Below are 144,179 nucleotides of genomic sequence, written 5' to 3' on the forward strand. Positions count from 1 at the left end.
ATGGAATAGGGAATAGGACTGAAGAGCAATGTGGTGGTAGTGGTCTGCTTGCAACTGCAGAAATATACACAATGCTGTGCGTAAAAGAAAAGTATGTGCCACTACTCCAAATATGGGGAAAAGAAGATTTGTTAGCAAAAACTAATGAAAATGGATATATAAAATATCACAAAAATGGCATGAAATTAATTACTCACTCCACCATAGCAGTAGATATGTTATCTACGTTCTCTGTGCTGGAATGTAATATGAATTAGCAGCACAAAATAGCAGTACTGCACTCAAAAGAACTTAATGGGAAAAAAAAGATATCTGGAAACTACATGGTTGATGTTCCAGGAGAGATAATCCAAATGGCAAATGATTTAGGTAAACTAGAAAAATGGTCAGAGTTGTGGCAGCTGACATTTAATGTGGATAAGTCCAAGATAATGCATCTTGGACGTAAATACCCAAGGGCAGAGTATAGAATATTTGATAGAGTCCTTACCTCAACATCTGAGGAAAGGGATTTAGGGGTAATTATTTTAGATGACTTAAAGGTAAGCAGACAATGTAATAGAGAAGCAGGGGCAAATGCTGAATACACACACAGACAGACTGCTGAAAACGTGCACACAGTCTGCTAAATACACACACACAAACATATACACACTCAGACTGCTGAATACATACACACAGTCCACTGAATACACACATACTGCTGGGGGGTGGAGCTCAACTGCCGAGCAGAGCAGACGTGCCTGGCTAGAGCTCCCACGACTAGCAGCATATTTGGGGCACAAACCCCTATCACTTGCAACATCCAGGCAGCTGACAGCAAAATCTGAAATCGGGGGACACTCCACTCCACGTGGATACCCCACATAAGCTCCCTGGACCCTGAACAACGCAGTCCGAGGCTTGCGGCCTATGCTGGAACGAACCGAAGTGAGACGGCCGCTCACCCGGTTCTCTCCCTGCAGCAGCAACACGCAACCCGAGCCTCCCCCCCCCCTCTGGACCGGGGGGGGTTATCCCGGTCCCTGCTGAACGGCTCCGCGCAACCCACGTACCTACAGCGACGACCTCCACTGGGTCGCAACCACGAGGTCCCTCTCAAGATGGCGGACGAGTCTTCCAACTTTGAGCACCGGAGGCAACGTGAAGCGCAAGCTGGAAACACAGCACTCGAACACACGAGGCTACGACTAGACGCAATCTTCGCCCGTTTCTGGGCACAACTGGAGGCTCGAAACAAAGCAGCAACCCAAAGCAGAGTGAAGGGAAGGAGGAAGAGCGGAGAGGAGGTCTGTGCGCCACCCTCGGGCACCCAACAAGTGGCAACACACCCAGTTTTGAGCCCACCTGGGCCGAGAGCCGCCGGGGTTATTCCCCCCATGCATCACCCACGGAGGCGGAAGACCCGCCGCAAGCAGCGACCCACCAAACGCCACTGCCGTATCCCGCCAGAGACGGACCTGGCCTCAACTGTGAGTACCCAGGCCCGTGGGACACTGATGCAGGCCCTCCCCACAGCCCAGGGCTGGAGGGTTGTCACATATAACCCCCTCCAGGAATTGTCCTCCAGAAATGCCAGCGAGCCTCACTTTTACCCTACACCTGCCTCCAGCTACTCACCGGCTAGTCCCAGCAGCCTCCCTTTGCGGGGCATCGGATGAGGATGACTATTGTGGACTCATGCCAGCCACCCAGAGGGACATATCCTTAGTGCACAATGCCAGATACTCCACCTAAATTATTTTTACATGTGCTAGGCTGTCTTGCACCCCTTTTTGCTATACTACTAAAAGCATGTTTTGCTCCCTTGATCACACTCAGTACTGGGGGTTGCACTATATTTGTCCTATCTGATGCGGTTAGCTAGCCTAACAAGGCTATTTCAAGTTGTATATCTTGTATTCTATGACACACTTGTTTAATTTTCACCTGTCAAAGCTACATAGTCAGATACTCTAGCCTGTATCTTAAGTTTTCCTCTATGTCCCTCTTCTGATTATGTATCCTACTCAAGCATAGAAAAGCATTAGACATACCTTAACAACTATGCATATTGTGTTGTTCCTTGCATGCACTCAGAATAGTTGACCAAGCCTGTTATAATCCCTAAAACTCATCTCAGGCTGTTATTTAGACAACAATACTGTTTAATGAGACCGTACAGCATGTTTTCACTACCATTTAGGCTCAGGCTTTAATTACTTTCATAGTTTCAACAACATGTCTACGACCATGCGAAGCTTAGCCACTAATGTTTCCAGACATATGCTGTTTAATCTATACCCTAAGCGTGCTATAAAACCTTTAAAAAATTGTGCCACGTATGCGCATGCCACAAAACTGTTTTGAATGTCTTGTTCGCTTTCTGTTTGCGGAAGCTGTTGTGGCTTACCAAACACTGTGTTATCTCTTTGCACTCTATAAATAAAGAATTAAAAAAAAAAAAATACACACATACTGCTTAACAACACACACACACACTGCTAAATACACACACACACAGACAGAATGCTCCTCTATAATCGACTCCAGATTTTCTTGAGGGTCTCTGCAGTATTTGGTTGATTGGCAGGTTTATGGACCTGCTAATTGTTCTTGGGTTTCTGCTTCGGACATAAACGTGGGCCTCAAAATCTGTTCCTTCCATGCCAAATTTCCCCTCAAGCCTGGTCCTGCCCACCCTTCAAGTGGGGGGTACTGTCACGGCTCCCGACATCTCTGCCGGTGTGGCTGCACTCAAACATAGCAGCCACGGCGTCAGATGTTTCAAACTTACCTTGGGCTTGGCGGGCAGCTATCCGGTTTCCCTCCATTCCGGTCCCCAGTGGTGTTCTTAGGAATGCCAGCTGCTGCGGATCGGACTTTTATAAGAAACTTACCTTTGCCCACATGAAAGATGGCGCCAACGTCAACGTCATAGACGCGCACGCACTTTTTGGGATCAGAAGTCAGAGACAGCCCATTACATCCTAAGGAGGATTATCTAAACCCAAATTACCCTGTCGTGCTTTCCACTAGCTGGTTGTCTGCGAGTGTGTTCCTGATTGCATTTTTCTGCTATTTGACTTTGGCTTCGTTTTGACTTCCCTGATTTATGGTATCCTTGACTTCTGGTTTTCCTCATCATTGTGTCTCATTCTGTGTCCCTGACTTCGGCAGGGCCATCTTTATCATTCATCGGACGCTGGGCAAGCATTTGCTTTGCCCCCCTGTTTCCTGCCCTTCCCCCCACACACTTCCACCCCCAGGCATGCATTGATGCCCTCCACCCCAACACTGTGGCAGAAGTAATGTAGAGAAGGCCCTGGTGCAAGACATTTTTGGGCCTTCCCTGTAGCGCAAGAATGGAGAAAAGTTAGATCCTCATCTATTGTACAATTCCCACGATGCTATGCCAGCTGGGGATTTACCATTTGGCCATTCTTGCAGGGCTTTATTTGTGAACAGTGTTTGTATATTTGAATGTGAGCATGTTGTTGTATAGAGTATGTGTGTGCATTTAAGGTGTAATATTGGTGTTAGAGTAAAGGGCTGTGTTTCTATATACTTTTTGAGTTTGAATTCAGGGGTGTGTTTGTATGTGATGTTTGTGATTGCAGGGGTATGTTTGCATGTTGTGTTTGATTGCTGGGATGTATGACACACTGCACTGATATTGAAACACATGCACAGACTGACACAAACAGACAGGCGTATTCACACACAGACATATACTTACACACAGACACACATAAAAACACAGGCACATCCACACACAGAGATACACACTTACACACACTGACACAGATATGTATACACACTAAGATACACACACAGACACACGGTTACACATGCAGGGGTGTATTTGTGTGCAGTGTTAGCATTGGAATGTAGTAGTGTATTTGTGTGCAGTGTTGGTACTGGAATGATGGAATGTATGCATTGCCACACGCATAGATGCACACTTACACAAACTGACACTCATATACACACACAGGTACACATACACACACACGCAGGTACACATACAAACTGACACACAAGTACACAGACACAGGTATACATACACATAGATACACATAAACACTGACACAAAGGTACACTGACACAAACACAGCCACTGACAAACACACAGCCAGATGCGCACACACACTGACACACACACAGCCAGATGCACACACACAGCCAGATGCACACAGTCAGATGCGCACACACAGCCAGATACTCACATACAGTCAGATACACACATACAGTCACATACACACACCCAGATACACACACATACAGTCAGATACACACACATACAGTCAGATACACACCCAGATACACACATACACAGTAAGATACATAAACATACAGTCAGATAAAAACATAGTCAGATACCCACACATTTATATCAATTTAAATAGTTTAGCCACCCTCCTGTCTCCTTACATTTACAGAAGGGTGGCTTCCCTGGGGTTCAGTGGGAGCTGGGTGGCTGAGGTTAATGGGAGTCTGATGAACTTGGCTACCTCAGTCCCTCTCCTCCTCCTGTGTGTGCATCCTCCTTCTCCTCCACTTCCATGTGTGTCTCCTCCTCCCCAGTGACACTCTGTTACTTGGGAGGAAGTGACCTCACCTCCCTTCCTCTCAGCAGGCAGGAAGACAGGGGCCTGGTCTGGAGCACTCTCAAACTTCAGGGGCCCCTGACTACTTCACCTCCTGCAGCCCACCGGGAAATTTCTCAGTATCCCGGTGGGCTGTTCAGTCCTGGTTGCAGACAGGAGGCCCACGGGCAGCTGCTTTGGGTCCCCCAGGAGTTATTGGGCTCCCGCAGGAGTTAATTGCCCCCTCCCCAGGAGTTAATTGCCCCCCCCCAGGAGTTATTGGGCGCCCCCAGAAGTTATTGGGGGCAGGGCAGCTGCCCGTTTGCCCCTTGTTAAAGACGGGCCTGGACCTCGGCAAGTATTTTGACTATTCTGCAGTACGTTAAGTCCGGCCATTCTAAGGTCCGGTTTGACGTTATCCTTAGTCCTAGGTGTGATACTATTCTGCGTGCTGGATCAACTATAATCCTAACGAGGGGAGGGGGGAAAGGGGGGGACAGCCAGCCCTGGTGGCCCGGTGGTGGTGAGTTCTGTACAGCCTGCAGCACGTTTGGCTGCAGGCTGTCTCCTGTAACGCGAGGCAACGCTTCACACAGCCTGCTCGTGGGATGAGCGATCTGCCTTACAGGTCCCTCCTCCCTTTCTCCAGGTCCTCCCGGCCTCTCTCCTAAACGAAGGGCATCTCTGATCTCCCTCATCGGCCTGAGAGGGCCCACGTCAAGAGAGCTGGGCCGACTCTCCATGTGCCGGCAGGGGAGATCAAAAGATCTCCACTGTCTGCCTGGGCACACTGGGCAGCGAGGTGGGGCCTTCATGCCTGTGGGGACCCCGGGCAACTGCCCAGCATGCCCATGCGAAAAGACTGCCCTGTTTCTTTGTCTAATTGTTTAAGGTTAATATTTGGTTGCAGGTGTTAAGATTCATTACAGGAGTCCTTACAACCCATGTGTTTATTTTTGGTGCCTGTAACAAGAGAGGGAGCACTAGAAATAACTTTTACAGTTATAATTAATACTATTAATTAGTTCTCAAGGTCAGACCCTCCAAGATACAACTCTCAGCATAATTTCCCCTCCCCAATTTGTAACATTTCAAATATGTATGTTGGTTTCATTTTACGTATACACGATCAGCTTTGGGGGGAGTCTGCAAATCAAATTGAACCAGCTGTTGACAGTTTAGCTACAATTAGAAACATTTTGGTTAAAAGTTTGTTTACAAATCTCCCCTTTAAAAGTAGTAGTTGTTATGGTAAACAAGGATTATAGGGAAAATATAGAGGTGCATTAAAATCAAGACTTTTCAGGAAGACTGCTCTTTATATTTGCCCTCTAACTACGGAGTTATGTATAATTAAATATAGCATTGGAAACATAATACCTATTTAATTTGAGTAACAAACCTACCAGGAAATCATTCATTAGTTGTATAAAGTTTTTACATTTTCGCAGATTGGAATAATCCCAGGCAGTAGTTATTACTTATATCGCATAAATCTAGGTTCCTTTTTTTCAAGAATCCTAATAATATCTATGTTGCTAGCTAGGTGACTTCAATTTTTGCATTATTACCATTAAACCTTAATGCGAAAAAAGTCTCGATCCCTGCTAGCGCTGAACCCCTTTTGCTAGCTAGGACAAAGCCTGTGTCCCCAATGCTAAACAATTAACAAAGTGAGCTGAGCATATAGCTATGGCCTAGTGACCTCATCAGTGACATCACTAGCAAACGAGAGAAACGCTAGGTGCGAAAAGAACCAGATAAGTCTCCCAGCATGATAGCTTTAGAATAAAATAGCCATGTTATAACTATAACTAATTTTTTCTCTCAGTTTTGCAAAGAGAAATTAGATGAGTGAATTTATTTAGGGAAGTCTGGTTGATAGAGAGATAGAAAACTGATACTGATAAAAAGGAAGGAAGAATAGTTATTGTTAATAATGCTTAGGGAAAATGAAGTACTGTAATTTCATTGCCAGTCAGCAAACATTGTCATCATCCCTAGAGATATGCTGTATCGCAAAACTACATGAGACGGAAAATATCCCAGAGACGGTGTAAGCAACATATTTAAAGGTTGTAAATATACTTAAACTATCACGTCATTAAAATACAATCCCTATTGTAAAACCTGCTTCTCTTGCAGATTCTTCAGCTATTTATGTACCATCCTTTGGAGGGGGATCAGTTCCAACTGCCTCCTGTACTTGGGATAAAAAGCTATTACTATCCTGTGCTATTGCAGTGTGAAATATGTTGCCAGCGAAAAATCCCAGCCTTAAAACCCAAGTGGCTCTATAAACAAAGGGTTGCACCTGCAGGGAAGTGGTCAGTGATATTTTAAGGTTCATTACCTCCCCCAAGCTAGCCCCATAATAATAAGTTAAAGAGACCAACACCGTTTTAGTTTAATGAAACAGTTTTTGTGTATAGCTCTTGCCTCTGAAGTTTCAATGCTCAGTTCTCTGCCATTTAAGATTTTAATCATTTTTGTTTCTGTTGTTTTATAAAAACAAGAGATGTTACTTATTTAACAAGTTATCTCCTGCTCTGTAAATTGAACTTTAATCACACACAGGAGTCCCCTGCAGGGTCTAGCAAGCTATTAACAGAGTAGCAGATAAGAAAATCTAAATAAAACAGAATTTGCAATGAAGGAAGTGTAAACATTAGTTGACTCATTACAGGAAGTGTTTAGGAAGGCTGTGTAAGTCACACGCAGGGAGGTGTGACTAAGGCTGTATAAACAAAGTGATTTAATCCCTTAATGCCCTAACAGCGTTCTATGCCATCCAAATTTTAATGGGCTTTAAGGCTGTTGTGGCGGCATAGAACGCCGTAACATCTTTAAGCCCCAGGAGCCGCATTATTCTCACCTACCTGGCGATACACTTCTGGGGGACTACCTCATAGCCCAGGCAGTCTCCCTCCGGCAGATAAGCCCCCCCCCCCCCCCCACCATGCCACTGTGGTGCTAATACAACTCTTCTACAATTCAGCACATTTCATTTGTTAAACCATTAAGAAATGGTTAAATATGTATAGGTAAGGTAACGTTGGGGGAATCCAGACACCATAACAACTTAATTGAGATGAAGTTGTTAAGATGTTTAGAGGATTCCTTTATATTATTAGAAAGTACAACTGGGAATATAGGGATGTGTAACCTTTTTCATCTGTGTGGTTTACGCTGAATAACTCTATTATTCAGAAAGTAGCAAGATATTCCCAACACTGTATGTTGAGTAAGGTAAATATCCAACTAACTGTGGCAAAACAAGTTTGGTATGCAGAAACAATTACGATGAGGGCAATACTTGCTCTCAGACCATGGTGAGACTCCACCAATCAGGAGCTCCTCCTTATCGCCTGGGGTGGTTCTCATTCCATTTAACTCTGTTAATCAGTTCAATGTATAAAACTTAGTTTAGCCACAGGTGGTAGTTCCAGTCAGATAAGAAAGAAGTAAAACTACTTCTGCCACTGATTAAGGTGGAACTCTCTTCAGTTATAAACGGATATGTGCTTTGACATAGTGAGACCCAATGATCTATAATATTTGCCAGATTGGTTTAGTGCGTGTGGTGACCATTTCAAGATTGTTGTAGTTGTTATGTTGCCCACAGTGCCCTGGAACTATCTCTTAATATCAAATAATTGATAGCATTTTGAGGTAAAACATGCTCTTTTTGGCACCCAGGGACTGCACACCTCACGCATATTGTTAATGCCAAATGTTTTGTCAAAACTGATCAAGATTGATTGGCTGGCATTCTTTGCAGTCCCTTGGTGTTGAGAAAAGCCCCAATTGGGAGGTACTTGAAAATGACAACACAATCCACTGAATATCTGTTTTAGGTTTATTTTTTCTTTCTTGCAATTTTTTTTCTGAGTGAAATTTAAGATGTTGAAAAATATACACACTCAGGGTAGTGCACCACATCTCCAAATCAGAGTAGGCAAGCTTGATCTGAATGCCTGGCAATCAGTTGTCAATCTTGGATCCTCTGAGTCAAAATGTACAAGTTTATATGTATGCACACAGCCAGCATGGACTATTAAGTCATACTCTTAAATAGTGCATTTCCAAATTCAGAAATCAGAATTAATTTCAGATCTGAGTGCACATCACAGATTTTTCAGGCGAAAACAAAATTCTTTGCAGTCAACCTACAGTTTTGAATCTGTTCAACCCTGTTTTATAGTCAGAGATATATTAAATTGTCGAAAAGACAAACTCTTAGTTACCAAAGAACTTCTGTCACTCTGTTTAGATGACACATGAGCAGGCCTTCTGTTCAACAATTTGGTTTCATACATTGTTGTCTTCTGAATGTCTGCCATTTATTTTTAGCCAATTGATGTGCTTCACATTCATGAGTAATTTGAGACTTGAAGGAATTACAAGAGGATCACTGCTGTATTCTTCTTATACTGTGGCCTGGACAATACAAAGGAATACAACTAAGATAATGAGATAATATAGTTCAAAAGGATTGTAATACAACGTTTGAAAAACAAACCAAAAAACATTCAAAACTAACCATACAAAACGACAAAAAAATAACATCAACGTGTCACAAAGAATAAAAACTAATCTAAATCATGTTGTTTAAAGTCTTTATAATAAATATATTATAATTTATATCTTATTTAAAACACTTGAAAACACTGAAAAAGGATGATAAATTTAGGCATCAATAAATCAGAAAAGATTTAGGTTAAAACTGAATTAGCCAGGCTTAAAGCGCTTTTTGTGAATAAATAGGTGTAAAAATAACATCTCGCAAACCTACGGTCATGAAAAAGTAGGCAGAATTAAATTAATTCAAACATATGTGTCTCAAATGTATTATTGTGATCCAATAAATATAAATCTATGTTGATTCATATTTAATTAATAATTAAGAAACCCTAACAGGATTTTATAGTGTCATAGAAAGCTATATATACAATTTCTTTAAAAAAAACAAAACAAATAACAACAACATTGAAAGATTGCTATACACTTTTAAAAACACTTATTTATTGATTTATTTATTCTTTCTTAACTGAAATATAGATTGTATTGGCTTTAAATTGTTTCTTTTTTATCTACCTCCCAAGCCACCCTGATCCCTCCTTGCATCCCTAAATATAGGAAAATCTTACTTGTATTCCAGTGCTAATGTTGGTGGCAAATTTCAATTTAGTTTTAGTCATAGTTTTAGTCAAAAGCCATTTTAGTCATCTGAATTGTTTTAGTCAACTAAATCTCCTGTAAACTGTAGTCAACTAAATCTCCAGTAGACTTTAGTCGACAAGACCAAAATCTACTGGGTTTAAATAAAGCCTCTATCTGTCTTTCGCCCTTTCAAAGCTCCTCTGTGTCTCTTTGTGCCCTCCCAGCCTTTCTATGTGTCTCTCTCCAAAGCCCTGGTCTGTCTCTTTAACCCTTCCACAGTCCCTCTGTGCAGTGTTAATTTTGGCTGCAAATTTCAATTTAGTTTTCGTCATAGTCTTCTACTAAAAATACGTTTTAGTTGTATTTCAGTCATCTGAATTGTTTTAGTTTTAGTATAGTTTTAGTTGACTAAATCTAAAAATTTTAGTAGACTAAAATCTGACTAAAATTGTTATTCGACAAAATTAACACTGTTGTATTCAAGTCTGTAGCTGCTACCTCTGCCTGCTTGGTGACATCATCAGAAGTAATTCTCTGAGCCAATCACAATGCTTTCCCATAGGATTAGCTGAGACTGTCAAGAAGGCAGATCAGGGGCAGAGACAGCCTAAACCAAACACAGCCCTAGCCAATCAGCATCTCTGTCACGCCGCCCGCCGGCACTGCTCCTGTCAGAGGGCAGCATGGGTCCAGCGGGCGTGTATCGCTATGACGGTATTCCCACAAACTAAGGGGAATACCGCCAAACACTCACCGGTGGTGCCCTCTCCTCTCTCAGTGGCCAGGTCTGTATCATTAAAGACGCCGGCCGCTGCAACTGTGAATAATTTAAGGGTTTTCTGTTTAACCCTTAAAGGGCCAGATCAATTAATTTAGTATGGGTGTGTTACACACATAAGCTTGATCACATGTTTCCATACAGCCTATCAGGAAACACCTTTAGCTATTTAAACCTAGTTTGTACATTTCTCCGTGCCCTGTTGTGGTTTCCATTTGGTTATCCAAGAGCGCGTTCCCTGTATTGATTCTAGTGTACTTTGACCTTGGCTTTCCTTTTTTGACTATCCGATCTCTGTACTCCTTGACCTTGGCTTGACTCACGACTATTCTGATTTCTCCAGTCCTTGACCCCTGGCTTGTTTATCATTCTTGTTCTGTGTTTTCTTTTTTTCCCTGTCTTGGGGCTATTTACCTTTTCTCGTTTAATCCAGCCCTTCTAAGGTCTGGTAATATGTCTGAGTTATCATTTCTCTCATCTACTTGTGTTCTGCATGTTGGGTATCTACAGTTATCATTCATAGAGATGCATCGAATCAATGTATTTTTATGAGGAAAATTCAGTGTGTGTCTCCATGCAGAGAGTGGAGACACTGGCAGTGCAGTGTGCAGCACTGCCCTAGGAAGCGACTCAAGCAGCCATCTCAGGAGTGGACAGTGGAGGTATTACTAGATTGTAATGTAAACACTGCATTTTCTCTGAAAAGACTGTGTTTACTACAAAAAGCCTGAAGGGAATGATTCTACTCACCAGAACAAAAAAGCTGTAGTTGTTCTGGTGGCTTTAGTGTCGCTTTAATTTTAGAGGTTTGACTGTTCAGAGAAGTTTTAGCTCAAGCTGTTCTAAGAAAGTTTAGGTGACTTACCAACAACAATTTATACAACTAAAATGTAAGTTACAAAAAAAAATTAAATAATTCCACCCACAGTGAACACACAATATAAGCTTAAATCCTGGGTTAGAGGAACAATAATCACATAAAGACAGAGCAATGCCAAGCTCTATATATACAACTCAACAGTGCCTATGCATCTCCCACAGGAATACCGGATGACAGGAAGTATACAAAATATATATATTTCTGAATACAAAAAAAAATAAAATTATAAATAGAATCAAAGGAACTCCAGAACACATATAAGCCGTGCAGGAACAAGCCTAAGGATAAAGATAGAAACCACCGCAAAATACAAACAAGAGCAGTGTGTATAAGCCTAGGCAGAAATGTAAATAAAAAGTCATCACAAAAGTCCTAAAATAATTCCTGGTATACACAAAATACAGACATGTTTCGGCTCCTAACAGAGCCTTCCTCAATGCTGTCCAACCTCCTTCTAAGCGTGTTTAAATGTCCCTCTGCGATTGGGATGATACGTCTGATGTGTCATGTCACTTCTGAATGGCGCATCATAACCGGTCCGTCAAGCTTGCATCCCAAGCTTGTGATTATTATGACCTTCTTTTCTTTTATGTGCACTTCCTTCATCTCAGTTCATGAGTAATAGGTCTTGGGTATTAACCTTAATTAATGCATTTTTGATGCCTAAGAAAAAATATAAAAATAAATATACAAAATAAAAAACCCTATATGAAAACCATATATAAATACTATTGAGAATATAAATAATAATATATAAACAATGACATATAAAAACATCTGTGAAGTGAAAAAAATTAATTAAGTAATTTAAATATATATATATATATATATATATATATATATATATATATATATATATATATAGTTAAAGGAACACTATAGTCACCTAAATTACTTTTGCTAAATAAAGCAGTTTTAGTGTATAGATCATTCCCCTGCAATTTCACTGCTCAATTCACTGTCATTTAGGAGTTAAATCACTTTGTTTCTGTTTATGCAGCCCTAGCCACACCTCCCCTGGTGTGACAGAGCCTGCATGAAAAAAAAAACTGGTTTCACTTTCAAACAGATGTAATTTACCTTAAATAATTGTATCTCAATCTCTAAATTGAACTTTAGTCACATACAGGAGGCTCTTGCAGGGTCTAGCAAGCTATTAACATAGCAGGGTATAAGCAAATCTTAATTAAACAGAACTTGCAATAAAGAAAGCCTAAATATGTCTCTCTTTACAGGAAGTGTTTATGGAAGGCTGTGCAAGTCACATGCAGGGAGGTGGGACTAGGGTTCATAAACAAAGGGATTTAACTCCTAAATGGCAGAGGATTGAGCAGTGAGGCTGCAGGGGCAGGTTCTATACACCAAAACTGCTTCATTAAGCTAAAGTTGTTCATGTGACTATAGTGTCCCAATTTGAATGTCAAATCCTTGGTGGATAAAGTAAAATGTTAGTTAGAACAAGAACAATGTTTCCTATTTAAACAGACTAATTTCTAAACATATTTGTTGTAGTTTTAAAAACAATTACTGTGAGTATTATTGCTGTGGAGCTCAGTTATACCCTCAGACACACCAACAATATCGAGCTACTCGAAAAGAAGGACATCAGGGTAGAAAAGAGGGACAGAGGATTTGAGCCCAAAGTAGGAACTGTCCCTCGTAAATAGGTATACCTGGGATGTAAAACTCCTCTGTAACGCTCACAGACTAGTTTCAATTCCAACGTGCTGTCACTATGATCCTATACTCCCTAGCCAGCACTAGCAACATCAGCTAGGGAGTTACCATAGCAACCTCAACATGGGAAAAAAAACTATTTCAAATAGGTTTTTCTCCCAATCCATACATTTGTATGCAAATATGAAAATCGTCAAAAAGAGTATAAGTTGCAGGGAAAAAATTACGGGAAAAACTGACCCAAGTAGTTGTCATTAGCTTGGCTAATAGAGCTTGGTTGCTTCATCTAAGTGTTGCTTCTAAGTGTGTGTGTGGTTGGAGATATTCTGGAGAGTTTTACAGAAGCTTCAACTGTCTAAGAGCTGTGCTAAGAGTTCTTTTTTACTGTTACAGGTAAGATTCATCTGTAGGAAAAGGTTACTGACTGCACAAGGTTTGATTTCCTGTTGGTAATTATAAGGCATTTGATTGGATTAGGTAGCTACTTGCTATTGATTGCTATTTAAATTAGCTATTGTTTGCTAATAAGCAGAGGCCTACCCAGGTGTTAAACATTCCTAGTGGGAGGTGATTTTAGGAGTATATAAGGGTAGTTGTCATTAGCTTGGCTAATAGAGCTTGGTTGCTTCATCTAAGTGTTGCTTCTAAGTGTGTGTGTGGTTGGAGATATTCTGGAGAGAAACTGGAGGTAATCCGAGGTATTCAGGAGGATAAATAAAAAGTTAAGGTTTGTTTGATTTAAATTATTCACCTCATTGGAATGGCAGACTTAGTTCAGTGTAATAGTTGCTTTGCATTTGTTTCACGTTCCACTTTTTGGAGGTTTGGTTGTTGTCTAATCTGTAGACAGTTCTCTATTTTGCGGCAGGAGATTGTATTTTTGAAGTCTGAGATTTGTAAATTATCTGGTAAACAAACTCAGGCTGGAACTGCTGCAAAGCCACTGCCGCAGAGACATACTAGGAATGGCAGATGGATTACTGTAGGATCTGGTAGACTTGGAGTTGTGGATAAAAGGCATATTGCACAGTCTGTTGCTCTACATAATTCATTTTCTGCACTTTCAGAGTGTAGTGGTGTCGTGGAGAGAGGCACTGAGGCTAGTGGTGTTGTGCAGAGAGGCACTGAGGCTAGTGGTGTTGTGCAGAGAGGCACTGAGGCTAGTGGTGTTGTGCAGAGAGGCACTGAGACTAGTGGTGTTGTGCAGAGAGGCACTGAGGCTAGTGGTGTTGTGCAGAGAGGCACTGAGGCTAGTGGTGTTGTGCAGAGAGGCACTGAGGCTAGTGGTGTTGTGCAGAGAGGCACTGAGGCTAGTGGTGTTGTGAAGAGAGGCACTGAGGCTAGTGGTGTTGTGAAGAGAGACATTGAGGCTAGTGGTGTTGTGCAGAGAGGCTTGGTGAGGCCTAATAGAAAGCAGTTGTTGGTGGGGGATTCCATCATAAGAGGTGTGGAGATGGACAATGGTGGTCTTGTGAGGTGTCTTCCCGGAGCTACTGCTCACAGAGACAGGAGACGTATCGGTAATATTGTTAAGCAAGCAAAGCAGGAAGGGGAATTGGATGTACTTGTCCATTTAGGGACAAATGACTTGGCTTGCAATGAGGTTTCAGAGGTTAAGGAAGTTTTTAGTGTTTTTGCCAATGATATACGGCAGGTTGCTTCCACATTGTCATTCTCTGAAGTTCTGCCTGTGCATAACACTCAGAATGACAGGCGGATGCGTATTAGGGACTTTAACTTGTGGCTTGGTGAATGGTGTCGGGAGCAAGGATTTGGCTTTATTGCTCATGGTAGCTCTGTTTGGAATGGAAATAAACTGTACAAAAAAGATGGTTTGCATCTTTCTCAAAAGGGAACAAATGTTCTCAGTGAGCAGTTCAGAGGTTTTGCTAGGATGTATTTAAACTAGGAGGGGGGGGCAAAAGGGTGATGAAACATCAATCCAATTGTCCCCCAAAACAAGGACAGAAGGTGCCTGTAGCAAGTGTGTTAAAAAATGATAAGCTTAGAGTCATGTCTACAAATGCTCGCAGTTTAGGGAATAAGATCCATGAACTTGTGGCAATAATGGCAACTGATAGTGTAGATTTAGTCGCTGTTACTGAGACATGGTATAATGAGAAAAATGACTGGGACATAGCAATACCAGGGTACTCTTTATATAGAAAAGACAGGGAAGGCAAGAAAGGGGGAGGGGTGGCCCTGTATGTAAAGAATAGCATAAAATCTAGCCTAATAAAGGTTAGTGAGGCGAACATAGAGTCAGTTTGGGTTACGTTAGAATTTGGTAATCACACAGTAACTCGTGTAGGTGTGATTTATAGGCCCCCAGGACAAATTGAAGAGTTAGATAATCTACTAGTTGAAGAAATAGCTAAAATGACAATGAAGGGGGAAGTTATCATCATGGGTGACTTTAATCTTCCTGATATAAATTGGAAAACAAAAATAGCTACTTGTGCCAGGAGCACACATATTCTAAACTCCCTACTGGGATTGTCTCTAAAACAAGTCGTTGAGGAGCCAACTCGTAAAGAGGCCATACTAGATTTAGTGTTAACAAATGGAGATTTGGTATCAGATATTACTGTAGGTGAAAGTTTAGGATCCAGTGATCATCAGTCAGTGTGGTTTAATATAAGAACAGTGACTGAGTCACACCACACAAAAACAAAAGTTTTAGACTTTAGAAAAACAGACTTTTCCAAAATTAGAATATGTGTAAAGGAGTCATTATCAGACTGGAGCAATTTAAATGGAGTCCAAAAGAAATGGGATTATTTAAAAGTTGCACTACTGAAGGCAACAGAAAATTGCATTAGGCTTGTCAGTAAAAGCAAAAAATTCAAGAAACCACTGTGGTACTCCACAGATGTAGCCAAAATAGTAAAAAACAAAAAGTTAGCATTTAGTAATTATAAAAAAACCCAGAGTGAGGAAGACAGAATGACCTATAAGATTAGGCAGAAAGAGGCTAAGCAAGTTATAAGAGCTTCCAAATCACACACAGAAGAGAAAATAGCACAGTCAGTAAAAAAGGGGGACAAAACCTTTTTTAGATACATAAATGAGAAAAGAAAAGTAAAACAAGGATTAGTTAGATTAAAAACAAAAGAAGGAAGGTATGTAGATGAGGATAAAGGTCTAGCTGACTGCCTCAATGAATATTTTTGTTCGGTATTTACAGATGAAAATGAAGGAAAGGGACCTCAGTTAAGAAAAAGGATAAATGAGTCATTTATTACACGTGAGTTTACAGAGGAAGAGGTTCTATTTCAACTGTCAAAAGTAAAGACAAATAAGTCAATGGGACCTGATGGAATACACCCAAAGCTATTAAAAGAGCTTAGTGGTGTACTAGCAAAACCATTAACAGATTTATTTAACCAATCATTGATAACAGGAGTAGTCCCAGAAGATTGGAAGTTAGCGAATGTTGTGCCCATTCACAAGAAAGGTAATAGGGAGGAGTCGGGCAACTATAGGCCAGTAAGCCTAACTTCAGTAGTGGGGAAAGTGATGGAAACCATGTTAAAGGATAGGATTGTTGAACATCTAAAAACACATGGATTTCAAGATCAGAGACAACATGGGTTTACTTCAGGGAGATCATGCCAAACTAATCTTATTGATTTTTTTGATTGGGTAACTAAAATTATAGATCAGGGTGGTGCAGTAGACATTGCTTACCTCGATTTCAGTAAGGCTTTTGACACTGTTGCACATAGAAGGCTTATCAACAAACTACAATCTTTGAGTTTGGATTCCAATATTGTTGAATGGGTAAGGCAGTGGCTGAGTGACAGGCAACAGAGGGTTGTAGTCAATGGAGTATATTCGAAGCTTGGGCTTGTCACCAGTGGGGTACCTCAGGGATCTGTACTTGGACCCATTCTCTTTAATATTTTTATTAGTGATATTGCAGAAGGTCTTGATGGTAAGGTGTGTCTTTTTGCGGATGATACTAAGATATGTAACAGGGTTGATGTTCCAGGAGGGATAAGCCAAATGGAAAATGATTTAGGTAGACTAGAAAAATGGTCAGAGTTGTGGCAACTGACATTTAATGTGGATAAGTGCAAGATAATGCATCTTGGACGTAAAAACCCAAGGGCAGAGTACAGAATATTTGATAGAGTCCTAACCTCAACATCTGAGGAAAGGGATTTAGGGGTGATTATTTCTGATGACTTAAAGGTAGGCAGACAATGTAATAGAGCAGCAGGAAATGCTAGCAGAATGCTTGGTTGTATAGGGAGAGGTATTAGCAGTAGAAAGAGGGAAGTGCTCATGCCATTGTACAGAACACTGGTGAGACCTCACTTGGAGTACTGTACACAGTACTGGAGACCTTATCTTCAGAAGGATATTGATACCTTAGAGAGAGTTCAAAGAAGGGCTACTAAACTGGTTCATGGATTGCAGGATAAAACTTACCAGGAAAGGTTAAAGGATCTTAACATGTATAGCATGGAGGAAAGACGAGACAGGGGGGATATGATAGAAACATTTAAATACATAAAGGGAATCAACACAGTAAAGGAGGAGACTATATTTAAAAGAAGAAAAACTACCACAACAAGAGGACATAGTCTTAAATTAGAGGGACAAAGGTTTAAAAATAATATCAGGAAGTATTACTTTACTGAGAGGGTAGTGGATGCATGGAATAGCCTTCCAGCTGAAGTGGTAGAGGTTAACACAGTAAAGGAGTTTAAGCATGCGTGGGATAGGCATAAGGCTATCCTAACTATAAGATAAGGCCAGGGACTAATGAAAGTATTTAGAAAACTGGGCAGACTAGATGGGCCGAATGGTTCTTATCTGCCGTCACATTCTATGTTTCTATGTTTCTAAGAGTCAAGAATGGACTAAATGGGTAATATGGGCTTAACCCAGAATAAACAAAGTTGAAAAAAAAGAATAACACATTTTTCATTGAAAAAAGGGGGTTCCAAGTCAAAAGACTATGGGTAATGATTATCAAAAAAAGGTTAGATCACTTACATATAACATGTATAACCTGCTATAATTGGTAAGAAACAAAAAATATCTACATAATAGTGAAAAACACAAAAGCGACTTGTGAAAAGTGTAATATTTAAAAGGAGAAACCTAGGGCGTCTGCCTATCTGGCTTGTATATATCAATCACAGCAAGTGTGGGAAAATATACTAATTCTTGATCAACCCAAGTAGAAGGATAGTATCAAGAAAGACAGCTGTTTAGTAATAACATTTTATTCCAAGTGGAAGGATAAAATGTAGCCAATTAAATAGAAGAAGTCAATGGAGAACGAAAGAATAAAGCTTTGCATTTAGATTCAAATATATATATATATATATATATATATATATATATATATATATATATATATTTTTTTTTTTTTTTTATTTATTTTTTTGGAAAAGCAGAGATATGGGAAATATTAGAGATATTCAAAAAGGTGAATAAAAGGTATGGGTAGAGACAATTATAGAGATATTGAAAGATAATGGAAATAAAGTAGAGTCTCATTATAAGGAACAGGAGGGAAGATGTATAGAGTGTTAATTCGCCACCCCCACCTTAATAATTAGACCAAACTCCACTTTAAAGAGGGTGAATATGGGATTTAAAAGGGAAAACAGGAGAGTAGGAGTTCATAACAATAAATGAAAGCAGCTAGAGAGATTGGGGTGTGTTAGGATCTGTGTGGGACTGATTCTTATTTTTATATGGTAGGGATTTACCTTTACCTTTACCTCTAAGCACTTGTACCACCCTGGGTGTGAGAGTACGGTTTATGGATTAGGACCTTTAGAGAGGTATCTCAATAGGGAGTCAATGGGGTATGCTTTAACCATGTGTTAGGTGCCATCAGGCACAGTATTTACCTAGGTTAGCTCCCTTATTTAATCCCAGATACCTCTCATATATATTTATTTTGATCCAGCCCTTTTGGATGACTGCTGTTTTTTGTTTTACCTTTTTTTGTGTAATTATAATCAGGGTTGTGGTTTGTAGTGGGGAAGGGGGTAGGCAATTATTATTATGAACTCATACCCTCCTGTTTTCCCCTTTAAATCCAATATTTCTCTTTTAAGTGGAGTTTGGTATAAGTATTAAAGTGGAGGGGCGAATTAACACTCTATACATCCTCCTGTTCCTTATAATAAGACTCTATTAACAGGGCCGGACTGGGGATGCAAAGCAGCCCTGGAAAATCTATGCCAGACCCATAAGTCATTGTGCTATGTAGTGTGTGTGTGTTTTAATATAAATATATATATATTTACCACTGTGCTATCCAGTATATATATATATATATATATATATATATATGTGTTACACACACTTTCCCCACACCAATTAGTTATGCATTTTATATATTTAGCATTTGCCCCCCTGCTGCTACCTCCTGTGCAGGAAGGGGGCAATAATTCAGCCCTTGGTGGTCCAGTGGTGGCCCAGTGGAATCCCTGGTGGTTCAGTCAGCTACTGGTGCAGCCGCAATCCTCCTGGTCTGACACTCTGGGATGATGTCTGAGTGAAGACTGGGAAACCTGGCTCATGCGCTCTGACTATATCAAAGAGCACCGGGACTGCGAAGGAGTGCAGCTGCACCACAGACCACCAGGGAGTCAATTTTTAAACATCTGACAGGGATAATTTTGGGTCTTCATGCCAGTTCAAGGAGGGGGGCTGATCAGAACTGGAGACTATAGGGATCTGGTTTTGATGACAGTGGTGCCTGAGGCACTGGTACCCACAGCACACCCTCTATTTTTTCCACAGATATGGGCTATGGTGAGGTACAATGGATGATAGTAGGAAAGTAACAATATGAGGTGGGGGAGAGATTCAACGAGGGCTTGGGAAAGAGGCAGTGGGGTCTGTGGGGAGTGATATAAAAAAAATGTATGATACATACAATGATGTGTACAAAGCCCATAATGCTCAGGCTGCCTTTAAGGTTGGCTGAAGAGAATTAAAATTGCACTTAACAGGCATTTGCGGGGCCTAATCTCAAAAAATGTGTCTAGAACAACAGTTCCTTCAATCCTTGTGGGTGTAACAAAGTATTCAAACAAACAATAGCAAGTGATGTGCACAAAGATTCTATTCACTGCCCATTCCTTCAAAAAATATTTAGTAAGTGTAGCAGAGCCCTAGTCCTGACCGGGACTTTCCTCTGCTGGATCATCAATACTGGAACTCAGGAACAAGATACTGCCAAGGGAATAGCCAACTTCCTCACCAGTAAATGGACAACACACAGTTCTGGGAGTACAACTGTACTCTATTCAGCCACACACGGCTTTTATGCACTGGCCCCTACCATGGGGTCTACATAGCAAGAATACAGAGGTTTCTTCCCAGGAGCCTTTGTGTTTGAGAGATAATTAAGCTTAAATTAGGATAGCTCAATTAACTCTAAAATACAGAAACTTATGCACATATTATAAAATACCCCCAAAATACATGAAAACAATGCAGAAACCCCCACAAAAATCATATCCCCGAATAGCTCTGTTCTGAGCGCCCAACATATCCAAAAAGTGGTCAGATCTGTTTGGTAGAGCGGAATTGCTATTGGAGTGAAGTTCTGACCGTCCGAACATGAGGCGATAGCCCAAAACAGTTCCAGAGAATTGTTCAGGATGACCGGTTGGCTTTCGGGGGCTACTGTGCGAACACCAACAAACTCTCCACCTGGCTTTTAGGGAGCGAATGCTCCCCCAACGGGTAGTTCATATCTCCCGAACGTCTTTCGTCTAGGTGGTTCTGAAGTAGAATGGGCAGTGGTATTAACTCCTCCCAGGCAGGGCCAGTGCAAGGAAAAATTTGCCGCCCCCCATGTGACATCACAATGCCCCACCCATATAATCTGCCATGTGAACTAACGCCAGTGCTACACACTGTGTTTACATTAAAAAGCCTGCAGGGACAGGCAATAGACAACGGAACCACTTCATTAAGCTGCAGTGGTTCTGGGGACAATAGTGTCCCTTTAATGTGAGGTAATTAGAGATTAGTGTCACTAATAATATACTAGATTGCCTACTTACAACCAGATGAAGATGATGATGGGCACTGGCTGCAGTTTGGCTCCACTGGTCTGGTGTAGAACCGGATCTCTGGAGGCTGTTTGTAACTGCGGTCACAAAATTCAATGTTCTGGGAGAACAGGAAGTAGCTCCATTTTTTGAGGCCACTTACACAGCTCAAGGTCTGGGCCCCAGGGCCTGACAGTGAGTATGCCCATAAGGCCCACCCATAAGTCCACCTATATGTTCCACCCATTAAATTCGCTCACAGGGAGTGTAGTGTGTAGGGGATGTGTTATGTGTTATTGTAGAGGATGTAATGTGTGTGCTTATGGAATGTAGTGTATAGGCATACCAGTTTGTGTAGGTGATGCAGTGTGTTTGTGTGTAGTGGAAGCAGTGTGTGTTTGTGGTTGTGTGTAAGGGATCCATTGTGTGAATCTGTGTTTGTATGCATAAGGGATGCAAGGTGTGTGTCTGTAAGTGTGTGCATTAAGTGTGTGTAAGAAATGCATTGTTTCTGTGTGTATGTAAGAGAAGCAGTGCGTGTGTGTGTGTGTGTTTGCATGTGTGTGTAAGGGATGCATTGTGTGTTTCTGTGTATGTATAGGGATGCATTGTGTGTGTGAGTGTAGTGTGAAAGCGCTCTCCCCTGCCCCTTAGTGGTCTCTCCTCTCCCCCACCCTCCCCTGGGGGTCTCTTCTCACACCCACCCACCCTCCCTGTGTTTTCCTCACCTCCCCTTCTCCTCATCTCCACTTCTCCTTACCCCCTCTCCTGTGTTCTTCTCACCTCCCCCGTGTTCTCCTCACCTCCCCTTCCTGTGTTCTTCTCCCTCCCTCCCCCCTCCCTGCGTTCTTCTCACTCCCCCTCTCCACACTCCCCCTCCCCCTCCCTGTGTTCTTCTCACTCCCCTCCCTTCTCACCTCCCCCTCTCCTCACCCCCCTGTGTTCTTCTTACTCCCCCTCCCTGTGTTCTTCTTACTCCCCCCTCCCCTCTTCTTCTTACTCCCCCCTTTCTTCTTACTCCCCCCTCCCCCCTTTCTTCTTACTCCCCCCTCCACCCTTTCTTCTTACTCCCCCCTCTTCTTCTTACTCCCCTTCCCCCTTTCTTCTTACTCCCCCTCCCCTTTTCTTCTTACTCCCCCTCCCCCTTTTCTTCTTACTCCCCCCTCCCCTCTTCTTCTTACTCCTCCCTCCCCTCTTCTTCTTCTTACTCCCCCCTTTCTTCTTACTCCCCCCTCCTTCTTATCCCCCCACCTCTCTTCTTCTTACTCCCCACACCCCCTTCTTACTCCCACTACCCCTTTTTACCCCCCCTCCACTTGTCTTCTTCTTACTCACCCCTCCCTTGTTTTCTTCTTACTCCCCCACCTTCCCTCTTCTTCTTACCCCCCCCCCCAGTTCTTCTTACCCCCCTCCCCCAGTTCTCCTCCTATCCTCCCTTCCCCTGTAGCGTGGCCGACCTCCTCTCCGGTCCGCGGTACAGGAGTTTCTGTTTCCTGTACCCGGCCGGACTGACAGGAAGTTCACACTCAGTGTGCACTTCATGTCAGTCCAGCCGGGTCGCGGACCGGAGAGGAGCTCGGCCACGCTACAGGGAAGGGGAGGTGAGGCAGTGCGGCAGCCGCCTGAGCGCTCTCTATAGAGCGCTCAGGCGGCTGCAGCATTTAAAGGGTCGGCGATGGGGGCGCAGGGCGCCCCCTCCTATATGGCACCCTAGGCGGCTGCCTAGTATGCCTTATAGGAAGCGCCGGCCCTGCTCCCAGGTTTGTGCACTCGCATAGTCAAAAACGGTTCCAGGCGTTCGACGACCCTGTACCACTTCTGTGTTTGGGAGACAAAATGTCCGCCATGCACTGGACCACGTGTGTTCGGTTATGCGAATGGCGACTACCCAGGGAAAGCACTCAAGCCAATGTGTCAATGTGTTTACTTGTGGTTAACAGCCAGGCGGTGTTCAAGGAGGTATAAAAAAGGGGGACCACACACCATCCATTCAGGAGACGAACAAGGGGGTATGGACAACCGAACACAAGGGAATTAAATCTGCTACTGTAAGTGATAATCTAATTGAAAGTACATTGGACGTACAGTGAAAGGCTCCCTCCTGCAGGATAGATCTTGGTAATCTACGCATTTCATGATTTACAACACTTAATCAATTGCTGTAACGAGAATATACCCCAACACGCAGGATTCAGCTACAGAAGACAACACAGAGGGGAGATACGTCTACCAGACCTTAGAATGGCCGGACTCGACGTATATAAAAGAAGTACAGAGTCAGGAACGATCCAAGGTCAAGGGCACAAAGAGACAGCGTAAACTAGGACTAGCCGGGGTCTGGTACACAGTAAACAGCAAGCCGGCAAACAGAACAGATAAGGATAAAGAGATAACGTAGTCAGAAAACAAAGCAAAGGTCAAGTACGAAGGAACACAACAGAACACAGCAAGCGCTAAAGGGAACTGAAACAGAAACCACGAAAGGGCAAGGAACCAAGGGAAAAAGGTGAGTATAAATAACTAAAAATCTATTTTGATTGGTCCCTGTCATCTTCACGTCCCCAAAAGGTAAGTGTATGGGGAGTGTGGCATGACAGGGACCAATGGGAGGCCTTTTCCAATTTAGGCTCCCACTGTCCCTTTAAGAGCGCGCCCAAGACCTGCGGTGTGCTCTTAGAGTCAGGCGGGACACGTGACCGCTTCTCTCGATCACTGCCTGCCTTCCTGTTCCTGCCTTCGGATGAGCCGCGCGCGGCTCGTGCAGCAGCAGGACCGCGCGCGGCTCGAACAGAGAACGGGCAGTGCCCCTGGAAAGGGTAAGTACCGCTACAGTACCTGAGGACACGCCAGGCCTGGCAGGAAAACGAGAATGGAAAGAACGCACAAGGCGAGGAGCGTGAACAGCGTCAGCGGAAATCCAACTGTGTTCCTCAGGCCCATAGCCCTTCCAATGCCCCAGGTACTGAAGTCAACCTCTAAGGAAACGAGAGTCAAGAACAGCAGAAACTTCAAACTCCTCATGACCCTCCACAGAGACAGGAGGGGGAGGAGGAGTATGCCGGGTATAGCGGTTGCGTACGTAAGGCTTCAACAACGAGGTGTGAAAGACATTAGGAATACGCAGATTCTTAGGAAGACCTAAGGCATACGAAACAGGATTAACCTTATGCAAAATACGATAAGGACCAATAAAGCGGGGAGCCAATTTCATAGAAGGCACCCGGAGGTGAATATTCCGCGTGGAAAGCAAAACCCTGTCCCCCACGACATAAGAAGGAGCCGCCCTGCGATGCTTGTCAGCCTGCACGTTCTGGCGAGCAGTGGAATCCACCAAAGAACGCTGAACCTGCTCCCAAGTATTACGTAAACCAGCCAAATGCTCATCCAGAACTGGCATGCCCTGTGAGGAGAAAGCAGCCGGAAGAACAACGGGATGCTGGCCATAGACAACGTAAAAAGGACTTTTGCCGGAAGAATCATGAGTAGCGTTATTCCGAGCAAACTCAGCCCAAGGAAGAAGGTCAGACCAATTGTTCTGATGGTGGGATACGAAACAACGAAGGTACTGCTCCAGAGATTGATTGGCACGTTCAGCAGCTCCATTAGACTGGGCGTGGTATGCGGAAGAAAATGAGAGAGTATTACCCATTTCCGAACAAAAGGCTTTCCAGAACCTGGAAATAAATTGGCTACCACTATCGGACACAATAGATACGGGAATGCCATGCAACCTAAACACCTCTCTAGCAAATATAAGTGCCAGTTCCCTAGACGTGGGCAGCTTGCGAAGAGACACAAAATGGGCCATATTGGAAAACCCATCTAATATCATTAGGATAACTGTGTTACCATTCGAAGTGGGTAGTTTAGGAGACTTAGATATCACACCCAAGGCCAGTCCCCTGTAAGGTCTTAGGTGCGAGAGTTTTCCGGAAGCAAAGGACATTCCTTTACCATATGGTCTCTCCTACCACAGTATAGGCAGAGTCCGTCCCTTCTCCTATGTAACTTTTCAGTATCAGAGAGTTTGGCAAACCTTAATTGCATGGGTTCCTCCTCAGATACTTTAACACTCTCAGGTTTATCAACTCTGGGGTTAATAGGTGTAACAAAACATCTATTCCTGTTCTTAGTATAGAGCCTGTCATGAATCCTATTATCTATATCAATGAGGTAGTCAATAAGGTCCTCTAATGCAATAGGAAGCTCCTTAGCTGCTACCTCATCCAATATAGTGTCAGATAAACCTTCCATGAACGCAGTAGTTAACCCATTATTGGTCCAATCTACCTGTGAAGCAAGGGTACGAAGAAACTGAATAGCATAGTCAGCCACAGACCTAGAACCCTGTTTAATTCTCATTAATGCTCTTGCTGCATTTTTTGACCTTTTCATTGTGTCAAAAGTTCTACGAAAAGCCGTAAGAAAACTGTTGAAATCATGCACCATAGGTCCATTAGCCTCCCAAATAGGGTTTGCCCACTCAAGTGCTTTATCGGTAAGCTGGTGCATAAAGAACCCCACCTTAGACCTTTCTGTGGGAAATGGACGTGGATACATCTCAAAATGGAATTCTATTTGATTAATGAAACCTCTGCATGTCTTAGAGTCCCCTCCATACCTAGGAGGAGGTGTTAAATGGGCCGAAGTATTAGGCAAAGTAGATACTTCAGGAAGAAGAGGTGTAGGAGGGTTAGGTGTGGTTGCTGGAATAATTCTAGATAAGAGCGTCTGGAGAGCCTGGGCTATCTGATCCATAGGGTGATCCTGCTCTACAAATCTAGCCTCATGGGATGCCATTTGCTGAGCTAAATCTGCGGGGTCCATGGCCCTATCGTAATGTAACGAGAATATACCCCAACACGCAGGATTCAGCTAAACAGAAGACAACACAGAGGGGAGATACGTCTACCAGACCTTAGAATGTCCGGACTTGACGTATATAGGAGAAGTACAGAGTCAGGAATGATCCGAGGTCAAGGGCACAAAGAGACAGCGTAAACTAGGACTAGCCGGGGTCTGGTACACAGTAAACAGCAAGCCGGCAAACAGAACAGATAAGGATAAAGAGATAACGTAGTCAGAAAACAAAGCTAAGGTCAAGTACGAAGGAACACAACTGAACACAACAAGCGCTAAAGGGAACTGAAACAGAAACCACGATAGGGCAAGGAACCAAGGGAAAAAGGTGAGTATAAATAACTAAAAATCTATTTTGATTGGTCCCTGTCATCTCCACGCCCCCAAAAGGTAAGTGTATGGGGAGTGTGGCATGACAGGGACCAATGGGAGGCCTTTTCCAATTTAGGCTCCCACTGTCCCTTTAAGAGCGCGCCCAAGACCTGCGGTGTGCTCTTAGAGTCAGGCGGGACACGTGACCGCTTCTCTCGATCACTGCCTGCCTTCCTGTTCCTGCCTTCGGATGAGCCGCGCGCGGCTCGTGCAGCAGCAGGACCGCGCGCGGCTCGAACAGAGAACGGGCAGTGCCCCTGGAAAGGGTAAGTACCGCTACAGTACCTGAGGACACGCCAGGCCTGGCAGGAAAACGAGAATGGAAAGAACGCACAAGGCGAGGAGCGTGAACAGCGTCAGCGGAAATCCAACTGTGTTCCTCAGGCCCATAGCCCTTCCAATGCCCCAGGTACTGAAGTCAACCTCTAAGGAAACGAGAGTCAAGAACAGCAGAAACTTCAAACTCCTCATGACCCTCCACAGAGACAGGAGGGGGAGGAGGAGTATGCCGGGTATAGCGGTTGCGTACGTAAGGCTTCAACAACGAGGTGTGAAAGACATTAGGAATACGCAGATTCTTAGGAAGACCTAAGGCATACGAAACAGGATTAACCTTATGCAAAATACGATAAGGACCAATAAAGCGGGGAGCCAATTTCATAGAAGGCACCCGGAGGTGAATATTCCGCGTGGAAAGCAAAACCCTGTCCCCCACGACATAAGAAGGAGCCGCCCTGCGATGCTTGTCAGCCTGCACGTTCTGGCGAGCAGTGGAATCCACCAAAGAACGCTGAACCTGCTCCCAAGTATTACGTAAACCAGCCAAATGCTCATCCAGAACTGGCATGCCCTGTGAGGAGAAAGCAGCCGGAAGAACAACGGGATGCTGGCCATAGACAACGTAAAAAGGACTTTTGCCGGAAGAATCATGAGTAGCGTTATTCCGAGCAAACTCAGCCCAAGGAAGAAGGTCAGACCAATTGTTCTGATGGTGGGATACGAAACAACGAAGGTACTGCTCCAGAGATTGATTGGCACGTTCAGCAGCTCCATTAGACTGGGCGTGGTATGCGGAAGAAAATGAGAGAGTATTACCCATTTCCGAACAAAAGGCTTTCCAGAACCTGGAAATAAATTGGCTACCACTATCGGACACAATAGATACGGGAATGCCATGCAACCTAAACACCTCTCTAGCAAATATAAGTGCCAGTTCCCTAGACGTGGGCAGCTTGCGAAGAGACACAAAATGGGCCATATTGGAAAACCCATCTAATATCATTAGGATAACTGTGTTACCATTCGAAGTGGGTAGTTTAGGAGACTTAGATATCACACCCAAGGCCAGTCCCCTGTAAGGTCTTAGGTGCGAGAGTTTTCCGGAAGCAAAGGACATTCCTTTACCATATGGTCTCTCCTACCACAGTATAGGCAGAGTCCGTCCCTTCTCCTATGTAACTTTTCAGTATCAGAGAGTTTGGCAAACCTTAATTGCATGGGTTCCTCCTCAGATACTTTAACACTCTCAGGTTTATCAACTCTGGGGTTAATAGGTGTAACAAAACATCTATTCCTGTTCTTAGTATAGAGCCTGTCATGAATCCTATTATCTATATCAATGAGGTAGTCAATAAGGTCCTCTAATGCAATAGGAAGCTCCTTAGCTGCTACCTCATCCAATATAGTGTCAGATAAACCTTCCATGAACGCAGTAGTTAACCCATTATTGGTCCAATCTACCTGTGAAGCAAGGGTATGAAGAAACTGAATAGCATAGTCAGCCACAGACCTAGAACCCTGTTTAATTCTCATTAATACTCTTGCTGCATTTTTTGACCTTTTCATTGTGTCAAAAGTTCTACGAAAAGCCGTAAGAAAACTGTTGAAATCATGCACCATAGGTCCATTAGCCTCCCAAATAGGGTTTGCCCACTCAAGTGCTTTATCGGTAAGCTGGTGCATAAAGAACCCCACCTTAGACCTTTCTGTGGGAAATGGACGTGGATACATCTCAAAATGGAATTCTATTTGATTAATGAAACCTCTGCATGTCTTAGAGTCCCCTCCATACCTAGGAGGAGGTGTTAAATGGGCCGAAGTATTAGGCAAAGTAGATACTTCAGGAAGAAGAGGTGTAGGAGGGTTAGGTGTGGTTGCTGGAATAATTCTAGATAAGAGCGTCTGGAGAGCCTGGGCTATCTGATCCATACGGTGATCCTGCTCTACAAATCTAGCCTCATGGGATGCCATTTGCTGAGCTAAATCTGCGGGGTCCATGACCCTATCGTAATGTAACGAGAATATACCCCAACCAGGGCCAGATTAAGAGCCCAGAGGGCCTGGAGCTGACAATTATGATGGGCCTAATTACAGAATCTTATCGACCAAAAACACTAAAACATACCTCCCAAGCGTCATGTATCTGATGGAGATGGCGTTGGAGGGAAACTCAAAGGATGCAGCTATATGAAAACACATACTCTATGCCAATATCTCTCTAATTTATGCTTTCATCTTTCAAGTAAATCCAGAACCCCTAACAGCAGTGTCCAGTGAAGCAGGAAGTCAAAGGGAAGGGTAAAAGGGTGTGCCACTGACGCAAATCACGTGACCAGACCTGCCAAAAGGGGTGAACATGCCCAAAAAGGGGGCATGTCTGTCCAAAGAATTGGAAGGCCAGCCTGGCATGAATGCTGTCCAACTAAGGGCATACTATGCAGGCAGCACCCAGAGCTTGACATAAATGCATCAAATGATGCACCTACCCCACGCTTTCTAAGGACTGTCCCCTAGCACTCACATGTGCACTTGTCTCCTTATCATCTTATTAGCAGGCAGACGTTCCTGGTATATAGTCTGGGACAGAGTAAAGGTGAGTGTAGTGAGTGTAGAAGAAAGAGGATATGTCACAGTGCTAGAGAAACCAAAGTCTGCATTACCTAATTACCTAATTTTATTGTCAGCCAGTCCATACAAGTTTTGTTGCCATACATCCCTCTTAAACAAACTTAAAGGGACACTATAGTCACCAGAACAACTACAGATTATTGTATTTGTTCTGGTAAGTAGAATCATTCCCTTTAGGCTTTTTGCAGTAAACAATGTCTTTTCAGAGAAAATAACTCCACTGGCCACTCCTTAGATGGCGGCTAGAGGTGCTTCCTGGGGCAGTACTGCCTAGTGTGCAGCACTGCCATTCAGTGTCTCCACCCTCTGCATTCAGACACTGAACTTTCCTCATAGAGATGCATTGATTCAATTTATCTTTATGAGGAGATGCTGATTGGCCAGGGCTATGTTTGACTTGTGCTGGCTCTGCCCCTGATCTGCCTAGTTGACAGTCTCAGCCAATCCTACAGGGAAGCATTGCAATTTGCTCAGACCACCACTTCTGATGTTGTCAGAAGACAGTCAGTTCAGAGGCAGAGCCAGCAGCTGCAGACTACAGAATACAAGTAAGATTTTACTATATTTAGGGAGGCAAGAAGGGGCCAGGGGGGCTAGATGGTGGTTTTTACATTATAGGGTCAGAAATACATGATTGTGTTCCTGACCCTATAGTGTTCCTTTAAGCAAGAGTATGTGAAGAGTAGTTAGGGTTTCCACCTTTCTTGGAAAGAAAATACCAGCCTTAATCATTTGTATAATTAATTAGTTATGCGTGACATCACATGATGTAAATCACAAGGAGTGACATAAGAGAAAATTCTGTAAAATCACCAACAAACTACTCACAGTTTGATTCTGCTGTATAGAGGAATTGCTCCCAGTGTCTCCCTGTCTCCCAGTCTCGCAAGTCACCCAGTGTCTCAGTGTCCCTATGTATCACAGTGTCAGTGTCCCCATGTAGCCCAGTCCCCTAGTCTCCCAGTGTCTGTGTCCCCATTTCTCCCATTGTCCCCATGTCTCAGTGTGTCACTAGGATACTAGGGGACACAGTGAGACATGGGGACACAGTCACCTGGGGACACAGAGACCTGGGGACACATGGGGGCACATGTGAATACAGACATGGGGACAGAGACATGGGGACACAGAGACATGGGGACACTGAAACATTTGGGGAAATTAAGACACTAGGGACACTGAGAGACATGGGAACACAGACAGTGGGAGACTAGGGGACACTGGGAGACTAGGGGATACTGGGACACTATGGACACTATGACTGGGAGACAGACACTTGGGGACACTAGGAGACATGGGGACACTTGTGGACATAGACATGGGAGACATGGGGACACTGGAAGACATGTGGACACTGAGAGACATGGGGACACAGACACTGGGAGACTTGTGGACACTGGGAGACATGGGGACACTGAGGACACTGGCTGGGAGACATGGGGACACTGGGAGAAATAGGGACTCTGAGTCAATAGGGACACAGAGATATGGGGACACAGACACTGGGAGACTAGGGGAAACTGAGAGCCATGGGGACACTGGCTGGGGGACATGGGGACACGGGGACACTGTGTCCCTAGAATCTCCGTGTCCCAATGTCTCAGCTTCTCCCAATGTCCCTATGTCTCACTGTCCCCATGTGTCTCAGCGTCCCCATGTCTCACAGTGCCCCCTAGTGTCTCAGTGTCACCATGTTTTCCAGTGTCCCCAGGTCTCCCAGTGTTCCCTAGTGTATGTGTCCCCATGTGTCCTCTAGTGTCTTAGTGTCCCCATGTCTCCCTGCAGCCTTTCACCCTATCCCTCACTTACCTGAGCTGTAGAGCTGCTGTCTGGACTCTCTGTGCTGTGTAGCTGCTCCCCCACAGATCAGTGAGTAGTAGAGAGAGGCAGGGATATGCTGTAACTTCCTATCCCTGCCTCTCTCCACACACAGTGACCCCTACTGGCCGGTGCTGGTATTGCAGAGTAATGTCCATTTATACTAAGAAAATGACCTGCATTTGTATTGCTGCAATACCGGCTGTGCCAGGCAGCCTCAAATACTGACTGTGCCATTAAAATACCAGCCAGGTGGCAAACCTAAGAGTAGTGTGTAAGAAAAAAAAAAAAGTAAAAAAAAAAATTTTTTTTTTTTTTTTTTTTTTTAAATGGGCCTATTCCATGGGCCTGGGCCTGGAGCTGCAGCTCCATCAGCCCCTATGTTAATCCGGCCCTGACCCCAACACGCAGGATTCAGCTAAACAGAAGACAACACAGAGGGGAGATACGTCTACCAGACCTTAGAATGTCCGGACTTGACGTATATAGGAGAAGTACAGAGTCAGGAATGATCCGAGGTCAAGGGCACAAAGAGACAGCGTAAACTAGGACTAGCCGGGGTCTGGTACACAGTAAACAGCAAGCCGGCAAACAGAACAGATAAGGATAAAGAGATAACGTAGTCAGAAAACAAAGCTAAGGTCAAGTACGAAGGAACACAACTGAACACAACAAGCGCTAAAGGGAACTGAAACAGAAACCACGATAGGGCAAGGAACCAAGGGAAAAAGGTGAGTATAAATAACTAAAAATCTATTTTGATTGGTCCCTGTCATCTCCACGCCCCCAAAAGGTAAGTGTATGGGGAGTGTGGCATGACAGGGACCAATGGGAGGCCTTTTCCAATTTAGGCTCCCACTGTCCCTTTAAGAGCGCGCCCGAGACCCGCGACTGCCCGCTTTCCTGTTCCTGCCTTCGGATGAGCCGCACGCGGCTCGTGCAGCAGCAGGACCGCGCACGGCTCGAACAAAGGATTCCAGCCGGCCCCTGGAAAGGGTAAGTACCGCTACAATTGCAAACTACACTAGGTAATGGATGAATGTTATTTGTATACTATATGGAGGGAGGTATCTGCACTATTCACCCGTTTTTAAATTTGAATGTAGCTAAGTATGACAGGAATGATTAGGGAGTGCTTTTTTTTAACCCCTTAAGGACCGAACTTCTGGAATAAAAGGGAATCATGACGTGCCACACATGTCATGTGTCCTTAAGGGGTTAAAGGAGGCATGAAGGCCTAAGTCTATCCCTGGGATTGTTTCAAACAGATGCTCGTATACTCACACTAAAAAAAAATTGCATTAGCAGTCTGAGAAAAGTTCATATTATTCATATTTTTATTATTTATTGTTATTTTTTTCTTGTTAAATATACATTGCAGGTTTATTTTGTATTTATTATGAAAGAAATTTAGTAACCGCAGAAGACGTTTACCTCGTGTCTTGTGCCATGCATGACAAATGGTGCATAAATAGCCTATTCACCTGTTCTTAGTTTACATTCCTGCTTCGGAAACGGGCAAGATGTATCATCTTCCAAAAGGCTCAGAGGCGTAATCTTGCACAAGCTGTCAGCGACCTATGACATTCTTTGGTTTCTGCTTGATGACACCCTCACATTCAATAGATAACTGGATTTACTTTAAAAAAGCAACAACAAAAGTTGTGTAAGAAAAATCCACCAATTAATAAGAATGACTATTATGATTTTTTATGAATGGGGAGCAACTGAGTGGCTTAGAGTGTCAGCTGACCGCTCTAGCCATTCAGCAGGACCCCTGCCCGGTGGCACACTGTAACTCAGATTCAGAAGCCAGGTGCCATATGGGAGATTTGGAGATCAGTGCGGGAGGCAACTTTTGGGGTTCAACTTAATCCCTTAAGGTAAGAGAACACCCAAGGGCCTTCTGGCACCATAACAACTTAATTTAGACCCCCCTGCCTGCTCCGACTTCTCCTGCAGGCATGGATCCTTCTGCCTTCTTCTGGCATCATCTTCATTAAGACACTTTTTGGCTCCAAGACCCAGCTCATCTGCTGATGGGTCTTAAAACTCTGTTTGACTCATGTCATTTAAATATTTTCTTCTTGGACTGTTCCAGCCTGTGTCAGTCCGAGGGGAGTAAAGAGGGAGGAGCCGGGGACTGGTGCTGGATGCAATTAGGCTACCCACGGCCTGTGGGAGACCTGTCAGTCTCCCAGCAAAATTTACAGCAATTTTGGCCGCATGCCCCGCCTCTGCATGCAAGCCCTGCCTCCTGAAGATAGCTCTGCCTCCCGCACACAAGTCCCGCCCTCACGCTGGTGACCTCGATAGAAGGCAGAGGCCACAAAATGGTAATTTACCTACCAGTGTCAGGTAAGCTTCAGCCATGATTGTGTGTGTGTGCGTGTGCCTGCTAGTGAGTGAGCTTGTGTGTGTGTGTGTGCGCCTGCTAGTGAGTGAGCTTGTGTGTGTGTGTGTGTGCCTGCTAGTGAGGGAGCATGTGTGTGTGTGTGTGTGTGGCTGCTAGTGAGTGAGCTTGTGTGTGTATGTGTGCGCCTGCTACTGAGTAAACGTGTGTGGGTGTGTGTGTGCTTGTTAGTGAGTAAGCTTGTGTGTGTGTGTGTGTGTGTGGCTGCTAGTGAGTGAGCTTGTGTGTGTCTGTGTCAGTGAGCATGTCTGTAGTGAGCATGTGTGTGTCAGTGAGCATGTTTGTGTGTGTGTATGACAGTGAGCTTGTCTGTAGTAAGCTTATGCGTGTCAGTTTGTCTGTACTACGTTTGTGTGTACCAATAAGCTTGTTTGTGTGTGTCAGTGAGATTGTATGTTGGTGAGCCTATTTGTGTGCATCTGTGAGCTTGTGTTTTATGTCAATGAGCTCATGTATATCAGTGAGATTGTGTGTCCATCAGGTTGTGTATCAATGAGCTTGTGTGTGTCAGAGACAGGGACGTATTAGCCGTGAGGCAAACAAGGCATTTGCCTTGGGCGTCATTTTCCAGGGGGCGGCAAAAAAAGCTGCCTCCAAATGCCCAGGCAAATATCTTGTTAGTCTTGTGGCTAACTAAAAATCCGGTCGGTCGGGCGGCACTGGTGAGGGAGCACTTTCCCCTGAGCTCTCTGCTCATCTCCCTCACGCGCCTAGGGCAGCACAAAACCAGGATACACCACTGGTCAGAGAGATTGTCTGTGTCTGCATGTGAGTATGCTTACTGTATAATTAAATGTTTTACTCTGAAATGACCAATATTTTATATTAGAAAAATAAATATTAAATATTGGTCCTTTCAGAGTAAAACTATATATATATATATATATATATATATATATATATATATATATATATATATACCATTACATATGACAATACATGGCGCAATGACTTATGAGGCTGGCATAGATTTTTTTTATTTTTTTTCCCAGGGCTGCTTTGAATCTCCAGTCTGGCCCTGCATGAATGAACAGATGGTGCTGCACCAACTTCCATAGTCTTTACACGATTACCACTCCAAACTGGAAGAAATCTCTCTTTTACTGTTCTAGTCATCTTCTTGTTTCCACTCTGATGTTGAATAAGCATGCTTAATTGACTCCAGAAGTTCTGTTGTCTATTAATCGCTAAATAATCACAATAGGATCTCACACACTGACTGGGCCCACTCTATTGAAAACCAAAACACTGGAATGTATAACAATGTCCTTTTCTCCTGGTAGAGAATCTATTTTATAAATACTCCATTACAACAACATAATTATTTAGATTGTCTTTTTAAAATATATACATTTTGAAGATCACTATTAACCCAGAAAGTAAATTATATCATAGCACAAAGTTGTAATGAAATTATTTTAAATTCTTTTAGATCAGTAGTTCTTTACCCTCAAAATTGGGTTCTGATGTAATTTTTTTCAGGCCCTTATTGGATTAAGCAGGCACATCATAATCTGAACGATCATACAAGCTCTTCCCACAGTAACTTATTTACTGATAGTTGCATTGTCTTACTTATTGCAACTGAGACCTCTCTAACTCTGGAAAGAGTTAACAAATGATTTTACAGAATTTATTTTCATTATATTTATAGAGTTAAATAGTAATTTAGATTTATAAAAAGGACATGTCACTCAAGTTCAATCTTTAAATACATCTTTTTGTGCTGCTGATGTAATAGATGCCAAAAAACACAATTTTTAAATGTCTACAGAATTTAATAAAACAATCCTATTTGGGCACAGAATTAGACAAGAACCCTTTGATTTGATGTAGCATTTTTCTTCCAGCCTCAGTTGATGACCTCTTGTCTGTTGTACAGTATATTCCTGCTAATGAACAGGTCACCAGTTTGTACTGACCCTCAATATATTTCTACAGTGCTATCTGTGCTGTAGAAACCAAATGCAGTTTTTCTAGCTTTTCATCCTAACTAATGTCTTCCATTCCCTTTTTTAATTTTGTAGCCTACTTCGGTTCTTTTATATTCTTCTTTAAAACTGGTGCCCAATTGAGAATGTACAATTGAATGCAATGTACAGAATTTAAGAGCCACTGTTCTAAATCACTATTTTTTATTTAGAGGCACACATGAAATATGTATAATCGAAGTACTGTCAAAATGCAGGCCTAAATGATGTGTTTACTACTATTTTATAGGTGTCCCTAATTCAGTGGAGGGATGACAGGCCTGCCAAAATCACTGCACAAGAAGCCATGGAACAAACGGTGTGCTGTCATTTGTATAGTGCTTGATTACGAAAAATAGAAAAAAGGTCCAGGCACTCCAGGATACAAAACGCCAAATGTATTGAAAGCTACACGGTTGAAATGTTGTGAGTGGCAGTAGGTTCAATAAATTTGCCGTTTTGTATCCTGGAGTGCCTGGACCTTTTTTCTATTTTTCTTTATCAAGTATTTGGTCCCTGGTACTGGTACTGGCCTGGTTGCACCCAGATACATATTGCTTGGGATTGAGTGCAGTTCCACATCTCTATTATGATTATATTTGTATAGTGCTATCATATCTCCTCTGATGTGCCTTTTTTCTAAAGAAAACTAATGCAGTTTTCCTTTATATTTAATGTTTTTCATCCCCCTTATTAATTTTAAAGCTCGCATCTGCACTATTTCTAGTTCTGCAATATCTTTCTTTAATACTGGTGCCCAAACTTGCACTGCATATTCAAGGTGGGGTCTTACCATTATAGTATTCATTTTTTTTTAGAATTATATTTTAGAACAGCATGCATTCTAGAGTTTATTCTTAAAGTCGCTGAAAACTATATGCAAGCTGTACAATTTGGGTGTGAGGAATGATGCAGTAACCACAAGCCTAACCCGTGTCCCAACTGGGGATATTTTAGGTACAATGAATGTGTAAAACAGTATACCATCTTTCCATTACAAAGGGCACCTTGTAATCAGGCACCATATAGAGAGAAATAGTGTTACACCAGGGGATGACATGCATGAGGCTGAGAAATTCACAATGCAGCTGGGATCATATTTCTAACAGACAAGGCAATGCCATGGTAAGGAAAGAGACTATTTTAGCAATCCATTCACAGGACAGAAGGTAATAGAAAAAGAAAGCGATCCTCTCAACTGAATCACTATCTCGAGACTGCCTTCACCACACAGTTACAGAAATCTATAAGGTAAATAATGTTCAGTCATTTTATTAAAGAATCACTATTATTGTGTTAAGCTTACATGTTATTTTTGTTAATTTTAGTTCTTCAGTAATGCATATAGAATTGTGAAATTACAGGAAAGAAGGAAACAAGCATAATAACAGCCTATTTATGGATAACTACCATATAATTACTTAATAATTTAAAAACGTTTGATACTTTCTCACTTTCTTAAATTTTTATGTTGTTGTCTTTTTTACATTGTACATTGTTTTCTGCAAAAGTTTTAGAGAAGAATTTCAGAATTTGCAATACTTAAGTTATAATGGATTTATTCACCAAACATCAAACTTAATTAAAACTCCAAAATGTATGCAAAAAGTCTCCATTTGGGATAAAGCCTAATTAATAACCTAAATTTTGCCATTCAAACTTGAACTCACTAAAAAAAACGAATCCAGTACAATTTACAATGTTAGGAACCTCACATGCATCTTGTGATGTTTGACTCTAACATGCACCCTGAATATGTATACTACCAATCATTTTCTCTCTCGTTGTAAACAGCTTATTCTTGTTTTTATTTTGTATGACTTTTTCATTATGAATTCTTAAAATGTTCTAATATTTTATGCAGGCACCAGGAAACAATATATCGTAATTGACATTCCTGCCTTTTGTTTGTTTAAATAACCATGTTGACTTTGGACATGTGAAAGCATCTCCTAAAGAACAGTGAACATTTCCCTGTTCAAAATCAAGAAGATTTCTTTAATTGTGAAATGATGTTTAGTATGTATGCTAAATCTATTTTTTTCATGATGGATTTAATACCTCCCAAATGACCCTACTTAAGAGGACAGTCCCTAGTTTAATCCTAAATCCCTCTGTTCCTATTTTCTATCCTTATGTCCTTCTTTGGGAGATTCTTTGTTTGTGTGGCTGAGTATATAACTGAGCTCCACAGCAGTAAAAACACAATAATGTTTCTTTAAACTACAATAAATGTGTTTAGAATTATGTCTGTGTAAATAAAATGCATTGCTTTTGTTCTGAATTACGTTTTAGTTGCATTAATTGGTATTAGTTAATCTCCTAATATTTCTCAGAACAGAACCGGCCCTGGCCACCTTACTACCACCCCTAAAAATGTCCTCTTCATCCAATTGAAATGCTTGGAGATATGGGATTTGAATCTCATGTATTATTTTTTTGACAAATTGCAATCAAAAAGGTAATTTAGTGGTCAGTAAAGTCCTCATTGGAAAACACTGAATCAATGCTTTCCTATTGGGCTTCCGTGATACGTGAATTTTACTTGGTCAGTGCCGCGGAAGCGCCTCTATTGGCTGTGATACGATCTTTAATTGTCACAGTGCTCAGACTTCTCTAACTATTGTTTATTTTATTTTATTCTATTTTTAGATCCATACACATCTTTCCACCATGTCTGACAGGTATGTTAATATATCTACATTAATTTAAAATATAGTTTTTTTACTTTTTTTATTGTGGAATTAAGTAAAATGTTGAGCTGTCTATGTACACAATCAAGAACTATTTAGTGTTTTCTTATCAATGTTCATCCAATATGGCAATCTTAATGGTATTAATCCTATCCCAATGTAGTCTGACCTAGTTCAATATACAGGTCAATCAAGGCCCAATTTTTAACATAACATTTTCTGATTTTGGCAGCATTATCGACGGGGTACAAGGCTTGTTTTTATTTGGATTAAGGATTCTTTGAAATGAGTTACTCAAAACCAGCTGAGAGTCAAAATACAATATCAATCGGTTATTGAAGCTTGATTTTAAAAAAGCCCACTAACATGAAATGTACAGGTGGGCTTGGGTAATTGTCTTGTTTAAGGCCCACCACTTTTTCACTGGTGATAATACATGGTTTGTTGTTGAACATCATGCCACATCTCAAGTTGCTCTGAGCTGCTAATCTTAGGAGGAAATAACTGTGAATCAGTGGAAACTTGCTTGACAGCTGGCCACAGCACGAACACTTAGCAAGCGCTATTCTGTGTACGTCTGTTGTACATGTGTTGTTGCAAGATTTTACTTAAAGGGTTACTCCAACCTCTTAGGTCAGTTTACATTTTCAGTGTTGTAATGCCCCACTGGGCATTGCCAATCGGCCCTCCCTCCTTAAAACATAAATAAAAAAGTTTAAACTTACCTATATTCCAGCTGCTGGCACCAATCTCCCTCCTTCGTCTGACATCAGCAAGGGCCTCGCAATGTCCAATCAAAGACTTCTTAATTTGTTGACTAGCTCCTACTGAGACTGTACTATGGTGATGAATAAACCAGCGATATACAAAGGCATGAGTAATGTTAATGTACTTCACTGCCCTTAATCACTGAATATGTATCTGTTTGAACAAACACTGATTCGTGGAATGTAGTGCTTTTTTTTCTTTTACATATTTTCTGAAAACTGTTACTGTAGCAAATTTTTATTATTTAATGCATTTCAGATATTAACTTGCACTTTGCATCTCTCTTTTTTCCTCCCCATCATAATGTAGCGATGAAAGATCAGCTGTAAGTAGAATATATTTTTTTATTTATTTATCACTACAAAAATACAATTTGCATGTTTTTTATTTATGTTTTTTTGTTTTTGTTTTTTAGCCGAAATCTAAAATACCAGCTTCAAGAAAGCTTCTCTTGAAGGTAAGTTGTATACTTTTTATTTTAATTGTGGATTTTTTTCAGCTTACGCTTAGAGTGTATCTTCAAAGATAACAGTCATTGACTGCAATGGAATGTCTGTGTTTTTTATTTTTTTAATTGCTTGTTCTAGCAGAGTATATTAAGAAGTTTGAGTAAATCTATTTCCTACCTGTCAGCAATCCCACTTTCAAGTTTCATCTTGCTGCTCCATTATTTCAACCCTTTCTTGACTGGATTTCTATAGCCAGTCATGCACCCATAGTGAATCTCACCACAGTACGGTAAACGGCCATAATCATTTTAACTTGTCTTGTCCAGCATTTATTTTTATAGGTAATGTTTTTAAAATTTGACTGATGTATTACTGCAGATGATCACCAGCAAATCCTATTAGAACACTGATATTCAAGATAACGACAGAGGACAATTGAAGACATATGGAGCAATCCTCTGATGTGATTGCAAAAGTCAGTGTTCTAATAGGATTTGCTAATGGTCAACTGCAGTAATACTTCACTCAAGTTAATAAAAAAAAAAAAATGACAGCTAAAAATAAATGCCGGACAGGATATGTACAGGGACAAGTTAAATTGATTCTGGCTGTTTGCCCTACTGTGGCAAGAACACATAGGGACATGTTAAATTCAGTGGACAGTCTGCCCTGTTGCAGGGAGAACACAAAGCAATGGTGGATGATAACACCAGTCTATGCAAAAAAATAAAATTTAATTGTGGGACAGCTAAATAAGCTGGTGTTAAGATGGTGTGTTAAAGGGTCACTGTAGGCACCCAGACCACTTCGGCTAATTTAAGTTATCTGAGTGCTGTGACCCTTTTGCTCTTAGTGCTGCAATGTAAAACATGGCAGTTCCAAAGTTTACATTGCAGCTCTAAGTCTGCCCTCTGTGGCTGTCAAACAGACAGCCACTAGAGGGATTTCGGAATCCAAATGGACTTTTGCTCCGTTATCTGATGCAGGACGTCTTCACGGACCTCCAGCGTCAGATTTTCCCCATAGGAAAGCATTGAATAATGCTTTTCTATGGGCAGGTCTAATGCGCATGCGGCCATTACCGCGCATGCGCATTAGGTCTCCAAGCCGGCCGGGGAGGAGAGTGGGCGGAGCCTGACCCAGCGCCTTGGCGCTGGATTCAGGTAAGTGACTGAAGGGGTTTTAACCCCTTCAGCCCCGCGGGAGGGGGGCACTCCAAGAGCCTACAGTGCCAGGAAAACGGGTTTGTTTTCCTGGCACTATAGGATCCCTTTAAGATGGTGTTTGAAGGTGGGGTTGCTTACAGGTAGAGAATGGTAAGTGTATGTGCACACTTAAATTCTTCTTTTGCTTTCGGGAGATTGCCGAAAGCAATTCGGGGGATATCACACAATCCAGCTGTTTCAGCCTTGCTACACTTACACAGTGAGGGTTATGCACTATACATCGGATTGCATTGCATTGTGAAATGTTTGTGCATCCAGCATTAATGCAATCTTCCTTTTACTAAAGCGAAATCAAATGATATTAAACCTTTAATTTTTACTTTTTGCTATGATTTGTTGTTCTAAGGACTAATAATACACCTTGCATTCCTTTTCATGATACGGAATATGCCTAAAAAGTGTGCTCCATTTCCTAAGGTCATAGCAATTTCCCACAATTCTCACCTTTCCTCCATGATCTCACAATGCCTCCTTTCACTTTTCCCAAGCATCCTGTCATTTAGACAGAATGCCGTCGAAACTACCGAATTACGTCCTTACAGTTTGTTCATTCATGTTAGGATGTCAATTGGTACTTTTAGGTCAGTTCGAAATTTTATTCAAATAAATGAAATTCCGATCCGATCCGTGCTGCATCTTGTAGCCGCTTAGTAGATAGCTGCCCAATTCCCACGGTATCAGGGAGCTATCTACCAAAAGGCTGATTGGTCTTTCAGCCAACTTTACTAATACTAAGTAAAAATTACCTGTCACTTCATTCTGATTGGTTGGCTTGGAATCCTTTCCCATGCTGTACTTGTTCTTTGCAATTTTCCCTCGCTTTGTAAAATGACTCAGATAACATCAGAGTGCTGTGACAGGTAAATGTAGAGACTTTCCTGTTGATCTATACATTTACCTGTCAGAGCACTCTCATTGGTTGGCTTAAACCAACTAATCAGAGAGCTCTGAGCCATATTACAGGGCATGAGAAGGCTTTATAAGACTTTCCCCACCCTGTGAAGCTCAGTCTGCATCGTGCCCTCGCTGGGTGAAGAAGGATTTTTTTTTTGTGTCAGGATTTTTTTTGTGTCAGGATTATTTATTTTGCACTCACGTTTTTGCTTTATTTCATAAGTTCAATGGATATAATGTTTTTTTTATTTGGCCTTTTTTGGAGCTGAAAAAATAAGGTTTTAGAAAAAGTATTTAGTTTTAATGTCGGTAGGGCTTTATTTAATTTTATTTGGGTGTGGGGTTGACAAGGGTCTTGGGGACCCCTAGTCACCTGTGGGGTATTTTTATATTTTTACACTTAGCCCCCACCTGCCGCTCATGGGTGGGGGCCGGGGGGAGGACAATAGGTCCCCCCCATTTTCATTCAGGGCCCCACCCGCCGCTTGTTGTAATTTAGGGCCCTCACCCGCCGCTCATGGGTGGGGGCCAAGGGTGAGGACAATAGGTCCCCCCCATTTTCATTCAGGGCCCCACCCGCCGCTCATGGGTGGAAGCCGGCGGGGAGGACAATAGGTCTCACACTATTTTCATTTAGGGAACCCATCTGCCGCTCATGGGTGGAGGCTGGGGGGGGCCACAGGCTGCTCACTGTTTAGTAGACATGCCCCTACTCGAGGCATAGCGAGTAGGGGCATTCGGGAGATTTCAATCTCCCTTATGCTAATATGGGGGTCAAATTTACCCCCATAGAGTAAGGAAGGACATGGCGGCTTAGGAAGTAGCGGGGAGCACAGCTCCCTGTCACATCTATCTTTACGCATTACAAGGTGGGAGCTGCGCACTGGTAGCTCCCTTCTTGTTATAAACTAAATGAACGAACTAACGAACACCGATATTCGGACGAATGAATGAATACACAAAATTTCCCGTCCGAATTTCGGGCAATAGACCCAGTGTTTAACTGGGCATGCGCTGGAATTTCACAGCGCTATCTAGTGGAGGCAAATGACGTGTCCCACATAAAATAAGGATGAAAAAATAGGTAATATGGGGGGGATTATGGGCATATGGGGATTACTAGGGGGGCAATTAGATATAGTGGAGTCTGGAGGGGGTTAAAAGAAAAACAGGTGCGGCCATGACAGTGCCGCTTTAAAAGTGTCTTGGTTGGCATTAGGTAATCAAATATCATGCGTACCCAGCTATGAAAAACACCCAAACACGTTTCAGGTGTCTTCATTTGCACAGTTGGTTCTTTAATGAGATATAATTTGTTACATTTTGTGAAGGAATCATTGCCGCATAACTTGATTTATCTTTACTATAATATTTTATTTCTTTAGGAAAGGTTCCACAAATATTTTACAATGCAATGCAGGAGATTAAAGTGCACATACACATATTCTAAGTAAATACATTTTTGCTTTAAAACAAATAATACTTTAACTTTTTATATACTCTTTTTACATTCAGATACTCATCTCACTCTAATGCACTCTTTGGAATGCATCAATGTAATTAAACAGTCATGCTAGATGAAGCAAAAGCAATGCAAAGGTTACTTGAGGATAACAACTATATTATTTATTACATCTAATACTGGGATTTAATACAGAACAAGAAGTTCTGGCATAGTGCAAACATGTAGAAGTAAACTATTTTTTTTAAAACAAAAAATAATTCTGTTATTTTGATTGATATGTCTGAACAGTGAACATTTGACAATGGCTTTAGGGCAGATTAACACACAATATTGGTTCTGAGTTGCATGTCACTTTGGTTAATGTGAATAACCAAGAATAAACTTTGAATCATACACAATAATAGACCCTTTCCTACTGCGCAAATATAGGTGTCTAATAACAAATACGGTAGTCATTTATTTTGCATTTTATTTCAGTAAGGATTTATTTTTGTAGTTTGCTAAATTCTAAAACTATTATTACCTTGTTCAAGAACTGAAGGAGTAGAATTAAAGGCCCTGTGGTTATCCTTGTGTATTCTTTTGACATTATCTTGTTTTCTTCTATATTTTTTCAAAATCCTGGAACTATCAACATTTTAATGGGACAATTGGACACTTGGCAAATTCAACACCTAAAAAGACTTGGAAAACATATTTTAACAACCAGTACCCCAAAATATTTTTAACAGGGTGATTTTCTTGTCCCATAATAATATTGTACTGTAATAATATTCTACTAATCTTCTACCAGCCACCACTACATCTTCTAGAAATTACAACTTGCATCTAGATATATATTTACAGATTGTTCATCTCCTAGATCATTTATCTTTTTGGAAAAATCTTGCACAAAATCATCTGGCTGATATTTAGACTAAATTTGTTTTCTAATTTTATGAGAAAATGATTTGAGGTCCAAACTTAAGGGGCATATTAGAATACCTTTCTCACAATCCCTCCTTGAGCCAAGTGCTGTGTTTCTCTAAATGTGTGTGCAGGGCTGCCATCAGAAATTTTGGGGCCCCTGACACAGCTCAAGGTCTGGGCCCCCCGGTGCCTGCACCTGAGTCCCCCCCCCCCGAGTCCGCCCACAGGGATGCAGTGTCTGCAGGGCCGGTGCAAGGATTTTTGCCGCCCTAGGCAAAAGTAAAGTTTGCCACCCCCCCATGTGACATCACAGTGCCCCACCCATATGATCTGCCATGTTAACTAACACAGTGCTGCAGTGCCGCCGTGTTTACAATAAAAGGCCTGCAGGGACAGGCTATAGACACCAGAACCACTACATTAAGCTGCAGTGGTTCTGGGGACTATAGTGTCCCTTTAATGTGAGGTAAATTAAAGATTAGTGCCACGAATAATATACTAGATTGCCTACTTACAACCAGATGAGGATGATGATGGGCTTCAGCTGCCGTCTGGCTCCACTGGTCTGGTGTAGAACAGGCTCTCTGGAGGCGGTTTGTAACTGTGGTCACAAAAATCAATGTTCTGGGAGAACGAGAAGCAGCTCCATTTTTTGAGGGCCCTTTACACAGCTCAAGGTCTGGGTCCCAGGGTCCACCTTCATGTTCCACCAATGAGTTTGTTCACAGGGGTGTGTGTGTGGGGGGGGGGGGTGTCCTGATGTGTGTAAGGAATGCATTGTGTGAATCTGTGTTTGTATGTGTAAGGGCTGCAAGGTGAGTTTGTGTATGTATGGGATGCAGTGTGTGTGTCTGTAAGGGATGCACTGAGTGTGTGGAAGGGGTGCATTGTGTGTTGCTGTGTGTAAGGGATGCATTGCTTGTGTATGTGTGTCTGTGTGTAATGCATTGTGTTTTTCTGTGTGCAAGGGGTGCAGTGTGTGTGTGTGTGTGTGTGTGTGATGGATGTCAATCTCTCCCCCTACCCCCGTCAATTTCCTTCTTCTCCCCCCCTCCAATTTCCTTCTTCTCCCCCTCCCTCTCATTTCCTTCTTCTCCCCCTCCCTCTCATTTCCTTCTTCTCCCCCTCCCTCTCATTTCCTTCTTCTCCCCCTCCCTCTCATTTCCTTCTTCTCCCCCTCCCTCTCATTTCCTTCTTCTCCCCCTCCCTCTCATTTCCTTCTTCTCCCCCTCCCTCTCATTTCCTTCTTCTCCCCCTCCCTCTCATTTCCTTCTCCCCCCCCTCCAATTTCCTTCCTTCTCCCCCCCTCCAATTTCCTTCCTCCCTCCCCCCTCAAATTTCACTCCTCCCTCCCCCCTCAAATTTCCTTCCTCTCCCCCCTCCCTCAAATTTCCTTCCTCTCCCCCCTCCCTCAAATTTCCTTCCTCTCCCCCCTCCCTCAAATTTCCTTCCTCTCCCCCCTCCCTCAAATGTCCTTCCTCTCCCCCCCTCCCTCAAATTTCCTTCCTCTCCCCCCCTCCCTCAAATTTCCTTCCTCTCCCCCCCTCCCTCAAATTTCCTTCCTCTCCCCCTCCCTCAAATTTCCTTCCTCCCCCCTCAAATGTCCTCCCTTCCTCTCCCCCCCTCAAATGTCCTCCCTTCCTCTCCCCTCCCTCAAATTTCCTCCCTTCCTCTCCGCCTCCCTCAAATTTCCTCCCTTCCTCTCCCCCCTCCCTCAAATTTCCTCCCTTCCTCTCCCCCCTCAAATTCCTACCTCTCCCTCCCCTCCCTCAAATTTCCTTCCTCTCCCCCCCAAATTTCCTTCCTCTCCCCCCCCCAAATTTCCTTCCTCTCCCCCCAAATTTCCTTCCTCTCCCCCCATCAAATGTCCTCCCTTCCCCCCCCACTCCTCAAATGTCCTCCCTTCCCTCCCTCTCCCCCCACTCATTCAAATTTCCTCCCCCCCCACTCATTCATATTTCCTCCCTCCCCCCCTCCCTCAAATTTCCTGCCTTCCCTCTCCCCCCCACTCATTCAAATTCCCCCCCCACCCCAACAAATTTCCTCCCTTCCCTCCCTCTCCCCCCCACTCATTCATATTTCCTCCCTCCCCCCTCCCTCAAATTTCCTGCCTTCCCTCTCCCCCCCACTCATTCAAATTCCCCCCAGCCACCCCCACCCACTCAAATTTCCTGACGCCCGGTGACCCGGCGGGCGCGCGAGGGAGCACTCTCCTCTGAGTACTTCCTCTTCAGCTCCCTCGCGCGCCGCGTACTGATGCCGGAGCCGGAAGATAACGTCATCTTCCGGCTCCGGCATCAGTACGGTGCGCGAGGGAGCTGAAGAGGAAGCACTCAGAGGAGAGTGCTCCCTCGCGCGCCCGCCGGGTGTCAGCAGGGCCAGCCTCTGGGGGGCCCTGAGGTGACCGGCTGCTGGGCCCCCCAGGAGAAGAGGCTGGCCCAGTGGGAACATACCGGGGTCGCAGGGCCCCCTGCGACCCGGTATGTTCCCACTGAATGTGGGGCCCGGACGACCTGAGCAGTCCGGGCCCCCCAGGACCGCCGGGCCCATGACAACCGTTTCGGTTGTCATGCCCTGATGGCGGCCCTGTGTGTGTGGCTGAGTATTGTATGGAAAACTGAGTGTTGTGTGCATGTAGTGTATGTGTGAAGGACTCGAGGCTCAATGCTGAATATTGGAAGTCCCACTGCTGAATTCGCTGTCATTTAGGAGTAAAATTGCCGTTTGCTGTTTATACAGTCCTAACACCTCACCTGGCAGTGACTGACAAAGCCTGCATGAAAACAAAATGTCTTTATTTTCAATCAGATGTAACTTACTGTAAAAAGTGTTTATCTCCTGCTCTGTAAATTGAACTTTAATTACATACAGGTGGCTCCTGCAGGGTATAGCAAAATATTAACCCTTTAAGTCCGGAGGACGTACTATTACGCCACGCAGAAACCGGCTCTAAACGCCGGCGGGCGTAATAGTACGTCCTCGCTTTTATTGGCGCCCACGTGGCCGGCGGTATTCTCCCGCTGCAGATCGCGGTCGGGGGGGAAGCCTGCCCCCCCTGGCAACCCCCCCTGTGGCCGGTGACCGCGATCTGCAGTCTCTGATCGCAGTGACAGGCTGTCACTGCGTTCAGTATTCAGCGTGTGTCAGCCGATTTCAAATCGGCTGACACACGTGGCGGCAGCTCTCCCCTTGTGCAGATCGCGGTCGGGGGACTTACCTGGCCCCCCAGGCAGTCCCCCTGGGGTCAGTGACCGCGATCTGCTAAGTCTGATCGCAGTGACAGGCTGTCACTGCGATCTCAAAGCACTCTGATCGCAGTGACAGCCTGTCACTGCGATCAGTGTTACATGTGTCAGCCTTTTGGCTGACACATGTAACTGGCACAATGATCCCCCTGCAGATTGGAAGGGGGGAGTGCTTGTACCACCCAGGCACTCCCCCCTGTGGTCAATTACCCAATCTGCAGGAGGTGATCACAGTGACAGGCAGTCACTGTGATCACTGATCCTGTGTGTCAGCCAGTGATGTGAAATCACTGGCTGACACTGTCTCTGCCCCCTGTCCTGTAAAAAAAATAAAATATTAGTTAAAAAAAAAAAAAAAATTTAAATTTTTAAATTTAAAAAATAAATTAAAAAAATTACAGTTACAAATAAAATATACTTAGATCATATATATTATATATATATATGATCTAAGTATATATACACATACACACACACACACACACACATTTACACATACACGACGTGTATTTAAATATTAATAAATATATATATATATATATTAATATCAAATTACACGTAGACTGATACTGATTATATATATATATAATTATTGTTATATATTTATATATAATATACAAAAAATATATATGTAAATACGTAAAAAAATAAAATTAAAAAATATTTAAAAAGAAATAATTAAAAAATATATAGATGTGTGTTATTTCGTTCTAACTGTATTGTGATAATAATATATATATATTTATATCAAAATACACGTAGAACAAAATAATATATATATCATAATATATATATCTATATACATAAATAAATATATACGTATATATCACTATATATACCTATATATAAATAAAAATATTTTAAAAAAATTATATATATATATATACGTATATATACACATATGTATATATATACATATATTAATTCTACACATATATTTATGTAATAATTTTACATAATTAGGTATCCTAATTAATTACAATTAGCGGGACCTGCCTGACAACCCATGCCGAAAGTATAGGGAATTTAATTTGCTAGCACTATATTTAACCCTATAACTTTCCAAGACACCATAAAACCTGTACATGGGGGGTACTGTTTTACTCGGGAGACTTTGCTGAACACAGATATTAGTGTTTCAAAACAGTAAAATGTATTACAACGATGATATCGCCAGTAAAAGTGACGTTTTCTGCATTTTTCACGCACAAACAGCACTTACACGGACGATATTATTGCTGCAATACTTTTTACTGTTTTGAAATACAAATATTTGTGTTGAGCGAAGTCTCCCGAGTACAACAGTACCCCACATGTACAGGTTTTATGGTGTTTTCAAAAGTTACAGCGTCAAATATAAGGCTTGTGTTTCATTTTTTTCACATTAAAATTCGCCAGATTGCTTACGTTGCCTTTGTGACCCTATGGTAGCCCAAGAATGAAAATTACCCCTATGATGGCATACCATTTGCAATAGTAGACAACCCAAGGTATTGCAAATGGGGTTTGTCCAGACTTTTTTAGTAGCCACTTAGTCCCAAACAGTGGCCAAAATTGGCGTTTTTTGCATTTTTCACACACAAACAAATACTAACGCTAACTTTGGCCAGTGTTTGTGACCAAATGGCTACTAAAAAAGACTGGACATACCCCATTTGCAATACCTTGGGTTGTCTACTATTGCAAATGGTATGCCATTATGGGTGTAAATTTAATTCCTGGGCTACTATACAGTCTCAAAGGCAACGTAACCAATCTGGCGAATTTCAATTTCAAATGTAACACGCTATATTTGACCCTGTAACTTCCCAAAACACCATAAAACCTGTACATAGGGGGTACTGTTTTACACGTGAGACATCGCTGAATACAAATATGTGTATTGTATTGCAGTAAAAGCAAACAGTATTTTGACATCCACAGTTAAAATGTCACATAGAACTAAAAAAAATTAAAAAATTATTTTTTTCTCCCATTTTTTTAATATATTTTTTATATTAAATTATGTTCAATACCTAAATATTTGATGTTAAATGAAAGCCCTGTTTCCCCTGAATAAAATGATATATAATAAGGGGGGATGCATTTAATATGAAAGAGGTGAATTACGGTTGGACAGACATATAGCGCAAATGCCAGGTTTTGTTTACGTTTTGTTCTGTTCACAACTTGTACATTTGGCTGCGGTGTTAAGGGGTTAACAGAGCAGGAAATAATACATTCTAAACAAAACAGAATTTGCAATAAAGGAAGTGTAAACATTAAATGACTCTTTACAGGAAGTGTTTAGGAAGGCTGTGAAAGTCACATGCAGGGAGGAGTGCCTATGGCTGCATAAACATAGTGATTTAACTCCTGAATGACAGATAATTGAGCAGTGAGACAGCAGAGGCATGATCTATACACACAAACTGCTTCATTATGCTTAAATTGTCTTGGTGACTATAGTATCCCTCTAAAATATAATTACCCTTTGTTTTATAAAGAAATAATATTTGTACGACAGCAAATTTATGAATTAAAAGGTTTACTTACATGTAGGAGCATTGGGGGCCGAGTACTGTGCGCACATTCAAGCTTCCCCGTAGAAAACCATTGTATTGTATGCTTTCCTATGGGCTTCAGCATCACATGAACGAGTTTTACTCAGTCAGTGCAGTGGAAATGCCTATATTGGCTGTTATACTGACAGCATAGAGATAGATTTAAAGGACCACTCTAGGCACCCAGACCACTTCAGCTTAATGAAGTGGTCTGGGTGCCAGGTCCAGCTAGGGTTAACCCAGTTTTTTTTATAAACATAGCAGTTTCAGAGAAACTGCTATGTTTATAAATGGGTTAATCCAGCCCTCAAATCCTCTAGTGGCTGTCTTACTGACAGCCGCTAGAGGCGCTTGCGTGATTCTCACTGTGAAAATCACAGTGAAAGCACGCAAGTGTCCATACGAAAGCATAGGAAATGCTTTCCTATGAGACCGGCTGAATGCGCGCGCAGCTCTTGCCGCGCGTGCGCATTCAGCCGAATGGGAGGATCCGAGGCGGAGAGGAGGAGGAGAGCTCCCCGCCCGGTGCTGGAATAAAAATACGTTTTAACCCTTTACACTCCCCAGAGCCCGGCGGGAGGGGGTCCCTGAGGGTGGGGGCACCCTCAGGGCACTATAGTGCCAGGAAAACGAGTATGTTTTCCTGGCACTATAGTGGTCCTTTAACCTTGCAATGTAAATACTGCAGTTTCTAAAAAACTTAAATATTTTACATTTGCAGGATTAAAATAACAGGCCACTGCACATGGGGGCTTTAGTGGTGGCTATAGTGTTCCTTAAAGCTAAAGCAGAACATAAAATACAATGGAGGTTATGTGTAAAGAGAAATTCCTTGTATTTCTTTTCTTTTCTTTTTTATTTATTTATTTATGGCTTTAATGGTTTTTATTAGAGGCTTTACAAATGCAATCAGGGTGCAAAAAAGGGACCTGTCAACTCCCAAACCACTCAAGCTCTTTGGTAAGGGCAGTCTGAAAGAAAAACCTGTTTAAAAATAGGTCTTTCTTCCACTTCTCAGTCAAGTCTTTGGCATGGACCCCATGCCGATGATTTGACTAAGAAAGGAGAGTAGAAAAGAACACCCAGAGGTGGTCGTTCTGCTCTCCACCCATAGCAACCACAGCACATGCACTGCACTGAGGTTGCTATGGAAACTCTCTATCTGCTGCTAGTACTGGATAGGGAGTATAGGAACAGAGTGAGTGATGTCATTCCGTTCAGACGCTGGCAGGCTGGCATGTCGGTGTCACTGAGGAGGTTTGCCCTGCTTGGGGAAGCATCCCCAAGCGGGGCAAATGCAAGAAGACAATGGGAGGAGCTGAAGATGGACCAGAGTAAGGTGTTGCATGATGAGTAACAACCACAGCGCTAAACGGATGTCAGTATATCTCATAAATGTACATTGAATATATCATGTAACTTTGTGGTATATGATGTATTCAATTTGTATGGGGGAGGAAAAAGTATTATTTTATCACAGGTTCACTTTAAGGTCAAAACAGGCAATCTAAAAAAAAAAAAATCCAAGTCAGCTGTGCTCTGACTAAATATGTATTGTGATCACTCTATATACACATTCAATATTTAATATATAATGCAAAAATAGGCAATGTTCTAAAGTTCTAAAGGCAAAATTCTAAAACTGGGCAAATGGTGTCTAATGATTACTCCAGTTCTAGAGTCATGTCCTGGAATGACTTTATACATAACGCCTCAATAATCTTATTAAATAATAATACTTGCTGCAGCAGTCACACATAGCAGCTGATAGAGAAAACATTGCAGGTTCTGGGTTAGAAGGAAGAAAACTTCCAATGGGAAATCCCCCTCTCTGGGAATGAGTCATTAGGTTGTACCTATCCTGTAACAGCTTCCCTCTGTTTCTCAGTAGAAGTAAGAGATTTCACTAAGTTCAGAGGCAGATATTTTGTTTTTAAAAAAAAACTACTGCAGAGCCTGTGTGACACATAGGCAGCTGCTGTGGGTCCTTGCACAAATCCTTTGCCCTTGTCGGCTGTCATAATTGCCCTGTGTTAAAGACGAGTCTGTTGACCCCCAAATCTTTTGAGTGTCATCCCACAATTTCAGCCGTGACGATGCATGCTAGGAATTGCAGCTGTGCTATTTATATACAAGGTGGCCACCCTTGCCTAACATATTTGTAGCTTTTACATCTGTGTCCAGAAAAATACCCAATATATAATCCATGCATTAGGCTAGCACAATGCGAAGATAGTCCCTAGACCATGTTTTTCCCCCCCACATGGAATGCAAAATAACAGATATATTGTTTATTTAGCTTGTGGTGGTAAACAGTTTATAAATTTGCATGTGTCTCATCAGATACTTAAGGGTGGGTCTTATCTATTTCGACACAAAACAAAAAAACATCACATAGTGCTGAGCTGTGAATCAGCAACTTTTGAACAAACAGAACATATAACAGTAAACAGAGGATCTATTTTTCCGTATGTATAGGAATATAGTAGATTCAAATGTATTCATAGCAATAATTTAACAAAAACCTGTGTTTGAATTTGCATTTATCTATAAAAACAATCCCCTTTTCACATATTAACCCCTTAAGGACGCAGCTTCAAAAGCTTGTCTTACCCTTAAAGGACCACTCTAGGCACCCAGACCACTTCAGCTTAATGAAGTGGTCTGGGTGCCAGGTCCAGCTAGGGTTAACCCATTTTTTAATAAACATAGCAGTTTCAGAGAAACTGCTATGTTTATAAATGGGTTAAGCCTTCCCCCAAATTCTCTAGTGGCTGTTTCATTGATAGCCGCTAGAGGCGCTTGCGTGATTCTCACTGTGAAAATCACAGTGAGAGCATGCAAGCGTCCATAGGAAAGCATTGTAAATGCTTTCCTATGCGACCGGCTGAATGCGCGCGCAGCTCTTGCCGCGCGTGCGCATTCAGCCGACGGGGCGGAACGGAGGAGGATCGGAGGCAGAGAGCTCCCCGCCCAGTGCTGGAAAAAGGTAAGTTTTACCCATTTTCCCCTTTCCAGAGCCGGGCGGGAGGGGGACCCTGAGGGTGGGGTCACCCTCACGGCACTATAGTGCCAGGAAAACGAGTATGTTTTCCTGGCACTATAGTGGTCCTTTAACCCCTTAAGGACACATGACATGTGTGACATGTCATGATTCCCTTTTATTCTAGAAGTTTGGTCCTTAAGGGGTTAAGAACACAAGCCATTTTTGCATTTTCTGCTGTTTGTGTTCAAACGCAATTTGCATCTCTGTCATTTATTGCACCAACACATATGTACTGTTTTTCAGAGGGCAAACAGGGCTTTAATTTTATGTCACATATACATAGATAAATTCTCATTATTGATAAAAAAGACAAAAAAAATGAAAAATTATTATTGCCACTTTTGGCAATAATAGCATGTGCATAATATGTCCAGCTTAGAAAAAGTAATTCAAAATAAATTAATTTATGTGCCTTGATTTATAGAGTACATAATATGTATAGGATTTCAGCTTATTTTGAAAGTTACAGGTCACAAAATACAAGGACTAAAATAAAATTTTAATGTGAAACTATTTTAGAAGTTTGTATGTTTGCCTTGTAGGTTTAGTAGCCACAACAGAAAACAAATTTGCCACACAAAAGTATATATTTATATAAAGTAGACATAACAGGCTATTTACCTAAGGTTAGTTTGACACTTTTTACGTAACCATTTCATCGCCAATGTCTGCTAAATATTGGAGTAAAATTGTGTTTTTTTCTCTATTTTGGCATATACACATATAATTTGTAATGTGTAATGTGTAATGTGTAATGTGTATTTCGTAAAGCTGATGTGTGCTATGCCTGCACAGAACCCCATATTGTGTTCAGCTACATCTACTGAGTATAACGATGGCCCCATTGTATGCCTTTGTCACTATTCTGTGAAGCTATTCGTAGATGGATTTGACGGGCCTATGTCTTATTTTAGGGTACTATAGTAGTGTGACTGTTCAAATAACCCCACAAAGGGTATCTTATATGGTGTATATTGTGCCTCAACTTGTCACCATTTTTTCACCAATTTATGTCAATGTTTGTGGTGAGGGGAAAAAAAATTAATTTTTACATATATGTTGCATTTTGGCTGACTATTTTTTATATGTACCACTGTCGTAAAAATAAAATAAAAATTATGCTCAGTTACATCTTCTGAGTAAAACAATATACTCACATTATGGCCTAGACACTATTTTGTAAAGTTACAGTGCTGTAAAAGAGATGTGACAAGTTCAGGATTTTAAGTGTGAATTTTCATGAAGGGTTTTGATGTGTCTGTGACCCATTTTGGAGCACTTGAGCAGGCTACATATTCCAACTACCCCATAAAGGCATACCATTTCTTAAAGAAGACATCCCAGGGTATTTCAAAAGGCAGATTTTGAACCTTAGCGTGGGATAATTTTTTCCGCTAGCTTGTACCAAGTGTAGTGGTAATAAGCATTTTATCTGCCTTTTTGACACAAAGTGAGTTTGCACATTATATTTTGCAAACCTTATGTGTGTTACGACTGTATAATACTTCATATGTTGCTCAGCTATGTCGGTTGAGTAAAGCAATGCCCCAGTATTTAACTTTGCCAGGTATATGTGGATGTTGAAGGGGCACATTTGAGACATAGCCATTCAGTTTTTTTCTAACTTTTAAGTTTTACGCTGTGTCCATGTTCCATTTTGGAGTAGTTTAGCTGGCTGGTTATTCAAACTTCCCCACACACACATACTATTTTTTAAAGAATACACCGCGGGGTAAATCAAAAACTATATTTTGAACCTTAGCGTGTGATAATTTTTTTCACTAGTATGTTCCAAAAGTAGTGGTAATGAGCATTTTTTATGTATTGTTTTACTTTTTAAAACTAGTTTTAAAACTTTTTTTTTTACTTATTACACTTTTTAAACTTTCTGAACTTTTTTTACACTTTTAAAAATGTTTATAAACTTTTTTTACCGTTAACCCCTAACTATCAGTAAGCAGCACTAACAATAAATTCCCCACTTTCCCATAACTCCCACCCACCCCAGCTAGCAAAATATATAATTTTAAAATATTTAAATTAATTAATGAAATAAATTGAACCCATGAGGGTTAAAAAATAAATCAAAGTTAATCCTCAGGGGTTAAAAAAAATTAGATCACAGTATAATATTGTGATCTATATTTTAATCACTGTAGGCAGTGATCAACTGGCAGGGAAGGGGTTAATTTTTATTTGGACTGGGTAAAGGGGGGGAATTTTTGTTACTTTTTTAAAACGCTATTAAAATATTTTTTTTAAACTTTTTTTTTTACTTTTTCAAGCTTTTTTTTTTTTTTAACTTTTAATGTTACCCCTAGCTAGCCTAACATCAAATTCCCCAATTCCCCACTAACTTCCACCCACCCCAGCTAGATAAATATATAATTTTAAAATAATTAAATTAATTAATCAAATAAATTTAACCCCTGAGGGTTAAAAAAAATAAAAATTAACAGTCAGGGGTTAAAAAAAAACAAAAAAAGAATCAGATGACAGTAAAATGTAATCCCTGCCAATTTATCACTGTAGTCAGTGGTCATTTGGCATGGAATGGGTTAATTTGATCAAAGCAGGGGAAAGGTGGGGTGGGATTTAACTTTAATTTATTTATTTTTACACAGGGTGAAGAGGATCATCACTGATTCGTCTCCCTGAACTTCACACTGTACAGGAAGAGCAGGGAAGCGGATCGTGAGTCCCTGCAACACATGTGCTCGCTCTGACATCACTGTTGCAAGGACAGCGCGATCGGGTGCTCCCGGTCTACCTCGAATACCGAGGCAGACTGGGTGAGTGTTAACCCCGCGATTGCGGTGATCTGGGGTTAACTTTAGTAAATGACGGAAATTTTTCGACAAGGGTTCTTAACGCACAACAAGCTTGACGGAAAATTTCCATCTTTGGTCGGGAAGTGGTTAAGGATAGCTGAAATGTTCGGTCCAGAAGGAGAAACAAGGGAGCATTATTAATTTTTAAACATTTTTTATTTGCAAATCTTATATTAATAAATTTCAATACAATATGAGACAACAATATAATGACAATTATTATTATTATTGGCATTTATATAGCGCCAACTTATTCTGCAGCGCTTTACAATATTATGAACTTGGAAATTAAACAATAAATGAGACAAACAATTTTACAGGAAAAATAGGTTGATGAATACCCTGATGAAATGAGTTTACAATCTAGATATGATCATGAAGAAGTGTAGACTTGTGTGGTTCAACTCATCCAGGAGAAACTGTAGCAACAAAAAAGGAGCTCTTAGCATAAATACTGTCACGATTCCGGGAACCAAACACGCTAACACACACACAGAAAAGGTGCAGTACCGGACCTTAGAGTGGCCAGGCTAAGCACACAAAGAATAGTCAGGAGACAAGCCGAGTAAGGGGAACCAGAAGACAGAATAACGAGAAACAAGCCGAGGTCAAAGGGTAGGAGAAAGTCACAAAGTCAGATAAGCAAGCCAGAGAGTACGTAACCAGAAACACAAGTTCGGTAGCAATACTAATATACAAAGAAAGGTGAACAGCGCTAGCGGTATACACAGATGTATATATATTTACATACGTAATTGGAGATATTCCTCGATGGTGTAGCTTAAAAGAAAAGAACAGAATGCAATAATAGTGCAATATGTATTGCTGATATAGTGGATGATAAAAAATTATATAAAATTCTCACTCACACTTTTAAGAGCTTTATAAGCTCAATGTCAAGAGCCTGGACGGAATAATCCCCGTCTATGGATTTCTTGGTGTGCAATCTTCTAGATGAACTTTGTAGGTGTGAGGTTTCCGTGGTATATGGAAAAAGAGAGTACAAAAGACCAATGGTACAGATAGTAGGTGTATATGCAGTGCAAACAAAAAGAGAACCTACTTACATAGACTAGAGCAATGGACCTGCTCTAGTTTAAACAGCTTCAGGTGGAACAATCCCCACCTAAGGATGTACTGGACCCAAATGTAGCAGCAGCAGGATGAGGTAGGAAGTAGGACTACATTTAGACTGGGTAATGTAAAAATGTATATACTTTATTTTATCAAAAAATATTTTTAAAAGTGAATAACAAATATATAAAATACCAGTCAAGATAAAATTTAAAAGTCCGTGGTTCTTCCTCACTTAACGCGTTTCGCCTTGGCTTTTTCAAAAGTGCATGTCTGCTGCAGGGGGTCCTCTCGGTTATAAGTCCTCTGTGATTGTGGAAATGGATTCCGGTGTGTAAATTGCGTCACTTCCGGTTTCGTCGCGATGACGCGAACAGGAAGTGCTTCGGGCGCCATTTTGGATATGGGCAAAAAGTCCGTGAGTGCTCACAAAACAGCACAGTGGTTTGCACATAAAAATAACATGTTAAATAGATGTTTACTCATAGAGAAAGGGTAAATGTTGTGCTAGTACAGATGTTTAAACATGCAGGGGAGGCATAGAGATATTGCATACAGATACTAACTGTTTAAATGAACGTCTGGGCATTAATATTAATGCCAAGACGTTCATTTAAACAGTTAGTATCTGTATGCAATATCTCTATATTAATGCCCAGACGTTCATTTAAACAGTTAGTATCTGTATGCAATATCTCTATGCCTCCCCTGCATGTTTAAACATTTGTACTAGCACAACATTTACCCTTTCTCTATGAGTAAACATCTATTTAACATGTTATTTTTATGTGCAAACCACTGTGCTGTTTTGTGAGCACTCACGGACTTTTTGCCCATATCCAAAATGGCGCCCGAAGCACTTCCTGTTCGCGTCATCGCGACGAAACCGGAAGTGACGCAATTTACACACCGGAATCCATTTCCACAATCACAGAGGACTTATAACCGAGAGGACCCCCTGCAGCAGACATGCACTTTTGAAAAAGCCAAGGCGAAACGCGTTAAGTGAGGAAGAACCACGGACTTTTAAATTTTATCTTGACTGGTATTTTATATATTTGTTATTCACTTTTAAAAATATTTTTTGATAAAATAAAGTATATACATTTTTACATTACCCAGTCTAAATTTAGTCCTACTTCCTACCTCATCCTGCTGCTGCTACATTTGGGTCCAGTACATCCTTAGGTGGGGATTGTTCCACCTGAAGCTGTTTAAACTAGAGCAGGTCCATTGCTCTAGTCTATGTAAGTAGGTTCTCTTTTTGTTTGCACTGCATATACACCTACTATCTGTACCATTGGTCTTTTGTACTCTCTTTTTCCATATACCACGGAAACCTCACACCTACAAAGTTCATCTAGAAGATTGCACACCAAGAAATCCATAGACGGGGATTATTCCGTCCAGGCTCTTGACATTGAGCTTATAAAGCTCTTAAAAGTGTGAGTGAGAATTTTATATAATTTTTTATCATCCACTATATCAGCAATACATATTGCACTATTATTGCATTCTGTTCTTTTCTTTTAAGCTACACCATCGAGGAATATCTCCAATTATGTATGTAAATATATATATACATCTGTGTATACCGCTAGCGCTGTTCACCTTTCTTTGTATATTTGTCTTGTTATGCACAAGGTTGAGGGAACACCTTGTTGGTGAACTGCAGCTTTATTTACAGACAGAGAGCACTTATTTTTGTAATTTTTATCTATCGGTAGCAATACTAGCAAGCAAAGACCACAACAGGGCACTGAGATACAGGAAAGGTAAGTATTTAAATCCGGATTTTAATTCTGATTGGATAACTTCCAATCAGAATTAACAATCACACGTGGGGGATATCTATACCCCCCACTGTGATTATTGTGCTGTAGCTTTAACGCCGGGTCACGCCGAGTGACCCCGGCGTTCAGATATAAGTGCCGGCTCCCAGCATGCAGCGTTATACATGCTGCCGCTGGGAAGAGGAGAGGAGGACGCGAGCGGCGTGTCAAGAGGAGAGGACGCCGCTCGCTGACAGGCAAGGGGAGAGGGGACCGCGGGCGGCGACGGACCGAGGGTGAGTGCTGCGAGAGGATTGCAGCCTCCCCTCACTGCTGCCCGCGGAGCCCTGACAAATACAGAGCTCAGATATATTAACAGATTCTGTCTCTCAGGGGTGCAGAACAGCAACAGCAGAGAGGCCCCCACGCAAGAGCAAAGAGAGAAATGCAAAAAGCTCTAAAGGAAATAGAGAGAAGAGACATAAAGAAACAAGGTAGAGGGGGGAGCAGTGGGAGATGGTGGTAAGGCAAAATAAAGGGGGTGGGGTGGGGTGTAAAAATATATTTGTCAGTGCATGTTTGATATTTCCTCCTCTTGAAAGTCTCCTTATGAAAACCTTCTAGTGTAATCAGTGGACAGATGAATGTATTTAATTTGTTCAGTTGACAATTAAATAAAAAAAAAAGAGAAAAGAAAAAAGAAAATTGAAACACCTCAATCTGCTCCTGAACTAATTTGGATATTGATGCTTGGTAAAAATCCAGATTACTATATATTGCAAGGATTTCTCACATTTTCTTAGCATAAACTGAATTACTCTAATGCAGGGGTCCCCAACCCAGTCCTCATGTACCGCCTAACAGTCCAGGATTTAAGGATTACGTATTGTTTCTAAAGTGTTTTTTTATTTTTATTTTCTAAAAACATCTTGGACACAACTCGGTAATCTCTAAATCCTGGACTGGCAGGGTGTATTTGAGGACTGGGTTGGGAACCACTGCTCTAGAGCAGGCATAGGCAACCTTCGGCACTCCAGATGTTTTGGACTACACCTCTCATGATGCTTTGCCAGCATTGTGTGTGTAAGAGCATTATGGGGGATGTAGTCCATAACATCTGGAGTGCCGAAGGTTGCCTATCCCAGCTCTAGAGTGATTTAGAACATTTGGCATCACCCTTAAAATCTGCATCTCAATTGACATTATTATATAGATCCAGTCTCAGGTCAAATTCACATATCTTCATGTTTTAATGAAACCTGCTTAGTGAGTCTAGTCATTCAGAATAAAGCAACATTTTTCTGCTATAAGGTCAATAAATCGTGCTTACATATTTAAAGTCTTCAAAATATGCTAATCACAATAGGAAATTACTATTTCTGCAAATTACAGGACTTAGACTGCAGCCAGCCACTAGGGTTCTTCTGGTGGCTAACCGACTTTTGGTTGCCTAACTGCTCTGCATGAGGACATCTAGCATCAGTAAAATCCCCATAGGAAAGCATTGAAACTTTCCTATGGGGAGGTCCTAATGTGCTGGCCACGCATGGACATCGGCACTGGACATGGACATGCTGGGGGGAGGGGGGATGTGAGGGAGTGTGTAGTGGCCAGAGGGAACTATAGGTTAAGGAATACAGATTTGTATTCCTTGCAAGATAGAATCACTTACAAGCAAAAATAGCCGAAATGGAAAAGTTCTTCAAGTCAGCTAGGCTTCCAGTTCAGCTACTCTGACCTTAAATTTGAAATTAACTTTGAATTGTTGATGATTGTCTTTAGACTTTAGTGAATAACCCTGTCCAAGTTTCATGAAACCACAAACAAAAATTCTAGTGGCAGTCCAACCTCTGTCTTTTCTGAGTAGCAGATCCTATTTTTTTTTCTGTTGTATTGATTTTATTTCAATGTATTTTTGACTCACACGCTGAGGCTGCCCTTCAGATATGGTTGTCCTTGTGAATATTTTGAGCTTCTATCTCTTCTAACACAAGTCAGCTATCAGCAGCTGTGAAATTTCTGCAGTATTCTTATCACCCTTAGGCACGGTCACGTTAATTAACCAACAGACATGTGTGCTACATTCCATAAAAAAAACTTTACAGCTTCTTGGCTTTGTATTTAAATCCACATTTTAACATGATACTAACAGTCCACTAAACTAAATAATTCCAGAGATCTTGGTATTCTCCAAAAGTATTAAATAACAGTAACCAATACAGTGTATGTTTTGTTCCAGAGGTCAGTAGAAAAATAGATTTGACCTTACATCTATCTGTTATATAATTACTTGTTTATATATTTATTTTAAACCAGTTTGTAGTCTATTTAACGACCAGTGAGTTGAGTGAAATGGAACGTGAATATGTAAAATGTAGGCTAAAAAATAAAAAATAGAAAACATTCTCTAAGTCCCAAATACTGTTTTCCCAATATGGTTATGTTGCCCTCGGAGTCTAAAAATATCTGAAAATAAAACATTTTGTATATTCTCGCAACATAGTTTTTCTTAGGGCTATTATTTAAAATATATTTTTCCCTTCTAGTCTATGGATAAATCACAGATGCGTAGCTTCTTGATGTGACACTAGAATGCCCGCTAAACCTCTGTGTACTCAGTCTTTTCTCAATTTCTTTTGGCTGAGGGGACAGTGTCGCTGTTTTTGGCAAGATGGTTATTTTCTTTTAAGCTTTCCTAAGTAATATTTGTTTAGCTTCCCCTGCAGCGTTTACCCCCTCTATTGGGAGCCTCTTACGTAGCAGAGTCTATATGAAAAATATTCAGAGCATTGTCCACTTTAAAGGAACAGTTTTGGCAGCATAACAACTTCATCTAAACTTCATCCTTTTACCTTTAAGGGTTAAACTGTTCTCAAACGGTTTAACCCTAAAGGTTGCCTCCATTGCGAATTTGCAGGTCCATCAAGTGGCATTTTCCTTCTGAAACTGAGTTACAGGAAGTGCAGAGTTTCGCCGGGCAGAGGCTCAGATGATTGGCTAGTTCCCCATACTTAAAAAAATAATTAAAATATAAGCTAAATGAGATTGGACTCACTGAACTCCATGCATCAGCAGTGGTGCCTAGACTGACCCATTAATTTGCTGGAGTTACCTACTAAGCTTTAAATGTATGGAGTTTTAATTCAACCACTGGTCTATTTATTGTACTCCTTGGAATCCCATTGTTGTATTCTCTTATATGCACATTGCCATTTGAACCCTAAAGGGGGAAACGTATGCTGACAACTTTGTTGTTGGTGACTTTGACTTTTCTGTGTTCTGTCAAGACCCTTATAATGTATTTTTTTTCCCCCAGGGTATGCATTTCTATAGATTTAGAAACATAGCACACAAAAAATACAGTTTTATATCTCAGCAAACAAATATGGGATCAGTTACACCATATGGTCATTATGTATTAAGCCCACCACTACGTCACAGTGCCCAAATATTAGTGGTTCCTGCAGTAATTTTGACATGGGAGATACATATGCAAACTGCAATACTTACTGCTTAAACGACTACCCGAGACTCTCCTCAAATTTATGCTTTGCTGTGGTCACTTGCAAAGGGGCACCTGTAGACAGGCCTGGCCTTTGGTGTGTGCAAGCTGTATGTCCACACAGGGTGCCATTGGAACAGGGACGCAACACAGCTCACATACGCAGTGGCCACCATCCTGGCATGGAGTACAAAATCTGAGGATGCAGGGGCCCACCAATGAAAAGTGACCTTAATATATTAAATTATAATAATACCTCGAAGGTTAATCACACTGTGTGCACCCCCTGCTGATACACAATTGGTAATAAGCTGCCCTCATGGCTCAGGCGCTGACTTAGTGAGTCAGAACTCAGCTGAGGGAATTCCCAACCTGCGCTTTGAATCATAAGTGAGCACCTGAAACACATGGGAGTGCTTATTATAGAGAGTGTCAACATGGGGTGCACACAGTGTGATGGACCACGAGGGAATAGACATAATCCACAGTCAGTAGAAATGTGCAATTCGTTTCGGTCGGAATTTCAATTCGGACAAATTTCGGCAATTCGGACATTTGGATGCTTCAGAATGTCCGAAGTACCGAATTTTGGAAGTGCCGAAGCCCCAAATTGCCGAATTTCGGAAGTGTTGAACCGAACCAAATTGCTGAAGTGCTTTGGATTTCTGAAAAGTGGCAAAACAGCAGAGGGAGGGAAAATTTAAGGAATGATGACAGGAATCTAACCCTACCCCACCCCTTCCCCTAACTCTACCCCGCCCCTTCCACTAACCCTACAACTACCCCTAACCCTTACCCCAACCTTCCTCTAATCCTACACCCAGGGCCGGCCTTAGGGGTGTGCGAGCTGTGCGGCCTCACAGGGCGCCATGAAGAAGGGGGCGCTGTGCGGCCGACACAGCTCACACATGGCTGGCAGGGATAAAAAACAAAAACAAACATGCGGTGGGGTGGGGCTTACTGTGTGGCGGGGCGGAGCTTACCGTGCGGCGGGGTGGAGCTAAAAATGCCCTGTAACTGCTGCAGGGGAAGCAGGAAGGAGTCCCTGCTTCCCCCAACATCCAGAATCCAGGAGCTCCCACCTCCATAAGGAACAAAGGTAAACCTCCAGGATCTTCAGATTCTCCAATATCATCTGCAGGAACCAGTGAGTAATTGAGATCAGTCTGCCAGTCTTGATCCTTATAATGATATCAGTGTGGCTCTGTAGTATTACCTAATTCCCTGATGTGCAATAAAGGTTTATGAAATATGTAGAACAGTGTAGTAAGGGCAGATAATAATACACAGCTCTGTACAAGTCTGTACAAGTCTGTACAAATGCAAACTGTCTGCCTGTGTGTGTGACTATCTGTATGTGTGACTGTCTGCCTGTGTGTGTGTGGCTGTCTGCCTATGTGTGTGTGGCTGTCTGCCTATGTGTGTGTGGTTGTCTGCCTGTGTGTGTAAGTCAGACTGTATGTGTGGCTGTGTGTGTGTGGCTGTCTTGCTGTAATTGCATGTGAGTGTGTTTATCTGCCTGTAACTGGGTATGTGTGTTTGTTACTGCGACTATCTGCCTGAGACTGAGTGCATGTGGTGTATTTGACAGTGTATATGTATAACTGTGCATCTGACTGTGGGACTGTGTGCACATAACTATGCAAAAATATACACCTGCATTCACACATAGGCTTAAATGCATGTTTTTTCTGAATTAAATACTCATCACACACAGCCAATAAACCCAGCACAAATATCACATACAACCAATACACGTATACCACACACAGTTAATACACCCATTACAAATAACACACACAGCCAACACATAGCATACATATCACACACAGTCATCACACCTATCACATACACAGACAACACAAACATTACATTATATTATAGTGAGATATATTACAGTGGAGCTCTGGTATATACATTACTCTGTTTTATAGTTAGGGAGCTCGGTGAAACACTAATAGACACATTATTTCGAGTTCTATTGTTGTGTAGTGTATGATCTTGTCACAGAGCTCCACATTACTGTGAGTTTTATTGTTGTGGAGCTCTGTGATAAATGGAGAAGTAGCTCATTACTACAAAATGTTATTTCCAAAAGGGGGGGTGGCACTGTGAAGATTTTCCGCACAGGGCGCCTAAAGGCCTAAGGCCGGCCCTGCCTACACCTACCTCTAACCCTACTCCTTGGGGTAGGGCTAGGGGCAGGGTTATGTGGTAGGGGTAGGGTTAGAGTTATGGGGTAGGGGTAGGGTTAAAGGGTAGGGTTAGAGGGTTAGGGGAAGGGTTATGGAATTGCCGAAGTCCCGAATTTTGGAAGTGTCGAACCGAACCAAAGTGCCGAATTGCCGAAGTCCCGAATTTCGGAAGTGCCGAACCAAACCAAATTTTTTTTGCCCATGCACATCCCCAACAGTCAGCACTGGAACACCGGGCCTTAGTACTATTCCAGTAACAAATCCCCTCCCACAAATAAATTTCTGCCTATGCTCTGTGGCTTCTGAGCCTGCAGCTGCTGTGCCGCCTCACCCATGAAGAGCACAGAAACCCTTCAGACAGGATCACCATCTGAGTGGCGCTATTGGGAGCCTGGCTACCCAGCACCCTACCACATACCTCCACTAGGTTATAATATTCAGCCTTCGGCCATATACACTCACCTTGTCATAACACCCAGCCCCCTGTAGTATAACACCCAGCCACCTGTCATAAAGCACCCAGCCTCCTGACATGTAACCCCCACCTGGTCATAACACCCAGCCCCCCCACTATATAACACACCTAGCCACATGCCATATAAAACCCAGTCACATGCCAACACCCAGCATCTGGCCATATACCCTCACCTAGTCATAATACCCACCCTGGCATATAACACCCAAACCCCTGCCATATAAAAAAAAAAACCTGTCCCCATACCATACAAGATGCATCCAAACCCCATTATACTGACTCATTATATCATGATCCACTATGCATATGATAGAAATATATATATATATATATATATATATATATATATATATATATATATATTACAAATATGTCCTTGCACTAAGACAGACCCATTTGAAAAAAGTGCCGGGTGCATAAAAGCCATAGCCCAAAAATACAAACATACAAAAATGGCTTGCACTCACGGTTTTAGATGTATTTAAAAATATTCCTTTATTGTAGTAATTCCATTTAAAAAAAACAACGTTTCAGCCCTCGTTCGGGCAGCCCCGAACGAGGGCTGAAACATTTTTTTTTAATTCTTTATTTTTCTTGTGCTGAAGATAACATACAATCTTGCAGAGCCAGGACAGCAGATGCAAACATTTCAACATTATTTATGTACGTGGCAGAAAAACAGCACATTTTATATATATGTATTGAGAATATCAAGCTTTGATGCATTAGTAAAACATAGTGTTAATGCCTAGCTACACAAGCGTATGATAAGTATGGTTATGCTTAGAGTTATAGGTGTGTGTCATAGCAGTTATATTTTAAATTTTATAATACATAATATAAACAGGCTGGGTCATTTAATTCAGTATAACATCGACTTAAAGTGTATTATTAAGCTGCAAACAGGCTAGGTCCAGTCGTCGATCTGGTAATAACATGAGATATACAGGCTTACATAGCTAGGTACCTACACAGGCTAGTGTGATTCGGTATGCTTATAATAGTGATATGTGCGAGGCCCAGAGGCAACCCTCCGAGGGGAGCCAGACACCTATCCCCGAGCACAGAAAAAATCAACTTATATCTTAGCAGATAGACTACGGAGGTAACTAGCCTCTGTTATAGGTAGGTAAGCTAATTAAACATTGAGTCTTGCACGTTTTGATGTCAGTAGAAGGTACCACTGCTGCCCACCGGCAGTAGATTGTCAGTTAGCGGTCTGAGGCAGTCGTCTTTTGCAGGCTCAGGAGGCTTTGGGTCCAGGCTGCGTGGTCAGTGTGCGAAGCTGCTTAGTCCTGCTGTGTTGCTGTCTGTCAGCGGTCAAATTCGTCGCTGGTAAGTTGCTGGGATGACAGAGGATCCTTAGGTGCATGTGGTTATGGCGGTGGGTAACGGTTGTATCTGGCAACAGTCCATCAGTCCCGGACTCAGACAGGGGCGTTCACCCCACCCCAATGCTTGGGAACCGGCTGGTGTAGGCCGGAGGGAGTACCGGTCCCGCGTGTCCCGCGGCTCCCCCCCCCCACCCCGGGCCTTGTAAAGAGCCCGCATTAAGTGGTCACAGACTCGGGGGCTCGTATCAGAGTCCAAGTCTTCCCCGGTTGGGGTCCGACAGAGGCCCTGGATGTACTTTCGATGTGAGCCGGATCGTGATGAGAGGGTGAGTCCCGTATCTGTGGGTCGCCTTATGTCCCTGCCCGGAGGATGAAGTAAGCGCCGGTACCCCGCGGGAGGCCTCTGTGCATTCAGTCGCGGTGGAGGTGGGTAGTTTGTTGAGGTCCGAGGATGCAGGCGGATGGCTGCAGTTAGGATCTGTGCCGTTGTTGTCAACGGTCCGCCCTGGTTTCTGCCGGTGCGGGTGTGTAGCTTGTAGGGGCTCTGGTTTCGGCGCCATCCCTGGATTACGGGTCTCGGCGGCGCTGTTGCTGCCTCTGGATTGCTTTGCGTTGGTTCGGTTCTGAGGGTGGGGACCGGGATCACCCCCCCGGTCCAAAGGGGGGGGTACGGAGCCGGTTCCCCGCGGGCTGACATGTGGTTTAGCGCTGTTTGACAGGACAGCGGGGCAGCGGCCGTCCGCCCCGCTCACTGCCGGAGTAGGCCTCGAAAATGTCAGCGAGGAATCTTCCTCGAGGGGATTGAAGCCCTTAGAGCCAGCCTCACCCTGGATCCAGAGCCCTCTACCCACTGAGGGCTACCATTGCCGGTTGGTTTTACATCAGTAATCGTATTGTTTCAGGTTTAGCTGGTCTTAGGTTGCAGGAGCTGGTCTCGCTTGCGACCATCCAGCTCGGCGGTCCGGCCCCGCCCCCGAAACATAGATTTTTAATGGATTTTTAATATTTTTAAATACATCTAAGACCGTGAGAGTTTTTGTATGTCTATATACATATATATAAATATATATATATATATATATATACACATATACCCTAACCCCTAACCCTAATCACTTGTTTTGCCACTTTTCAGAAATCCGAAGCACTTTGGCAATTTGGAACGTTGGCAATTCGGTTCAGAAATTCTGAACTTTGGCAATTCGGAAATTGGGCAATTTGGGAATTCCAACTTCGGTTCGTAGGCATCCGAATGTCCGAATTTCACGAAATTCGGCCGAATGTACATTCGGAACGAAACTAATTGCACATGTCTAGTGAATACACAGAAAATGTTCAATCCAAAACAGCTTTGCACTTTGATACATTATAACTTTATCTTTTGCATACTTTTTAGCACCTTTTTTTTACTTGTTTTTGTATTATTTTTTAGACTGGGGTACTATCTATCTATCCATTAGGTATCAATGTCCTTAATTTATATATCCAGTGCATTTCTTGCTGGCCCAGTTTTCAAAGCAGGTCTTCCCCTCTCCAGTTGTTTATAAACACTGTCAATAGTCATGATTTTTTTTTTCTTTGACATTCTTTATTTTAACGTTTTCCAAAGTACAAAATGGTATACAAGTTGCCGACAATTCGGGATACAACAGTTTACTAGTAACAATGTATAGTCCCAGTCATGGTAACAGTGCCCACTGCCTCCATTATTCCAGCGGGGGTTCCCTTGTTTGTTCGGGCCCCCCCCAGGGTGCGCTTCAGAGACCCATACCCGGGGGTTTGCTTTCTGTGTGACTGTGTCCCTGAAAGGGGGGAGATAATTAAGCATTATCGCTAATGACTGTGACGAGTGGCTTATCACCCCTTTGTGGGTCGAAGGAGGGTTCCAGCTCTCTGCCCCTCAAGCTGCTGGGGACTACTTAGCCTCTTGGCCTCCCATCCCAGGCCAGCCCTTTGCAGGGCAGGGGACCTTGTCTACAGTTAGCTGATGTGTGTGTGTGTTATCATGTGAGGGTTTGACTGTTCCCCCACTCCTGGCGTCTCTTTCAGTGGACGAGGGGCGGTGGTGGGCGAGTGTCCTTTCGTTTATGTACGCCCCCTCTCTCCGATCCACAAGTCGCTTCAGGCCTCCCCTCTGTGTCTATTGTCTCCCGTAATAGTCATGAATTTTAAAAGCTTATGGTTACTTTTAAATTTCTTAAAATGTGCAGGAACACCATGGCATAAAAACGTATTCTTGATGTTCCTGACATGTTAATTAATACAAATGTGAAGTACTTAAGTAGTTCTCCCTACATAAATAAATGTATGGAATGGCAGGTGATTAAGTCCCTAATTGCATCTGTGATGTCCCAATGTTTAAATTCCCTTACAGTGTTTTTCTGGGGCACCAGTCACTCTACACGCGAGGCAGGAGTAACATTGATGAAAACCTTTATCGATATTATAAAAATGTTCCTTTTTTTCCTCTTACCTGTTTTATTAAAAGCGAACTTAAGATATCTGTACCTCTAAAAATGAAACAATAACGGAGAGCTGATATCCCACAGACTAAATCCGCTATAGATCCCAGTATGGCTCAAGAACAAGTAAATAATCCCAGGTAGAACATCCACAGTGACAGAGTAATCCAGCAGCATAGCAAGCACAATCAGTTATATAATCCCATCACCTTTCCAAATAACTGGACGACACACAGTATCAGGAGCAGAACTGATCTTTAATCACACAACCCCTGCTTTTATGCAATCCTCCCATGCAAGGGAGACACCCACCATAATTATTACAATAACCAATCGGGTACAAGGTACAACCCACACATCTCCTCCCCTCAGATAAACATTTAACATAATTAAAAGGTACACAATTTTTCCCAAGTTCTAGATGTACCCCAAATACATAAGGTACACCCTTAAATATGGTATCCCCTGATATCCCCGATCTGGGTGAGCAACATACTCAATAATCACCCAGATCGGACCAGGGGTTTGGAAGTTATGGAGGTGTAAAGTTTTGACCGAACGCACAGGCAATAGTAGCCGAAAACAGTTCCATGACTTTTGGCCTTGCGGTCAGTCTCTTTTTTGTGTCTAAAAAGTCCCGAACTCAATGCCATCCAGAGCTGTGTTTGCATTCGGATGAATCCCCTTGTTCGTGGGATTCAAACTACCGAATGGCAGGCCGTTCGGGCGTTTCTATCAGTCTCTTCCCTAGCTCTGGAGGTCTCAGCGGTGTTCGCTTAGTCGAGTGTCCAATTTTAGCTCCAGACACTCGACGGCAAAACACTGCTGTTCGGGAGTTTTAGATGGCCGCCGCTACGTGTTCGACTTCCGAAATGGCGGCCACCCAGGGACTTTAACAACGAGTTTGTGCTTTTCAATGGGAAATTCAATGAAGCGAAAAGGGAGGTAGATTGAAGCCACACTTCGCATCAGGGTTGTCCGGTGATTCGGTAGTTTTAGATCTTATACCGAATGGAGTGGTTCAATACAATCTATGGGGAATAATTAGACGAATGCTTTAAATCCACACAAACGTCTTTATAAGTGATTCACACGAAAGTCTTGGGGATCAATTGACCAGTAAACGGGTAATATGCTGGACAGCCAGGTGGACTCTGTTGCATGGTGGAACAATATTCTTAAGGGATTCATCCAGCAGTAGAATGTGCCAATTTTTCTTGAGGACATAAGGGCCTCAGGTACATCTGCAGAAATAAGTTTCCATTGAGTATTTATTCCTGTGCAATAAAATATTCATTATAAGCACAATTTCATTTCAAACATAAAGATTGGCCCAATGGGGATGCTGTTTAACCATGGGCTGTAGTGTCACCTCACAAAATGGTTGTAACTAGACATGTGCATTCGTTTTTTCGGACTAATACGATTTCGTCCAAAATTTCGAAATTTCGAAACAAAAGTTGTACATACGACATATAAATGAAATGAAAGGGTAAATACCTTTTTGTTTCAGTTCTTTTTTTTAATAGACTCCATGCTGCAGGAGAATTAACCCCCACAGCACGGAGGGGAAACATAAAGCGTTGGTTCTCCCTGCAGCCTGAGACTTAACCTGTGCTTCACGAAAATACTACTGTGCATGTGCAAAAAAAAGCAAAGAGGGAGCCGGCAGCGCTACCAGCATCCTCCTTGCATTAAATAATACTAATTCCTCCCCTCCTCCCCCCCGCATTAAAACCTATTGGGGTCACTATGACCCCCATATCAATAAAAGGGAGGTAAAATCCTCCTGCATGCCTCCCGCATTTAAAACTACATGAACGGCGGGTGGGGACCTAATGTCCTTCCCCCCCAAGGTCCACACTCATGAGCGGCGAGTGGGGGCCCTAAATTACAATAACAGGGGGACCTATTGTTCCTCCCCTGCCCCCCACCCATGAGTAGTGGGTGGGGACCCTAACAGACAATTGGGGGAGGGTCATGGCTCATGGGTGGGGGCCGGGGGGAACAATGAGAGCTGAGAGCCGTGGGGGGGAGGACAATAGGTTCCCCGATTGTCTCTGATTCCAAAGAACTTTCCCACGCTGTGTAAAATGACTCAGAGCACTCTGATTGGTTAGATTCCAAGCCAACCAATCATAGTGCTGTGACAAGTAAATGTAGAGACTTTTCTGTCAGTCTCTTCATTTACCTGTCAGAGCACTCTGATTGGTTGGCTTGGAATCAGCCAATCAGAGTGCTCTGAGTCAAATTGCAGGGCGTGGGAAGGCTTTATAAGCCTTTCCCTGCCCTACAGAGCTTAGTCTGCGTGGTGCCCACGCTGGGTGAAGATGGATTTTTTGGGGGGGGGCGTTGGATTTTTCTTTTTTTACGTGTTTTTTTTTTTTTTTGCCCACTGGTTCTGGTTTTTTTTTTTTACGTTTTTATGGCTTTTTAAATTAAAAGTTTTAAGTTTTTATGGCTTTTTAAATAAAAAAAAAAAATTATGGCTTTTTAAATAAAAAATAAGGTTTAAGAAAAAAATAAGACATCTAATGGTAAGTATAATTATTTTTTTTATTTACAGGTACAGTTTTTTGTTCCCCCTCACTATTTTTAGGGTGATGGTGTAGGTAATATTTAATTTTATTGGGGAGGCGAGTGACTAGGGGTTTGGGGTCCCCCAGTCACTTGTGCGGGGCGTATTTTTTATATTTATACCCAACCCGCAAGTTATGGGTGAGGGCCTGGGGGACACACTAGGTGCCCCAGGTTATATTAATAGCCCCCACCAACGGGTCACGGGTGGAGGTGCGGGGGGGGGCACTATGTCCCCCTCATTTTAGTTATTTGGGTTCCCCATCAATAGCTGCCCAGTATCTAGTAGTTTTTAAATGACAGTGAGCAGCCAGTGGCTCGCTGTTTAGGCGACATGGCCCTAGTTGCGGGAACAAACTATTTTTTACTGAATTTCATCCAAAAAATTAATGGTCTACGGATCAAATTCGGAATAGACAAATTACATTTTTATTTAGTACAAATTCATTCGAAGGAAACGAAAATTTCACTGGTGAACATGTCTAGTTCTAACCATAAACATCAACTGGTTTAAATAAGGTTTTTGTTGCCACTATGCCACCCCTAACAAAAATCTCGAGATCAAGAAAATAATTATTCACCGGAGAGGTGGATATCCGGCTCATTGGTATTCAGGTGGATATCAATATAAGTCGAAAAGTGGTCTATTTAATTTGCAGGACAAGAATTAAGGCCCTTATTCAAAAGATCTGTGCGATAGTCATTTTCATAGAAGTTAAATAAAAAATGCCTAATCCTATTTCCTGTCCAACTTTCTTCTCTTTGGGAGTATTTAATCTCCTTCTTCATCCTCCTCTAGTTCCCCGTCTTCCCTTTTTAACCTGTATTTCTTTAGGTTTCCATATGGGGAAGTTCTTAAATGTACTTTTCTCTTAGGCCTCAATAACGAAAAAGAGTGCTAGGAATTCTGTATATTATAAATCAGATTTTGTTGATCCCTTAAAGTGAGGTTCCCTAAGTTTAAAAACTCTTATCTCTGAATCACTCCTTATTTAGTGAATTAGTGTAGGTATTAGAAGATTGGCATCTTTTTCTATTATTGTTATCCTGATGCCATTTTTTTGGCTAGGCTCCAGCCCCTATAGCTCTTGGTCTTGATTTATCTGTTTCCTACTGAGGCCTATTTGCCTTTGAGGGTCTTTATCTTCCAGATTTCACAAATACCTCTTTTCTATTATGGTTTATATAATTATTTTTTCAAGTTTTAAAAAAGTCCTCAGATTATTTGTTTATCCCTATCATATTTGATTTTCTTGGATTTAACAATAGCTTTTTCCATATTATCTAATTTCTCTGAAATGTCTACAATTAAAATATCTGATTTGTCAGAGTTAATACGTTTTAGAAGATTTTATGTAGTTCTACGATTTGTAGGTCCAGCTCAATCAGATGCAACTTCCTTAGACACATACAACAACAACTTTATAAACTTTATACACACACACACACTGCAGCCCCCAGATACAAACACACAATCTACAATCCACATTCACACACTAGTCCCTACTAACACACACTTTTATTTACCTCAAACTTTCTAATTTCTTTTTTTCTTTTGGTGTTAATAGGAATGGGAGGTTTTAAGTTTTGGATTAGGGGTAGTGCTCAGAGAGAGGTGTGGCCGCGTAGGGTGGAGTTGCTGTGAAGATTTTTTGTACAGAATGTCTAAAGACCCAAGGTGGGCCCTGATAGCATTAATTCCATACGCTTGGATATACACCATAAATATGATCATATTACGACTACATTGTACAAACACAAGGAAGCAACGATTAGTGTCAGTGTGGATATTTTGCACACGTTACCCACTCCTTCAAGCCAAGATATTAGCCACACTGTATTTAGAAAAAAGCCAAAAAAATATTCGTTCGCTCCTCAATTCCATGTTAATATTTAGTCTTCTCTCACTAAACATTTAAAATGATTATAGTAGAACTTTAATATTCTAATATTTGCTAACTAGGTGAGTTTGTGGTGCACTCATGCATATCATACACTATTGTGAGTTTTATTAAAGTACTCATATATACAGTCCTTGATGATTCTTGACATATACTTTATGAAAATGGCATAAGATTCTTTAATTTTTGTTTGTTTTTGATTTTTCTGTATGTATTCTTTCCCTCTATCCCTGCATATTCTTGTTTAACTTTTCATTTTTAGTTGTAAGCATGCAACAATTTCACACATAAAATAAAGTCATCCTCCATTTCTACGACATGTATTTCCACAGAGGATGAGTTTGGTTTTCTCTGAAATGCATTCATTCCCATCACTCTTTTCACTGCTTAATACATTTCTTGCTGCATTCTCGAAATACTAACTTTTATTAATATTAAAACATTTTGCAGACTCTTATGCTTGCGAAAGCAAGTGAAGATTTAGAAAAAGAGATAAAAGAGGCAGAAGAAGAGAAAGTCAGAACTCTTTCAGAAAATGTCCCTCCTCTGCAGTATGCTGGGCTCTCCCATAAGGAATTAAAGGTACTAATTCTGTTTTCTCTATAATGGAATGTTTGGACATTTAAATATATATATTAATGATGAACACCGAGGTTGAATACTCATTTTTGGTACTAAAATTACAAGGATACTCAAGCAGTGAAAATATGTGTGTGTGTTTTCTATATATGAACACACTTGCACTATATACAATATATTTTTAATATTTATTCACAAAGTTATTTTAGGAATTTCGCAAAAACCAATGTACATGGAGTTAGAACCTCAAGCTTAGTAAAATATATATATAGTCCAACATATATTGTCCACATCTGGATCACCCTTTAAACATAGGGAGAACCTAAGCAATTGCATTGACATGAAGGCATGTGTAGATGACCCTGTGATTCAAGCTGGTTTTGTAAGGAAAAAGAATGCCATCTTTGCAGTTGTGATTTCAGATTTAAAGCAACCATGTGATTTATGATCAACAGTAAGCTTACGGCACACAGTGATCTAAAACGAAGATAATTAAGTCAAGAAATGGTAAAGGCAGGATATAAACAGATAGTTGGTAGCCAGACCAGAGGTTGGTGCTGGTGAAACAAGGGGCTGGCCAAAGAACAAAGAAGAATAGCCAGGAATAACTAGAAGTCAAAATAGTCAGAAGTCAGGCTGGGGCACAGTAGAAAGGCGCACTAATGCTAGAACTAGTAAGCAAGCAAGAGGTAGTTCCATGTAAGTATTCATTAGCTCTCGCACATCCACAGTTTTTATAAAACCCATGAAAGTGTGCAGTGATGACAAATATAGTGGGGGCATGATAAAAGAATTTGAGAAGGGAAAGTTTTCTGGGCCCAGAAAATAATTCACATGAATGCTTATAGTTTACTACCCTAACAAAATTGGCATAGTGTTCATAGTGTTCTTGTAGATGTTAAGATCCAACGCCATTCTACTGTGTTTCTTGGTTGTTGTTTTTTTAGGAATTATGTACAGGACTTCATAAAAAGATTGATGCTGTTGATGAAGAGCGCTACAACATTGAAGAAAAAGTGAAAAAGAATGATCTGGAGGTAATAAATTGAATTGTTATTTACAGCCTGTGTATTTATATTCCTCTATGTTGCTGAGATATCGGTATTTTGCACAAGGCGTAGTGTAAGTGCCATCAGTGGTGTATTTTGGATTTGTGCTTCCCGAGGCACAACTAAATTCGGGCACCCCTAAAATCTAAATTTGCCCCCCCCCAATTCATGGAAAGGCCACTTGTTTGACTGACAGACACATGCCCTCATTGATACATTCACTGACAGATACACAGTCATTGCATACACTGTTTAACCAACAGACACTTCCACTGACAGACACACACTGACACACCCACTCACTGACAGACACACACTCTTAGATACACATAAAATGACATACACTGAGGATCCTGACCACGACCAGCACAGACTTCCAAGACTTACTGACCTGACTGAAGACATCTGATGAGACAAAAGACCAACAAGACCAGAGAACGAATACACAAACACGAAGAAACAATACCAAAAATAAATATGACAACAAAATAACTCATACCTCCCCCCCACCCTTTTCCCCCCTCCCCGGGAGAACCTGCGGGCGGAGAGGCGACACAGTAGAGAAGATGGACGGACATAGAGATCCCAGGCGGATGGGCACCCCCTAACAAACAGGACATGAGCTAGGGGTTTATTACCAGATATAAGACAGGGAGGAACAGGCTCGAACCTTGCACCCATGAGAAGGGGGGAGAGAGAAAAGGGGAAGGAAAAAATAAAAAAATAAATAAATAAATAAAATAAAAAGAAGCTAGATGGCGGACACGGCCACGATAGGACACACTACCACTACCCAAGCCAGAATATCAGCGGAAGACCCCACTGACAGCGAAGACCTTAGGTCTGACCCTGCGAGACATGAACATCATCCTGACATTCCCCCACACAGTAAGAAACTACCCGCTAATCGCCTTGTTACAGGACAGGAATCACCCCGGCCACAATAGGTGCCCCAGAATAGCTATAACAACCATAAGTTAGGGGGAACGGCCCATCTACGCACATGTTATGGGACCTGCGAGTCCAACTAGAAATGGTTTCTTAATGCTACTAGGTGACTTGCACGTCACCACTGTTGTTATTCGAACCTACTTCATGTTTGAGAAGTAACTGGAAAGCTTCATTAGCGGACCTGCGTGTCCACACCAACAACTTCATTTAAAATTGAAAATTCTGAATAAAAGAAATTTACCAAAAAAAAAAAATGACATACACACTCACAGGCACACCCATTCTCACTGAAAGACACGCACACTTTCACTCACTCACAGACACACACTGACAGCTACACCCACTCACTCACACAATAAGGTGGACAGCCCCAGAACACGAGGCAAACAAGGCATTTTTTCTGTGAGCTTGGGGTGGCATTTTTTGGCCGCCCTACGCAAATGCCTTGTTTGCCTTGTGGTAAAGACATCCCTGAGTGCCATAGTAAACAAGAAAGGTATTATAAACTTCTAATTAATAACAAAAACAATGCCAACTCTCCTGCTATTAATTAGACAAGAAATAGTTATGCAATTAACTGGAAACAGTTTAAATGTAAAGAACATAACATTATATCAAATTGCATAGTATAATAAATTTGTATATATAAACAGTTATTTAATAATTTGTGTATATATAATTAGATGTTATATAATTTGATATTCCTGAGATTTAATGCTGTATTGTCGACAGACCATTACACATTTCATTTATAGGAGTCATGAAATGGGTAAAAACTGTATTTTTCGTTTGGAAATTATTTATTTATTTATTAAATATTGAGTTGATACATGAATTAACTCAATTATCTCCTAAGCAGAGGGGAGGGATTGTGTGCACTGTATGGGAGTGTCTGCATGTAAGATTCTGTTTTTATTGGTTTGTTAATTCTGTGTCCTGTGCCGCACAAGGTTCACCTGGGCGTCAACCTTGTGGGGAAAAACTGTATAAAAACTCAAGCTGTATCAATAAACCTTCAGACCTTCTTACCCTCAACTCACAGCCTGGTCTCGTGTTGTAGGGAAAAGCTATACCTGATTTAATCAATAGCTCTTTTCAGAGCTCTAAGGAACTTGCTCATTATAGCAGTCTACTAGGATGTCGTATTGGGACTCCACAGCGCCCTTTCAGATTGGGGAAAAGGACATCTAGGCGGTAAATCCCACAACTAATCCATAGGTGACCGTCACAACTTCCTTTGAAGTTCACACTGTCTGCAAATTTAAACCCACTCCGTTAAGAATTGCCATCATCTATCGCCCCCCCCCCCCCTTCACCCCCCCCGGTCATCCTAGGCTATTCATTGAACACATTTCTTCCTTACTACCCCACTTTCTCGCCTCTAGCACTCCTTTCCCTTATACTTGGAGACTTTAACATCCCAATCAACAACCTCAACTGCCCTGATGCCTCCTGTCTACTCTCTTTAACGTCCTCCTTCGGCCTCACACAGTAGTCTACTTCAGAAATTCATACAGCCGGAAACACTCTTGACCTCATCTTTACCAATCTCTGTACCACCTCTAATCTCTCCATTGTTCCATTTACTTTATCTAACCACCATCTGCTGAACTTTGACATCGGAATATCCCATACCCAAATCTCACCACCCTCAACTCTGCAATCTCAGAAACCTCCACAGCCTTGATCTCCAGCATTTCTCCACCAAACTCTCCTTTTACCCATCTCAAATCTCACTTGCCCTAACTCTGCAACCTCACTCTACAACTCCACTCTCTCCTCTCAACTAGACATCATGGCACAACCTATATTTAAACGCAGCAAGTGTTCCCAATTACAACCCTGGCACACCAAGCTGACCCGATAGCTTCAAAAATGTTCCAGAACTGCTTAACTCTGTTGGAGAAAGTCTCACTCTGCAGCTGACTTCACCCTCATAAGCACACTGTCCTGCCAACCCAAATGCCTATTTCACACTTTTAATGCTCTCCTTTGCCCTGTTGCTCCTCCTCCTTCTACCACCCTGTACACCTAAAACTTTGCAGCTCACTTCACTGAGAAGATTTCTACAATCAGGGAAGATATCTCTTATCTCTCTCCCTCCCCTTGTAATACACCACCCAACCCCACTCACTCCACTGTGCTATGCTCATTCGCATCTACTGCAACAGAAAAGATTTCCGCTCTGCTCCAGGCCTTCCCTCCCCACCACCTGTTCTCTCGATCCTATTCCCTCATATCTCATCTGCACTGTTCTCCCTCTCTTGCTCTTCCTCTCACTAAAGTTTTCAATCTCTCCCTTTCCTCCGGCACATTTCCTTCACCCGTCAAGTATACAACCATAACGCCAATTCTGAAAAAAGTCCAACCTCGGCACCAACTCCTCATCCAACTACCACAATATATCGCTACTGCCATTTGCCTCCAAGATCCTTGAGAGAGTTGTGTATGCGAGATTGACAGACTTCCTCGAATCCAACTCTCTGCTTGATCAGCTTCAGTCTATGTTCAACACTCGTCACTCTGTTGAAACAGCTGAACCTCATGGCCATTACTCTATCCTAATTCTCCTTGATCTTTCTGCTGACTTTTTCAGTGTTTCTTTCTCTGGCTCTGCCTCTTCTCCCAAACCCCTCTCTGTTGGTGTCCCCCAAGGTTCAGTCTTTGGTCCCCTACTGTTCTACATCTATACTGCCTCGGTTGGCTTTGGCTTCCATTATCATTTATATGCAGATGACACGCAAATCTACCTGTCCTCTCCTGATCTCTCTCCGCCCATCTTGACTCATGTCTCTGACTGCCTCTCTGCGATATCCAATTGGATGGCTGCTAACTTCCTTAACCCCTTAAGGACCAAACTTCTGGAATAAAAGGGAATCATGACATGTCACACATGTCATGTGTCCTTAAGGGGTTAAACTCAACCTGTGCAAAACAGAACTTCTGGTCTTTCCTCCCTTATGTGTTGCTACTCCCGTGTCTGTCTCCCTCCAAGTCAATGGCACCACCATCACCTCTACCTTGCAGGCTCGCTGCCTATGTGTTCTCTTTGACTCTGACCTCTCCTTCACCCCTCACGTCCAGTCGATTGCCAAATCCTGCCGCTTCCATCTCAAAAACATAGCTTGCATCTGCCCCTATTTAACACCAGACGCGGATAAGGTGCTGGTGCATGCCGTTGTTCTTTCTAGTCTTGACTACTGCAATCCCCTTCTCAGTGGTCTTACATGTTCCCAGATAGCACCACTGCAATCTATTTTGAACGCGGAGGCAAGGCTCATTTTACTGTCCGCCCGCACCTCCCACGCCTCCCCCCTCTGTCAGTCCCTACATTGGCTTCCAGTTAGATATAGGGTTCAATTTAAGATTATGGTGCTTGCTTACAAGTCCCTACAAAATGCTGCACCAACCTACCTATCCTCCCAAATACATAAGTATATCCTGTCGAGGCCCCTGCACTCTGCCCATTACCTACGTCTATCCTCTGTCCGTACTCCCACATCTAATGCTCGCCTCCAAGACTTCTCCAGAGCTGCACCTTTTCTGTGGAACTCCCTTTCCTTCTCCGTTAGACTTTCACCCAGTCTCCACTCCTTCAAAAAAATAATTGAAAACACACTTCTTCAGGAAAGCATATCATTTAAACTGTTAGCGGATTTTCAATTCCCTCCTTCTCATGACTCCTCTCCTGCAACTGAAAAAAATAACCTACTAAGTTCCCAGTGAATACTTTTCTAGCAACCTATTTTATTACCCCTACTTATATCCTTTGTGTCACTAATACCCCACTCCCTCTAGCATGTAAGCTCATTGAGCAGGGCCCTTAACCCCTCTATTCCTATGAGTCCATTTGTCTGGTTACAATTACGTGTCTGTTAGTCCACCCATTGTATAGCACTACGGAATTTTGCTGGCGCTATATAAATAATAAAATAATAATAATAAGCATGCTCAGTCCCTGAAATTGCTTTGTTCTTCAATTAAAGCCCTATAGTAAAAAAAAATATTTGTCTGTTTAGATTCAAAGCTTGAACCAAAAGATTTTTGACCTGAAAGGAAAATTCAAACGCCCCACGCTACGGAGAGTGCGTATTTCTGCAGACGCCATGCTTAAGGCTCTATTGGGATCTACCCACAAAGTTTCTATGGACTTCAAAGCCAACTTAAAATCAGTGAAGAAGGAGGATGAGAAGGCAAAAGTATGTAATGTAACATGTATCGTTTTTGTTTCAATTAGTATCAGTGGTATGAATCAGAGTAGTATATTACTGGGATTTAAACTAGTTTGGATTATAAATGAATAAGAAACAAATATAAATCTCTAAAAATACCACCTACCTGTACAAATGATGAAGGGTTTCCTATGTAAAATGAATTGACAGGTAAATGTTATTCATTGAGTCTCATTTGCAAATCCATAACCAGGATCCATAGCTGCATTTTAAACTCTGCATGAAACCGTGTATGAAATCAGATTTGTTGACTTTTCTGTAATGTATAGTTGTGCTCAATGTGTTCCTGTTTACCTTACTGTACCCACGGTGGAGCATTTTCCATTATACTTTTGCTTACCATAAAGGATAATATATATTTTAAACTGAACAACAAAATGCATACAACAATGCATTGTCCCATGCTGATCACTTAAATATTAACCAATTGGCAAATCTGTCAGTCCATACAGTGGAACGGAACCTTTTTGTGCTTTCACTCTAAAGCACTTTGCCATCACTGATAAGTATATAGAATTAAGCATCTATCTCTGGTAATGCAGTCATCTCTGCATTAGATTTTTGTCAGGCACATAGGGCCCAATGTTAAAGTAAAAGTGTCAAATTGGCTGCTCATTTTGTATCTCTAAAGCGATTTGCTAAATACCATAGCTATTGCATTTTATTGTAGTGGCTATTGTGCCATGTGCTTAAGGGGCAATTCCATGCTTTTTTGTCAACCTTCTTTTGGAATGCCTTGACAAATAATGTCAAACCTGCCCCAATCAGTCTCACAAAAATGGATAATGGCACCCATAGACTTATAACACCATGACCAGACCACTACAATGTGCATCGGTGCTTAGAGAGCCCATTTTAATTATTACATTGTTAATAACTGGGGCAGGTAACATAAAATAAAACAAATAAGTTCACCTTTATTATTAGTATCTTATCTTGAATTTTTTTTTTTTTGATAAATTCTTTATTTTGGTTGTGCAGGTGGTTACAATATTTCCATAAGCGCCACAACAGCGTATTTCAGTTTTCATACAAGTTAAACAGTGGCATGATATTTTGCACAATTTTTGTATTTAACATGCTTAACTAAACAGTGGATTCATCAGAGTACAGGTGTATGAAATAAAATAGAGTAGATTAAAGTTACTGGATGCTTAACCTTGCAGTGTTACCTATGCTATGGTAGAGATTGCATGAACCCGTTTAAAACAGAGCAGCATCTGGCTGCACAGTAAAGAGAAGTAATTATGATATGAATGTTAAAGTAATAGGAATAACTTTACATGCAATGAAGAGTTCAAGATACAATATATATAGGCATAGTTTGGTAGAGTGGTAACGATTAGTAGTACCTCGTTATTTGTAGTAATAACAGATTATAACAGTAAGACATCCGGCATATATTAACCACAGAAACCCTGGTCTTACAGGATTACTAATATGGGCCTCATGCCCTCGTGTGGGACGTAGAGATCGCCTCAGAGGATGAAATAATCTCCAGGTGGCGCTGCCCGTAGCCATGTGTTGCCATGACAATTAAAGGGAACACTCCTGGACCTCAGGCCATTTCTCCCCATGGGCAGGGCCGGTGCAAGGGTAGTTATTGAAAGATATTAACATAAACATAGTGAGGCTGCTAGGCACACATGGACATCAAGTTAAGCGGTGGGCTTGGCCATCTGGGGCATTTTAACGTGTTGGACAGGGCACCACTATAGTTTAAGTGGAGAGCAAAACATGTCTAGTTTTGGAAGTCCACTTTATATGAATAGACTTTGCTATATAACAGTTGGATATGGGATGACCCGCTAGGCAATACATGAATAACAAGGTGGTTAGTACTTTACTGTGGATATTATGGAGACTAGGTAGCGTATGAATAGGCTTGTTTGTATAACAGTTAAATGCGGGATGACCCGCTAGGCAATACATGCGATTAAGCTAATATATGGTTGGCATCACGCTGGGTCTTCGAGGTAGTCATACATTTTATTTTAAAACATGAGGGCAAAATGGATGCTTAGGTAATTGTGAGACGCATTAGTGCAAAGTGAGTGAAACATAAGTTGTGGACTCTGCTATAAGAAAATTAAGCTAATATTAGGCTAATATATTAGGCCAATATACCAGGCCAATATATGGTCTTCGAGGTAGTCTTACATTTTGTTTTAAAACATGAAGGCAAGGGAGTATGCTGCGCTTAAAATGGTTGCTTAGGCCTTTGTGAGACACGTTAGTATAAAGTGAGTTAAACATGAATTGTAGACTCTGTTATAAGAAAATAAAAAATAAAAAATAAAAATAAAATAAAAACACCAATAAACTGTTCGGGAACATAGGCCGGACATAATTCGGACACATATATAGCGCACAACATTCCCAGTAGTAACCTGGCTAAACAATATAACTGAGTGTTCATAAGAAGGAACCAAAAGAAAAAACATGCTAAAAAGTCAGTAGGCAATAATAGGGCCTATGTTAGGCGGTCTGCTTATCCATGTGGTAGCAGTCACTGCATCCCGGTTTGGGGAATATCTTCCAGTCATCGTTCATGTGGTGACCGTAACATAGGGGTCGGGTGTTAGTACCTGTGGCACAAAAGGGGTTATTCGAGACGGGTCCCAGGAGTGGTGTGGGGGCGATGCGTTCTGCTGGTTCAACGGTGGAAGAGATTCTCGTGGTAAGCCCAGGGCCTGCAGCAGCTGTGTTGCTTCGCTTATGTCTCGAATCTGGTGGGAGTTCGTCCCCTGGTGGACAGCTAGTATGTGGTTGGGCCGTCATCGATATCGGAGGTCGTGTTGTCGCAGGAGTGTGGTGAGCGGTCTAAGGGATCGCCGCCACGCCAGGGTGTCGCTTGAGAGGTCCGCAAAAAAGTGCAGTGACATGTCCTCAAATTGGAGCGGCGTTTTTCCCCGCAGGGCAATGAGGGTTGCCGTCTTGTCTTGTCTGGTACGGAAGGTTACAATCACATCCCTGGTGGCTGTGTTTGGCGCTTTGGGCGGGATGGGGACCCTAAAGAGGTGCTCAGGGCTAATCCTGTCGGCTTGGGTAGGCGGCAATATACTCGTGAGTAGGCGTTTAATGAGCTGTGGTAATGCCGCATCAGGTATCGCCTCAGATATCCCCCTCAGCTTAAGGTTGTTGCGCCTCCTGGCGTCCTCCTGTTCCGCCATGCGGTGTGCCGTGTTCCGTTGTTGTAGCTGCAGGTCACTCACGGTCTTTTGGAGCTCTCCAATATCTCGGGAGTTATTTGTGGAGGCGTTTTCGAGGGTGTCTATGCGAGTTGTCAGACCCCTCAGGTCGCCTCTCAGCGCCATTATCTTGAATTTTTATTAAGGTATTTAAAGTATCTTAAAATTAATTTACCTTTTTGAAAAAAATGTTAACACGACATATAGGGAGTTAAATAAAAATATTGTCTACTACAGCGGTTCCCAACCTGTGGTATGCACCCGCAGGGGGAACAATCAAGTTCCCCTAGGGCTCCATGAATTAAAAAATCAGTAATGGTGGTTCTACCGCCGGTGCAGCTGCATCACACTGGGTGGGAACTGCAGTGCTATCGGGTGGCCCAAGCACTTAGGACCACCCGATAGACATGTGCCATCAGTCGCAGCACTCGTACGGGCCCCTTCTTATCTGCAAGGAGTACTGGGAGGAAGTGAGAGTCGGTCAATTCCTCCCAGCTCACACAAATCTGGCTACTAGGGAGCATTGAGGGTGTGGGTGGACCAGAAGAGGAGCAATCTGCTAATTCTCAACATCCCCAGCCAGCAGAAGCCACCCTTTAATATGAGGGGTAACCAGTAGCGTACACACGATCCATGGGGCCCCGGTGCGAAAATTGATCCGTGCCTCCCCCCCCCCCCCCGCGCGCTTACTCTGCGCAGCCAGGGCCGCAACACATGGCGGCGGGCACCTGGTCGCTGGGATTGCAGGGATGCGGCCCCTGCGACCACGGTATGTACTACAGTGCATGCAGATACACATACACATAAAGGACCATTATAGGCACTCAGATCCTTTCAGCTCAATGGAGTGGTCTGGGTGCCAGGTCCCTCTAGTTTTAACCCTGCAGCTGAAAACATAGCAGTTTCAGAGAAACTGCTATTTTCACTGAGGGTTAATCCAGCCTCTAGTAGCTGTCTCACTGACAGCCGCTAGAGGCGCTTCCGCGATTCTCACTGTGAAAATCACAGTGAGAAGACGCTGGACGTCCATAGGAAAGCTCTTGCCGCGCATGCGCATTCGAAGTTGAGAGGCGGATCGGGGCGGAGAGATCCCCAGCGCCAAGGGAGCCTGGCGCTGGAGAAAGGTAAGTGCTGAAGGGGTTTTAACCACACACACTCTCACGAACAGACACATACACACTAGCTAACAGACACACACATTTACTGACAGACACACACTCAGTGACAGACAGACACACATACACACTCACTGACAAACACAGACTCACTAACAGACACACATTAACAGACACACACAGTAACACACTCACTGACACCCTCACTAACACACACACACTGGCACTCGCTAGCAGACACACACAACTAAAACAAACAGTAACACACATACACAAAAACTAACACACTCACTGACACTCACTAGCAGACATACAGACACAAACACACTCAGAAACAGACACACACAGTAACACACACACACACGCACACATTTTTTTTTTTTAAATTTAGTCCCCCAGCCTCCCTACCTTTGGGAGTGCTGAGGGGATTCCAGATTTCCCTGGGGTCCAGTGGGGCTGCTGGGCGGCCGGTCCTGCAGGTGGCGAGGGAGCACTGATCCTCCTGTTCAGCTCCATCTCGCACCGCTTACTGATGCCGGAGTCGGAGTGACGTCATATTCCGGCTCCGGCATCACTGCGGTGTGCACGAGGGAGCTGGGCAGAGAGAGCTCAGGGGAGAATGCTCCTTCACCCGCCCGTTGACACCACCATCTTAGGGCCCCCCAGCAGAAGAGGCTGGCAAACCTGCGTACATACCGGGTCGCAGGGCACCCAGGCCCCTTGGTGGGCCAGGCCCAGTCGCAACTGCGACCGAGGTATGTACGCCAGAGGGGGTAACATTATTGGAAATGGGCTGCCAAGTGAAAAATAGTTTGGAACCACTGCTCTACTGAAATATTCTTTAAACCTATCAACATGATCCAAATGAAATGTTCATCATTAACAGAAGGTTTTGTAATTTTAATTTTTTTAATGTATATGTATTATTTTCTTAAAAGCAGGAAAAAACGGTTGAAGTCACTGACTGGCGTAAGAACATTGAAGCCATGTCTGGAATGGAGGGCAGGAAGAAGAAATTTGACACCAGTAATGCATAAAAAGGTATGAATCAGGTGAACCTTCCAAACAACCTTGTTTAGTTGTCATCATATAACATTTATAACAATAAGCTGAGTTGTTAGTGGTGCATAAGTCGGTTGTGGTGTGCTGAAACCGACGTTCGGGTAGGCCTGTAAGAAGAGGGCCCACCAATTTGAATGGCTTTATAAAGGGAGTGGTGGGTGGGCTGAACCAGAAAGCCTCAGCCCAGAGGAAGGGGCAGGCTGTGTATATATAGGCCAAATAACCCCTCCCACAACTACAGACTCTGCCCACAGGCTCCGCTTTTCCATTTGTGGTCGGGACAATAAGCAGAGTTGTTAGTGGTGCATAAGTCGGTTGTGGTGTGCCAAAACCGACGCTCGGGTAGTCCTGTAAAAAGAGGGCAAAAAGTTAATAGTTTAACATTTTAATACGTGTCTACATTACGCAATCAATTCTTTAAATTTTTATCAGCATTTATAACCAAGATACTGGTTGACCTATGTTATGCCAAGTGGCGAAACAATTAAGCTAAATTGGTGACTTGGGAACCTAACTAGTTGCCAAGTACCGATGAGAGGCTCTACCTATGATTTGGCCCGTTGGGTACGTTTTCCACCGAGCAATGTGGCGGGGTTTTGGCCTCTCATTGAGGATTAAAGAGATTCAAAATAAGTTGGCTGTGACAGGTGAGGGGCTAACTGCTTTTGCCAAGAGGGCAAAAATGCGAGGCAGTAACTATGATTTGGCCCATGGGGCGAATACCTCCGTAGTTGAGGATGGGAGTTGGCCAATTAAGGTACCCTCACAGCCAGGCCAAGCTAAAGATAAGTTCTGTAGAGCAAGTGGATGTAGTAAGAAGGGAGGTAGTATCGTAAAGTGAGTCACTTATGTGGTGACTTGAAAAACGTAAATGCAAAACAATAAAATGTGGCACCCTAAGACATACACCTGGCAGGTAAATTTTACATTATATCAGCATTTATAACCATACCTGAAAGAAAAATATTGTTAGTGGGAGATACCGTATAACGCCAAGATACTGGCTGACCTATGTTATGCCAAGTGGCGAAACAATTAAGCTAAATTGGTGATTTGGCAACCACCGAGCATTGTGGCAAGGTGTTGACCTCTCGTGATATTTAAATAGATTCAAAATAAGTTGGTCGTGACAGGTGAGGCCCTAACTGCTTTAGCCAAAACGATAGACATGCGAGGCAGTAACTATGGTTTTGCCTGAGGGGCGAATACCTCCGTAGTTGAGGATGGGTGTTGGCCTCGCAGGGCTGCTAAATAATGGCACAAGAAGCCGAAAACTACCTATGGCTCTGTAGGGAATCCTAACAGCCAGACCAAGTTAAACATAAGTTGTGTAGAGTGAGTGGTTGTTGTAAGAAGGGAGGTAGTATCGTATAGCGAGTCGCTTGCATGGTGACTTGAAAATCGTAAATGCGAAAAAAAAAAACAGTGGTATGATTAATTAGACATACCCTGGCAGAGTTGATGGTAAGAATAAGTGAATAGAAAGGTATGGGCAAATGAAAATGTGTACAGAAGTCCAAAACCTAAATCCCACTAGGGATTTTATAATCCAGAACTATGACAACACCGTGAAAATGCAAGGGCAAGATTGCTGCTAAGCTAGGTAAAGTAAATGCAATGAGCCTAGATCACAATACTCTTGATATCTGATACCAACTAACCAAAGGAAATTGAACTGTATAATAAGTGAGCCAGGTGACTATACATGCAGTGGTCAGTATGAAGTATACCTGGTGAGACGTGACATACTGGTATGCTTCTAGCGTGTTTCGATATGTAAGAGGCCATAAAAGCAGGTGGCTGGAATAATTGATCAACATGTTGAGTATATGTCAAGGCGAGGGTACAATCACTATGTATCAAGTTGACGATAAACAGCCACAAGTTTGGAGCAAGTAGGCATTGTGACAGGCATATCAAGTAGGCATTGTGACAGGTTTTTGAAAGGCATATCAAAACATAACATTGTAAATGAAAATTAACAGGTTACCTTGAATGCTGAATACCTGATGTACTGAATATAGGTCCATTAGAAGGACCTGAAGTATGTATGAGAAAGGACACCCTGAGAAATAGACAACCACAACATAATCGAATCCCATAGTGCACCAGATAAAGCGATTTACCAGAACTAGTAAGTTAACAGTTAAAATAGTGACAGAACGAAGAGGGCTGGATTTGCTAAATGTGTAGTGATATGTTCTAGGTTCTTAGGAGTGTTGAGAGATGGCTCTATGGGAAAGTCTTGCATGGGCCTAACAAGGCAGAGTGTAATAATGGAATTAGTATGAAAGGTTGTATATTTAATTTTTCTCATATATCAGGAATTTGATGTATGTAATTGCCCAAATGAGGTGCTGAAATTCCGTAGTTATTGCCCCTGAAGGGCCATGTGTAATCATATTGGAGTGAGAGCCATGTGTAGAGGTATCATAGCAGAAGGCAGAATGCTCAATGTCAGTCCTAAACTGCTGGTTGGAGAAATAGGGCTGTCTGAGGGGTATGGATGTATGGAACGAACATAAGGATAAACATACCATGGTGTTGAAGTTGTGAAATGGCCGCTAGAGATGCCCTGGTATTTGGTCCAGTCCATGTGTAAAGGTAGGAAGAGTAGTTAGGCTAGAAGGGTGGTAGCATGGCATTCAGTGGAGGGTAAACTACAAGGCCCACGCCAAAGGATGACAAGTATACAGCCAATATGTTGTCTCGATGTAGGTGACTTGAGAGATAACGTTGCTAATACTGTGCAAGAATAAAGTGACACAATATGTGAAGTAATAATTCAATGTCTAAAAAATACCAGAGAGTTTTGCAGGCTTAGTAAGAGGTGTATAGGGTGGTTGGTTTAGGCCAAGCGAGACTAAGTGGTATGTATGCATATATATATATATATATATATATATATATATATATATTTATATAAATAAAAAAAAAGCCTACAGTACCTTGCACTCTGGCTTCAAAATTCCATGGCCGGGTGCATTACCAGGGCTCCAGTATTTAAGTAGTTAAAGTAGATGGCTTCACTATGAACACACGTTGTAAAGGCATAAGTGGGGCCATACGTGGGAAATATGCATATAAAACCGGGAGGTGGCTGTGCGGGCTGTATTGGGATTAATGCAGGTGAAGATAGGACGTGAATCAAAGAATGGTTGTGGTGTTTGTGAAGAAACTGTTACTAGGACATGTTGGTGATGAGATGGTAGAGAATCCGATAGTTACTAATAATCATCTAGTTTATGCAATAGTAAACAGAATAGAAACTGTATGTAAACACTTATAAAGCATCATATAATACATACCCCACTGAGCCAAATAAAACGAGTTGTCAGAAGACAGAATCAAAACAGGAACAGAGTCCTCTAGAATACCTCTAGAATGCCACAGTGGCTTAACAGGATAGCGGCCACAATGGCCGTATATAATACATAGTAAGAGAAGAGGAGATATAAGTCATACATTAAAAAGACCTAAATGCAGAATGCTTAACAGCTGGCATGGAAGATTAAGGTTGAAAACAAAAGCAAAATGCTAGAATAATGGTAGAATATCTCAGTAATATTAGCATCAGACATAACTGCTTAAACTGAACATGACTGAATGATGTTCCTAATGCATGTAGATCGTACAAAGAAAGTCTGCGTGGGGTTAGAAAGGGAGAGAACGCAAAAGAAGCAGACAAGAGAACTGCAGGTTTAGCTAGCGATATATAGGTTATACCCCAATGAAAATTGCATAATTAAATGCATGCGGTCATTTCGGGCATATCTACTAAACAGTGAATTACTAAACAATGTAGGCCCAATGAGTGCCTGAATACCCACCGGGGAGACAAATAAACATTAAAATCTAGGGTGACTAACTGAAATGCATATGATACAAAGTTTAAAGGTAATTTAGTAAGAAGATTTTAGACATTTAGAAGATATTCCCCTTTACAGAGAATAAGAAATGTTAACATTTATGTGTGCAGAGAATGTATATACAAGTTTATATTACCATTTCCTCAACCACATGTATAGGCCCAAGATTGGGCCTGGCATAAATTTACACGATTAGTTGCAACACATTTACTAAACAATGTAGGCCCCAATAAGTGCATGAATACCCAGAGGGAAGACAAAGAAAGCATTAAAATGTATGGTGACAGATTGAATTGCATACGAAAAAAGTCGATATGGCCTAGTCAGGGCCAAATACAGTAAGCAGAATGAGGCATCGCTGTGATGCTATGTACGATTTAAATAGGTTGAATTTGCGTTAGTAGTGAAATTCGCCATAACTGTATGGCTAAACAAACAAACGGTTTAACAGTTGTTGGATCAGCGCTTAGTGACCAGTAGACAGCTAGGATAAGTGGAGGGTAGGCCGCAACCTAAGGGTATGATGTTCCCTCATAGACCATCAAAAGAAAATACAAATGTAAAAACAGAAATTATAGGTCGCGCCACAAAAATGATATATAATATAATAAAACCAATGTGTACTTACATAAAATTCATAAATAAAAATAGTCCTAATTATAAGGCATATGGATAAAATAGTCCAAGTTGATTGAAGAGTTGACATACATACGGTTTAGTTGAAAAAAACAACAACATTGGTTAAAGAAGACACGGCTGGGTCGGACACAGCGGTGCCCCATGGGCTGCGAGGGAGGCGACTATTTACCACAGTGAGATAAAATGAATACTTGCGTGGACCACACTAGGCCAAGACCAGCTTGTTTGGAGTTTGGGCAGTTTGTGTTGATGACCTTTGAACCGGAAGTAGATGGTTCTCTACTGAACCAGAAAGCCTCAGCCCAGAGGGGCAGGCTGTGTATTTATAGGCCAAATAACGCCTCCCATAACTACAGGCACTGCCCACAGATTCAGCCTTTCCATATATATATATATATACATATGTGTATATATATATATATATATATATATATGTATATATATATATAAAAAGCTTGACTTATCTGAACGTGTTCCTTACGAGTTGCACAATCATCTTCTGGTCCGTCCTCTTCTGCTGATGTAACAGCTGTACCCTTGCGTAAGTGTAAGAGGCGGGAGGGGGGGTTGACAGTGCCGCTTTAATAATTTCTACACAACAGAAAAGTAACTAAAAAAAGATTCACTTATTAGTCCTAATTATTAAAATGCCCAATATGTCCAGGATATTGCAAAAAGTGAGATAAAGTTATAAAGTTAAACTTTGCAAAATTTGGTATCCTGATACTACCGTTTTAAAAGTATTCACAGAATTCAAAACAGCAACACAAATTTATATTGGACAAAGTCAATGCTCCAGGGTATTTAATTAAGATCAATGTACCACTTTTCACGTAACCATTTTATCACCAATCTCAGTAAAATCTGGTGATTATGTATAATCCCAGCACAGAGGGAAAAAAAGGTAAGTTCAAAACCTTTTTTCTGCACAGAGAGTGGCCGGGGATCTAAAATAGTTATTTTATTTTAGTTATTTTTAATAGAGACACTAAGGCTCCAAAAGTATTAATTTTACTGCCATAGCTCACCTAGTGAGACTTTAAGCCTGTTCTCACAGGACATAGCATATATGCCAGAAATGTGGCTTTTTTACTATTCTGTGAAACCACAACACCATTTACAGGCTTTGCAATTTCTGTCTACCTATGGCATAAGAAGCTTTTACTAATAGGATTTGCAGCAAACATATGCCAGTTAGTGCAGTTGATTTTTGGTGTAAAGTTACTGCAATGCCAGACAATAGTCTGTTAGGCTTTAGTGAATATACTAATGTAAATAGGTGTCAGACGTGTATGCATACAATTGACAGTGTCTTTGGAGGGTAGGTAGCTGAGTGAATGTAAATGTATGTTTGTGGATGCAGGTACAAAGTGTGTTTGTGTATGTCGGTAGGCTTATGAGCCTAGATGTCAAATTGAGAAAGTAATAATTGCTTCCTTCACAAAATTATAGATTATACTAGCTTTAGTCTACCTATAATTTAAATTTTAGTAATGACAGGGGGCAAATATTTTGCTTCATCTCTCTTTACTGTACTCCATAGCAGTACAAGTAATACAACATATCAACCAAATGAAAACCAGGAAGAGAGATAATATAAGGACATGACAAGGACAAGTCTCCTCAACTTTCTTGATGCGAGTGAAATAGAACAAAGTCCAAAAACATGACATTAAAAAAACCTTAATCCCCTCACATGGATAGGGGCAAATAGCATCTCCATAATCGCGCACTGATGAACGCACCTGCGCATAATCCTAACCACTTATAACAGACGAACACTTGCCCATCCTGTCCACTCCAAACCGTAAGGGGAGACAACACAACTACAGAGCCTCTCGACATAATAAATGAAATTATCTGACTTAGATATCACAAATACCTATAATGTATCTCATTGACTGACTTATCTGTACCCATGTACTCTGTTGAGCGCTCCCAGTATATGATAGTAATCTCTGCTGCCAATGTCAATGTTGTTTCCCGACATGTACCTACCTCCCTCTCTTTATTCTGTAACCCTCACCTATGATACACCAAACTGGAAAACTATAATTAAATAATGTATTTTAAAAAATGAAAAAAAAATGAATCCAAAGTTAAAAACATCAAGAAACAAATTCGAAGTGTATGAGATAAAGAAGCTCAAGAAGACTTGACAACATGGAAGAGATCTCAGTAGTAGAATGTCCAGATGATAGCTTGTAATCCAAGATTAAATGAATTTAAATAACAAATCAAAGCATATATAAAACTTAATCCAAACATCAATAGCAACCATCACAAACACAAGAGCAAATGATCAAAGTGTAACAAAATATATGCACTACTGCAAGAGAGAAAAGATTGAGGAGGGAAAATATTTACCACCTGTCATTACTAAAATTAAGATTATATGTACACTAAAGCTAGTGTAATATACAATTTTAATACGACAGGTAGTTTCATATTTTGATATTTTTAATGCTCTGAGGAAAAATAAAAAATATACATGAGGAGAAGGGCAAAAGTAGAAAGCATGAAAGGTCTTTTCACAGGACCAGTTGGCGGAACGAAGGATGTCAGTCAAAGAAGTTTCTGACAGACAGTAGCACCATGAACCAAGTAAGCACCGAATGATGAATCAATGGCTGCAAGATATAAAAGCCAGTGCAAAAACTGAGCTACACTGGGATTCAGTAATGACTTGTGGGGATGACTCGTTGGAGATATACTAAGAGATGAGCAGTTAGCCTGACCGAGATGAACGTAGAGTAGAAGAAACCATCATGTATAGCAGTAGATGATGCAAAGTTTAGGAACATCTCTAACAAATGGCTAAAATATGGAAGATGAGTCAAACCTTGTCCTGCGTGAGAAAGAGAAGTTGATTCCCTCAGGAGAGAAGCAAAAGCCATCAACATCAGACGGAAGAAAAGTAGACGCAACAAAAGGGTAAGCTTCACTGAGAGTTGGTGCAGAGATAAGACATCAATATCAGGCCAATTCTGTAGGAAACAGAGGACTAAATATACATTCCAAAGGTGAGAGTACTTAAATGCAGGTGGCGCAAAAATAATCTACAGGCCAATGGGTCCCTAAGAATTGTACCTTGCACTTGGACATGGGTTGCCAAGATAGCTGGCCACATTACATTAATGGAATGATACGTCCTTCCAATAGCGAACAGATAGGATAGGTAATTTAAGGTGCTGTAATGTGATCAAGGTTCCTTTCCAATGCGAATGTGCTCCTCCGAGACTGTTGATGGCAGAGATATTGGCCATCCACAGGACACACAGTGAGGTTTCTGCTAAAGCTACGTATTGCAAAGGAGCCTATGATTTCCAAGCCATTGATATGCAAACCTCCTTCTGTGTCCAACCATGGTTCCCTAGTGGGCTGATTTCTGCAGGAACCCACCAGGCCAAGAGGCTGGGATTGGATTCCACTGTGAAGTCTGGTAATGGGCAGAAGACAGCCATGCCATTCTAGGCTTACATATGCAAAAGTCACTATTGAAGTTATGTCATGACATTGTTTTAGAGGAACCATTTGATCATAATGTGGCAATGTACCTAGAAACCATGCATTGCATTGATTTTTAATGTAAGGGCCCTATATATACTGCTAGAATAGAGGAGGAGAGGATTCTCTCAAAGTGGATCAAGAGGAGAAGAAGAACCTGATCATGATGAACAATAAGTCTGACTATCTTGGAAAAGGTTAAGCATAGGACGCAAGTAATGGCAGCAATTTTGAATCTCTAAAAAAAAAAGCACCACGTAAGATGGGGAGAAAGCTGATTTCTCCTGAATCACATGGAAGCCTAAAGATTCATGAAAATGAACTGCATACTGCATCTAAGACTGCAATTGTGAATCATCACAAACAAATCTAAAGATTGTCAAGGTAAATTAGACAATGAATGCCCATTGAGTGGAGATGATGACCGGCTTAAGAAGTTTTGCAATATACCAAGGGCCTGAACTTAGCCTGTAGGCAAGTTTGCAAGGTCACCCTTTCCAAAAGAGAAGGAGAAAACAGCTTTTCTTCCTTTCCATGAAAATATTGCTGAAAAACCACCGTCATCTGAAATTTTTTCTTGCTGTGAAAAGGTAGGAAGGAACTCCTGAAGGGAATTTAGGCCTGCCTCTGGATCATTGACCTCACACCAAACTATGCTGGGAGGAGAAGAAGGTCCGGGTAATGGTTTCTGGAAAGAAGGAGGCAGGCTGGTATCCCCTGGGGCCAGTAGGCCAGAACCAGCTGGTGGCATGGCCCCACTGCTGACCACCCCACTTAAAACCACCCTTAGCAGGAGTGGACATGAATAAGTTGACGTGCTTCTGTAGCTCATTTATAAAAGGTTCATTAAAGAGTAGCCTTTTGGTCAGGAGGCCGCTGGCACCTCTAGACTTTGTGAGGGCTTAGGCGAAACTCAAACATGAGGCCCCCACTAACACCCAAATAGGAAAAAAAAAATAGTGGTTGCATTGTGTGTATAAGGTGCTGTAGCTGTCTTGGACAAGCTTGCAGCGCTGGATACAGAGAGCTAGTCTTTGTATTCAATTTCAGCACTGGATACAGAAAGCTAGTCTCATCATTCATTGCAGTGTCGCGGCTCCCTTTGCAATAAACAAATTTTATTAGCAATTATTCAATCATTTATACACGACTACGGGGTATGATTTCATAGCCTGCGGTTGTGTATACATTACTGCCAGTGTGTGTATTTCTGAGTGTGTCTGGCATTGTCTACCTGTGTATGTACATGAAAGTGTGTGTCTGACCGAGAGTATCTTTGTGTGTGAATGTATGTCTTTATGAGCATGTGTCTGGGGAGGAAGGCTATGACAGGAGGAGGGGGTTCATAAATATCTTCCATGGTGGTCCTGTGGATTCCCCTGGAGGTCTGGTGGGCGACCTCTCTCCCCGGTGGTCCGGCTCTCTGGTCTGCAGCTCTGCCGTGAGTGAGCTGTAGACCTTGTGGTAAATCTTGCGATCTCCAGTCAGAGTGTTGCTGTGGTAACCCGCGGCAATGCTCTGACAGGCGGGAGATCACAAGACACTCCCAGCGGAGCTGCAGACTGAAGGCTGTCTCTCTCCCAGGCAGACTGACTGGAGGAGCCTCGCACCCAGAGGCATTATGGGCAAGCCGCCGGGCCCCCTCCTGTGTCGTGTCCTCTGTCTCAGGTAGTCTGCCCTAAGGTGATTTAGGTGGCCACGAGGCCCCGAGCAGCGCAAAGCCTTAGGCAGCTGCCTAAATCACCTAATTAGAGAGCCGCCTCTGCAGGGGGCCAAAGTCTTTTGAAAAGCGAGGAGCAGGGCTGGGCCTTCCAGTGCCATTTGCCAAACTCAGTTTGCACTGTGGATATAGCAGATCTGTCCACCTCTGTCCACCTGTCCATCTGTGGAGTTTCTGCCAGAAGTTGAGTAAGTTGGAAAGTGCCTTCTTCACAGAAGCAGTCATCGCTCCATTTATTGCGGACTTGAAGTCCAGATTTGATCCATGGTGAATCTCCCATAATGATGACAGTAATATGTAACAGGCACCTTTATAAACAATTATTATTTAAAAAATAGAGGAATTAGTGTGTACTGTACACATGAGGAAAATAGAGCACAGTAATATGGAATTCAACCTAACAAGCTATAAATAATTAGGCAGGCTGTGGCTCACCCAGGGCCAGGGCTTACAAGGGAAAACAATAATGAGTGAAACAGGCAGTCTGAGTTAACCTAAATTTCATGTGGGAGCATTGTGTGGGGCACTGCATGGGAAGACCAGTAAAGGCACTAGGGGAGAACCATGAGGACATACAATCGCAACCCATAGGTATAATATAGTCAGAACAGGGTTGATCCCAAACTCTGGGATCATGCCAGTTCACAGTGATAACATCTTGGGGGCTTACCCCAGCTTAATGTGATAGAAGACACTTTTCAATACCCTGAGGATTCACCCCAGGCTAAGGTGCCAATAGTATGGAACTTCTCTCTGCCAATATATCAATATGCAGGGGTCTCCCCCCAATCTTATAGTAGGGGGATCCATGCAGTATAAAATAAATACCTTGATAATGGGCTAGGAAGAAGAATACTGATCTATGTTTCCTTTGAAAACTAAGTAATACTAAGTTGAATACTAAATAAGGTAGCTCTGTGAAGGTGCCCAAAAACTTAAGGAAAACAAAATGGCTGCTATTATTGAGTTCCACGATGGTGGCCACATGCACAAACAGGCCTGATTGGAGGAAAAACTCCTATGGGCAAGGGGAAGAGAGCCACAAAGATTCCCCTTTGAAATCTAAAAAACACCCTCAAAGGAAAAGTAAGGTAACATAAAAGTGGTGGAGCTGAATGCATGGGGAAAAAAAATGGTAGAAAAGGGATAATATGTTTAGAGTAGGGACCAAAAGGATTGATAGAAAACAGGAAATACAAAGATGGCAATAAAGGGAGTAAATGCTGAGTGAGATTAGATGCCAAGAAAACGAAACAGTACATATTGATGGCAAATAATGGGTACAACAGTAATACTCTGACCCGTACTAATGTCCATGAGTAGCAAAGAAAGAGCAAGTGTCTTTGCTGTCATGGCCTTATAACATCTACTTTCTGTTTTATATTGTTTGATATGTTCTTGTAATACATGTGCTGCTATAAAGTACAGTAAAGATAGATAAAGCAAAATATGAAGATTTTTCTTATGTAGTACTTTTAAATCTATACAATTGAGTTTTTCAATTTAATTGTGTGGGATAATTGCCAACATATATTCTGTAACATCCTTCTAAGAATGGGATTAACATAAGCAGATGGTGAGCTAAGCTTAACTCTTTTTGCCTGAAGGATTATGGAACTTCAACATTTATCTATTTAATGCAATGGCACATGTGGGCGTTTGTTTGGCACGAATTCAAACACCCAAAAGCTTTACATAAGTGAACAATGCTAGCTGAAGGATAAAGCTAACCATTTCTCAGTAGTAGTATCTTATCAGTGACATCATTTTCTATTTTATAAAATGTCAAAGCCGATTTCATAAAGGTTGACAGAAGGGCTCGCATGTTATTTATGGAGAATATTCCCTTTGTAAGTCAGAGTATTTAGCTATAGTATTTATGGGAATTTTTCATTCTGCTTTTTAATAATTAGCAGTTTAATATGATTATTAGTTTTCAATACCACATAAAGTCACAAAGGGTCAATTTAGAATAAGATGAGCCACAGTCTTTTTCCATAACTTCCACCATAATGGTGAACCTTTAGTACAGGACTGGCCAGTGTGTTTTCAGTGTGTTGGAGTAGTCCATTTGGTATTAATGTGTTTTTGTAGTCATATTACTTAGGCTAGCTCCAGACTGAAATATTATAGGTTATCCTGAAAGTTGAATGGCATGTGTGCTCCCAAATCCCATCCCACCTGCTAAGCATGACATGCTTTCTTCAATTTGGATCTTCCTATGTTTAGTGGCAATTGCATTGAAAAGTTATAGGAGCTTCCAATCAACCACCTGGATTAAGATTGCAGAGGGCCCTAAGTAGGGTGCCTGATTGGGGGTCCAGGGGTGGTGGTGTGGGTGTGTGTGTGTGTCCCTGGGCCGAAGAAGGAAATCGTTCGACAGAGCCGGTGCTCCAGGCACAGACAGGGGCTTACAGGGCTCCTGTCTGATTCCAGGCCCTAGGCAGACACTTATGCCACCTAATGGGTAATCTGGCTCTGCCAACTTCTACTTCTATTTGTGTTTATTTGCAATGTTGGCTTCCTATTCAAATGGATGGTCATTGTTGGGGGAAATGTCACATACTAATTCTTACGTTCACTAAAACCATGTTCACCGTTGTGTGATTAATGAGTGAATGCTAATTATTATTATTGCTTTGGTATTTAGATAGTGGCATACCTCACAAAAAGGGGAGTTTGCAAAGTGGGAAAGGTGGGTAAGTCTGAGAAGGGCACCACCATATTGGACAGGTACATCAAGAGAAAAGGGCTGCCAAAGGACTAAAGGGGCCTGTCTGGCCATCCCTCAGGCTTGAGGGCCTTGCCGAGAGCACTGCTGAAGCACCCTCTGCTGGGTCCAAGTGCCCGTGCACAGCGAAAGTGCATCTGCTTCCCAAAGACAGTTACCTCGTATCCCCAGATGAGGGAAACCATAGAACTAAATCAAGATGGTGGACCAGGATCCTGAAATCAGGACTGGTGGGAGGCCTGTAGCCCCAGATTATTTTGCAGCACTTAACAATTTAAGGTACCATTGCATTCTACCTACAAACTCTAATCCTCATATCTGTAGATGTTACGTAGTCCATGTCAGAAAACAACCTGCAATTCATGTGCTGTCACCTTCTTACAGATAACTAACAAGCGTTGATGGCTCTGTGGGAATACCACATGAAGCATACAATGAAAGGTAGTGACACACCTTTGTGAACAAGTGAACACATTTGTCTCTGCACATACACCAGTACCACAGAAGAAGGTTAATATAGTGTGTCTGGCCTCATAGTTTAATTTTATCAAATTAATCTTCCTCCTACAATGCACGCTCAAACTTGGTCCTCATTAACCTCTTGTTCTTGTAAACATTTGTAACAGTTTAAGTCTATAAAATTCATAAAAGGAATGGAACATTTTAGCTATGAAGAAAGGTTAACAAATTGAAACGTCTTTAATTTAGAAAAACTTAGTTTTATACAAATATATCCGGGGTAAATACAAACCATTGTGTGGAAATCTATTTACAAACAGGACTATACATAGGACACAAGGTCATGCGTTTAGAATGGAAGAAAGAAGAGTTAGTCTAGAGCAAAGGAAAGATTTTCTTACGATTTTCTAACAATAAGGATGTGGAATTCTCTGTCTAAAGAAGTGGTTTTATCAGAGTCTGTACAGATGTTTAAACAGCAACTAGATGCATACTTGCCAAAACATAATATTCAATGATACTTTTTCAACTGTAGGGTTATAGCTTCTTGATCCAAGGATTAATCTGACTGCCAAGAAATACCTTTTTCCTAGTTTGTTGCAAAATTGGAAGTGCTTCAAACTGGGTATTTTTGCCTTCTTTTGGATCAACAGCAAAAAAAACTGATGCAAGGAAGGGTGAACTTGATGGACACATGTCTCTTTTCAACCTATGTAACTAACTAAGTCACTAGCTCTTTTATCCACCTTTTATAATTGAAAGTGCTGTGGAATAAGTAATAATAATTCTATCCCTGCCCACAAATCCTTTTATTATATATAAATATATATATGTCTTGAAAAAAGTCGGCATAGACTGAAACGTCGACTATTGTGTTTATCACTGTGTTTGCTTAATAAAGCAGCAGTTTGAATTTACTTCATCAAGACTCCAGAGTGCTCTCTACTAGGTATATATATTTTGGTTGGTGATTGTGCACTGGAGCACAAAAAGACCGGGAACATCGAGTGCTGGGACCTGGAAATATATTTATATATATATATATATATATATATGTATATATTAAATGTAAGTTCGTGATGGCAGGAATGCAAGTCTATTCTAGAAAAGAAAGCTCTAAAATGTATAGCCACTTTGCCTGTTTAAAAACAAAATATTAAAATATACATATAATTTATTTGCTGATCAAAGAGTAATAACGTACAGTGCTTTTCTATTTTATTTTATTTACTTTTATTTTTATATTTCAGTTTTTAATGACATACTGTAGCCTAGCCCTCACTGGTATATAAAAATTAGCACACAAAAAAAGCATGTGACACACTATCTAAAGTGTTTGAAAATAAATAAAAATGTTACTCAAAGGTTGTGGCAATGCAGAGGGCCTGGACAACAAAACAGTGACAAAGTTGGAAGTTATAGCTTCATAGAAGAGACATTTTCTTGACTGGTTGTGGTATTTTCTAACTTCTCTAGTATGTGTCTGCAAACTTGTCCATGGTCAGGCTATATATTTGTAAAAGGATTGTACACAAAATTGAAGGAAAATAAACATTAACCACCACTGGTGTAGTTATTGAGTGCTTAAGGGAATAAACACTTACCCCTATGGGTTAACACAGTATTCAGTATACAGGGAATACACCACAGTAATCATTTTACATATATCTCTATATCTATGTGGTAGCTGCTGTAATATTACTTCTATCAAATTATCCTTAAAGCGCCCATCTTTGTAAATAAAAAAAATGAAAGCTAAAACTTAAAAGGTTACTCCAATTACCATAACCATGTCAGTTATTGGATGTGGTTATGGTGCCCGGGTCTGTATGTGAAGCATTATGCTCTGGCAGCATCATTAAGGGAACCATCAGCCAGACCAGAAGAAAAATTTCAGGCTGGCTCATATACATTCTGTGCACATCTCTGTACACAAAATTGCATGCCTTGGCTGAGAGTGGTCAGCTGTCCTTCGTAGCCAATGAAAAGAGATGGCTTCAGCATCCAGCTTTTACAGCTTTGCTGAAGCTGGAAGCACCTTATTAGAGCAGAAAGGACCCATGGTGCCTGGATGGGACCCAGGTAAGATGCAAACCATTACAATCCAGTTTGCCACAAAACAGGGCCAGGGTACTCCTCACATGATAACCACTACAGCCCGCTTGGATGCTTGGACTAACCCTTTAACTCAGATCACCCGTGTGCATCCAATCAAATGCTTCTCATAGGGTAGCTGCCACATCATAACCACTACATCCTTGGATGCTTGGAGTAACCGTTTAACTTAGATTTTGTGTGCACCTCCAATCAAATGCTTCTCATAGGGAAACATTGAATTCAATACTTCCCAATGAGCTGGAATGTTCACATGACCAATTGAAACTCGGTCATTGTAAAGGTAACATCTCTAGTGGCTGTCTGAAAGACATTACAGTTCCTACAAAACTTTCACTTTATTGAGATGGACTAGTCTGGGAGACACTAGTGGTCTTTTAATGGTCATATGAAAACTTGAGTTAATCATTACCAACTTGCTATGTATCAACAGATTAATTTTTTTTTTTTTTTAAGAGACTTACAAATAATACGTTATGTAACTAAAATGTATTTTAGAACAAGACCAATGTATCATATTTACACAGACTAATATCTAAACATAGTTATTGTATTTTAAAGACACATTACTGTGAGTATGAATTCTGTGGAGCTCTGTAATACACTCAGACTCACCATCAATATGGAGCTCGTAGAAAAGACGGACATTAGCATAGAAAAGATGACAGAGAGATTTGGCCAAAAATAAGGACTGTGCCTCCTAAATTGAAGACTCGGGAGGTATGATGTGTGTTATATTACAGATCATAGCATCTTATAGTATTAGGATCAGAAAGATGAAATAGGTGCAAGGGAGAAATATTTGTGCTGTTGATCACAGGTGCCATGCTTGGCATGTTTCATCCATATTTCCCAAAACGATCTGCCAGCAAGTGGACTCTGATAAATTGACAAACTGAGCAAGTGTAATTTGGTGTTTTTTTGCACAAGTTGCTGCTGCTGCAGAATAGGACAGCTTGAGCGAATTAGTTAAGCACTCCATTATTTGTCAGCCATAAATTACTACACTTCAAGTTTACTTTAGATCTCCAAAAGCCTAACCTTGGCACTTCAGATGTTTGTAAATTCGATTTCCCATGATTTTCAACCATTTATTACATGGGAAATATTCTACATAAACGTCTGTAGCACCAAGGCTAGTTGTAACTAACAATTTTACTTCATTATGATTACTAACTCTAAAAAAACAGAGATAGAACCTCACCCTGTGCTGTTGTTACACTATGCTGTCATGTTTACTGGTGATAACAAGTCAACTATTGCACGCAGTATAACAAAGATAAACACACACTGACATACTTTTCAAACAGGAGATTTACAGAAAGGACCCACGGTGCCTGGATGGGACCCAGGTAAGATGCAAACCATTACACCATTATATATTCTCAGACCTAATTTTTTTTTACTTTTGTGTAATTTTTTATCTGATTTTATCAGATTAAAGAGTTTAGTTAGAAGAAACCTTGAATATATGGGACAAACATCATGGTTCAATCAAGGGCATCACTAGGAACCGCAGGTGCAAGAATCAAAGAAGCCCCTTTGCTCATCCTTAAGTAGTATACCTGAGTGGGATGTGTGTGGTGGCTGAGTGTAATTGTGTAGTGGTTGGCTGGGCAATCCCTCGTGCTGACGCTAACATGCTTGCTTCACTGACAGCACATTGGTGCTAGTGCATCCAATACTCCCCCAGCAATAGTGAGAAATGCATGCTGGGTGAGTGACACAGTGACAGGGAGCAAGAGAACAACCTGTCACTAAGTCTATGGCATAGGACCCTGCGTGCCAGTATTTCATTGTGTGCACAATTCTTACAGAGTTATTCACTAAAGTGAGAATTCAATATGAATTCAGAGTGAATTTCAGCTTTAGTGGAAATATTCTCAGCTATTTTCTTTGAATTCACTTTGAATTCTCACTTTAGGGAATAACCCTGTTAGTATGTGTGTATGAGTCTTAGTGTGTGTCTCTATACAATTGTGTACGTATGTGAATAAGTGTGCATGTGTATGTGTCTGTGTGTGATTGAGCACAGATCACACTCATTCCACACAGGCTTGTTTAATAAATATTCACCTTATATAGTATCAAAAATAGCATGAGAAAAGAATTCTCAGGTACGCACCCTAATAAAATATGCTACACACATCTATGTGCAGAATCCAGTATTTAGCTGGGGGCAGCTTTATGTTAGTTTGAGAACCATTCAGGTACTGGAGTTTATTGTGACCGATACAGTTGTAGAAACAAAGAAGTCAAGTGGCAAGTTGAAGCTCAATTGCAGGTTCACTCAACGGCAGACCTTCTATCGGGTGGCCCATGCACTTAGAGATTCTGACTCCCAACAGCTGCAGCCAGCTGACTGGACCCCAGGGAAGCCACCCTCCTGCACCCTAAAAGTAGCAAACAGGAGGATGGCTTAAAATGTGTTTATTGTGCATATGTGTTTGTGTATCTATCTGTGTGTCTGTATATGTATCTTTGTGTGCCCCTGTGTATCTGTGTATCTGTATGTGTGTATCTGTATGTGTGTTAGTATGTGTATCTGTATGTGTGTCAGTGTGTGTATCTTTGTGTCTGCGTGTCAATGTGTTTCTGTCTATCTGCATGTCTGTACCCATGTAACTGCCAGTGTGTATGTATGTGTGTCTGTGTGTGTACCTTTGTGTCTGTGAATTTGGATGTGTTTCAGTGTGTGTCTGTGTATGTGTATCAGTGAATGTGTGTGTGTGTGTGTGTGTGTCAGTGTATATGTACATATACATCTCAGCATTTAAACTCCAACAATATGCACAAATACACCCCTGCATTCACATGTCAACACTACATATAGACACCCCCTACATTCAAAGGCAAACACTACACACAAGTAAACTACTGCTTTCAAATGGCAAAAAACACACAACACAACACTGCACACAAATATACCCCTACTTTCACACACACATACTCCATACAGAAACATGCTTACGTTTAAACATACAAACACTGCACAGTGCTAAATACATCCCTGCAAGGATGGGCAAATTGTATATCCCCATTTGTGGGTGTTGTTTGACGTTGTTTTCCTATTCTTGCGATAAGGAGCCCCAGAAAGATTCCTGCACCAGGACTCTCTCTACTCTAGTTCCGCAATTGGGTTCATTAACCCCTGAGCTGTTGGGAACTTGAAGAACCTGGTAACAGCATTATACAGGTCTCACAACCGTCCTGATTTCGGTGGGATATTCTCTATTTTAGAGTCATGTCCCTCCACCTCGACTATGCTTACAGGTCTCCTACTAAAGGGGACTCGAGGGAACTAGGATTCTGCAGAGAGCACTGATACAGTGCTCCCTGCATAGTCCACCCATGGAGGGTTGACGTGCTTGATTGGCAGGCATTACCAGAACACAAATAGAGTAGCGATTCTGTAGTGAATTATCTCTTAAAACTCATTGTTCTTAATTCCCCAGGTATGGATTAACATCATTACAGCAACATACAAGATAACAGACTCATATAAAAGAATGGATATGCAACAGTGTACACATTTTCTACTTGATAACACTTTACCCAGAATTAATCAGAGATATGCAGGGAATAAAGAAGAATGGGTTTTAATAGATCATTTGCTCTGGATCGCTGCTGTATTTTATTTTTCCTAATTTTTTTAAATGTCCGTTATTAAAGTGATTGGGAGGTGTGGATTATCCACTGGTTTTAATGGTTGTATGAAGAATACCAGAATGGCTGAATTGGTTCACACAACTGACACCATATAAGCAATGGGACAGTAGATATACAAACCACTATCTCAAATCATTGCTTTGTGATTTTTTTTGTGTGCATTCATGCTAGGCTGACCAGCAAGTTTTTTTTTGGGTGGACCTCGTCTCTTTCTGGGTGAGTCTGCCCCATTGGGGGCACCAGTAATGCATTTTGCATTATTGGCCCACCCCATTTTAGCATGCCAACAGGCATCTGACTTTACAGGATGTCAATTTCGGGGGGTAAGCTTACATGGGCTTTTTTTTTTTTTTTTTGTGGCAACCTTGTTGGCCTTGCATATTCCCAATAGTTATCACAGTCCTTATAAAAGTATCTGCAAAAAGCATCAACAATATTTTGTAATGTTTATTGTTGGTATTTGGTCATTGCAATAATTTCTAAAATGAATGGGGGGCTCATTTACAAAAAATATTTTGTATAGGAGCTACTAAGTATTACTTAGAAACAGGTTTCCAGTCCTTTCCCTACCATCTATTGGCTGTTGCTAACCCCCAAAAAATAAACTTTAGCCTTTGGTGTAGAAACAGTTAAATCTCTCTATATCCAATCGAAATGAAAAAAGTCTTGTTTCAAACCTGTCGCTAAGTTTTACCGGCCAGCCTCTACTTCCCTGTCACTACTGGCCATACTGGGTGAGGTGCACATGCATAGTTGTATTTTTGTGTGATTTGTTTTTTTAGTTCTACAACCTCTTTCTACACTCTATACAAGATAAAATACAAGATAATGGGTGGTTAATCTGGTAAAATATCTGGCAGGTAGTATTGAACAATTTGTTAGGAACATCCCTTTGTCGTTAGTGGTGTGAAAGTTAGACCATCACTATTTATTCATTGAATACAAGGAAAGTATTAAAGGCTCAGATTAAAAACCTATAACATATGAATATAAAGGGATAGCTAAACTGGAACAGGCTAATAATGCAGTGCTTATGTTTAGAAGCACAAAAGCAAGCCTCTTAGTAATTGGTAATATTTAGGCATTAACCAATAATATATTTCCTTGCTCTTAGCAACACGACTGCCATTATAGAACGGTTAAGAGTATGGTCAAGGATCCTTTTTGTTCCTGTATTTAATTATACTATACTTTTGTAGTGAGAGTGAGAGAGTGTGTGTGTGTTTTTGTAAAGGAAGTGTCGCCTTACATTATAATCATAATTTTTTAAGATGTTACAGAAATTACATACTAAACAACTGGACATTGCTTGTGTAGCTAGTAGAGTGTTTGTCTCCTACGCTTTCTTTCTTTGTGTAGATAAATTCATTATAAAGGCTTTAGTTCTTTCAATTAGTGGTTCTCTATTAAGACCTGTAACAGTATACTAATGATGGACACCCAACGAGCATCTGGACTGGACGTAGGACAGCTCCAAGGCATGCTATATGTATTTATCTAACATACTCAATGGTACCACAGAGAAACCATTATGTTCTTTACATATGTTTTAGTCACACATATTAGGTATTGCTTCCAGTAGAGTTTGTCTGTGTATATATGAGGGGTCAGTTCAAGGAGAGTGTGGAAGAATTACCCTTTGCCCAAATTCAATACTCAAAACTCCATTAGAACAGTGTTATTCAAGTATCTCAGGACTGCCCACTTTACAATGCCACATGACGACCAGGCAGTGTAAGAGTTTTGAATGCTCTGCTGGTGTGGATACGGCTTTAGTAATTTAACTAATGGGGAAAATATGGGTAGAATATGACTGTTGAAAAAGTTTTCGTATGAATACAATTACTAGTGTAGATGGGAAATACATATGAACGTGAAGATCCGAGGGAAAATATATCTTAATAAACAAAGTAATTAAATGTTCTTAATTTATTATTTTGCAGCTCAATTATTTATGGTTTTTTTTTTTTTTTTGTATTTGCAGACCAGAAGACAAGAATTTCAAGTTCTCAAGATTTGTAATAGTCTTTTTACAGAATTTGGATTAATTTGTGAAAGTAATTACATACATTGTAGGTTCCAACACCGAACGCTTAGTAACATCTACACATTTCTTCAATTTCAGAAACTTCTTTATATTTGTTATCGCAATCTGTCACACCATTTTCAAATGTTTTAGATGAACAATAATAAACTAAATATTGTAAAAGGTTATTTTTTTTTTTTAGAGATATGTAAATTAACCTTGTATTAAACACGTCAAACAATCTTTCTGTCTATATTTTTTTTTCTCCTACATCTGGTTTATGAACTGTCAATAAATTACATGATTTTGCGATTTCATGACGAAAAGTCATGATTTTATGAAAGACAAGGATGCGAGGATTGCTTAACCCTTTCTTTACTGTCCACCAATAGCAGCAAAGAAAACAAACAGAAATAGAATTTGGGGTGGAACAGCGCTACAGTACTGATCACAGAGGTGGATGCACACCTGAGGGGAAGGGCAACCCTCAAACCCTTCAATAAATCTGGGAGCAGGAAACAACAAAAATACAGGGTGCGCTAGGTAGAATAAATAAGAGATAAATTGTACAAATATGAGAATATTTACAAAGGAAAAGTCTCTGAAAATACAAAGTGGGTCTTGGGTAGGTCTTCTTAGGTTCTTGATAAGGTCCTCAGTGGTTGATATGAAAAACAAAATTAAACAAAAAGAAAAAAAGACCAATAGTGCAAAACCGTTAGGGATGGTGTCACGGACAACACAGAAGAGAAAAATGCCAACTCACGATCGGTAGGTGTCTCTTTGCTGAGCACCAGAGGTCTAGGACATTCTGCCCTGAGTTTATTACGCGCCGACTTGCTGAGGGGGCGCCGCGGCCTATTTTACAGGTATCGTGCCACCTGGTCCGCTGGGAGCCATTCCGCCAACCTTGGATGATGAAGAGCATCCGCGTCAAACATGGGTTCCCCAGACGGATCCATGAGGATGGAGCCCGCAGTAGCGGGGGAGTCGCTCCAAGAGCTACTCACTACCATTCCCGATTGAGCGGGGACAAAAGGGGTCAGTGTCCTGCCCGCATACCTCATCGTCAGAGTCACACACAGACTCAGCCTCCTCACTAGACCCGAAGTCGCTCTCTTTTAGTGCTCTAGCAAATTTCCACTGCCACGTCCGTTCTGCCTGGTGCGGGAAGGCTCTTTTGCGTGACATGTGCACGCGATCGTGGGTGGTCATGGGTGCACCCGTCATATTGGTTCTGGAGGCAGGGGGACTTAAGTGCCTGGATTTGACAGTAGCCTTTTTTTTTTTTATTCTTTATTTATTGCAAGACAGGATGACAAATATAGCACATACATAACATCCGTTAACTGTATACAGACACGTATTAGTATATGTTCCTCAATCGACAGTTGGACATGTAAAGGCATCTAAGGCTATGTCATGAGCAGTATAACATGTAAAATTCTGCAGACCGAGGTCTTACTGTTTGTTTATGGTCCATCTTGAGATTGTGCCACATCCGACAACCTTCCCTGACTTTTTATATAGATAAAAGTAAAATGTGTACAACCATGTCAACGTTTTCAAATTAAGACAGGAAAGTTAGTGACCTCACAATCACATGGCCGGGTTAGCTGGCTCAGGCATTGCCAGCAGGGGGACTAACTGTAATGACAGTTAGTCCCCCTGCTGGCTGGAAATAAAATAAAATTAATTAAATCAGTGTAAAAAAATAATAATTAACCCTATAACTTAACCCTATAACCCTATAACTTTCCAAGACACCATAAAACCTGTACATGGGGGGTACTGTTCTACTCGGGAGACTTCGCTGAACACAAATATTAGTGTTTCAAAACAGTAAAATGTATTACAACGATGACATCGCCAGTAAAAGTGAAGTTTTTTGCATTTTTCACGCACAAACAGCACTTACACGGACGATATTATTGCTGCGATACTTTTTACTGTTTTGAAACACAAATATTTGTGTTCAGCAAAGTCTCCCGAGTACAACAGTACCCCTAATGTACAGGTTTTATGGTGTTTTCAAAAGTTACATAAGGCTTGTGTTTCATTTTTTTCACATTAAAATTCGCCAGATTGGTTACGTTGCCTTTGAGACCCTATGGTAGCCCAAGAATGAAAATTACCCCTATGATGGCATATCATTTGCAATAGTAGACAACCCAAGGTATTGCAAACGGGGTATGTCCAGTCTTTTTTAGTAGCCACTTAGTCACAAACACTGGCCAAAATTGGTGTTTCTTGCATTTTTTACACACAAACAAAAATTAACGCTAACTTTGGCCAGTGTTTGTAACCAAATGGCTACTAAAAAAGACTGGACATACCCCATTTGCAATACCTTGGGTTGTCTACTATTGCAAATGGTATGCCATTATGGGTGTTAATTTTATTCCTGGGCTACTATACAGTCCCAAAGGCAACGTAACCAATCTGGCGAATTTCAATTTCAAATGTAACGTGCTATATTTGACCCTGTAACTTCCCAAAACACCATAAAACCTGTACATAGGGGGTACTGTTTTACACGTAAGACTTTGCTGAATACAAAAATGTGTATTTTATTGCAGTAAAAGCAAACAGTATTATGACATTGACAGTTAAAATGTCACGTAGAACTAAAAAAATAACAAAATTTCTTATTTTCTCCCATTTTTTTCATATTAAATTATGTTTCATAGCTAAATATTTGATATTTAATGAAAGCCCAGTTTCCCCTGAATAAAATGATAGATAATAAGGGGGAGTGCATTTAATATGAAAGAGGTGAATTACGGTTGGACAGACATATAGCGCAAATGCCAGGTTTTGTTTACGTTTTGCTTTGTTCACAAATTGTACATTTGGCTCAGTCCTTAAGGGGTTAAACTCCTGTTTTTCAACTAGTACTTAAAATAGCCTACGTAAAAGATACTATCTTTAAGCAACTCCAAGTGTGCCATTTATACTCTAAAATAAAGTCTATGTAAAGAACATTACTAATATCGGGCACTAATTCACAATCTCAAATTGTGGCTAACCAGAACCTTAGTCCAACCGTAGCCCAATATATTCCCAAAAATAAGTTTTCTTTGAAAAATACTACCAGTTCTTATACATGTAACAAAATATGGATCTGACATCCTTAACTGTCCTTCTATTAGTTAGACAATGGATGTCCAGATCTTATGTACCTCCATTCCCCACAATGACGGTGTAAAAGCAATAAGAAGAAAACTGAATGAGGATCTCAAGAAAGTCTGTCTCCTGGAGAGCAAAGAATGCATAACAGAAGTTCCATCATTCATAATAACAGAGATATATGACCTTTTTTGAAAATGAATTATAAACACAGAAAAAGGGAACTTCTTTGGGCTAAAATGTCTCTATAATATATTCTTTCAGATACAGTTGTGCTCAAAAGTTTGCATACCCTTGGAGAATTGGTAATATATGTACCAATTTTTAAGAAAGCATGAGTGAGCAGGCAAAACACATTTCTTTATTTCTTATGGGATTCATATTTAACTGTAGGTTGTAACAGAGTGGCACAATAATAAAATTAAAAAAATGAATTGACCCCCTGTTCAAAAGTCTGCATACGGGGGAGGGGGCCTTTTGCACAGCTCCGACTTTCTATACTATAATCCATGCTTAAATGGCCTTTCAGTAACACAGAATACCTCCCCTTTCAACTACCGATCAACACAGATATACCAGCCTGTACCGTTTTATGCTTGAAGTGTTCCAGTCTGATGAGCTCTGGTCATGAATGAATCCTGTGGCCCAGTGCAATCAATGCCGGGTGAGATGGCTGCTCTCCCGCTCAGAGGACCACAACTTACTTAAGCCTTTATATAGCTCCATTACACCCCCTCTGGACCGGTGAGGTATATCACAGTCCCCACCAAAGCAAGCTATTGTATCTTGGAGTCACAGAAGCTCCTATTCAACTTGTCGCTACTATCCTCGTGGCAAGCATAAGATGGCCGCCACACCGTCCGAGCATGTATATCTATGGGAATCCAGGTTCCATTTAGTTTTTGATGCATTATGCAAAGCCTTTTGGACCCGGATCAAAACCCGACAGAAACAGCTTATTTGTGATATTGGCTCTGCACTACAAAAATAAAGAATTATTATTATTTTTTTAAAGTCTGCATACCCTTAGTTCTTAATAGTGTATATTGCCCCCTATAGCATCAATGACACCTTGCAGTCTTTTGTAACAGTTGCCTATGAGGCCCCTAATTCTTGCTGGTGGTATAGCTGCCCATTCGTCTTGGCAAAATGACTCCAGGTCATTCAAAGTCTTTGGTCATCTTGCATGAATCACACGTTTGAGATCTCCCCAGAATACCTTGATGATATTAAGGTCACAAGATAGTTGCCTATGAGGCCATTAGTTCTTGCAACTGGTATAGCTGCCCATTTGTCTTGGCATAATGCCTCCAGGTCATGCAAAGTCTTTGGTTGTCTTTTGGAATCTCCCCAGAGTGGCTTGATGATATTAAGGTCAGGAGACTGTGATGGCCACTCCAGAACCTTCACCTTTTTCTGCTGTAACCACTGGAGGATCAACTTGGCCTTGTGCTTGCAGTCATTGTCATGCTGAAAAGTCCAAATGTGTCCCATGCATCATGCAAAAGAATGAAAATTGTCTGCCAGACAATATTTCTGATAACGTGCTGCATTCATCTTGCCATTAATTTTCTTGCCTTTAGAGCTCACCCCCCCCCCCCCCCCACCAAAAAAACATCAGTGAGCCACCACCATGCTTCGCAGTGGGGATGGTATTCATTTCACTATAGGTCTTGTTGACCCCTCTCCAAACATAGTGCTTTTGGCTGTGACCATAAAGCTCTTTTTAGGTCTTGTCACTCCAAACCACAGTGTGTCAGAAGCTGTGAGGCATGTCAAGGTGTTGTCAGGACTATTGTAACCGGGCTTGTTTGTGGCATTGGCGCAGTAAAGGATTATTTCTGGGAACTCGACCATGCAATAAAGACTAATGTCTGTAGCACTGTCCTCACATGAATGTGATGTGAGCGGAGATCCGGAGAGAAAATTAGTATATGGTCAAGATATACTAGGACATATGAGTGTATGTAATCTCTCAATACATCATTAATTAAGTCCTGAAAGATAGCGGGTGCATTGCACAGACCAAACGGCATGACCAAATACTCATAGTGCCCACTCCTAGTGTTAAATGCAGTCTTCCATTCATACCCCTCCTTTATCCTTACTAAATTATAAGCAGTACAGAAATCCAATTTAGTAAAAACAGTAGCCCCTTTGAGTTTATCGAACAATTCTGATATAAGGGGTATGGGATAGGCATTCTTATTTAGGCCTCTATATTTAGGTTATTTTATTTAGGCCTCTATAGTCTATACAGGGTCTCAAGTCCCCCACCTTTTTAGACACAAAGAATAGACTTGCACAAGCAGGAGAAGAGGAGCGGTGTATGAAACCCTTAGAAAGAGATTCTTGTATGTATTCCATTATTACGCTTTCTTGAGGGGACAATGGATACACACGACCTCTTGGAGGCATAATACCAGGCAACAAATCGATGGTACAGTCGTATGGAAAGATGCTGCCAGGAAACTTGTTCATGCTCTGGTAATCTCTCGCATGGATTACTGTAATCCTCTACTAGTTGGTCTACCCAAAAGCATAACTGCCCCGCTACAATGGGTAATGAATGCTTCCGCCAGGCTGATCTTTCTCACCCGCTGTTCCACCCATACCTCGCCCCTCTGTTGATCCTTACACTGGCTTCCTGTATCCTATAGGTGTCAATTCAAAATACTAACCCTTACCTATAAAGCTCTAACCAACTCTAGCCCCTCTTACAATTCTTCCCTGATTCATAGATATGTATGCCCCTTCTCTGTCTCTCCGCTCTGCCAGTGACCTTCTCCTGTCCGCTGCTTGCACCCTTACTTTCCGATCATCGCTATATATAGGTGCAGAGAGTAATTGTGGGGCCCTGGACTGCCAAAGCAGTCCGGGCCCCCCAGGACCGCCGGGCCCGTGACAACCGTTATGGTTGTCACCCCCTGATGTCGGCCCTGCCCCACTGTGCTCTTCTTTTGCTCCCTCCTCAGCACTCCCATCCTGACGTTCACCCAGAGATTGTGCTCCCCAGACCACAGTGCTATGCAGTCTGCCCTTGAATGTCACCCCCATAATGAGTGGCACCCGAGGTGGACCACCCTGTCTTAGTACGCCACTGATTACTAATTTATTTATAAAAATTGTAATGAACTTTATCAATGATTCTTTAGTTTTTACATGTTTTGAATTAGCCTTACAACCAAAAGGACTGGTGGATGGGGTTGTGGGAGGTGATACATGGGCAACATTTTTTTCTGCCCCAAACTACCATAACTCTGTTTATACCACTGGATATGGAGCTGGTGAGATTGTTTAGTGTATAGACAGCGCTCAGAATCAACTAAGCCAGCTAAGCATTACTTCTAAGATCCATAAACCCCAGGGCAAGATTAACATAGACCCATACATACACGTAGGCCCAAATTAGCCACAATATAAATGTTCAGGTTGTTTTTTGTCACGTATTTATTATGAAATATGTTGTGTCACATAATTACAAATAGTTACTTAGATACGATAGTTTGTATAAAGCATCTTACCTATTAATGGTGTCAAACTGCTCTGCCTGAGCTGTGCTTGAGGCTGAGTTTTATTCTGGTGCAGAGCCTCATACCTGATATGTGACATTGCAATCACACAGGAGTCCAGAGGTTCTGTGAATCTGTAGTAGATTTGCTATGTCTTACACATGTAGTCCATAAAATGATATTCAAAATGTAATTTCAAATCCTCTCCCATCCCATCTTTCACTTCCTTATCTAACAAGATCTAAATTCAGCACCGTAAAAAGCCAAGACTTATTCGGAAACTATCACAAATCTATTTTACCTTTCCTGGTTAATTACTTTTATGATATGTATTCTATAGTTATATTTATATAGTGCATGGTAGTTTAGTCTTTTGTTGGTGTGGTTGCATGTTATTATTTTTATATGGTAAAGAAAATAAAAGACAGAAAATATCCTTGTCTATATAACAAATATAATTTTGGGCAAGTTTTCACATGAACCTTTGTGAAAAGATTATTTTTCAAACAAGATTCTGGAGCGCAGCCAAATAGTTTGTAATGATGTGACCTATTTTAATCAAGCTTCTCAATACTTTGGCATTATGAAAAGTGTAGAATGACATCTAATTTTGCTGTCAAACTAGAGGTTGATTTAGGCTTGCTATCTGTCATTTAAGTTTGATAGATTGTTTATTGTTGATCAAAACTCTACAAATATTACCCCATTCACTAAAAAGACATGAAGAAATAGCTAGAAAGGTTCTAACTAATCTATCAGCTGTCAGTCACAGAGTGTGAGTGTATACTGTATGTGTGCGGCAGTGTGTGTCATTGTGTTTAGGGACGATCCTAGGGTCACTGAGACCTGGGCGCAATAATATTTTCGGCGCCTCTGTGTGGACGTGGCTATATTGCTAACATAAACATAACACTTTTACCCACACACGTTTTCTATGGAAATCCACTGCAACTCGTTGGGCCCTCCAAATTCACCAGGTAGCATGTCACAACAACAAACAATGGATCCACCCTGTCGGCCCCTTTGAGGCTGGTGCTGCCTGACCTCTGGCCCATAGAGAGAGCTCTTTGTGGTGGGGAGATCTCTCTCACCAGCCTGCACACTGATGCACATTGCAGTGCACATGGTCTACACCTGTCGAGGGGTGCTTCTTCCACTGGACCATCAGAGGAAATAATTCCTCTCCAGCATCCTCTCCAGCAATGCTGGTAATCAAGGTAAGGAAGAGGGATAGGGGAGTATGTACGTTGATGTTTGTTGCCCCGTATCCAGCAGTCCCTGCCCCTCCCTCTTTTACACCCTGCAGCCCCTGCTCCCCTCTCACCCTGAAGCTCCATGTCCCCTCTCACACACTGAAGCCCCTGTGTTCCCCTCTCACCCTGCAGCCCCTGCCCCCTCTCACCCTGCAGCTCCTGCCCCCCTCTCACCCTGCAGCTCCTGCCCCCTCTCACCCTGCAGGCCCTGCCCCCCTCTCACCCTGCAGCCCCTGCCCCCCTCTCACCCTGCAGCCCCTGCCCCCTCACCCTGCAGCCCCTGCCCCCTCACCCTGCAGCCCCATGTCCCCTCTCACACCATGCATTCCACATTGTAAATCTCTTATTCCACCCTCACACAACATCCTCTATTGTCTCCCACTCACAGACACGCTACACGTGGACTGCCCTGAGGGTTATTAAACAATTGGGCCCATTTTTGAGAGGCATGAATGTCAATGGTGATGACACAACATGCACCCTCTTGGGCCACACCCCTCCGAGGGCTGTTCTGCCTTTAAATGCCGGGGCTGAATTTTTGTCCCAGTCCGGCCCTGCATGTCACCCACTTCCTACAGCTTTGCCCCCCAAAAGCTTATCACATCCATCTTTGTGACCAGCTTCCCAGTGCCATTTCTGCCCCCACACAGCTACTGTGTGCCATCTGTGTCCCAAAATAGCTAATCAGTGCCATCTTTGTCTCAATATAGATAATCAGTGCCATCCTTGTCCCCAAATAGCCTATCGGTGACAGCAGGGGATAGGGGCTGTAGTGGGGAGGTAGGGACTGTAGTAGGATGGTTAGGGGCTGTAGTGGAGTATATAGGCTGTAACTGGGGGAAAGGAAATCTAGTGGGGGCATAAGGGCTGTAGTAGGGAGATAGGGGCTGACTTGGAGGGGTGGCTGCAATTGGAGAAAGGGTCTGTAGTGTGGGAGATATGGACTGCGATTGGGGGAGAGGGGCATTAGTGAGGAAGATAGGGACTGTGGTAAGAGAATTGAGGCTTTAATGGGTGGATAGGGGTGTAAAAGTGTGAACAGGGCTGAAGTGCTAGATAGGGGCAGAACTTGAGATGATAGGAGCTGTATTGCGAGGGATAGAGGCAGTAGTAGGGGAGTGAGGGGCTGTAGGGTGGGGGATATGGGCGGAAGCTAGGGCTACAGTGAGGGATAGGGGCTGTATTTGCGGGTAGGGACTGTAGTGGAGAATAGGGGCTACCTTTGTGAGTAGGGGCTGTAGTATGGGATAGGGGCTGTAGTGAGGGTAAGGGACTGTAGTAGGGAGATAGGGGCTGTAGTGGGAGTAAGGTACTGTAGTAGAGCATGGGGGCTGTATTTGGGAGTAAAGGGCTGTAGTAGGGTAGGGGCTGCTGTTGGGTTAAAATGGCTTTAGTAGGGAGGTTAAGGGCTGTAGTAGGGTGCAGGGACTGCAAGAGGGGAGTTACGGGCTGTAGTCAGGGATTTAGAGGTTATAGTAGGGAGTCTGTAGGTAGTGGGGAATATGGGCTGCAATTTGAGGGTTACGGGCTTATGCCCCCTTCCTGATGCTTACCTTGGGCCAAGGCTGGGGGAAATCCTGATCACTGGTGGTCCCAGACACCGAGTGTGATAAGCTGAGCCTAATATAAGAGGAGGAATCAAGTATGAGGGGATGGGGCCTAAAATGAAGTGTGAAGCCTTGCGCCACAATGTGGCTCTATCTGCAGAGCATTATTGGCCCTCATTGTGTGTATACTTTGAATAGGAAGTGGCCATTGTTGCGCCAGTTTTTTCCCAGTCTCCCAGTTTTTCTGCAGTTGCCTCAAATTGCTGTGTTCAGTCTAAGACAGCATGGCCATGCAGATGTATAAAGGCCTTCAAATCCTTCTGATTTTGGAGGAACAGTCCCGATTTTAAGGTGCCTCCTGGTGTCCAAGGTTTTTTCCCTGGTTTCCAACATGTAGCGTGAGCATATCATTTGACTCACTTGCACTACTCTCAGGGCACTGCAGGTAGATTGGCGTGTATTCATGCCAGACTGGCCTGCCAGTTGTTGGGTTGAACCCCTCCCCCATTCCAGGTGGGTCCACTCACGGTGTCTTGATTAACAGGATGCTGAGTCCAGCTAGCAAAAAATACTGGCATTTGCAATGCGGGTATTTTTGCAACACTGGCACCAGCCAGACAGCCTAAAATAAAGTACCGTTTAGGTAGCAATCTTAGACCTTGCCCAAAACCATGCCCCTGTTGTTTTGAAATTCCTACCCCATTAGAATGTAGAGCAGATACCAGTGGTTCCCAAAATTTTTAGTTTAAAGGCACCCTTAATATTTCAATATGTTTCCAAGGCGCCCCAATTTTGTGTTTGAGTAAAGGGGTGTGTTTTATATCATTTTGGAGTTTGAACGCAGGGGTGTGTTTGCATGTAATAGTTGTGTTAGATTGCAGAAGTGTGTTTGCATGTTGCGCTGGTGTTTGACCACTTGAATGTATGCACATACACTACCACATACATACATATTAACACACAGATACATGTAAATTTACTGACACAAATTCATATAGACACCAACACATGCACACACATAGATACACACACCGACACATACATAATAACACATGCATACACAAACATATGCATACACAGATGCACACTCTGACACACAGATACATGCCCCCTGACACACACACATTGGCACGTGCACACAATGACACAGATGCACGTACTGACATGAAAACACACACCATGACACACACATACACACACACACAGATGCACACCCTGACACACACTCAGACAATGTGACATACACATACAAGTGATATTTTAGCCATAATGTACAGCACCACGTTAGGTGACAACCAACCACAGCTTATCAGCACAAGAGACTCATGCCAACTGTCAAGCACAGTGGTGGTGGGGTGATAATTTTGGCTTGTTGTGTAGCCACATGACTTGGGAACGTTGCAGTCACTGAGTTGACCATGAAATTCATTGTATACCAAAGTATTCTAGAGTTAAATTTGAGGCCAACTGTCTGACAGCTCAAGCTTGACCGAAATTGGGTCATGTACTAGGATAATGATATCAAGCACACCAGCAAATCTACAACAGAATGGCTGAAAAAATAAATAATCAAGGTGTTGCAATGGCCCAGTCAAAGTCCAGACCTCAACCCGATTGAAATGCTGTGGCAGGACCTTAAGAAAGCTGTGCATAAACAAATGCCAGCAAACCTCAAAGAATAGAAGCAATATTTTTAAAAAGAGTTGGCCAAACTTTCTCCACATGATGACTGATAAAGTCATACAGAAAACAATTACTTCAAGTTATTGCTGCTAAAGGTGGTTCTAAAAGCTATTGAATCTTAAGGTGTACTTAGTTTTGTGTATTATGTCATCTCTTGTTGTTCATCTGAGTTTGTATTTACCTAATTTTAAGAACTGCTAAGGAACTGATGGTTGTTCTTATGTACTGATATGTAAAACCATAGAATTCAAAAAGGGTGACTGTATATATGCAAACTTTTTCTAACCCACCATAATTTTATGTTTAGCACACCTCAAGTCACCCTCCCAAACGACCTTTTCGGCCAATAGCATTGCATGCTACTTTACCGTCAAGATTGAACAGTTAAGGAAATAATTCTACCCCCTTTGCTCCTCTCTCTCGCAAAGACACCTGGACTGTACCTTGCCTACCCTTCAGGCCTTCTCCCTGGCTACAGAACAGGAGATGACTGCGTTTCTCTCCTCTCGTCCCACCACCTGTCGCATGATCCCGTACCTTCCCACCATATCAGATCTCTCTCCCCTTGACTTGCACCATCCTTAACATACATCCTAAACTGCTCTCTTTCATCTGGTGTTGTCATACCCATCCTAAAAAAGCTATTCCTAGACCCATCTTCCTTTTCCAACTATCATATTCCTGCTCCCTTTCTCCTCAAAACTTCTAGAAAGACTTGTCTTTATTCATTAGACTCGCTTCCTAAATTCCAACTCCATCCTTGATTCTTTTCCAACCTAACTACCACCCCATCCACATTACTGAGACTGCTCTGACCAAAGTTATAAATTACCTAATCCAAAGGCCACTGCTCCATACTAATTCATCTTGACCTCTCTGCAGCCTTTGACTGTTGATCATGTCCTCCTTCTCCAAACTCTTCAATCCCTCAGTCTCTGTGATCCTGTCCTTTCATGGTTCTCTTCCTATCTCTCCCAACATTAGTTTAGTGTCTCCTTTTCCAATGGTACCTCCTCTCCTCATCCTAACTTGGTTGGAGTCCCCCAAGAATCTGTTCTTGGTCCCCTTCTGTTCTCTCTCTATACTGCCTCTCTTGTCAAACGTATTAACTCCTTTGGATTCCGCTACCACCTATTTGCTGACAAAACCCATATAGATCTCTCCTCCCCTGATCTCTCCCCTGCGGTCCTACAACATGTCACCGCTTTCCTTTCTTCAATCTCTGGTTGGATGTCGTCCCACTTTTTGAAACTCTATCTCTTTAAAACTGAGCTTCTTCTATTTCTTCCTCACAATGCTGGTCCTCCTCCTTCGCTTTCCCTGCAAGTTGATGATACTTGCATCAGTCCATCCTTGCATGCTCATTGTCTTGGTGTTATCTTCGATCCTGGCCTCACCTTTGCGCCTCATATCCAGTTTGTTGCTAAACCCTGTCAATTCCACATTAATAACATTGCCCGCATCCACCCCTTTCAAGATGTTTCCAAGGAGCTTGTTCATGCTCTGGTAATCTCTTGCATGGATTACTGTAATTTATTTCTAGTTGGTCTCCCCAGAAGCCAAACTGCCTCACTACAATCTGTAATGAATGCTACTGCCAGGCTGATCTTTCTCACCCGTCGCTCCATGCTTATGGACTCCAATTGTAACTTTTATGACAGAGATCTGTCATTTGCTCTCTCCTAAAGAGCAACACTCCACTCTCACCCCCAGTTCTGCTACTTTTCCATCTTGTTTGGTTGCTGTCCCCCTTGCTGCCCTACCGTGTTTTTGTACCCCACCTCCTCTAGACTGTAAGCTTGTTTAAATAGGGTCCTCATCTACCTATTGTTCCCGTATCATTGTGCAATTGTCTCATAATTCCCCCCTTTCATAATATTGTAAAGCACTGCACAATTAGTTGGCGCTATATAAATATCAATAATAATATTAATAATGAATGAACTCCTTTGTGTTACTGATTAGCAAAAGTGTGTGGGAGTTTAAAGCACCTTGCATCTTGCATACATTCTCGGAAGTAAATGTCATAGAATGAACATGCCATATCATTTAGATAAAATATTTTTTTTTACATTTTGTAATACAGGCAGAGGTAGATTAAGGCTGCTCAGGCCTTAGGCAGGGTGCCAGATTTTGGTCCTCTCCCTAAGCCCTGGGCATTGTATGCGTGAGTGTTGCGTGTGTGGAAGAGGCTGAAAGCTGTATGGAGGGGGCTGAGTGTGTTTGTGTGTATTGCATTATGTACCTGTGCATGTGCCTGATAGTGTGTGCATTTCTGACTGAGAGTGTCTGTGACTCTGACAGTTTTAAAATTTGTATGTGCCTCTGAGTGTGTGTGTGCCCTGGCATTGTATACCTGTGTGGGTGCCTGTGCATCCTTGTGTGTGATATGTGTGACTGTGCCTGGAAGCATATGTGTTGCTTGCATTGTGTGTAAGGGTGGGGGGGGGGGGTGTTTGTGGTCTATGTGTGAGGTGAGGCTGTGTTTCATGTGTGGGAGGTGACTGTGTACGATGATGACTATCTTCAGGGGTCATATGGTGATGAGTTTGGCAATGAATGTGGCAGGGGGAGAGGTGTGAGTGTGGCAGGGTGAGGAAGGTGAGTGTGACAGTGTTTGTAGGGTAGGTTTGACAGGATGAGGGGAGTGAGTGTGACAGTTTTAGGGGGGTTAGTGTGAGAGTTGGGGTATGAGTGAGTGTGATGATGTTAAGGGGTGAGTGTGATGGGATGAGAGGATAAATGTGGCAGGTTAAGGGATGTTGAGTATGACCTTATGAGGGGGTGAGTGTGTCAGGGCTGAGGGTTAGTGTGGCAGGGTGGTGAGTGTGACAACATTGGGTAATGAGTGTGATAATGGGGGAGTGACAAGGTTAAGTGAGGGGTGACAAGGTTAAGCAGGGCCGGCGCGTCCATAAGGCGGCACAGGCGGCCGCCTTAGGGCGCACCGGCTCTGGGGGCGCAAAATTCCAGTGACCGGCAGGAGGGAAGTGCTCCCTCCTGCCTGGTCACCTCCTGGATCCCCGGAGCTGCTGGGAGGCATGTGGCTGAAGTTGATTAGGAGGCGGCGAGGGAGCTCTCTGATCTCTCTGACCGGCTCTTTCGCGCGCCTTTTGCTGATGCCGCGGGAGCCGGAATATGACGTCATATTCCGGCTTAAGCGGCATCAGAAAACAGCCTGCGAGGGAGCCGGTCAGAGAGCTCCCTCGCCGCCTCCTAATCAACTTCAGCCGCACGCCTCCCAGCAGCCTCACTGGACCACCAATGAGAGACCCACGCCAGCACTCCAGGTAGGGAGGCTGGGTGGGAAATTTAAATGTAATTTATTTAATTACTTTATTAATTACTGTGTGTGTGCATGTGAGTGTGAGTGTCTGTCAGTGTGTGTGTAAGTGTGTCTATGAGTTTGTGTGTGAGTGTGTATGTCAGTGTGTGTGTGTCTGTCAGTATGTGTGTCTGTCAGTGTGTGTGTGTAAGTGTGTCTATGAGTTTGTGTGTGTGTGAGTGTGTATGTCAGTGTGTGTGTGTCTGTCAGTATGTGTGTCTGTCAGTGTGTGTGTGTAAGTGTGTCTATGAGTTTGTGTGTGAGTGAGTGTGTCTGTCGGTGTGTGTGAGTATGTCAGTGTGTGTGCGCGCACATGTGAGCATGTGTGTCTGTCAGTGTGTGTGTGTTCGAGTATGTGTCTGTGAGTTTGTGTGTGTGTGTGTGAGTATGTATTTTTCTGTATGCCTGTCTGTATGTATGTATCTGTATGACGGTATGCCTCTGTATGTATGTATGTGTCCGTATGCCTGTATGTCTTGTACGTATGTTTCTGTATGTCTCTGTATGCATGTATGTAACTGGATGTATGTTTGTCTCTGAATGTCTGTATATATGTCTCTGTATGCATGTATGTAACTGTATGCCTTTATGTCTCTGTATGTACGTATGTGTGTGTCTGTGTGTCTCTGTATGCCTGTATGTCTTTGTATGCATGTTTCTGTATGTATGTATGTGTCTGTATGATGGCATGCCTCTGTATGTATGTATGTGTCTGTATGACGGTATGCCTCTGTATGTATGTATGTATGTGTCTGTATGCCTGTCTATATGAATGTGTCTGTATGACGTTATGTCTGTATGCATGCATGGATCTGTATGTGTGTATGTCTTTGTATGCCTGTATGTATGTATGTATGTATGTATGTGTCTGCATGCCTGTATGTCTCTGTATGTATGTTTCTTTATGTCTGTATGTATGTGCCTGAATGTCTTTGTATGTATGTTTCTGTATGCCTGTCTGTATGTATGTGTCTGTATGACGGTATGCCTCTGTATGCATGTATGTCTTTATATGCCTGCATGTCTCTGTATGCATGTATGTCTCTGCTTGTATGTCTCTGACTGTATGTGCCTGTATGTCTCTGTATGATTATTGCTGTCTTTGTATGACAGTGTACCTGTATGACTATGACTTTGTGTGACTGAAAAATGATGCCTGTGTGCCTGTGGCTTGGGAGGAAAGACACACAGGTGGAGATGCATTTTTTTTTTTAAATGAGGGTTGGGGGCGCCAAAATGCATCTTCGCCTGTGTAACTAAAAATCCTAGCACCGGCCCTGAGGTTAAGGTGTGCGTGACTGCGGCAGTTTTCATAAGTTTTCTATTATAATGAATTATTGGTAAAAATCAAATCTAACTTTAGAACAACATCTTGATGATGTTATGAGAGGTGACAGCACAGTGAACACAGGGAATGCATTTTCAAGACATCAGAATAAACATTTAATGGAAGAAACAAAAAATGGGACTAGTGGTTGACAGAGTTAAGACACACTGCCACACCAAAAGACCTTATATCCTTATATGAAAAAGGCTGTTTCTGCACATACCCTGTAGGGGAACTCTTATGAGCAGATAGCCAGAAAAAACAAAAAAACTCTTTAATGGTCCCTCTTGGGGAGAGAAAAAATAAATAAACGTACAAACATACAAACTAGGTTAAAATTGGGACCTAGTGGGGAATGGTAATGACTAAACCGGGAAACAATGTTCCACGAGCAAGTAGCAAGGGTTGTATCAATATATTGAAAATTTGCCAGGGATTGTAACAATGTACTAATATCACAGAACACCAAGTGTCATAAATGTATATAAATTATAACTTGCGGACCAAATGGTTCCTGGACATGCCTTGGCTGATATCCCATGTACTAAATGCTCCTCTAGCCTAAACCAGAGAAAAGTATACAGAAGATCTACAAGAGTAGCACACCTAAATTGATTTCATTTGTATGGTGTCAAACCCTTATAGTAGATTACTTATATATAAGACAGAAAGACACCATAATAGAATATACAATAGGTAAATCTCAGTTAGATAAAGCGAGGAGTATTTCTAGAAGCACATCTAGATTTGTGGGAAAATCTAGACAGAAACTCAGTTCCTCGTTGTCAGAAAAGGAACAGCGTTGTGTCAAATATGTAACAAGGTGCAAAACAGCGTTATGTCAAATATGTAGCAGAATGCCAAACAGCTATATGAGATTTGGGGGTAGGAGTCCCTAGCATTCTGTTCATACAGACAGCAACCGCAGGTAGAGTCCAGAGAATCCGTTTGATTAGTCAAAAAAACCCCAGAACTGTCCCAAAATAAAGTTTAAAAGTTAGGGAATCATCCGCTCTGTGTCGGTAGCTCGACGCGCGTTTCGGCGATCTACGTCGCCTTTGTCAAGAGCCGTTGTGAAATGAGTGGCGCCTCTTTTTAAATGCATATTTGGTACCGCCCTCTAGTGTGACGTAAACGTCATTGACCAATCAGTGGGCTTCGTATAAATGAAGGGGCAGAGAGATCTTCCAATAATGTTCACAGTGATTAACCCTTTCCGTGAAAAAGCGATGTAACTCAGAAAGATGATCTGTAAAAGTTTTTACATACATGGGTATACGAGGCAAAGAAGCCTTCCTGATAAATGTCAAGAGTGTTGTGTGCAGTGAGTATGGACGATTATATCACCATATGTATGCCCAGGCGTTCCTTAAAGTGGCAAACAGGAGCTGTCCAAACACATTATCGGCTGTAAGGGGTTGATCTGTAAATGCCCATATTGCCCTTCATTGTCAGAGTCTCCAAATCAAGTATTTATCATAGATCTGGTCTTATTGCTGGGGCCATATCCGATGCTGGGGGACCCAATGTAATGGTAATACTTTACAGCTGGACAGAGGCCCTGAATTGGACAATACCATTAGTAGGGAACAGATAGCTATTCATATGCATTTAAAGAGTAGTGTTGGAGAGCGATATTTAGAATTAAAATTAAAATTAAAACCCCCAAGATATAGGGGGTAAGTACCAAGAAAAAGAGATCTGTTTGAATGTAACACATGTGTGATGACAAATATGGGTAGAAGAATGGAGATGTACTCCACAAATTGAACAAATGGATAAGATTCGATCAAGGGTTATTGGAGGTATAAATCGATATTATTTACAAGCAATTAATTGGTAAATAAGGGTGACCATAGATGGATAGACTGGATATCTACGGGCCAGTTGAATTGTTAGAATATTTCGATGTCATTAGGGACTTCATGAATTTTTGAAATTCTTATAAAATTTTTAGATAAAAGGGGCGAAGGAAAAACCCTCGTTTAGACCTTTTGGATGAAGCGTCTTTAATTGAAAAATCCAAAAACTTTCTCGTTGTCTCAGGAAACGGTCATAGTTTCCCCTTCGTCTATCCCTTCTGACCAGTTCTAGACCACAGAAACGAAGCCCCTGGGGATTGCCCGCATGAAACTCTTTTAGGTGGCGGCCTATGGGGGTATCAATAAGCAGTTTCGGTGATCTAACATGCTCCTTGATCCGCTCCTTAAAGGGTCTAAAGGTTTTACCCACATACTGTAGTTGGCAGCTGCATGTGAGGAGATAAACCAGTCCAGAGGTATTGCAGTTGAAAAAAGATCTGATGTTGAACGATCTTTTTCCCGTGCTGTCCGGGATGGTCTTGGAATCCCGCTTGATAAATTTGCAGGCCACACAGTGGCCACATTGATACGATCCCACCGTAGTGGAATGTAGCCAAGTGCGCGCCGGGGGGCAGTGGAAGTGACTTGGAACAAGAAGGTTCCTAAGATTCTTCCCTCTGCGTGCGGTCATGTCTATTCTTGGTCCCAAAATCCTCTTGAGGTGAGTATCATCCATAAGACAGGGCCAGAATTTTTGAATGACATTTTTTACAGCCTCCCAGCCTGAGTCAAAAGTAGCTATTAGGCGTGGGGGTTGTGGTGTAGTAGAAAACTCCCCTTTCTTAGGAGCTAGTAAAGTATCCCTATCTACCTCTAGGGCCCTTTTGTATGCTTTTTTAAGGCATTTGTTGGGGTACCCTTTTGCTTTGAATTGCTGTCTCAGTATGTTGGCTTGAATTTTAAAATCTTCAATGTTACTGCAATTCCTGCGGGCTCTAAGGTACTGCCCTGTGGGTATCCCTCGTTTAAGGGTTTGGGGATGGAAACTCTCCCAGCGTAAAAGACTATTGGAGGATGTTGGTTTCCTAAACAGTGTGGTGCTAATGGAGTCACCATTTATTGTAATGGTAAGATCTAAGAAATTCAATGTATCACCCCCAAATTCCGATGTAAAAGATAGGTTCAAATTATTTGTATTAAGTGATGCTACAAAGTTCTTAAACATTTCCTCACTACCTGTCCACAGGATTAAGATATCGTCGATGTAGCGGGCCCAATGGTAGATGAACGGTCTATATGGTGCAAAGGCCATGTCCTTCGCCACAACCACTTCCTCCCACCAGCCTAGATGTAAATTGGCATACGATGGGGCACAAGCCGTCCCCATCGCAGTGCCCTGTATCTGGTGATAGAATTTCTCATTAAAGAGGAAGTAGTTGTGGCAAAGGACAAATTTAAGCAGTTCCAAGGAAAAATAGGAATGGTCGCTGAAGGCTGGGCCCCTTTTATCCAGGAAATGTTTAACGTGTTGAATACCCCCCTTATGTGGAATCGATGAATAGAGGGATTCAACATCGAGGCTACATAGTGACACAGACTCAGGAACTAGCAGGCTTGCTAGGCGAACCAGCGTCTGCTTAGTATCCTGAATATATGAGGGTAGTTGTTCAACAAATGGACGGAGTACCTTGTCCAGGTAAATGCTCCCATTTTGGGTGAGATTTTCAACACCGGAGACTATTGGACGCCCGGGGGGGTTGGTCTGATTTTTATGAACTTTGGGCAAGCAGTAGAAGGTAGCTATCCTAGGGAACTTGTTCAGAATGAAGTCATATTCCTCCCTGGATAGCACCCCTCTACTGCGGCCCATGTCCAGAATGACTTGATAGTCATAAAGGAATGCATCCGTAGGATCTTTTTCCAAAAGATGATAGGTATCCCTATTGTCAAGAATTTTTAGAGTCATTTTGACATAATCGGTTGTATTTAGAATGACAATGTTCCCTCCCTTGTCAGCCGGTTTAATTGTGATTGTAGTGTCTTTTTTAAGGGACTGGAGGGCTTTATTTTCAGACTTAGTAAGGTTCATATTTGGATGTATTTCTAGATCTTTCTGATGGATGTTATCAATAGCAAATTTGGCTGACTCCAAGAAGAATTCAATATTCTTAAAGTTCCCCAAACTGGGGGTAAAGCGACAACGAGGTTTCAAATTTGTCTGGTGGGGATTGGGGGTAGTATCACTCTCATCCAAGAGAGAAATTAAAGTCATTAGGCAGTCATAGTCCTTGTCAAGGAGACCTAGATCTTTAAGTTTTTTGTCCATTTTAATTTGATGATATTTGCATAAAGCAAGCTTTCTAACGAATAGATGTAGGTCTTTAACCCACGTAAATTTGTTAAATGGTGGGACTGGCACAAACGAAAGGCCTTTTGAGAGAACATTTGTTTCTTGGGTAGTTAGTGAGTGCAAGGATAGATTGATTATTTGTAAGTTGTTAATTAGTATCGTCGTCTCCTTGTTACGCTCCTCCCCCGGCCCCTGTTGCGTGTGTGATATGATGGCTGGTGTGGTAGTGGGTCGTCCAAATGGCCCATCTCTAAAAAATGCACCCCCTTTTTCAAAATACCCCTTGAGCTGCTTTGATTAGAGGAACTGGAGTCAGAGTCTAATGAGCCTGTTTGTGTCAGCATTCTATTCTCTGAATCATTGTCAGATGAGTCATATTCAGAGGTTAGCACATTTTCAGAATTGGTTCTGAACCGACGTTTAAAAGTGCTATAGACATTGCCGGTTTCATAGTCCTTAAGGTCCCTGATAAATTTCTGGTGTTTCCTAGTTTTGATTACTTGTTGATATTTATCAAGGTTCTGTTTGAGTTTTAGTTCCAGTTGATTAAACGCGGGGTCAGATTGAAACTGGTGAATATTGTTTAATTCGGATTCAAGTTGTTTATCCGTTTCCCCCAGTTTAATTTTTTCGAATTTGCAAATAATTTGCATGAATGTGTTGGAGCACAGTCCTGCTGCCAGTTCCCATTCTTTGACCATTTCTGGATTTTCAGCATGGGAAGAGGGCACAGTGTGGACTCTAAGGCCCCTTGGGATCATATTTTTCTTTAGATAGAAATCGAGAGATGAAATCTCCCAGCTGGCCCTTATCTGTTGTCTATAGGTCTTATTGAGTTTGTTAAAGCTTTGATTAATATCTGATGGACCCTCCATGTTTTCAAGTTGTTCATTTGAAAACACCTTGTCGGCATCTTTGCACCAAGTGGTGCTATCCAATCTATTTGAAAGAAAACCTGCCATAGTCGATATAGGTCAAACACACGGTGTTAACACAACCTAGGTATTGAAACCCAAAATTAAATACAAAAAGAACAACACTGAGGTGGAATGGACACAAAATATCCACCCACCAGAGTTTGTGGTGGTTAAAGGATATGGTGGGGCATAACCCCTGGGAATAGAGACAAAAAATGGGACTAGTGGTTGACAGAGTTAAGACACACTGCCACACCAAAAGACCTTATATCCTTATATGAAAAAGGCTGTTTCTGCACATACCCTGTAGGGGAACTCTTATGAGCAGATAGCCAGAAAAAACAAAAAAACTCTTTAATGGTCCCTCTTGGGGAGAGAAAAAATAAATAAACGTACAAACATACAAACTAGGTTAAAATTGGGACCTAGTGGGGAATGGTAATGACTAAACCGGGAAACAATGTTCCACGAGCAAGTAGCAAGGGTTGTATCAATATATTGAAAATTTGCCAGGGATTGTAACAATGTACTAATATCACAGAACACCAAGTGTCATAAATGTATATAAATTATAACTTGCGGACCAAATGGTTCCTGGACATGCCTTGGCTGATATCCCATGTACTAAATGCTCCTCTAGCCTAAACCAGAGAAAAGTATACAGAAGATCTACAAGAGTAGCACACCTAAATTGATTTCATTTGTATGGTGTCAAACCCTTATAGTAGATTACTTATATATAAGACAGAAAGACACCATAATAGAATATACAATAGGTAAATCTCAGTTAGATAAAGCGAGGAGTATTTCTAGAAGCACATCTAGATTTGTGGGAAAATCTAGACAGAAACTCAGTTCCTCGTTGTCAGAAAAGGAACAGCGTTGTGTCAAATATGTAACAAGGTGCAAAACAGCGTTATGTCAAATATGTAGCAGAATGCCAAACAGCTATATGAGATTTGGGGGTAGGAGTCCCTAGCATTCTGTTCATACAGACAGCAACCGCAGGTAGAGTCCAGAGAATCCGTTTGATTAGTCAAAAAAACCCCAGAACTGTCCCAAAATAAAGTTTAAAAGTTAGGGAATCATCCGCTCTGTGTCGGTAGCTCGACGCGCGTTTCGGCGATCTACGTCGCCTTTGTCAAGAGCCGTTGTGAAATGAGTGGCGCCTCTTTTTAAATGCATATTTGGTACCGCCCTCTAGTGTGACGTAAACGTCATTGACCAATCAGTGGGCTTCGTATAAATGAAGGGGCAGAGAGATCTTCCAATAATGTTCACAGTGATTAACCCTTTCCGTGAAAAAGCGATGTAACTCAGAAAGATGATCTGTAAAAGTTTTTACATACATGGGTATACGAGGCAAAGAAGCCTTCCTGATAAATGTCAAGAGTGTTGTGTGCAGTGAGTATGGACGATTATATCACCATATGTATGCCCAGGCGTTCCTTAAAGTGGCAAACAGGAGCTGTCCAAACACATTATCGGCTGTAAGGGGTTGATCTGTAAATGCCCATATTGCCCTTCATTGTCAGAGTCTCCAAATCAAGTATTTATCATAGATCTGGTCTTATTGCTGGGGCCATATCCGATGCTGGGGGACCCAATGTAATGGTAATACTTTACAGCTGGACAGAGGCCCTGAATTGGACAATACCATTAGTAGGGAACAGATAGCTATTCATATGCATTTAAAGAGTAGTGTTGGAGAGCGATATTTAGAATTAAAATTAAAATTAAAACCCCCAAGATATAGGGGGTAAGTACCAAGAAAAAGAGATCTGTTTGAATGTAACACATGTGTGATGACAAATATGGGTAGAAGAATGGAGATGTACTCCACAAATTGAACAAATGGATAAGATTCGATCAAGGGTTATTGGAGGTATAAATCGATATTATTTACAAGCAATTAATTGGTAAATAAGGGTGACCATAGATGGATAGACTGGATATCTACGGGCCAGTTGAATTGTTAGAATATTTCGATGTCATTAGGGACTTCATGAATTTTTGAAATTCTTATAAAATTTTTAGATAAAAGGGGCGAAGGAAAAACCCTCGTTTAGACCTTTAAGCTTGCTTTATGCAAATATCATCAAATTAAAATGGACAAAAAACTTAAAGATCTAGGTCTCCTTGACAAGGACTATGACTGCCTAATGACTTTAATTTCTCTCTTGGATGAGAGTGATACTACCCCCAATCCCCACCAGACAAATTTGAAACCTCGTTGTCGCTTTACCCCCAGTTTGGGGAACTTTAAGAATATTGAATTCTTCTTGGAGTCAGCCAAATTTGCTATTGATAACATCCATCAGAAAGATCTAGAAATACATCCAAATATGAACCTTACTAAGTCTGAAAATAAAGCCCTCCAGTCCCTTAAAAAAGACACTACAATCACAATTAAACCGGCTGACAAGGGAGGGAACATTGTCATTCTAAATACAACCGATTATGTCAAAATGACTCTAAAAATTCTTGACAATAGGGATACCTATCATCTTTTGGAAAAAGATCCTACGGATGCATTCCTTTATGACTATCAAGTCATTCTGGACATGGGCCGCAGTAGAGGGGTGCTATCCAGGGAGGAATATGACTTCATTCTGAACAAGTTCCCTAGGATAGCTACCTTCTACTGCTTGCCCAAAGTTCATAAAAATCAGACCAACCCCCCCGGGCGTCCAATAGTCTCCGGTGTTGAAAATCTCACCCAAAATGGGAGCATTTACCTGGACAAGGTACTCCGTCCATTTGTTGAACAACTACCCTCATATATTCAGGATACTAAGCAGACGCTGGTTCGCCTAGCAAGCCTGCTAGTTCCTGAGTCTGTGTCACTATGTAGCCTCGATGTTGAATCCCTCTATTCATCGATTCCACATAAGGGGGGTATTCAACACGTTAAACATTTCCTGGATAAAAGGGGCCCAGCCTTCAGCGACCATTCCTATTTTTCCTTGGAACTGCTTAAATTTGTCCTTTGCCACAACTACTTCCTCTTTAATGAGAAATTCTATCACCAGATACAGGGCACTGCGATGGGGACGGCTTGTGCCCCATCGTATGCCAATTTACATCTAGGCTGGTGGGAGGAAGTGGTTGTGGCGAAGGACATGGCCTTTGCACCATATAGACCGTTCATCTACCATTGGGCCCGCTACATCGACGATATCTTAATCCTGTGGACAGGTAGTGAGGAAATGTTTAAGAACTTTGTAGCATCACTTAATACAAATAATTTGAACCTATCTTTTACATCGGAATTTGGGGGTGATACATTGAATTTCTTAGATCTTACCATTACAATAAATGGTGACTCCATTAGCACCACACTGTTTAGGAAACCAACATCCTCCAATAGTCTTTTACGCTGGGAGAGTTTCCATCCCCAAACCCTTAAACGAGGGATACCCACAGGGCAGTACCTTAGAGCCCGCAGGAATTGCAGTAACATTGAAGATTTTAAAATTCAAGCCAACATACTGAGACAGCAATTCAAAGCAAAAGGGTACCCCAACAAATGCCTTAAAAAAGCATACAAAAGGGCCCTAGAGGTAGATAGGGATACTTTACTAGCTCCTAAGAAAGGGGAGTTTTCTACTACACCACAACCCCCACGCCTAATAGCTACTTTTGACTCAGGCTGGGAGGCTGTAAAAAATGTCATTCAAAAATTCTGGCCCTGTCTTATGGATGATACTCACCTCAAGAGGATTTTGGGACCAAGAATAGACATGACCGCACGCAGAGGGAAGAATCTTAGGAACCTTCTTGTTCCAAGTCACTTCCACTGCCCCCCGGCGCGCACTTGGCTACATTCCACTACGGTGGGATCGTATCAATGTGGCCACTGTGTGGCCTGCAAATTTATCAAGCGGGATTCCAAGACCATCCCGGACAGCACGGGAAAAAGATCGTTCAACATCAGATCTTTTTTCAACTGCAATACCTCTGGACTGGTTTATCTCCTCACATGCAGCTGCCAACTACAGTATGTGGGTAAAACCTTTAGACCCTTTAAGGAGCGGATCAAGGAGCATGTTAGATCACCGAAACTGCTTATTGATACCCCCATAGGCCGCCACCTAAAAGAGTTTCATGCGGGCAATCCCCAGGGGCTTCGTTTCTGTGGTCTAGAACTGGTCAGAAGGGATAGACGAAGGGGAAACTATGACCGTTTCCTGAGACAACGAGAAAGTTTTTGGATTTTTCAATTAAAGACGCTTCATCCAAAAGGTCTAAACGAGGGTTTTTCCTTCGCCCCTTTTATCTAAAAATTTTATAAGAATTTCAAAAATTCATGAAGTCCCTAATGACATCGAAATATTCTAACAATTCAACTGGCCCGTAGATATCCAGTCTATCCATCTATGGTCACCCTTATTTACCAATTAATTGCTTGTAAATAATATCGATTTATACCTCCAATAACCCTTGATCGAATCTTATCCATTTGTTCAATTTGTGGAGTACATCTCCATTCTTCTACCCATATTTGTCATCACACATGTGTTACATTCAAACAGATCTCTTTTTCTTGGTACTTACCCCCTATATCTTGGGGGTTTTAATTTTAATTTTAATTCTAAATATCGCTCTCCAACACTACTCTTTAAATGCATATGAATAGCTATCTGTTCCCTACTAATGGTATTGTCCAATTCAGGGCCTCTGTCCAGCTGTAAAGTATTACCATTACATTGGGTCCCCCAGCATCGGATATGGCCCCAGCAATAAGACCAGATCTATGATAAATACTTGATTTGGAGACTCTGACAATGAAGGGCAATATGGGCATTTACAGATCAACCCCTTACAGCCGATAATGTGTTTGGACAGCTCCTGTTTGCCACTTTAAGGAACGCCTGGGCATACATATGGTGATATAATCGTCCATACTCACTGCACACAACACTCTTGACATTTATCAGGAAGGCTTCTTTGCCTCGTATACCCATGTATGTAAAAACTTTTACAGATCATCTTTCTGAGTTACATCGCTTTTTCACGGAAAGGGTTAATCACTGTGAACATTATTGGAAGATCTCTCTGCCCCTTCATTTATACGAAGCCCACTGATTGGTCAATGACGTTTACGTCACACTAGAGGGCGGTACCAAATATGCATTTAAAAAGAGGCGCCACTCATTTCACAACGGCTCTTGACAAAGGCGACGTAGATCGCCGAAACGCGCGTCGAGCTACCGACACAGAGCGGATGATTCCCTAACTTTTAAACTTTATTTTGGGACAGTTCTGGGGTTTTTTTGACTAATCAAACGGATTCTCTGGACTCTACCTGCGGTTGCTGTCTGTATGAACAGAATGCTAGGGACTCCTACCCCCAAATCTCATATAGCTGTTTGGCATTCTGCTACATATTTGACATAACGCTGTTTTGCACCTTGTTACATATTTGACACAACGCTGTTCCTTTTCTGACAACGAGGAACTGAGTTTCTGTCTAGATTTTCCCACAAATCTAGATGTGCTTCTAGAAATACTCCTCGCTTTATCTAACTGAGATTTACCTATTGTATATTCTATTATGGTGTCTTTCTGTCTTATATATAAGTAATCTACTATAAGGGTTTGACACCATACAAATGAAATCAATTTAGGTGTGCTACTCTTGTAGATCTTCTGTATACTTTTCTCTGGTTTAGGCTAGAGGAGCATTTAGTACATGGGATATCAGCCAAGGCATGTCCAGGAACCATTTGGTCCGCAAGTTATAATTTATATACATTTATGACACTTGGTGTTCTGTGATATTAGTACATTGTTACAATCCCTGGCAAATTTTCAATATATTGATACAACCCTTGCTACTTGCTCGTGGAACATTGTTTCCCGGTTTAGTCATTACCATTCCCCACTAGGTCCCAATTTTAACCTAGTTTGTATGTTTGTACGTTTATTTATTTTTTCTCTCCCCAAGAGGGACCATTAAAGAGTTTTTTTGTTTTTTCTGGCTATCTGCTCATAAGAGTTCCCCTACAGGGTATGTGCAGAAACAGCCTTTTTCATATAAGGATATAAGGTCTTTTGGTGTGGCAGTGTGTCTTAACTCTGTCAACCACTAGTCCCATTTTTTGTCTCTATTCCCAGGGGTTATGCCCCACCATATCCTTTAACCACCACAAACTCTGGTGGGTGGATATTTTGTGTCCATTCCACCTCAGTGTTGTTCTTTTTGTATTTAATTTTGGGTTTCAATACCTAGGTTGTGTTAACACCGTGTGTTTGACCTATATCGACTATGGCAGGTTTTCTTTCAAATAGATTGGATAGCACCACTTGGTGCAAAGATGCCGACAAGGTGTTTTCAAATGAACAACTTGAAAACATGGAGGGTCCATCAGATATTAATCAAAGCTTTAACAAACTCAATAAGACCTATAGACAACAGATAAGGGCCAGCTGGGAGATTTCATCTCTCGATTTCTATCTAAAGAAAAATATGATCCCAAGGGGCCTTAGAGTCCACACTGTGCCCTCTTCCCATGCTGAAAATCCAGAAATGGTCAAAGAATGGGAACTGGCAGCAGGACTGTGCTCCAACACATTCATGCAAATTATTTGCAAATTCGAAAAAATTAAACTGGGGGAAACGGATAAACAACTTGAATCCGAATTAAACAATATTCACCAGTTTCAATCTGACCCCGCGTTTAATCAACTGGAACTAAAACTCAAACAGAACCTTGATAAATATCAACAAGTAATCAAAACTAGGAAACACCAGAAATTTATCAGGGACCTTAAGGACTATGAAACCGGCAATGTCTATAGCACTTTTAAACGTCGGTTCAGAACCAATTCTGAAAATGTGCTAACCTCTGAATATGACTCATCTGACAATGATTCAGAGAATAGAATGCTGACACAAACAGGCTCATTAGACTCTGACTCCAGTTCCTCTAATCAAAGCAGCTCAAGGGGTATTTTGAAAAAGGGGGTGAATTTTTTAGAGATGGGCCATTTGGACGACCCACTACCACACCAGCCATCATATCACACACGCAACAGGGGCCGGGGGAGGAGCGTAACAAGGAGACGACGATACTAATTAACAACTTACAAATAATCAATCTATCCTTGCACTCACTAACTACCCAAGAAACAAATGTTCTCTCAAAAGGCCTTTCGTTTGTGCCAGTCCCACCATTTAACAAATTTACGTGGGTTAAAGACCTACATCTATTCGTTAGAAAGCTTGCTTTATGCAAATATCATCAAATTAAAATGGACAAAAAACTTAAAGATCTAGGTCTCCTTGACAAGGACTATGACTGCCTAATGACTTTAATTTCTCTCTTGGATGAGAGTGATACTACCCCCAATCCCCACCAGACAAATTTGAAACCTCGTTGTCGCTTTACCCCCAGTTTGGGGAACTTTAAGAATATTGAATTCTTCTTGGAGTCAGCCAAATTTGCTATTGATAACATCCATCAGAAAGATCTAGAAATACATCCAAATATGAACCTTACTAAGTCTGAAAATAAAGCCCTCCAGTCCCTTAAAAAAGACACTACAATCACAATTAAACCGGCTGACAAGGGAGGGAACATTGTCATTCTAAATACAACCGATTATGTCAAAATGACTCTAAAAATTCTTGACAATAGGGATACCTATCATCTTTTGGAAAAAGATCCTACGGATGCATTCCTTTATGACTATCAAGTCATTCTGGACATGGGCCGCAGTAGAGGGGTGCTATCCAGGGAGGAATATGACTTCATTCTGAACAAGTTCCCTAGGATAGCTACCTTCTACTGCTTGCCCAAAGTTCATAAAAATCAGACCAACCCCCCCGGGCGTCCAATAGTCTCCGGTGTTGAAAATCTCACCCAAAATGGGAGCATTTACCTGGACAAGGTACTCCGTCCATTTGTTGAACAACTACCCTCATATATTCAGGATACTAAGCAGACGCTGGTTCGCCTAGCAAGCCTGCTAGTTCCTGAGTCTGTGTCACTATGTAGCCTCGATGTTGAATCCCTCTATTCATCGATTCCACATAAGGGGGGTATTCAACACGTTAAACATTTCCTGGATAAAAGGGGCCCAGCCTTCAGCGACCATTCCTATTTTTCCTTGGAACTGCTTAAATTTGTCCTTTGCCACAACTACTTCCTCTTTAATGAGAAATTCTATCACCAGATACAGGGCACTGCGATGGGGACGGCTTGTGCCCCATCGTATGCCAATTTACATCTAGGCTGGTGGGAGGAAGTGGTTGTGGCGAAGGACATGGCCTTTGCACCATATAGACCGTTCATCTACCATTGGGCCCGCTACATCGACGATATCTTAATCCTGTGGACAGGTAGTGAGGAAATGTTTAAGAACTTTGTAGCATCACTTAATACAAATAATTTGAACCTATCTTTTACATCGGAATTTGGGGGTGATACATTGAATTTCTTAGATCTTACCATTACAATAAATGGTGACTCCATTAGCACCACACTGTTTAGGAAACCAACATCCTCCAATAGTCTTTTACGCTGGGAGAGTTTCCATCCCCAAACCCTTAAACGAGGGATACCCACAGGGCAGTACCTTAGAGCCCGCAGGAATTGCAGTAACATTGAAGATTTTAAAATTCAAGCCAACATACTGAGACAGCAATTCAAAGCAAAAGGGTACCCCAACAAATGCCTTAAAAAAGCATACAAAAGGGCCCTAGAGGTAGATAGGGATACTTTACTAGCTCCTAAGAAAGGGGAGTTTTCTACTACACCACAACCCCCACGCCTAATAGCTACTTTTGACTCAGGCTGGGAGGCTGTAAAAAATGTCATTCAAAAATTCTGGCCCTGTCTTATGGATGATACTCACCTCAAGAGGATTTTGGGACCAAGAATAGACATGACCGCACGCAGAGGGAAGAATCTTAGGAACCTTCTTGTTCCAAGTCACTTCCACTGCCCCCCGGCGCGCACTTGGCTACATTCCACTACGGTGGGATCGTATCAATGTGGCCACTGTGTGGCCTGCAAATTTATCAAGCGGGATTCCAAGACCATCCCGGACAGCACGGGAAAAAGATCGTTCAACATCAGATCTTTTTTCAACTGCAATACCTCTGGACTGGTTTATCTCCTCACATGCAGCTGCCAACTACAGTATGTGGGTAAAACCTTTAGACCCTTTAAGGAGCGGATCAAGGAGCATGTTAGATCACCGAAACTGCTTATTGATACCCCCATAGGCCGCCACCTAAAAGAGTTTCATGCGGGCAATCCCCAGGGGCTTCGTTTCTGTGGTCTAGAACTGGTCAGAAGGGATAGACGAAGGGGAAACTATGACCGTTTCCTGAGACAACGAGAAAGTTTTTGGATTTTTCAATTAAAGACGCTTCATCCAAAAGGTCTAAACGAGGGTTTTTCCTTCGCCCCTTTTATCTAAAAATTTTATAAGAATTTCAAAAATTCATGAAGTCCCTAATGACATCGAAATATTCTAACAATTCAACTGGCCCGTAGATATCCAGTCTATCCATCTATGGTCACCCTTATTTACCAATTAATTGCTTGTAAATAATATCGATTTATACCTCCAATAACCCTTGATCGAATATTATCCATTTGTTCAATTTGTGGAGTACATCTCCATTCTTCTACCCATATTTGTCATCACACATGTGTTACATTCAAACAGATCTCTTTTTCTTGGTACTTACCCCCTATATCTTGGGGGTTTTAATTTTAATTTTAATTCTAAATATCGCTCTCCAACACTACTCTTTAAATGCATATGAATAGCTATCTGTTCCCTACTAATGGTATTGTCCAATTCAGGGCCTCTGTCCAGCTGTAAAGTATTACCATTACATTGGGTCCCCCAGCATCGGATATGGCCCCAGCAATAAGACCAGATCTATGATAAATACTTGATTTGGAGACTCTGACAATGAAGGGCAATATGGGCATTTACAGATCAACCCCTTACAGCCGATAATGTGTTTGGACAGCTCCTGTTTGCCACTTTAAGGAACGCCTGGGCATACATATGGTGATATAATCGTCCATACTCACTGCACACAACACTCTTGACATTTATCAGGAAGGCTTCTTTGCCTCGTATACCCATGTATGTAAAAACTTTTACAGATCATCTTTCTGAGTTACATCGCTTTTTCACGGAAAGGGTTAATCACTGTGAACATTATTGGAAGATCTCTCTGCCCCTTCATTTATACGAAGCCCACTGATTGGTCAATGACGTTTACGTCACACTAGAGGGCGGTACCAAATATGCATTTAAAAAGAGGCGCCACTCATTTCACAACGGCTCTTGACAAAGGCGACGTAGATCGCCGAAACGCGCGTCGAGCTACCGACACAGAGCGGATGATTCCCTAACTTTTAAACTTTATTTTGGGACAGTTCTGGGGTTTTTTTGACTAATCAAACGGATTCTCTGGACTCTACCTGCGGTTGCTGTCTGTATGAACAGAATGCTAGGGACTCCTACCCCCAAATCTCATATAGCTGTTTGGCATTCTGCTACATATTTGACATAACGCTGTTTTGCACCTTGTTACATATTTGACACAACGCTGTTCCTTTTCTGACAACGAGGAACTGAGTTTCTGTCTAGATTTTCCCACAAATCTAGATGTGCTTCTAGAAATACTCCTCGCTTTATCTAACTGAGATTTACCTATTGTATATTCTATTATGGTGTCTTTCTGTCTTATATATAAGTAATCTACTATAAGGGTTTGACACCATACAAATGAAATCAATTTAGGTGTGCTACTCTTGTAGATCTTCTGTATACTTTTCTCTGGTTTAGGCTAGAGGAGCATTTAGTACATGGGATATCAGCCAAGGCATGTCCAGGAACCATTTGGTCCGCAAGTTATAATTTATATACATTTATGACACTTGGTGTTCTGTGATATTAGTACATTGTTACAATCCCTGGCAAATTTTCAATATATTGATACAACCCTTGCTACTTGCTCGTGGAACATTGTTTCCCGGTTTAGTCATTACCATTCCCCACTAGGTCCCAATTTTAACCTAGTTTGTATGTTTGTACGTTTATTTATTTTTTCTCTCCCCAAGAGGGACCATTAAAGAGTTTTTTTGTTTTTTCTGGCTATCTGCTCATAAGAGTTCCCCTACAGGGTATGTGCAGAAACAGCCTTTTTCATATAAGGATATAAGGTCTTTTGGTGTGGCAGTGTGTCTTAACTCTGTCAACCACTAGTCCCATTTTTTGTCTCTATTCCCAGGGGTTATGCCCCACCATATCCTTTAACCACCACAAACTCTGGTGGGTGGATATTTTGTGTCCATTCCACCTCAGTGTTGTTCTTTTTGTATTTAATGGAAGAACATTTTCCTCTAAACACTATGTAAGTCTTAACTCGGTAACAGCCTAGTATGGACACAGCTAAAACCCCTCAGAATAGTTCAATAATTTGTGTATCTGCTTAAAGATACAATAAGCACCAGACTGATTCACATGTCAGTTAATTTTTATGCCTTTTGAATATTTTATTTTCCTATAACAGATTTGAATTATTTGACAATCATGATTGTAAATTGAACAATGGAAATTACAGTAGACTATTGTGATAGCAGAATATGTTACCCTTACAATTATTAAAAACTGAGAAAATCTGGTAAGTTGTTATCTCGACAGCAAGTACAGTATATGCAATGCTTCTGATAACATTCAGAGTTATTCACTACAGTTTGAATGGCCCCATACTTAATGGGGCAAATCTATCTGACTGCATAGGGGGCTATTCGTATGGTTGATGGCTGCTGGATGGTGAAATATGGACCCAAATGTTTCAAATCTGGAGCAGGATTTTAAAATCCAATTTTAGGAAGCAATGGAATCATCACTGACTTAGAACTTGGTAATTGATGTTCAAATACCAGTCAGAACACCTTACCAGTAAGTGTCCCTGGGCAGGTCACTTAAAGGACCACTATAGTGCCAGGAAAACAAACTCATTTTCCTGGCACTGTAGTGCCCTGAGGGTGCCCCCACCCTCAAGGCCCCCCTCCCGTCGGGCTGAAGTTGGAGGAAGGGGTTAAATTCTTACCTTTCTCCAGCGTCGGGCTCCCTCGGTGCTGGGACTCTCCTCCTCCTTCCGACTTCATCGGCTGCATGCGCAAGCACAGTGAGAAGCGCGGAAGCGCCTCTAGCGGCTGTCAATGAGACAGCCACTAGAGGCTGGATTAACCCATATGTAAACATAGCAGTTTCTCTGAAACTGCTATGTTTACAGCAGGCAGGGTTAATCCTTCGTTAAGCTGAAGTGGTCTGGGTGCCTATAGTGGTCCTTTAACGATATATGTCAGCCTACCATAGATTGTAAGCACATTGCAGCAGGGCCTTCCTCACACCTTTCTTTTATTGTTAAGCACTGCGAAGTATGGTGGCTCTATAAATTCCAAACTATTTTCCTGCATGTTTAGGAGTTTAGTGATTCGGAGTATTGTGTATAATAAGACAAAAAGTAGCAGTGACGGAATTCTTTTTTCTTAATTCATATTTGTTTCATAACTGTCATAATGTGTATTTACATTATTAGTTTTCTTACTTGTTAGCACAAAATTGAGAAGTGGTCATCTGGTTTTCAAAAAATATTCATTAGGAGTTCTCCAGACAGAAAACATTTGACAATCAGAGTATAGTGGTGTAATTTACCTGCCATTCTGAGTCATTTTGAGGCTACATAGGTAATAACATCTATGTAATGATAAATATGACCCTATAGCCCACACTGTGTACTTAATACATTTTTCATACAGTGTAAAATACAAAATCCAATAAGGTAAAGAGGAAGGAAGCAACATGTATTTAAGAAGTCCTCAGAAGAGATTAAAAGATAAGAAGAAAGAATACAGCCCTCTATGAAAAACTCTTGGAGAAATATAATATACAGGCAACTGAGCATATTTGGTCATCGATGCATCTGTGAACATGGAAAACATACAACAGAGAATAGACATTGTGCAACTTTGTATGGATATAACAATTAAAACAAAATAGAAGAAGGTATGCTCTCAGTCTTTAAGGGACACTCCAAAGCACTTTAGTTTGCTGAAAAGCTTTATATGTGAGTGTGTCCTCTATTTTTCATTTTGCAAAAAGTGCAGATTTCAATAGAAATTGACAGTTTTATAAATTAAAATGGTAACACCCCCTTGGATTTCAAGCAGACAACATGTCCTGTTACTTCCTGGTTTGTTTAGCTTAGTGGAGCAAAACTCAAGAGACAGCAATTGCCAAGAGCACCTGCCCTGCAAAGACTTTTCTTTGAGTTGTATTGGGAAGTATTTGATTGGACAGCCACAGAAAGTATAGGCGGTGTTAGAAGGGGAGGACTTGCATAAGCTGCAGACAAAAGAACTGCAGGTTTTACAATATGTTTATAGATATAACTTCAATGAAAACATGCATTATTAATTGAAGGCAAGATTTATGTTCCTATTATACAGTTGTTAGTACCTACACAAAGTGGTGCAAGGAAGGTGAACCGGCGTAAGTGTCATGGGTGCCCAAGGCCATTGATGCATGTAGGGAGCAAATGCTAGCCCATCAGGTCTGACTACACAGAGGAGCTACTGTAGTTCAAATTGCTGAAAAACCTAATGCTGGTGCCTTCAGTGTGGATGTGAGCATCATAACTGGACAATGGAGCAACTTGCAGGGCTTAAGGGACCTACTGCTAATGTTCCAGATACCACAGTCCACATTCAGAGATCTTGTGGAGTTCATACCTCGATGAATCAGAACTATTTTGGCAGCATGAAGGGTACCCGCATGATATTAGGCAGGTGATTTAAATGTTGTGGCTCTTCAGTGCATAGCTGATGCTTTATTTATGATATATTTTTCTTTATTGATCACTCAATAAGTATTGTGTGAAGGGTTAATGACCTCATCTTTCAACATAGGGCAAAAAGCCTCTTGTCCATAGAGTTAGACATTGGACCATAAGGAGAGTTTAGAAATGAGGACAAAGAGCAAAACCATTCGGCCCATCTAGTCTGCTTAGTTTTCTAAATACCTTATCTTATAGTTAGGATAGCCTCATGCCAATCCCACGCATGCTTCTCATACTCTCTGTTTTTGTTGCAATGCATTTGCTTGGGCTCTCACATAGTTAAAAGGGTAATCCAGACATGGACCTTTTGTCAAGAGGGGTATCAGCTACACTTCACTGATGAGGCAAAACTAAGGCCAAAACTGTTGTTTGGGATTCCTGTAGCTCTCGTGCAGAGAGAACATGCCAACATTTCAAATCCGTACTGCCATTATAGGTGGGTCAGTCTGATATGCAAATTGTGGTGAACCTGGCATCATTCCCTGGGGTTGCCCAAACCCATATGGAGTTCTTGTGAACAGATCCGTACCCTCCTGTTTGGGAACCGAACAGAACTTGTGTGGTCCCACTGTTATTGACTTAGAACACCAACCACCCCGGCTGTTAACCGTAATTAAGGAGTACTTGAGTGCTTTCCCATTTTGTCTCCCGAACACAGGCAGCGGTACTTGGTCGTCGAGTGCGTGGAAGCTTTGCTACAAAGTGACTTTTAAAAACCAAATTTATATTCCTTGAACAATTCTAATTAGTGTGTTAAAGGACCACTCTAGGCACCCAGACCACTTCAGCTTAATGAAGTGGTCTGGATGCCAGGTCCAGCTATGGTTAACCCATTTTTTTATAAACATAGCAGTTTCAGAGAAACTGCTATGTTTATAAATGGGTTAATCCAGCCTCTAAATCCTCTAGTGGCTGTCTCACTGACAGCCGCTAGAGGCGCTTGCGTGATTCTCACTGTGAAAATCACAGTGAGAGCACGCAAGCGTCCATAGGAAAGCATTGATAATGCTGGCACGTAGCCACGTCGCGCGGATGAAGGAAGCAGCTATGCAAGCAGCCTAATTCTAGCGTGGAGAGAGACCGAGGAGAGAACAAGGAGAGAAAGCCGCTGGTGAAAGTTAGATTGCAGTGGGAAATGAGGACAAGAGCTGGCACTGATACAACAGTGATATATAGATACAGAACCCTGCCGGCATACCATAAAGGGAGCTAAGGTGGTAAACCGCGTAAGATAAGAGCAGCAAGAAAGCTATTTACACATGGCGTCTGTAACGGATCACCTGGCACCCTGACTGGGTACCTCCATTGAAGGATGCTCCTAGCGCTTCCTGAGGGCTCCAAGCACTCCAGCCGACACCATAACCACCGTGGACTCCTTCAGAGAGCAGGACAGGAACAAGCTCTTGCAAGAGCTTAGTAGTGATTTAGCAAGGGAGTATGACAAGCATAGCAATCCCTTGTAGCAGATTCCCCCAATAATGGAGACGGCACTCCAAATTGAGGGTGAAGTAGAACTGACTGTACTGGCACATACAGTCTCTTTTATTCACATTCTACAATCGTAGTACTGCCCACAGGGTTTTGAAGAACAACCAATCAACACATTACAACACAGCTAACACTCCCATTCATTACATCAGAAATCCTCCCCTCGGCCTGTGATACAATTATCTCAACACAAAAGACTAACTTAATTATCACAGGCAGGAAAATACAGTATTATAAAACATATCACAGGGACCCCAAAACATCCATAAAAAATATATCCTCGGAACCGGGGGATCTGGGTGAACCACATATCCAAAATTCAATGTCTTTGTGCACCAAATACCGGCGAGATGGCACCGTGTAGAAAAGTCAAAACAGTGTCTGTGAGTTAAAATGGCCGCCATTCATTGTTCTCACCATGTGCTTCATCCATTGTTCTCACCATGTGCCTATGATACATGAAATATTGGCCACCCAGTAGCTCCACAATTTGTCTGGTAGTCTATCCAGCCGAACCAACAGATGAAACACATGGGGAACAGTGCAACAAACAAAGGGAATCATAAAAAATATGGACAATAGTGTTTTCAAATGCCATATATCCCAGGGCCATAGTCAGAAGGTAGGAGGCGGGCAAGCAGCCCCCTCCAAGAACACGTGGCGAGGTCTGTTCCGCCACAGCATCCATAAAGAAAGAGGGACCTGTATTAGACCGCACAACAAACTATTCGAAATGCAAGTAATATAAAGATTTAAAAGTATATTTAAAAGGGCTATAACTAATGCACCTCGTGGCCCATGGGCGTGTCATTCAAATGGTGAATTGAGGAAATTGAGCTACGGACATTGTGGCAGTGGAGATATTTGCGGCTAACTTGCAGATGTTGAATGTTTAAACACTTTTTTTTTCATTTCTAACTCATCTGAAGTTAATTTGAATAAATTGTTGTGATGTGTAGTAGATGAACAAAAGAAGAGCCCATGTAAAGTGTTAAAGATTACATTTCTAGGAGGACCTAATTGGAATCCAGATTCTGGTTAATTTTACTTAAATGTATTCAATTTCTGATAAAATTGGCAATTTAGCCGAAGTTATAAGGGGACGCTGATTGCAGTGTATAATTAAAACAAGCAATCCGTGCTGTTACTTGAGGGGATCTTTCCCCCATACAAAGAAGTGCCTATGTTCATTGGGAGTGGCAGTTATTAATTTCACCACTAAGTGTGGAAGGCGCAAGTTAAAATAAACCTAAATAAGTGGATCAAGGTAACGGCTCTTTTAAACTTAAGGAAGGGATTTACAAATTGAAAACTAATTTAAAAAAGAGAATACACCACTTTGATGCCAGATTCTTCCTTGTGCTGCCCAATTAAAACGGCAACTAAAAAAAAAATTATGCTAAGCAAGGGAGTAAGAAAGACAGAGGGAAAAAAATGGAACAGAAAAGTGAATTAAAGGGAGACAATACGTCTCTCCAATTTTTTTCTCGCCACAAGACAGGGACAATAAGAAGATTGAGCCAGCTCGAACCAAAAAAATATGGAGCTGAAGATATAAATAGCCTGAATCAAACAGACAAAAGTAATGATAAACAAATTTTGAACTCCTCGATGAGTAAATCACTAAGTATTGATAAAGAAGTATTAAATAACTGTTTCGAAGTACAAATGGAAAAAATTAAAACTTAAATCCATGTTGTTTCCTCAACTTTCAAAGAGGAATCATTTAAATTAAATATGAAGATCTCATCTCAAACTTGAATACTCAATCATACAAAACAACTTTTCGGAAGTAAAAATAGAACTTTTGGAACGAAGATAGATCATGAAGAAATAACATCAGGATAAGGGGAATGCCAGAAAATATATTACAACAGCATTTGGTGGGATATCTGGAAGAGTTTTTTAAATTTCTGGGTTTACAATTGGACAATATTCCATTCATTACTGAGAGAGCCCATAGGATACCAAACTCTAATGGATTACCAGCTCATATACCAAGAGAAGTAATCGCGAGTTTGCACTCCTTCTCATTTAAGGCTAAAATCATTACAGCATTAAAATTGAAGTCTCTAAAGGACTGTAAATTTGAAGATCTAAAAATATACAACGATATATCCTTCGCTACCAGGAATGCCAGAAAGCTGTATATGGCCCATACTGCCAAATTAAGGGATAATAATATAAAATACGCATGGACATTCCCAGTTGGATTAAGAATTTATTACAAAGAAAAAATGG

At 41.7% G+C, this 144,179-nt stretch overlaps 1 protein-coding gene across 1 annotated transcript; it reads left to right on the forward strand.

Moving 5' to 3' along the window:
- Nucleotides 1-38,118: 38,118 nt before the first annotated feature.
- Nucleotides 38,119-105,963, forward strand: LOC134601701 (troponin I, slow skeletal muscle-like). Its single transcript, XM_063446215.1, has 8 exons — nucleotides 38,119-38,129; nucleotides 38,371-38,383; nucleotides 39,322-39,363; nucleotides 73,257-73,388; nucleotides 74,333-74,422; nucleotides 79,405-79,584; nucleotides 84,862-84,964; nucleotides 105,679-105,963. Exons 1-7 carry the CDS (start codon nucleotides 38,119-38,121, stop codon nucleotides 84,958-84,960), a joined length of 567 nt encoding a protein of 188 aa, XP_063302285.1. The 3' UTR covers nucleotides 84,961-84,964; nucleotides 105,679-105,963.
- Nucleotides 105,964-144,179: the final 38,216 nt, after the last annotated feature.

The sequence above is a fragment of the Pelobates fuscus genome, chromosome 3 (genome assembly GCF_036172605.1).
Source record: "Pelobates fuscus isolate aPelFus1 chromosome 3, aPelFus1.pri, whole genome shotgun sequence".
Classification (NCBI taxonomy): Eukaryota; Metazoa; Chordata; class Amphibia; order Anura; family Pelobatidae; genus Pelobates; species Pelobates fuscus.

Bases quoted from the DNA above. Each gene is read 5' to 3' on its own strand.
- LOC134601701 (XM_063446215.1), top strand. The intron at 39,364-73,256 runs GTAAGTTGTATA...AACATTTTGCAG, and splicing joins CAAGAAAGCTTCTCTTGAAG to ACTCTTATGCTTGCGAAAGC. The intron at 79,585-84,861 runs GTATGTAATGTA...TTTTCTTAAAAG, and splicing joins AGGAGGATGAGAAGGCAAAA to CAGGAAAAAACGGTTGAAGT.